Here is a 144,179-nt window from a genome sequence, read left to right as displayed (position 1 = left end):
TTTGCCTGGCAGTGGACCATCCAAAATAACATATCAGAAAAGCAATCATATGTCAGGAATAGAGAGGAAGATTTGTGAAAATTCCATGCAGGTACAATAACTGAATCTCTAAGAATGGTCAGGCTTACCCCAGGACAAGGTGTAGAGACAGAGGAATAGGGTGTAAGTGCACTAAAGTCAGTGAAAAGACTCCCATTGATTTCAGAGAACTTTGGATCAAGCATTACGTTCGAACTGAAGAATTTTTATTACTGATGATGAAGTGCAAGACAAAAGCAGCCCAGCCTGATTTGCTGAAGCCATCTTGAGTTTTAATGGGTGGCAATTAAAAAAAAGTCCTTTTTAACTTGTAAACAGAACAAATTAGAGTGGATTTCACTGATACAATAATCATGGAACTCCAGGCTGCTATTTCTGCAAACTCTCTTCTCTGAGTAGAACACTTTAACACAGGGTTGTGATATAATCCTGCAAGCCCTCTGGGTCAAACAGACTCCTTAGCATAGGGTCTATGTACCAGGTAAGTCCACTTAAGCTTTGAGAACTTAAGTGGGACATAAGTGGTGCCTAGCGCTAGTGTTGGTGCACTGCCCAGAGGTCAGTTTCACTAACTGACTGCAGAGCTCGCATTAACTTCAGTGGGAGTTCTGCATGGAGGGGGTTGATAGGACCAGGCACTATGGACCTGATTCTCGTCTCATTTTCTCCGTTGTAAATCAAGAATAACACTAGTGAGGTGAACAGAGCTATCAGGATGTAAAACTAGTGTCAGTGAATGGAGAATTTGAGCCTGTGTCATTAAAAAACATAAAAGACTTATGGCCAGTCTTTCAAAAGAGCTCAGTATGTTCAAGCCATAAGTGTTGCAATGGGAGCTGCTAAAGGCTGAGCACTTTGGAAAATCTGGCCTTTGGAGACTAAGACAGCTCCAGTGGCATCTGAGGCACTCTCTCAAACTGAAACCAATAATTTACAAATGAACAGAGACCAATGTTTGAGGCACTGGTTTGGGCCAAAACAAAAATAAATTAAAAGGTGGAAGGAAGGAAGGAAGGAAGGAAGGAAGGAATAATCTTTCCCGTTCCCTTCGGAAGCACACAAGCTACTCTACAAGATAATATATCTGTACTTAAGCACTTCAGCTCATCTACTGGTTTTCAGTTATGGAATCTGCCAACCTTTCCCTGGTACATTGTAAACCATTCTGTAATCAGTCCAATGAAGGTAATCCATCAGAACAAACATAAGAACATAAGAATGGCCGTACTGGGACAGACCAAAGGTCCATCTAGCCCAGTATCCTGTCTACCGACAGTGGCAAATGCCAGGTGCCCCAGAGGGAGTGAACCTAACAGGCAATGATCAAGTGATCTCTCTCCTGCCATCCATCTCTACCCTCTGACAAACGGAGACTAGGGACACCATTCCTTACCCATCCTGGCTAATAGCCATTAGTGGACTTAACCTCCATGAATGTATCCAGTTCTCTTTTAAACGCTATTATAGTCCTAGCCTTCACAACCTCCTCAGGTAAGGAGTTACACAAGTTGACTGTGTGCTGTGTGAAGAACTTCCTTTTATTTGTTTTAAATCTGCTGCCTATTAATTTCATTTGGTGACTCCTAGTTCTTGTATTATGGGAATAAGTAAATAACTTTTCCTTATCTACTTTCTCCACATCACTCATAATTTTATATAGCTCTATCATATCCCCCCTTAGTCTCCTCTTTTCCAAGCTGAAAACCCTAGCCTCTTTAATCTCTCCTCATATGGTACACGTTCCAACCCCCTAATCATTTTAGTTGCCCTTCTCTGAACTTTTTCAAATGCCAGTATATCTTTTTTGAGATGAGGCGACCACATCTGTATGCAGTATTCAAGATATGGGCGTACCATCGATTTATATAAGGGCAATAATATATTCTCTTATTCTCTATCCCCTTTTTAATGATTCCTAACATCCTGTTTGCTCTTTTGACCACCACTGCACACTGCGTGGACATCTTCAGAGAACTATCCACAATGACTCCAAGATCTTTTTCCTGATTTGTTGTAGCTAAATTAGCCCACATCATATGTATGTATAATTGGGATTATTTTTTCCAATGAACAAAGCTATAGATAATCTGTCTAACTCAGCATGTTAAAAATCAGGAGTGTTTGAAGTGGCACATTTCATGAGTACATATTAGTATTGTATTATCCACTCCCCTCCACCCCCCCCCAAGTATAAAAACTAGAGAAGCTGTAAATGTGGGGAATGTTGACCACTGGGAATGAAAACACTGGGAATGCTGAATCACTTAGGACTGAGGTCATCTAAAATGTTATCTAGAGGCACCTGTAATCTGAAATCTTTGTGTTTAACACATATTTGATGCTGACACCATGTATTCATCATCAACAGGGCTGAATATTACTTTGAAAAGACCTTTCTCCTGACCTGTAGTCTCAAGTCCTGGGAGGAGGCAGGTCTATCCAAAGTAATTGGGTGGCATCAAAGAAGAGTGTAGACTGACACATGGGGAATTTGTAAGAATGAAATATAAAACAAGACTAAAAGTGTCGAATCGGCCATTTTGTGGTATAGGCAGACTTTTCCATTTGCCTGTTACATCATTCACCCAGCTAATACTTTCAACTCAAATATCTAAAATAGGCCTGAAATGAGATGAACAATATCAAAACTCTGTGTGGTAAAATGAGGTCAAGAACATTTAGTCCCTTTCTTTTTCTACCACAATCCATTAGTGCACTACACCTGGCGCTTGGGTAAATATCTTAGTCTGGTGGTAAATTGAAATTTTAAATATTCTATTATATGATTGAAAACAGAGAATGTGTACACCAGATGAGTAGATGAAAGTAGGATCCATGAGTTATTTTCACATGCCAGGGATGGCTCCCAAGTGGTGGAATGAAGCAAGTCCAGTCATTTTAGTTTTCATAGTTACTTTTTCTAAAAAAGTGAATGTGGTGGGGCAGCTGCCCCACCCCTATGCGAGAGGGGGCTAAAGTAGGCCAGAGCGGCTGCGCAGGCCAGCAGCCAATCAGGGAAGGGCCTACTGAGAACCAATCAGGGCCGAGATTAGAGGCAGCCAATCAGGGCTAGGCTAGGCCCTATATAAAGGCTGCCTAGGAGTCAAGCAAGTAGTCTCTCCCAGGCCTTCAAAGGGTGAAGGTCTGTCTCCTGCATGAGGAGACTAGCACCTGGGACAGTGCAGCGCAGTGATGGGCAGGCTAGGGGGAGCAGAAGGGAACTCCAGTCTGCTACCTGCCAGGCTGCAGGCCCTGAGGGAAGGGCCTAGCCGGTGCAAAGGGGCTGAAGGGGAAGTGGCCCAGGGAGAGAGACACACAAGGGGAGAGAAGGAGAGCAGGAAGACTGCTGCCAAAGGGTCCCTGGGTCGGGACCCAGTGTGGAGGGTGAGTCTGGGTCCCCCACTTGCATGTACACCCAGCCATTGGATATGGCAGTAGCGGACTGCACCAGACCCCTGACACAAGGGGTTAGATTTTGGGGTGTGGTTGATCACTGTGGCTGGGGTGCAGAGAAAGACTGCTGTTAACCCCCACCCCCATGGAAGGGGGTGAGGATGGACTAGGGGGCACTGCCGGAGGGCAGTGGCCTGAAATGGATGTTGCTGAGCAGGGAGCAATGTGGGTCCAGACACCTGCAGAGAACCAACGACAGATGGGATACCACCAGCAGAGGGCACTCCCCATGGGCTGAGCTAATTCCAAGAGTGACCAGTGGGAGGCGCCACGGTGGTAAGTCCCAACCCTGTCACAGTGAAATTAACCTCACAGAAGGAATGGTCTAAGCTGAGAGCCATATGCTCCAGAATGTAAGGATCTGTGGACTAGAATGCTGGTCTACAGAGCCTTGGATGGCTGACAGTCCCCCAGAGCCACCGGGAGGCATGCAGAGCCACAGCCAGGGACACTTTGGAGAATAAGCATCATGGGAAGTACCACCCAAGGGACACAGAGTAATAGTACCCCATGGCCCTCTGACTGGCCCAGTGCCCTATCTAAACCTGGAGGGTGGCCCAGGAGGTTGCCTGGGCAGCCCGGCAGACTCTGGGCCTGCTGCAACTTCAGACTTCACCTTGTTTCCTGATCTCCGGTCTCCGATCCCAGCCTGATTATGACCCTGACTCTTGCATCCTGGCTCTGGTGTGGTACTACCTCTGGTCTCTGACCTCAGCTCTAGCAATTCCTTTGACTCCTGCTCACTGACTACTGCCTCTGACTTGTGGACTCCAGAGGCCCATCTGTGACCGCTAGGCAAAACTTCCCACATCCTTACACTGAGTTGTAATATTTGCTGTGAAACAGATTCCCTCTGTGGCCTTGGAAAAGTCACTTAACCTCAGTGTCTCAGATAAGCAGTCTGTAAAATAGACCTGTGGCAATTTCTTGAAATAACACAATTCCATATGGTTTGTCCAGGTTAAGAGACTTAATTCAGTAAGGTGTAGGAGCTCATTGTATTAAAAATGCAAATGTGTATGTGTTATTGTAGGATGGCATGTAACTTGTCTAGGAGATGTGAATAATGTAAACCTTAGGAAGTGTTATGCAATTCAAAGGACTCTCTTTTAAACAATTGGGTAAGATCAGAATGAACTGTTAGTTGAGTAGTGTGGTGTTGCTAGATCCAGTGTGGCATACTGGGAATTGTAGTCTTTGAGTTTGTTAAAAACTAGCAAGAAGTGTGTGTAAGAGTCAGGGACTACTGATGCAACTGCTTCTGGATCTGCATGGTGGTTCTAAATAAATCCTAGCTGGATTTCACCCTTTCAGTCTTGACTCCTACTACTCAACACACTGGCAATGAGGAGAGCTTTCCTGAGCCTGAATGATATAGAATTCTGCCAGTATGCAGTATGTATTAAAAGTCAGTTACAGATAAGCAACCAAAGACACGAATGGGGCTCATCAAGTAGCACACTAAGTCTAAGCTGCGTTCACTAAGTGGCAAATGGCCAAACTATTGCAAGTAAATAGATTCAGGCTGTATAGAAATTGCTGAACTGATGTCCAACATTAATTCTACTGCCCTAAGGCTTCCCTCCTGCTTCCATTCACACTCAAACAATAACATCAGGCACAGATTTGTTTGCTGCACTGACCATGCAGTTAGTCAATGGGCACATTGCCTCTACCCCATCTGGCACCACTATGACGCATACTCCAGGATCCACCTTTAACAAGGATGCTACAGAGGAGGCCTTTGGCTGTGCATTTGGATTTATTCACAAAATTAAACTTTCACCTAATGTGACACTTGTATGACAGAAGTTGCACCATCTACCACTCTCAGTTAGGGACGCTGTATTGCAAGAACTTAAAAAATGAGTACAGAATAGTGGTATTGAAGAGATTGCATTATCTGAATGGGTCCTACTGATAGTGGTGACAAAGAAGAAGTGGTGACCCTAACAGCATCCTAATGTTTGCCAATTACATGATAAGATGGTGGTGATGCATGTGCCACCCTTACAGACTCTTCTTCTTGAAGATGCGGCATGGGAAAAGGTTGACATTGATACTGTAGGTCCAGTCAACAATGCACCCAGTGACTGTTGCTACACTATCACCCTACTTCAGTAAATGGAAGGAAGTGGTGTTTATCACAGATTACCTCTGCTACAATGATCAAGTTTTTGTCAGCCTTTAGCAGAAAAGGGAGCCCCAAAGGATTAGCATCTGACAGTGGAATGCAATATACCTCATTGGAATTCGAAACTTTCTGGCACAGAGGAATATTAGACATAGAAGATCATCCACATATTACCTTCATGCTAATGGAGAAATTGAACAATTTAAAAGAAGTTTGGAAGATAGTCTGCAGACAGCTATGTTGGAAAGAAAAGTGTGGACAACCTTCACTACTGATTTCTTTCAAATTGACAGGGCTATGTGCCATGCCACAACACAAGTCACTTGCTGAATTATTGCATGGTAGAGACTAAATTAAATATTGCTGGATTACACGGGCCTACATCTGATATATCCATGCAGCCAGATAAACAGGTTAAACAGAAACACCAAAAATATAAGATGTCTACAGATAAACACCCAGGCACTGAAATTCAAATGCAGCTTGTTTATACGAGTAGAAAAACTTAGCATCTTACAAAAAAGGAGCACCCAGGTTCACATCTCCATTGAAAATTCTTATAAAAAAGGACCATACACTTACAAACTGTCAGATGGTTGGGTATGAAATGCCATTCATCTTGTACTTGCTTACCATGAACAAAGCAGATATGTTTCAGATAATCTAACTAGTTTAGATGATTTTATTTTGCCACTGACAGTATAGGATAACTGACAGGACATTGGGTCTGACAGACATGCTGTCAGAGTCAGACAGCCACCTGTATGGACTAGAGACTGTTATGTAATTATTAACCAAAAAGATTAGTCTTTTGTTATAATTAGTAGTTTAATTATAGTTACATAACCATTTCTTCTTAGTTATTTGCTAATTACTTCATGGGGGTTTGTTTATTTGTAAGATTGGGTTTGTTCCTAAGATAAGGGGAAATGTGGTGTTGCTAGATCCGGTGTTGCATGCAGGAAGCAGGGAGTGTGTGCATGCATGTTGTGTGTGCATGTGTGTGTCACAGCTGTGGTCAGGCATGACTGTTTCAATTCTTTCTGAAGTTGCATGGTGGTTGTCTAAATAAAACCTTGTTAGATTTCATCCTTTTGATCTCTACTTCCACTATGCAACAAGTAGGTTTCCTAGGAAATACTTGCAAGGAGGAGAATGCAAATGCCCATTTCCAGATCTGATCTCTTGAAGCTTCGCTCTGGGAGGAGACCTTTGTCTACAGATTATTTATTCCCCGGATGAAAAGGCCCAAATAGCATAAAAGAGGAATTCTCAGATTCATGGGTGTTCTTGTTCTGAGCAAGGCAAAAGGAGCTGTGAACTTGTAACCACAGGAAAACCCCTCTGTAGGGTTTGAAGCACAGTTTACTTGCTGGAGTTGGGGGTGATCTCAGTTTATTAAAATTCATTCAGGTTCTTTATTGTTTTAATATGTTTTCTCTGTAATGCTTTTACATTAAGAATAAATCATAGCCTCACGGAATATCAGGGTACGAAGGGACCTCAGGGTGTCATCTAGTCCAGACCCCTGCTCAAAGCAGGACCAATCCCCAACTAAATTATCCCAGCCAGGGCTTTGTCAAGCCTGACCTTAAAAACCTCTAAGGAAGGAGATTCCACCACCTCCCTAGGTAACCCATTCCAGTATTTCACCACCCTCTAGTGAAAATTTTTCCTAATATCCAACCTAAACCTCTCCCACTGCACTTAGAACTTTTATGGTGACAACTGTGGGTAATTAGGTGGTTGTGACATACTGTATCTTAAAATAGCGCTCTGTAACCCCCATATTCATCATTTGTATCTGGTTGTGATATCTCATACAAAGCATGCCTTGCAAGGTATCATATGAAAGGTATCTGCTAAAACTCATTGTTCTGTCAAAATATGTGTACCATCATAGTATATGGAATTATGATGTTCTGTGATATAGTAGTTATTGAAATATGTTGTGTCCTGGAGACTCTCGCTGCTAGTTCTCTAGTGGCAACAATGGAAGTGGCCCACACCCAAATGCGACCATCATGAGCCATTGACTACTGGGGGAATTGTAAAAACAAGATTTACAATTCTGTAAGAGACAGTTGCGCAAGCACCACACATTGAGGATTGTGCAACTCTGTAACTCAGCAAGGCCCACCAGGACATGTCTGGGTATCTTCCTGTGACATGAATTGAGAGTATAAAATAAGGGGAAGTGTCATAATAAGACCACCTCTCTCCTGCTGCCACCTACTCTGAAGGCAACAAGAACTCTGGGAAGACAAAGACTTAGAACTGAGATTGGTCCCAGGCTGAGAAGGAAATTCAGCCTGTGTATTAAGAACTGTAATCTGCCTGTAACATCCACTGGGTTGAAAAAAGGTATTTGATTCAAATCCTGCTTAGTCTGAAAGTTTAGGATTTAGAATGTGTGACTTTTTTCTTAAGTAACTATCTCTGACTTTTATGCCTACCACTTGTAATCATTTAAAATCTATCTTTCTGTAGTTAATAAACTTATTTTAACGTTCTGTCCTTACCATGAATTTGTCAAAAGTGCTTGGGGAACCTGCTCAGATTACAAAGGCTGGTGCATGGCCACTATACTTAGACAAAGTGGCAAACAAATTAATGATCTTACATTGTTCAAGAGACGGTCTTGAGCAGTGTAAGATGGTACATTTCTGGAGGTACAAGGCTGGGGGCTGGAAGGATTTGCTGGTGTCTCCCTCTATATAGTTTATAAATGGCTTGGAGAGCATTCATGCTACTTAGCTGGGTGAGTCTCTGCATACCGGTGGCTGAGTGATAACAGTGTCTGGAGGGGTTTGCTGCTTTTCTGTGGCAAAAAATTGTGAGAGAGAGCCCAGGCAGTGGTCCCACAGTTCCAAGTTGTATCCCGGTGATCCTGTCACAGCAGTTCATAGCTTCTGAGGAGAAGGTAAATCAGGCCTATTGAGGCAGTTTGTGTTGGTGAGGAATTCAAAGTGTAAACAGAGAACTGTGCAGCCTGGGAATATCTGACTCAGGAGGGAGAGAGACATGGGTCTCTGCCCAAGAAGTGTGACAGCTCGTTGGATATGTGCAGTGGAAAGGCTAACAATTGTTATCTATCTCATAACTGTATGGGGATTACTCAGTGTTTGTAAGGTGCTTCAAAGTTCAAATAAGTTAAGTATTGTAACTCTGCACAATATACAATGTAAATGTGTTGGTAGAAGTTAAATTATCTGCACCCATGTAATTATTTCTTTTCACTCTTTATTGCCAACTTTAATACTACCCGCTTTTCATCACTGCTGTGAATTTTGTATCCAGTTTGCACCCATATCTCTCAACTGATTTTCCCCACCTCATCCTTTGGAGTGGCTGTTTTCCAGTTTCTTCAGTTTTCGGATATTTCCTGTCCCAATCCTACATAGTTCTCATGTAAAATGGCATGCTGGATAGAGCTGGGCAAGTAATGGTTTTGCCATTTCACAAGATCTTGAAGGGTTTTTTTAATCACAAATTGGGATGAAAGATTGAAATCTGAAATTTCCATGAATTGATAATCTGAACTTCAAATCGGGTCAATCAAAACATTTTCCTTTGATAATTTTGAAAGGCTTCATTTCAACTTTGACTTTTTAAGAACTTTTCTTTCTTATAAATTCAGTAAAATTTTGAAATGAAAAGTCATTCTGAACCAGAAAATTAAACTTTTTTGTTTCAAAAATGTCAAAACAAGACAATTTAAAAAATAATTTAGGATTGGAAGATTATCAAAACTGACCCAACAATTCCTGTTTTGACAAATTAACATTTTCCAACAATTTTTTGTCAGCAAATTCCCGACCAGCTCTAACATTCCTGCCTTATAGAGTTCAGGAGCCTAAAGAATGCGCTAGCTTGCAAACTTGTGCTATGGTGATATTTCACTCTTTCTGGCTTTTCTACCAGTTTTTTTTCCCCCACAGAAATATAGCAGATTTTGAACACTGATTAAATTTATCAGTTTTGAAAAACTCTGCAAAATTTAAATTTCTGCATGGTGTATATGTGTGGGGAGCGGGGGGGGGCAGGGGAGAATGTCAATGTTTAATGCTTATAATTTGTTTCCGAAGTTCACAGGAAGTTCCAAGAGGCTGAACCCAATTAAATGTAGTAGACCCAGACAAAATAGAAGGAAAACTTTCCCGTGTGTCTCACGTTACCAGATAGTGCTTGCCTTGTCCCCTTGGAAGTCCTTCTCAGAACTGTAGGGTTACACGGTATACTTTTGGATATGGTCTGCCTAAGAGTAAATAGAATTAGAACTCTTCTTAGCCATTTCAACCTCAGACAAGAATTTTAGGGCAAATTATTTGAAGAAACACCTGAGAAAGACAGAGGTCAAGACTATATAGTTGGGGAAGAACCCTTTCAGAGGGCCAAGAGAGACTTAAGAACCAAATTTAAGGATACTATTTATTTGTCAATCTAGAAGTTGTGGTTATAATGTGAAATGACTGGTAAAAATAGAGGTCCAGACAATCAACTTGTGTAAATTGGCTCCACTGGCTTCAATGGTGCTATGCTGAGGAGCTGGCTACCTGTGTAGTTGCCACTTGTGACTTGCTAAAATAAAATTTATATAATAGAACAGAACATATGTAAAATGGCATCACTGACCAGGAGTTACCACAGAGGATCAGCTGGCCACACCACAGTTATCGCCTCATACTTTGGATAGAGATCTATCGCAAACCACCATGTGGTTGCATTGGTGAACACTGACTTTTTAATATGAGTGTCTTAACCAATGACATAACTAATTCCCCAGACAACTCACTATCCCGTTTTATGCTCCGCATGGGGGTGCAGATGTCATGGAGCCAGTTACAGCTCCCTAATTCTCTGGACCACTCTGCCCCAGCCCAAGCCACTGTACACCACCAGTGGATTGTCAGAGTGCACTATAATCCAATCCTACCTATGCTTTCCCTTGTCTTACACCAAATCTGTATTTTGAGGTGGTGCTAGTCCAAGTGTGCTGGCTCTGCACAATCTAAGAGCTTCCCTGTGCTAAGGGAATTCTCAGCTGGCCTGGTCAGCTGCATGCCAGCCTTTCTGCAGAGGAGTCAGAATGTAGGGGAGAGTCTGGCTCCTTATTCTGAGTCCTAAAGAGATCATGAGGAAATTGATGACATTTATAACAGTTTCATTTCTCATCTAATAGTCAGGGAAGATGGTTTACATTTTTAGAAAAGACATACCTGCCAAAAGAGACCAAGTATTATTATAATTGGACAAAGCCAAACAATGTGTATGAAATTTGAAAAGACCTTGAGAAGCATAACAAGGAAAAGGAGATGGACTGTAGTTCCTTTTGAATATAACTACTATAAAACACAGTCATGCTACCAGTAGAATAAATAGGTATTTTGCCATTAATTTGAATGGACTTCAGGTCGCAATGCAATGAGATATTTAAGCATATCCCTTGTTTTGAAATCAGTGGCATTAGTAATGTGCTTAAAATTAAGCACATGCTTAAGTGCTTTCCTGAAACTGGGCCAGAAATCAAACCATTAGTGGATAGATTTCTCTATTTTTGCTGGAAACCTTAAATTACTCCCTTGAGACAGGTTTAAACACTTAGAAGTTGGGAAAAGAGCCATCCCTGTGTACAAATTCCCACTTAACTTCTTTTATAAATTGATTAAAATATTATTTACCCAGATTGCAAGATTATTTATCGAGCCTAATAAACCCAGAATTAGGTGAGATTTGAAAATGTTCTTTCCCTGCATAACATTATAGTACTTTGCTAAATAGGGGTGGACTTAAACACATGTTTAAAACTTAGCAGATATTTGAATACTTTTGCTAAATTAGGACTTCAGTGAGTGTCAGATGGAGGTGTGACTCCTCCTGGCTGATTTGTGTAATTATAGACTTTGGAGTCTTTTCTAACAGTCTAGATTGCAGCTTCCACTCTGTTTTTTCTTTTGGTTTATTCAACACAGGAAGATTGTCTGCAAATATTTACTTGGCTCCTATGGGAGCATTTGATTAGTAATGAGCTGATGTGCTGTGTCTCAGTGAAGGTTGATTGTCACTTAATGCTGTTTTTATGTACTGTGTAATGAAATGTACAGCAGAGGGTTATAACAATTTTTGCTGCTAGAAGCATTACCATTGGATGGAGTTTGGTTTTTACTGTTTAATAAAAATAACTAAGGTATATCTAGTTTGGTATCTTTATATTTTTTTTTTTTTAGGCTCAGGTTGTGAGCAGCCCCTGCCCCACACAAGAGCAAGCATGAAGCTTCCTTCCATCCCCTACCCATTCTATGTCTGTTCAGGTGCCGCCCACATTAGCAGTCTCTGGGCTGGTCTACACTAAGGGGAAAAATCGATATAAGATACGCAACTTCAGCTACGTGAATAACGTAGCTGAAGTCGTCATCTATATCGTAACCCCGTCTCCACCCTCCCGGGGATGATCGATGTCGATGCCATATCTCCATGCTCGCCCGCCGCCCGGGGCGCGGTGGAGTTCGAGTTCGATAGCGGCGTTCGGCGTTCGATCGGATGATATGCGATCTAACGATATATCGATCCTCGATCGATCTCGCCGATACCCCGAGTATGGTGTTGACGTAGCCTCTGTGCTTCAGACTGTATGGTGTTGATAACCTGTGTGAGTCTGTTATAATGTTCTATGAATTTCCAGGGGAGGGCTAGGTAAAGGCATGGAAAACATGACAGTTTAGGGAGTCTTTGGTAGGGGCATATTGTTAGTTGGGGATCATGTTGAAGAGTTTGCTGTGTTCACAGCAACCATGCTTTGCTGAACCACCACATCAGTCCAGCTAACTAATCAGTCATACCACTATTATGCAAACACACCACCAGCTTGCACAAGCAGCTTTCCTAATCAATCACCTCCCCCACTGCAGGTGTGTGTGCATGCGCACACGTGTGCTTTTTTTGTCTCATCTGCTTCTATCTTCTATGTGAAAGGTGTCAGATTTGATAGCTGTAGAAAGTGACATTATCTTATACAGGTACGAGAAGTGATAACTATGGTCTTGGTTAATATCCCCTTTCAATAAAATAAAATAGGTTTTAATGGCCAAAGCGTTCCTTTGCTCTTGCTGAAAGCATAGTGGATGCCCCATTTCTTTACAGTATCAGCTTCTAAATGATTGAAGTTGCTTTAGAATATCTTGAGTGGAAGCTGTTTTACCGTAAACCTATTTTCTCTTCTTGTCTAGCCTTTGAAAAAGGCAACTACTTTGAAATGCAGAGATTATTCATCTGAAAGTAAGGGTGATAGGAAAGTGTTTTGAATCCACTCATTTTGAGGGTTTGAGTTCTCTGACAATATAAAAACATCAATAAAAAGTTAATAACTAAAGTTCTGTGGCTTCCACTTCTGTCGTTTCCTTAATGGTGCATATAAGAGACTGCAACCACCAGGCTCTCACTGTCTTCTTATAGTCAGGTGATTCAAAATATCTCCTAGGTTTTAAAGTCTGAAATGTAAAGAGTTTTCTTTCATGTCTCTTCTACCACGCACACAATATATGCAGGTGCACACAGTGCTTCAAATGCCTTCTAGTGGTAGTTTTAAATTACAGTACAGGAAAATTCTATTTGCTTTTGCTGTCCAGAAAACTGGAAATAGCTGTGTCTGTCTTTGGTGTGTGAATTTTTGGAGTGAGTCTTTTTGAATTAGCAGCAAAACTTAAGATATTTTCCCTTTTTTAAAAAAAAAGTGTATTCGGGTAAACAAACATATAGTATAATAAAGGAAAAGTTACATATTACAAAAAATAACAGAAAACTGAATGATTTGTTACTATGTTCAGACCCCCAAGATTCAAGAAGGGACTTAGTAGTTTGATAACTGTAAAAAAAAATACAAAGAAATAAAGGTTTGCAGCTTGAAGATATCCTGAGCTTTGGCGCTTGAGTCCAACTTGTGGTTGTAGGGATAGGGCGGATACTTCTTATACAGTATAACATGCAAGAAATTAAAACCTTTAAAAATACCTCGTTTATTCCACTTCCATTCCATGTATATACACAAAAGGAAATAACATATCACATTTCACTTCTTCAGTTTACAGCAGATCTAAACTGTTTATAGACGTACTTGGTGTGGTGTACTCATGGACCAAGGTAAAAATGGGGGAAAGAGAGACACTAAATGTTCCTGATCTTATTTCACCACATAGTATTTTTAAACTCGTCTCATTTAACTGATAACATGACTTTGGTAAAGACTTGAATGAAAAGCATTAATTAAAGTGCAATAAAATTGCTTGCTTCTTTTGTTTCATGACTTTCATTTTACTTAGCAATTCATACTTGCTGCTGCCACATATGCTACAAACATTCCATGATAGCTTCATGTATTCTTAGACCTGTGTCTTAAAAAAAAATCTCTGAAGCACAGTGTGGCAAATATGGGAGTGCTCTTTTGTAACCATTAAACCGGTATCTGGATCTGTCACTTGCATGATATTTCTGTACAAATATTTGTTTAAAAGCTTCCTAACAAGGGACTTTCTGGGACAATCCAGGCAGGGAGGAGAAGATGTTTTGAAATAGTCATCTAACAGCTTCCATTTAAGAGTGATTAATGGATAAAACCAGAACTACTAACTCATGACTTTACCTCATTCCCTCAGACTACCAATGCAACTGGTTTGACCAAGAGAAGTCAAAAGCCACCAATAGTTGAAGCCTCCTGGAGAATGAAGAACCCTTATAGCCTTCAAAAGGTAGGAGAGAACCAGACTGGAAGACAGACTCAGACACTAAAATCCATGAGGGTGTCTGAAGAAAAGTATGCCAGGGTAGTCATAATGGGATAGCAGTATTTTAGGTAAGATAAGACAAACTGTGCACATAAGCTGTTTGTTTTAAAATCTGTTTTTTTCCTAATGCTTTGTTCTGTCTGCTAAATGCAAATATTTTGTTTTAAAAAGGCTGTTGCTCAATTCACTGGTTCCAAAGGTGCCCCAAAACCAGTTGAACCGCACAGTGATAAGCACTTGGTGTACATGTGGAAGTGTATTCAGGTCCTAAACAGGGTTTGGGACTCCAGGCCAAGGAAGGACTAGCTGAGATCAGGAGCAGGAAGCACCAGCTACTCTTGGCTTGCGTCAGAATCTTCTGAGCCCAAGCCACAACCCTGCCTGGGGTCTAGTGTGAAATTGGGGACTGACTGGGGTGCTGCTAATGACCTCGTTGACTTCATGGTAGAATGGGTACATTCTCAGGGAATTACCAGGGTGGGAGTTCTGGTCTTTTGCCTTCTGACAGAGCATCTTAATCTCCTTGTTTTTTTTACTCCAGCATGGAGGTCCTGTTGGTGGATTCTGTGTTCTGCCAGCTTTTCTGAAATCTTATGTTGCTTGGCATTCTAGTTCTTGTTCCTGTAATCATGGGCTCTGCTTGCCTTACACCAGAGATAATTCAGTACCTCAGTGTTAGCTTCTGGCCAGCTGGCAGCATGCTGAGATGGTGTCTCTTGGCTACCACTCTCAAACACTGGAGCTCTGCACTGGAGGTGGATGACTACACAGTTGCTGGTACTGGTCTCTGCTACAAACATAAAATTTGAATGCTATGGGGTACATAATTTCTGGTTTGGAAATATGAAAGAGTAGTTTCAAATTCATATAGCATTCTGCTGTGTACAGGGTTACTTCTGTGTGCTATTAAACAACTGCCATTTTTCAATGCAGAGATGCATGAAGTGATTCATGTATACATACTATATTTGTTGTAAAGCATATTGGAATCTTCAGAAGAAAAGCCAATCTATAAATGTAAAAGGTAATTATTAATCAGAAAAATACATCAGAGGTTAAATCTCCAGAACACAGAACTACACATTGTCTTGCCATTATGTCAAAAGGAAAACAGGTGCTACAATAAGAGTCAACATAGTGCCTCTGAATGGATTCTAACTCCTAGCCTGGTGTCTACCAGTTGGAAATGAGGCGGAGCAATGACACTAAAATGATTATTCAGAGAAATCATTATTTCCTTTAAATAAATTCAATATGCCTAAATTATATTATCTTTGGTTTCCTTCAAATTAGACTCTCTTTGGCAAGGAAAGTAGTCAGGGAAGCATTCAATGTACTCATGTTAAATTCATCAGAATGTAAACTTATCCTTTTCCCCCATTGCAACAGAAAGTGCTGGAGTTACAAATATATAATAAATTTAATGTGGAAAAATGAAGATCTATATAAAACCAAATATAAATGGGGAAAGGATTTGAGAATGGAATATACACATGCAATATGATCAGAATTATGAACACTTTAAAAAATAAGCTACAAATGCTAAATTGCTGGCCTTTAATATACTGTCTTTCGTGCTTGAACAGCCATAAAGGAATTAAATCAATACAAAATAATGTTAAATATATATATTGGGGAAATCTCTGTCATTTTCTTTGTGAGTGTAGAGAAAACCGATATTTCTGGAATAACATGTCTTCAACATGCACATTTCAAGAGTTTGTTTGCTAAATGATTGATCTGAAGTAGGACTTATCAAATGTCAGGCCATACTCATGAATGTAGCAATAATTGTAGCAAAAAAGTATATATTCTTGTGCCAGTTTGAAGTTAGAGTTCCCCTCTCAAAAGAAACAACTTTGGAACATTAGGTTTTGTATCCCTGTAGAAAATATTAGTTATAGGTGGAGGATCCCAGGGAAAAAATAATCTGGAGGTAGGACAGCCATCCTCCTTTCTTCCAGGTTCAAGCACAGGGAAGATTCACTCAACACAAAATATTTTGCATACATTCATCTAACTTTGGAGATCAACAACTGATCAAATTTGGGCAGCCTGCTATCTGTAGGCCTCTAGACAAAAATGAAGAGCCAGCTGATGCATTATCTGACATAATATTGAGATTCTTATGACTCATTATCCTGTAGACAATATCTTGGACACAGCAGCACAAAAATCTCACATTCAGCGTCTGCATCTTTGATTTCGTACAGGTAATCTCTTGAAGGAACACCTTGGAGTGGATTCTAGAGTTAGATGCAGATGTGCGGAGCATAAGAACTACCCTTTTCTGTGGGACAGGCCACTTCCTCCTTCATGTGCACAGCATAACCTCTCCTATCCTATCAAAATGGGAAGAAGCTATCACCAAGGTTTACCTCCAAATACTTCTGCACCCTGCCAAAGTCTGACATTCACTAGTGGGATATTTCTCTCAATCAAGAGATTATGGAATAGTAGAATTAACAAAGACATTCACTTGTACAACTGGCAAGTACAATAAATACTTTGGCACCAAAGCATTTCATCTAAACCCACTGCCTGCACAGATCCTCACGTTTTGCCTGCCAACCTGAGACAAAAATGGGAAGGAAGCAAAACATTGGAGAAAAACATGGTCTGACACAGAGAGACTTGGACACAAAGAATTCTTCTTAACTTATGCTGCAGTGCAGACTAGTATGGCTTAGTTGTTGTCGGCTACAAAGGCAGCAAAGTCTCAGCACTTAGCTTTTTTGGAGAACAAATCGCTGTGTAACAATGCCTTCATGCAACATCAGAACCTGTCAGTGACTGGGTGTGAGCAGTAAGGCCTAATGGTTGGAGCAAGTGTCTGGCTTACCAATTAGAGTTAGATCTAGATGGGGTGGATTCAGGAGCAAGATTAAGGGTTAGAGCCAGAAGTCAGAAGCTGAAGTCGAAGGGTTAAATCTGGGTCACAGTCAGAAAGTGAAGCCAAGGGACTGTAGGGTGACCAGATGACAAAAACAAAATATTGGGACACATGGCGGGGAGCAGGGTGCCGCTGAAGTGCTTCCCTCGCCCCCCCCCCCCAAAAAGCCAAAGCGCCACAGAGGCAGTCTAATGTTTAACCGACTAAAAACAAAATGTTTTGTGTCAGTTCAACAAACTGAAATATTTCATGGTTCATTATTTTCTCCTGATATTTCTAGACTAGAGTGTATTCCATCCTCCCTTCCAAGATCCCATGGATACTCCATAAAAGGTAGGGAACCTGGTGTAGAAAGTAATTAATATCTCTGAAATGTCTGAGAGGTTAGGAGGCAAGAAATAATTAGCAGTGAAAGAAGCAAAAGTAGATGGTTAATACGACACCTTGAGCCAGATCCTCAGTTGGTATAAATCAGTCTACCTCCATTGACTTCAACTGAGCAATGCCAGTTTACACTAGCTGAGGATCTGTCCTTTATATTTTATCATCTTTCAACCCACTGAAAGGGATGATCAAAGGTAGGATCCTTGGCCCCACAGGCAGAGAGTACCAAAATATAAAAGTGGTGAAATGCTATGGCCTATGCTATGCAGGAGGTCAGTGTAAATGATCATTATAGTCTCTGCTGGTTTTAAATTTTATGAATGTATCAGGCAAAGGCAGAGTAGCAGTCAGGGTTATAGGACACAGCTAATAGCTGAAGTGCAGCCACCTGCCATGTGGGACAGAACTGGAAGACAAGTTTTTCTGGGGAAGGGGTGAGACTTAAGGTAGGAGGAAAAATTTGTAAGGCAATCCCCAAGTTTTGGCGGATTCAGGACTTGTTTATTCTTCTTCCAACTCTGCCAGGAACATTCCAAACTTATTTGCAAACTATATACAGTTTTTAGGGATTACTCATCAACTACTGAAATCCTCTACGTCAAGGGTGAACACAGCATCTGTTCTGTGCCAGCAGTATTACCCAATTGTATTTAGCTGTTGGAGGAACTTAAACTAAACATGCAAGAATCCTGCTGGGATACAAGATTGTTGATCTTTATTAGTGTTTAAAATGTCCCCACCCTTTTAACAGATTCAGCAGCATCAACTGGTACTCGCAGGTAGCCTCTGGAGATATAGGTTCTTATTACCCTTACCCTTATCTTCTCTGTCACTGGTTGCATCTTGTCTTGAATGAGATTGTAAGCTCAAAGGCAGAGATCATGTCTTTCTGTGTGTCTCTATCATGCTTAACCCAACAAGGCACCAAACAGGGCCATGACTGGAACTTTATCTTTGTACAAATAATTATTTTTTATTAGGTCTAGTTACATTACAGAACAATGGATCTGCATGTTGTGCATTTTTCCTAGTGCCAGCATAGGAACATCATAATAATAGGGTGAGGCAAGCTCCCACAAAGTCTTTTTGTTTTCTCACTTGGACTCTGCATTGATTCTATATTTATGGGCAGGCATTTCTATGGCATTCATCATCAGAGTCTGAGCACCTACAGTAACCTAATTCTTTCAGGCATATTTTAAAATCGATGTTCCAGAAAGTCCTCTAATTTAAGTGGAATAATCTCTTTGGGCAATCTAAAGGGGGGGCAACACCTCGACCTATTTTCTAGGACATGTGTTTATTTGAACCTCTTAGAATGTTTTTAAAGTTCAGGTCTCTCCTTCTCCTCCTATGCCTCCGCACCACCCCATCCCAGCCAATTCCCTTTTTTATATAATTACCCCCATCTTTTTCTTTCACCATTTCTAAGCCAATCCCTTGCTGGTCTCTTCTTCCCAAGTTCATGAGTTTCTACTGCTTTTCTTTTGGTGAGAGCTTTGTTTTGTTTTATCCATTCCTTTCACTTGCTGGGATGTTTCTTCTTCTGCATTTTTGGAGACCTTTACACTTAGCAGTTTGGGTTGTTTTTTGTTTTTTTTATATGATTGTGTCACTCAGTCATCTAGAACTACTTCATATTGTGTCTGCTCAGCTGTATAACAAACTGGATACCCTTTTCCCTCTGTTTGTTTTAAAGGCAAAAATATGTTTCCAACTAGTGTGTAAACATAACTGTTCTCTTGTGAGACTAGAAGGACCCTGTTGTACTGCATTTCCTTGGGTAAATACATAAGACACCAGATTTTAAACTAAGTACTTAATAACATACTATATCTTAATAAACTGAAATGGCTCCTTTGGATTAGACTCTATCAAACAAAGGTTTGTTCTCATCTGTGTTACATAATGAGTAACACCCACAGAAAAATTGTATTCACAGGTTGTATAAACAAAGGCAGAATTTATAATGGATTTATAATGGAAGTGCAGACACCACTTTACCCATGCTAGGGGAAATGGTGCTGTTATAATATTTATTGAGTTCGCTTTTTTTTTAAGGAAGCACATTTTTTCAAGGTAGTGAGTATATTGAGGTGGCTTTCATTCCAGGTTGGCTCTTTATAATGGCTCTTGAACATAACAGATGGTCCATTAAGAACACCAAATTGTAATTATGAGATTATTTTGTAGGAAAAGTCTCCAGCTCCCACCTATTTCTTTTCTATAAAGAAGTGTTCCTGTCCAACTTCCTTTCCTTCTTCAGATCAATCCTATAAATGTCCAGACAACATCTATGAAAGTGTTTGCTTTTTATATCTAATGAAAAATTTGATTGAATTCAGCATCTCTTTGGAAAACCTATTTTATGACTGTTTGCATGGATCATTTCAGTGCAAGTGGCATGCACAGTACAGATTGATAATTTTGCCATGTGCAATAAAATGATGTCATTTTATTTTTTGTTAATTACCAAAAGAACACTGAAAGAAAGTGCAACTGTATCTCTGATTGTGTAATTGACTGGGGTCTGGTTCACATTGCCTTTTTTTTCCTGCTATATTTTTAATCTGAACTGAATAGGAAAAGTTCCATCTCATGATGTTTGCAAGAACATCCTTAATATTTATAATCCTAACATAAGCCATATAATAAAGTTGTTTGCATGGTCTATACTACAAAAGATACTTAGTGCAAATAATTTACCACACTGATATCTCATCTATCAACCATATGTTCTATTTAGGGTATGTCTGAAATGTAAGCCCAGAGTTAGTAGGACTTGAATCAGCTGACCTGTGTTGGGGAACCTTGGACTTGAGTATCTACATTGTGTATTAGTTCTAGATTCAAGCATGTGCTTACATTGCAGTGTAATACCCCAAGAGTACTAATTCTACCCAGAACTTTTCTCCAGCTTTCTGAGCGGTATGTCCAGGAGTCTGATAGACTTACAAGAAACATTTTACAAATGGATTGTCACTCTCACATACAGGTCACCACTCTCATTCGTCACCATTCAAATCTCTTGCAACCATTCATATGCATAGTATCACAGCAAGATCATTACATTTTTTTGATAGAATGACTAATGATCTGTGTCATTTTAACCATGCTCATAGTAATATAATAATTTTTCAAATGGCTAATCACTCACAGCAAATACAATGAGTCACAGGCTAAGAGTGAAGTTTTACTGCAGTCATGTGAGTTGCTGTTCAAAACTTCAATATTAATAAATTATCTCATCATATTTGCTGCTGTACTCAATTAGACAGTGAGATTAATTTACCACAGTGACCGCTCAAAACAGACACTTTCAAGTTTAGTACAGCATGTAAAGCTGGCATACTGTAGAAAGATACGTAATTTCTTAAGGGCTATGGGATTAGGCACCTAACTTTAATTGAATTTCAACTGCTTTAGGCTCCTTTGAAAATCCCAGTTTAGAGGAAATACACAATTGCCTACTTCTGTTTTATAGAAAAAATATAATGAGGAAACAAGCTAACCAGATAACATACCAAAAATTACATGTAAATATGAAAAATCAGATTTATTATCTCCCACTGGCTAAACCAGAAAGAGAAAGTGGAGAGGTAGCACTGGCACCTAAAAGCAATTATTTGCCAAATTTCCTCCCTTCTTCTAATGTGATTTTTTTTTAAATTCTGCTTATTCAGAACTAGAGCTGTGAGAAAGGGGTGGCAGTAGTTCATGAACATTCATTTGAAATGTTTTGCCAGTTTTGTGTCATATAATTGCCTCCCTAAAATTTTGTATTAATTTGTTACACAATTTAGAAGGCTGAATGTGTTTTGCCACAAGACCCAAAAAGCTCAGACTTTTGGTGTGAAATTTCTCACTTGTGAGCTTTGAAAATCTGCAGGCTTTTTGACCAACTGACTTACTCAAGTAGGTCTTTGTTACACATACAAATGTGGGTGCCTCATTAAATCATGAATGACAAAACTTTATTATCCACTCACTTTGTGTGAAATAGTATGAGACTGAGGATCTGGTTTCTTGAGTTCCTGAGATGAAACCTTCAGTGAGACCGAAGGAAATTAGCACAATTGTTTCACTAAATGCTTACATCTGAGAGTCTGCGGCACTGTCCCACAGGCCCATTGCTAACTGAATCAAAGAGAGTGAGGCAATATTTACACAAGAGGCTGGTCTATATTACAGAAATAGGTTGACACGTCAACCTAACTTTGTAAGCGTCTACACTAAAATGTAGCTTCCACCGACATAACTCACCCACTTCCCCGACTTAATAAGTCCACCTCCGCAGGAGGTGTGGTGCTTAAGTTGATGTAGCTGGATCAATGCAGCTTCAGTGCAGACACTGCATCCACTGTTGCTGCCTTTCAGAAACCATCCCAGAATGCCCCGCACTGACCGTTAAATCAGTGCAAGCGCTCCTGGTGAGGACACACGCCGCTAACACAAAGAGCGTAGTGTGGACATGTAAAACCAGTTCAATTACTGCAGTGGCTGTACATCAAGGTAACTTAGGTCAACTTAATTTTGTAGTGTAGACTTGCCCTAGGACTGCACTTTACAGGAATACCTAAGTGCTGCTAGTGTGGCTGCAGCATACACTGGCAAAACTATGCATTTGACAATATAGCTTATTCCAGCCCTGCACCCTCAGTCCTTTCCTGTGAAATAAACTATACTAGCAAAAGTGCTGTCTACACTAGGCCTTCTGCCTGTAGAGTATGTTGATCACAAATTGCACCTCATCAGACCCCTGACTGACTGACATAGCTATTCTGGCAGAATTTCCTAGTCTAGACATGACCTGAGTCCCCAAACCAATTCTGCAGTTGGGCCAAACACATGGCAGCATTTCTTCATATTCTCAGCCACTAAATTGTGGCTATTGAAGGGTAGAGCAATCAGAAAATGGGGTTTTAATGAATATTCACAGAACACTTCTTGAGGTATTTGTCTAGCTTTACTATATCAGTATCTGTTCAGATAGAATTCCCAGTAAAAGCTACACCTTTTGCTAACTGTTAGTGTTAGGAAATAATGTTTTTTCTCTCTAATTTAAAATCAAGGAACCAACTGCAACTTTTCTAGAGTTCTATTTTCATTTCTGATTTCAGCCATTTTCTTGCATAATATGCTTTGATATATGGCATCTGCATGAACCTATGTGCCTTATTTATATCACACTTACATGCATGTTGAAATGGGGCATACTTCAAGTATTTATTTATCAACATTTTTCATTCCTGAATGCAAATACAAAATAAGTCTGGGATACAATACGTGGTATATATAAAGAAAGTTCAGCACATGAATTAATGAGCCTCAAAGGAAAAGAAGCTCACAATTTATTATACTTGTTTAATAGTGAATGTAGAATATCTGGAAACATTTAGCAACTTAGTAAGTACTGAAACAAATACAAGTGTGTCAAGGAATCAGTCCTGTATATTTGATCTTTTCAGTTGTGAAGACAAGGCCAAATTTTCCATTGCAATCTGTTCACTTTACACCTGACTGGCAGCATAAACAGGCCTGAAACATGCTGGAAGCAGCCATAATGGACCTAGTATACTAGAGTTCCCAATGCACCGTACAGCTGCTGGAATGGCTCTATGCTACCTTGCTACCTCCCTTGCAGCTTCCGAGGGTGTGCTGGCGACAGTGTTGGAGGAGTTCTCACTATTCTCAGCTGTGAAACAGCCACCAGTAGACGGTTGCAACCAACCTACGTTAGAACAATTTTGAGATTGCTTTGATTTATGCCAGGGGGCAGGATATGGACAAAACAAAGGGTTTTTTTTTTTAAAGGCATCTCTAATTTTCCTAGTTTGGCCAGGATAGAGAACCTGACCCATAATGATTTGGTTTGAAATAGTTTTTTCAACAAACCTTAATGATTTAAGGCCATATACTGATGTCCTTACACATATTGAGTAGAATCTTGCTCTTTGAGTCTAACTGGACTGCTTGAGGTGTAAGGTACTACTCACCATGTGTACAGATATCAGTGTTTGCCCATTAGTATTTCCAAGCTACTAAGTAAAAATTAACATAGGATCTGTCTACGAAACAAGTGTGTAATAAATTGTTTGCAGTGTACCTTCAGCAATCAGTCTTAATTATTAAAGTCTACAACAAAATGTAAGAACTTCCTTCTTTTATGTGAACCACCCATCCAGCCAGAAGCCATTGCAGTGCAAGTGCTAAGCTTGCCTTTGCACAGGGGTTATCTTTATATTTATCCCCCTTAGCCTGTCAGCAGAATTATTCTTTCCTCTTGTTTTCAAATGCAGTGCAGTACTTATCAGTGAAAATAAGAGATGTGGAATAAAAGAGCAAGATAAAAAATGTGAAAGAAAAATCAGCAAGCCAGCTACAATAGGTTCAAAGAACAGTCTGATATTAATTTGATGACGACACTTATTGAAAACATTTCTATAAAGGGTGATGTTGGGAAACTTTCACATGGTTTTACCTATTTACTGTACCCATGCGATGGTGTGGCTAATGTTTGATGTGTGTGAACTCTGTATGTTTTCTCTAACCTTCAGTAAATACAGCAGTCTGAATCCAAACACAATGAGTTTTCAACAAAGAAAATACTTCAGTGATATTTTTATTAACCTGTTACTGTCCTCTAGCTTCCTCCCTTCACACTACAAGCATATTCTGATGTTCAGTATATTCTCAAAAAACATCTCTTGACTTCACCATAGTATCTGAGAACCTTTCAGTAGTGCATTAAGCAACATGACTACACTTCTATCAGGTGTTGTTAGATCTCTTATCCTCTTCACAGAGGGAGAAGCATGTGCAGTGGAGTGTCCTGTTTTGGTAGGGCTCTTTTTTAAAATTTGTTAATTAAATATACCTTTTTTATGTGTTTATATTAGAGAAGGCAAGATCAAAGAAATGTGCCTTGTGTTTGGGGCGGAAAGCAGTGAGGTTTGTGATGGTTCACATTTACTGAGGGAGTTTCATTCATCAGTCTCGGATCACCCCACCTCCCACACAGATGAGCTTTACTCTTATTGCTGAGAGTTCTATTGTAACAGAGGAGCAAATCTGTTGACCACAGTCTTTGTCCCAAAGCTTTAGATGGTCTTTTAAATTTTCTGGGCCCAGGCCAGAAAATTTTTTGAAGATAAAGACTGAGACCTGAATGTGATTCAATATTCTGTGGGAAGCCATTGTAGAGAGCGGAGGACAGGTCTAATGTGTTTGCCATAGCCTGTGTTGCTGAGGAGACGTGCTGCAGCATTTTGTATGAGTTGGAGTTTCCTAAGCGCTGAAGATTTCATGCCCAGATATATCGCATTGCTGTAGTCCAGCTAAAGAGTGATGAAGGCATGAATAACTGGGGCCAGATCTTTGTCCACCAAAGCCAACCAGAGATTGTAGAAAGCATTACTTACAGTCGTTACAATGTGAGAGCTCAGTGAGGAATCCAAGAGTACCCTTAGACTATGGACTGAATTGTTGGAACCTAAACCTTCCATCTGCTGGCAGATTCCTCCTTCTTCTCCCTGAGCTGCTTCCAGTGATTAGGTGATTCCAAACTAAATGTCTTTAAGCAGTGAGTTATCCTAAGTGCTTAATATGACCTAGGGGGAGTCTTAAATGCGGAGACAGTTCAAATAGCAAAGTGGTTCAGTACTTAAAGCAGCCTAAATCTAGCTCAGCAGTTAAAAGTGCTTTAAGTGTTTAAAGCAGCCTTAAGATTCAAGTTGACTCTATGCTTAAGGACGCCAGTAAGCTGCCCCACTGAACTTTTTAACGCTGATGTGCCTTTAATCAAGTTTTCCAGCATTCCACCACTTTAGCATTTGCCTCTTTATTCTGACATGTCCATTTAGTGCTGCACCTGAACTGCTCATAGGAAAAAGCATTTGCAATACGTCTGCAGTGCTAATACCCTTTGATTTTAAACAAATTGTTAGGGAAGCATCTCTTCCTTTCTGGGTTTCTGTTGGTTCATCAACCTCCATGGCTTTCACCCCACCCTTATGCCTGCCCTGTCCCTTTTCATCCTCACTAAGCAATTTCTATTGCTCCATCTCAAATTGGCCTGCTAGTAGCATATTATCTAGCTTCTCCCTTTCCCTATTAGCCAGCACACTGCTACTCCTTTTCCTAGTTAGTCAACACTCCTCTAGCTCATCTACCTGACTTACAGCCAGTTCGTGCCTCATTGCTCACCAGTCTCCCCCTCCTCAAAACTTCCTTTGTCCCTTTGCTCTGGCTCCTCTCTTCACGTGGCAATCTCTGTCCTTCTGCTCCTGGTCCCCCATCCCTCCCTCCAGCTCCTTACTCCTCCTCCTCCCCCCATCCTCTGAATCCTTGCTCTTCTGAATTCCAAACCCCAGGTGCTCCTCTTCCTTCAGTACTGAGGCATATTTGTGTAAGTACTGCACACTGATAAAGAAATAAAAAAAATATATAAACTGTTTACAAAGAAAGATTCAGTCTTTAATATACCTGGAAATAGGAATCATGTCACTCAGCAATACTAATCTACCTAACTCAATGCTATCATTTATATGTAAAACCTCCAACTCTATTGTCGCACTGGGAGCATCAGTGGCACACAGTTTTAATATAAGCCCACCTTCTCTGCAACTGCTCTACAGACACAACAACGATACAAAACATCCCTCCTTTGATTGTCTCATTTATCTGAGGTCTCCTGGCAAAAACCGCCTTCACAGTATTCCCTCCCCCCGCAACTCCCACACATATCTCATATTTCAGGCTGCTACAAAGGCCTGTACCCTGACGTAACATTCTCCATTGTTTTCTCAAAGGTTGGGGAGAATACACCAGTCATTTTGAAGATATATTTAAGATCATTAATCATAGAAATGTGTGGCTAGAAGGGACCTTGAGAGATCATTTAGTCCCTCCCCCTGCATTGAGACAGGACCAATTATACCTAACGCTGCATATCAGTAGACATCTCCATTTCCCCTTTAGTCTGCTGGAGAAATATTTCACCAGCATCCTTCTCCTGATGAGAGGAAAGATGATCCAGTGTTGAGGGATTGGGCGACCTGGGTACAATTCCCTGCTCCACAATAGATTTCCTGTGTGACCTTGGGCAAATCACTAAGCTAGTTCTACTGCTAAAACGTAGGTTAACCTAGGTAGGTCACTCAGGGGTGTGAAAAATTCACACTCCTGAGAGATGTAATTAAGCTGACATAAGCCCTGTTGTAGATATTGCTAGGTCAACAGAAGAATTCTTCTGTCAACCTACTTACCACCTCTCAATGGGTGGATTTACTACTGTGTCACTATTGTAAGGGCTGGTCTATACTGGGGACTTACATTGGCAGAACTATGTCTCTTAGGGGTGTGACATATTCACAACACTGAGAGACATAGCTACTGCGACCTCACTCCTGGTTTAGACAGCTTTCGTTAACCTAGCTACCGCCTCTTGGGGAGGTGGATTACCTACCTGGTGGGAGAACCCCTCCTGTTGGCAGAGGTATTGTCTACATTGAAGTGTTACAGTACTTCAGCTGTGTTGCTGTAGCAGTTTAAGTGTAGAAGTACCTAAGGTCTTGTCTACGCTACAAAGTTTTATCAACGCAAGTTATGCCAACATACAGCCACCACTGTAATTAAACCACTGTTGCATGTCTACAGTATGCTCCTTGTGTTGGCAGAGCGCATCCACAACAGCAGCTCTTGCATCGACACAGAGCACTGCACTGTGGGCAGCTATCCCATGTTTGCGGGGGGCATGTAGGGTCAAGTGCCCCCTCCAGATTGGCCTGCCAGGGGTGGGAGGGAGAAGGGCTCTGTCCTTCTCTCCCTGCGCCTTTTTCTCCCAACACATTTGGTAGCTTTCCCTGGCAGTTGGGCAGGGAGTGGGATGGAGACGCTTCTGCTTGAGAAAGCCAGGCTGGGAGGCAGTGGTGGCCTGCTCCCTGCCTGGGCTCAGCTGCTGGGGTCAGGGACTGAGCATGCCAGGAATGGGGGGGGACTCCTGGAGGCCACTTACGGCAACATAATGAATGCAGTGTCTACAGTGACGCTTTGTCAATCTAACCTTGCCTCAAAAAGCTCTATGCCTCTCAACAAGGTGGTTTTATTTTGCTGGCAAAGCAGGAGAGTTTTGTTGGTGGAAGGAGCATTGTAGTGAGTACACCTCCACTGTTTTGCCTACAAAAGCTGCCTTTTGCTGACAAAACTGTGTATTGCAGACAAGGCCTAAGTGGTTACAGTACAGCAGCATAGATGTTGCACTGCAGCGTTGCCACTGTAGTGCTTGTAGTGTAGACATAACCTTTTTTAGTCTCTCAATGCCTCAGTTCCCCATCTGTAAATTGGCGATAATACTTCCCTACCACACAGGGGTATTTTGAGGATAAATACAATGAAGACTGTGAGATGCTCAGGTAATGGGGAACATGTGCCTTAGATAAATGAGGTGACAGATGAAGATCACTTGTCCATATTGGAGTAGTTGTGCTTTGACTTTAATACCAGAGCAACATCAGGTAGGCTGGATTCCCCAATTTTTTCTGTCCTATGAGAAATTCTGAAATTTTGTCTTTTCAGGTTTGAAACAAAATCAAATTTTGAAATGTCAGAATTCCCATGAATGGAAATTCCATTTTCCAAGCAGCTCTAATTGATATTGACATCAGCTGCCCACACAAATACCAACATTTTCAAGAATTTCAGTGTGTTATGATGAAGGTGAATGAGATTCTTGTCCCACATTACATCAAAACCTTTAATCATTTCTGGACATTTCAAAATTTGATTTTGTTCCAAATTGGAATGAAAAGACAAAATTTCAGAATTTCTTCCAGAACAGAAATTCTGAAAATTTTTTATTTGGAAACACTGAAAGGAGATTCCATTAATAACCTTACTGTGAATCCCACACCCTCTCAAATCCCTTAATTTGTAGTGTTAACCATTTTTGGTGTAAGATATTTGTGTATCACTTAGGCAGCAGTTCTCAAACTATGGGTGTGGACCCCAAATTGGGTCGTGACCCTGTTTTAATGGGGTTGCCAGGACTGGCATTAGACTTGTGGGGCCCAGGGATGAAGTCAAAGTCTGAGCCCCACTGCCCAGGGCTGCGGGGGTGAGGCTTCGGCTTCAGCCCTGGGCAAACTCGAAGAGCTTAATGGGACTAAATCGGGGGGTCCAGATAATCTTCATCCAAGAATATTAAAGGAACTGGCACATGAAATTGCAAGCCCATTAGCAAGAATTTTTAATGAATCTGTAAACTCAGGGGTTTTACCGTATGACTGGAGAATTGCTAACATAGTGCCTATTTTTAAGAAGGGGGGAGGAAGTGATCTGAGTAACTACAGGCCTGTTAGTTTGACATCTGTAGTATGTAAGATCTTGAAAAAAATTTTGAAGGAGAAAGTAGTTAAGGACATTGAGGTCAATGGTAATTGGGACAAAATACAACATGGTTTTACAAAAGGTAGATCATGCCAAACCAACCTGATGTGCTTCTTTGAGAAGGTAACAGATTTTTTTAAACAAAGGAAACACGGTGGATCTAATTTACCTCGATTTCAGCAAGGCATTTCATACGGTTCCACATGGGAAATTTTTAGTTAAATTGGAAAAGATGGGGATCAATATGAAAATTGAAAGATGGATAAGGAACTGGTTAAAGGGGAGATTACAACGGGTCATACTGAAAGGTGAACTGTCAGGCTGGAAGGAGGTTACTAGTGGAGTTCCTCAGGGATCAGTTTTGGGACCAATCTTATTTAATCTTTTTATTACTGACCTTGGCACAAAAAGTGGGTGTGTGCTAATAAAGTTTGCAGATGACACAAAGCTGGGAGGTATTGCCAATACAGAGAAGGCCCGGGATATCATACAGGAAGATCTGGATGGCCTTTTAAACTGGAGTAATATTAATAGGATGAAATTTAATAGTGAAAAGTGCAAGGTCATGTATTTAGGAATTAATAACAAGAATTTGTTATAAGCTGGGGGCGCATCACTTGGAAGTAACAGAGGTGGAGAAGGACCTCGGTGTATTGGTTGATCGCAGGATGACTATGAGCTGCCAATGTGATATGGCCGTGAAAAAAAACTAAGGTGGCCTTGGAATGCATCAGGTGAGGTATTTCCAGTAGAGATAATTCGGTGTTAGTACCATTATACAAGGCACTGGTGAGACCTCATCTGAAATAGTGTGTGCAGTTCTGGTCTCCCATGTTTAAGAAGGATGAATTCAAACTGAAACAGGTACAGAGAATGGAAAACCTGTCTTATGAAAGGAGACTCAGAGTTTGGCTTGTTTAGCTTAATCAAAAGAAGACTGAGGGGACATATGATTGCTCTCTATAAATATATCTGAGGGATAAATACTAGGGAGGGAGAGGAATTATTTAAGCTCAGTACCAATGTGGACACAAGAGCAAATGGATATAAACTGGCCATCAGGAAGTTTAGACTTGAAATTAGATGAAGGATTCTAACCATCAGTAGAGTGAACTTCTGGAACAGCCTTCCAAGGGAAGCAGTGGGGGCAAAAGACATATCTGGATTCAAGACTAAGCTTGATAAGTTTATGGAGGGGATGGTATAGATGTGTGGACTCACCCCTGAGGCACCTCCTGCTGGTCTCTGAGGGAATTAGCTCTTTTTCCAGCTCCGAGCACCCTCTGCAGGCCGGTGATCCGCCTTACTGCTTGCTGTTGGGCCCTCTGTCCCTCCCAGGACTTGGTGCCTCTTTTACTTGGGGTGCTGCCCCTGGCAATAACCCCTTTCTCTCAGGGTCTCCCCCTCCCAGGGGACCCCCCACCCACCATCCCTACCTCACTTCAGTATCAGGCTACTGCCAGTCATCATCTAGCCCCCACGCTCTGGGGCAGACTACATACAGTATCAGCCTACTCATCAAAGGCAAAGGTTGGGTTTGGATCTGCTACCTTTCCCTACCCCTAGGCTGCCCTCTGCAATCCCCGGTACTTGTTGCCTTCTACTAGGCTGCAGCCTGGGGCTTTCCAGGCTGGAGCTCCCCAGCTCCTCTGCCTTTCCCCAGCCCTGCTCCACTCAGGTACCCTGCCTCTAGCTGCCTGCAGCCAGGCCCTTCTCCCTCTACAGACAGAGGAAGACTGTTTGGGCTCCTGGCTCACAGCCTTTTTGTACAGGCCCAGCTGTGGCCTGATCAGGGCATGGCCCAGCTGCAACTGCTTCCCCAATCAGCCCAGCTTTTAGAGCTGCTTTTTCCAGCCACAGCCCCCTCCCAGGGCTGTTTTTAATCCCTCTGGACCTGAGCGGGGTGACCACCCCGCTACAGATGGGATTGATTAATTTTGGCAATTAATTGATCTTTGACTATTAGTGGTAAATATGTCCAATGGCCTGTGATGGGATGATAGATGGGGTAGGATCTGAGTTACTATAGAGAATTTTTTCCTGGGTGTCTGGCTGGTGAGTCTTGCCCACATGCTCAGGGTTTAGCTGATCACCATATTTGGGGTCGGGAATGAATTTTCCTCCAGGGCAGATTGGCAGATGCCCTGGGGGGGTTTCACCTTCCTCTGCAGCATGGGGCACGGGTCACTTGCTGGAGGATTCTCTGCACCTTGAAGTCTTTAAACCATGATTTAAGGACGTCAATAGCTCAGACATAGGTTAGGGGTTTATTACAGGAGTGGATGGGTGAGATTCTGTGGCCTGCGTTGTGCAGGAGATCAGACTAGACGATCATAATCATCCCTTCTGACCTTAAAGTCTATGAGTCTATGAGCTGGGCTCAGGTTACAGCCCCTCACTTGGGGCTGAAAGCCTCAAGCTTCAGCTTTGGTCCCTACCACAGGGTGGTGGGGCTCGGGCTTCAGCTTTGGCCCCCCCCGCCTGGGGCGGTGAGGCTCAGGCTTTTAGTCCCCCTTCCCGGGATCATGTATTAATTTTTGTTGTCAGAAAGGGATCGCAGTGCAATGAAGTTTGAGAAACCCTGACTTAGTATATTCCATACCTACACCAATTATCCACAGCGATGGATACTTGCCTATGGATAGAATAGTGCTATAATGTTAGGGCAGGATCCAGACACAGAAATTTTATAGTTGTTTTGATCATTTCAAAGTGAGCCAGCTATTCATTCTCAGTTCGCTTTAGTCACAAACTTATCCCACTAGTGAGTAGAGCTGGACTTGATCAACAGATCAAACACCATTTGGTACAAATCAACAGGCTCAAGAGATGAACTTTTGTATCAGGAGTTGCTTTCTTTTTAGATATTATTTTAGATGACTATGTTTTTAGATTAGATTACTGTGTTTTATACATTTCTGTTTTGTCCTCTTTCTATACAATCAAGCGTAAAAACAGCAAAGCTAGAGAATGCACTACTTTGAGCCACCAAACACCCTGGTTTGAAAATGCCCTCTGGAACTGATGGACTCTGAAACCAGAAGATGGGTTAGGAGAAGGAATATTTTGAAAAACTCCCATAATTATTTGATCATGGCACCCAGTAAATGAGGCAGTATAATAAACTATTGCTAGCCAAATTTCTCCAGACTACACAAATACAAATACAGTTGTGCTGTATGGTATGTGTGACTAGACAACTTGGTTGAAATATGATTGTGCTAGGAAATATTGTTCTGTACAGATGCGCTAAACCACACAAACTGTTCCCATATCAAAAAATCATATCAGACAGTGGTTATGTGTAGAATGATTCTTTCTGTAGAGCAGATGAGGCCTAAGATGCATTAGAGAATTAGTTCAAATAAACCAAGCAATTTTGTGCAGTTTCAAAGTAAAAGAGAGAAAATAAAGTGCAATTTATATTTCAGAAAGGAAGTACATGCAATTCTTTCTACTATTCCATATTGCATTAGGTATTGATCACATTCTGCTACTTTTTATATACTAATTCTGTTTTTTTGAAACATTTATTAGTACAATGGATCTCAATAAGTAGACTACATTCTTGCCCACTCATGTTTGGATTATCCATTAAAAGCAATTAGTTCATTGCAAATAGGTAAACAAGTACCCTCTAGTGACCACCTAACAAATCTAAAACTGCTCTGTGATATTGCATTAGAAAAAATATCTGAAATGACAGGTACATTTATAGGTACATTTGCAGCCCATAATGAAAATGGATGGATTTAGTCAGATGTTAAAACAATGTCTTTGAGTCACTTCATGAATATTGATACTCCTCCCACTTTGTCCATTACAGAGACACTTTTAGCAAATAAAAGAATTCTCGCAAACAGTGCAAACCATTCTGTGACATAACTGCAGGATGCATGCTCCACTGGAACTACTGTATAAAAGTATCAGCAAATCAAGATTCAGAGAGTCTTATTTTTGATATCTTTATGTAGGTATTACCATCAGGAGATCATCAGCTTCTGCAAATCTCTCTGAAGGGTAAGTATAATATTGTTTTTCTGTAGATCAAATAAAATTGCAGCCTAGGCATGTTGCTCTTTTTGTTTGTTTGTTTTTAAAATATGCTTCTTTATACTGTAAAATACAAGATGAATTATCTTGCAATTTATTTTAGATATAAATTTAGCATAAATTTGAACTAATGAAGAATCTGTACCCTAAGTGCTGTAATGAACTTTAATAAAATCCACTTTCTCCTAATAGAAAAATGAGATTAATATGAAATGTCAGTTCGTTAATACATCTTTTCATCATGTAAACTTGTTCACTGAGTAGCCTTTTATTTTTACCATAAGAAATATATTGTTTCTTTCCTTAAATAGATCCTAGTAAGCATTGCTGCCATAGGAAAAAAAGCATATCTGAACAAGACACTTCAGTTACTAGTAGATGTTACATTAATTATATTTATACTAAGTATTGTTTGAAACATAGAATTAATTATATTTGCTTCTGGAGAGATTATGCAGTTATTAGATAAAAATAATGTAGCTGTAGTAATGATCAGTTAATTTCTACTAAACACACTATGCAGCATATATATTTCAAATAGGTCCCCAATTCAGTGTTGTACTCTAGTAAGCATGCAGGACTTGCCCCTGTAAGGTTTTAAGCACTTAGGCCCTGAACTGGTGAAGCACTCGTTGAACTTCAAGCAAATGAGTAATCCCATTGACTTCAATGAGACTCCTCATCTGCTTAGGTTGGGGGAAAAGTGCTTCAGTGCCTTGCTGCAATGAGCCCACAGGACATAATTTACAAACTGCCCCTCTGCCAGAGTGCTGGATTAAATCCATTTCATGCAGATGAAGGATTTGTTTGTTTTTAAAAATGTGTTTAATTACTGATTACCTTCTTGGTTCAACTGAGATGTCAGAATGAAAGCTGACCGATCACTTGGAGTTTCCTGAATTGTGCTGGTTTAAACAGCATAACTAATTTTAAAAGGAAATATACAAAATTTCCATTTTATATTTCCAGATTAAAACCATAGCAGATTTTCAACCATATATAATTAGGCAAGTCTAAAGCAAAACTATAACCCCATTTTAAATGTATTTTTCTTTGTATTTTTTTTTAAAAGCAGAGATTTCATTTGATAGATTTGCAATATTTTGCAAGAATCCTTTTGACTACATATTCTACATTTTTAGCAAGTTTCTCCCATCCCACCCAGAAGAATCACTTAATGGACCAAGTTCAGCTCAGTGGGATGTCAGTGGAGTTGCATGAACATAACTGAAGGCAAAATTATTATGATTATTTGTTATTTATATTACAATAGCACCTAGGAGCCCTAGTTATGGCTTAGGACGCCATTGTGCTAAGATCAATATATACATTTTTACTGATATCTTGAATGCCAAATGATCAGATATTCTTGGGAAGTAGGTGCTGGCAGCGTAACCTGCCATAGCCAGTGTGTCCCATAATTGTATTCTGAAAAATGTATGTCCTATCTGAGCTATTCCCACCTGTGGTTTACAGACTTCTGGTGATTTATGAGTGACCTGCAGAGAGCTAGCTTCTGCTAGGATGCCAGTTCTGTTCTTTGCTTTCAGCTGCTTCTACAAGTGCCCAGGCTAATTACTGTAAAAGGACACAGAGATCTATAAAAGCTGTTAGAAACAAAGAGGAGCAGCCATTCCACCTGATGGCCATTGATACACTGGAAAGTTGGAGAAATTGATATCTGCAGGTGGGAGTGGGTATTGTGGGGCAGAATGGGAGTGGGATTAAAAAAATAGTCCCATGCAGGGCTCTTTCCAACTCATTATACTGCTAGATAGAGTAAGATCTACTTAACCAAGGTATCTCTATAGATGGGCTTTTCTCCTGAGCAAACAGAATTCCCAGTTAATGAAAAATGTTATTGCGGTAGTGATGTTGTTGTCTGGGAAGATAGTGAGGTTGTCACACATACAGCATGGCCACCGCTTCCCACAGCACCCATTGGCTGGAACCGGGGTCACTGGAAGCTGCAGGCGGCCATGCAAATGAAAACAAACGGTCTGGCGCCCCACCAGTAGCTTACCCTGACAGGCCACCGGTCTAGCATATGTAGTTGATGTGGAAGGGTCAAGCTAAGAACAGGCAGTAGCACTTTTTGATTGTATCACAGCTCAAAAAATCTGAACAGAATTGTCAAAGGAGTAAACATACAGACCCAGCAGGAGACAGAAACATAGCCAGAATTAAGCACCAATTTGTCACAAGAACACATATCCATTAAGCAGAATCTGTCTCCTTTAAGCAGCAACCACTGCAATTGGCTTAATTATTTGTCAGGCTTCAACTGACTCCCTGTGAGATACTCTGATTAGGGATATATTTATTAGGCAGAGGGGCCTATATTCAATGTGAATACCTATTAACTTCAGGCACTCATGTTTCATATTTCCACCTCATCAGGTTTGAACAATGCAAAAAAAAATCTCACTCTCTATTCCTATTTTTTTCATTTCTCCACATTCATGTTACAATATTCTAGGGCAGTACTACAGTTCAAGATCTTGTTTTGTATTCCTACTGTACATTTTAAAAAGATTTTCAGAATTTCAGGATGTGTAGTGGTAATATCCATTCTTGTTTTCCAGTCCCCATTTTGATTTTATGAGGCACATTATACATTTGTTACAGCAAGCTAAGCCACTTTCTTGAAAACAATCAGTGTAGTCCTTTGTAATAATGCAGTAAAATGATTCATGAGATTTGTGTAAAGTTTTAAATTAAATACATATTTAAAAGAAACAGGATTATACAAAGAAAAAGACAAGTATATAAAGACAATATTGTTGTTCTTTATGGTCAAGGAGTACCAGTGTGCTTATTACAAACTACTATGAGACCATAGTTTTGTAAATCTAGACAGTGGATCAGATTAATCTCTGGGTAACTCCATTGACTCCAGTAGAGTATACCAGGGACTAATATGGCTTATTCAATGAAATTAACAATGTAAAACTCTAATAATATTTTACATATCAATATTTTACAATATTCCTATCTGACAATGCTGCCAAATGGGATCACTTTCACAGTAAAAATGATAGTGTAATCTTTCCATTTATTTATGCAGGGCTGATTTTGCAGTGCCTATGCCTATGAAACTTGACTTCATTTGAAGTTTTGCCTGCCTTGGGCCCTTGTATATTTACTGTGCATGCAATTCAGTTATTAAACAATCATATTTTCAATGAAAATTCTCTCTGTGGAATTTTGCTGTACTAATGGAGCCCTTGTTTTACCATTAGTGAGCTCATATCTAAAAGAAAATAGTATAAATGTGTTTTCAGTCCACTCTAGGGGAAACGATTCTAAGAAGAGTTACTTTTTGACTGCTTATTTGAATTAGTTTCTTATGTCAAGTCATTATGTAGAAATCTGAATCTGCGGTCAGTAGGCTTATGATTCCATTTGATTCCTCTTGGGAACTAAAAATGTTCATAATATTTTTTCACAACTCTCAACATTTCCTCTACACATCATTGTAAGACTTCTGACAGTGATTGAAAAAGAAAACAGAAGCATAATCAGACTAAAGAATATCACTAAAACCGGTGTAACAGTCTAATGATGGCACTTTATTTGGGGGCATAGCCTGCCATTGTTCCACACAAGGCATTCTAGCTGAAGTCCATGGGAATTTTATGTAAAAGGGGATGGCTGATATGATCCTAACAAATATTAGTTAAATACAAACTACAGATTAGTTCTTTGGTATACTATGCTCTTCATAACAAAGTAAACATCCCTGCAGAAAATGGCACTTATTTTTTATTTAGTGTAGTTAAAATGTCAGATGTGTTGTATTTCTAATAGAAAATAGGAGTACAAACTAAAACAAATAGCCCCCATTGCAAAGCCACTCTAGGTATTGAAAAGTGGTTCATAGTGGGTAGATGCACTTGCTCACAGCGGTGTCTGGGAGTGTTATTGCCTGCTCTTGATGAAATTACTGGGGAAGTGCTCAGAGATGGGGATGCAAGTATGCTGTGGGGATCATTAATCAATGGCTGTTTCTACACCTTTGTGGAATAGGTCTCATGTATGGAGCAAGGCCGCCCCTTCAAGCTATCTGAACATGCCTATTTTGAGTTAGAGTGCTGCCAGCAGTGCTAATATCCACCTATGTCCTCTGCCCCCTGTGCTCAGGAAGGCTAGACAGCCTTTTAGGTGGCTCCTGAACATACAGTGAACTCTGGTGGAAAGAGGCACCCATTGTCCTTTAGTACGCTCATCTGGGGAAGCCATTATTTGACTTAAAGTGTGTATTTACATGGTATAGATCTTCTGAAACTTTGTTGTGAGCACTATAACAATTTTTCTATGCTCTGCTTGTCATTTTGGTGACTCAGCTATTGAACTATTTTGTTTTTAGCAGTATACAGTTGTGCTACTGGGTACATGATTAGATGACAATGGGGAACTGTGGCCTATGTACTACCCTTGATCCATACTTAGAATTTCCAGTGATGTCACTGGGAGATCAATACATGAATTGAAAGCAAAATGTATTACATTTTTGCACTTATTTATAGTTGCTGAAGTCTCAATGACCTCTGTGTATGCTAAAGACTGCATAAATTCCTCCATAATACATTTCAGTATTCCACTCTTGGAATACTTAAGCCTAAACACTTTAAATGCTTTAACGTAAATCCATTGGGCTAAATCCTGCTCTCGGTTATAATGCTGGAATACCAGGGTAACTCAGCTGACTCCCATTAGATTCACATTAATGTAAATGGGAACAGAATTTGGCCCACTATTGCAAGAACTAGTGTACAGTAAAAGCCAAAGGTTTTCCAACCTGGATGACTTCAGTGAGGGGTTGCTGGGCTATCAGCACATTTGAATATCACTCTACTTATTCAGGTGCCTACATATAGATTAGGAACCTAACTTTAAGCACCTATTTTTGAAAATCCTGGCCATGTTTTCCACACTAACCCCTTTTACTAGTTGACCACAATTTTCTTAAAAACAAAACAAAACAAATTTTAGTCTGAAACTTTCCATGATTGTTTTCAGCCTGAATGTGATTTTTGTGTAATGTTTAATTAAATTTGATTTAGCCTTCTCTCAGTCACGTCAGTATGAAAATAAAATCACTTTTTTCTAGGGCTGTCAAGCAATTAAAAAAATTAATTGCAATTAATCACGTGATTAATTGTGCTATTAATAATAGAATACCATTTATTTAAATATTAAATTTTTATTGCGATTAATTTTTTTTAGTTAATCGCGTGAGTTAACTGCAATTAATCAACAGCCCTACTTTTTTCATGTTGCAATAAAAATTTTGGAGTTACATAACTTGAAGGAAGCTTAAGCAAGACACTTCTAAATTAGCATGATTATATTAGTCTTCACTGAGGAAAGAAAAACAATCCAAATCTGAAGAAAATCAGCAGTGTCACTGTGAATTCTAAAAAAAGAACAAGGAGTACTTGTGGCACCTTAAAGACTAAGGCCTGGTCTACACTGAGGGCGGGAGTCGAACTAAGGTACGCAACTTCAGCTACGCGAATAGCGTAGCTGAAGTTGAACTACCTTAGTTCGAACTACTTACCCGTCCTCACGGCATGGGATCGAAGTCCGCGGCTCCCCCGTCGACTCCGCCACCGCCATTTGCGGTGGTGGAGTTCTGGAGTCGACGGGAGCGTGTTCGGAGTTCGATATATCGCGTCTAGATGAGACGCGATATATCGAACTCCGAGAAGTCGATTGCTACCCGCCGATCCAGGCGGGTAGTATGGACGTACCCTAACAAATGTATTTGGGCATAAGCTTTAATGGGCTAAAACCCACTTCATCAGATGCATGGAGTAGAAAATACAGTAGGAAGATATATATATACAGAAAACATGAAAAGATGGGGGTTGCCATACCTACTCTAATGAGACAAATCAATTAAGGTGGGCTATTATCAGCAGGAGAAAAAAAACTTTTGTAGTGATAATCAGCAGGGCCCATTTCAAACAGTTGACAAGAAGGTGTGAGTAACAGTAGGGGAAAATTAGCATGGGGAAATAGTTTTTAGTTTGTCTAATGACTCATCCACTCCCAGTCTTTATTCAAGCCTAATTTAATGGTGTCCAGTTTGCAAATAAATTCCAGTTCTGCAGTTTCTCGTTGGAGTTTGTTTTTGAAGTTTTGTTGTTGAAGAATTGTGACTTTTAGGTCTGTAATTGAGTGTCTAGGGAGGTTGAAGTGTTCTCCGACTGGTTTTTGAATGTTATAATTCTTGATGTCTGATTTGCATCCATTTATTCTTTTGTGTAGAGACTGTCTGGTTTGGCCAATGTACATGGCAGAGGGGCATTGTTGCCACATGATGGCATATATCACATTGGAAGATGTGCAGGTGAATGAGCCCCTGATGGTGTGGCTGATGAGATTAAGCCCTATGATGGTCCCTTGAATAGATATGTGGACAGAGTTGGCAACAGGTTTTGTTGCAAGGATAGGTTCCTTGGTTAGTGTTTTTGTGGTGTGGTGAGTATTTGCTTCAGGTTGGGGGGCTGTCTGTAAGCAAGAACTGGCCTGTCTCCCAAGGTCTGTGAGAGTGAGGGATCGTCCTTCAGGATAGGTTGTAGATCTTTGATGATGCACTGGAGAGGTTTTAGTTGGGGGCTGAAGGTGACGGCTAGTGGCGTTCTGTTACTTTCTTTGCTCGGCCTGTCACAGATTGACAGAGCCAGAAGAGTACCCAGAAGTCACCTATTACAGGACAGGCCCAGCAAAGAAAGTGGTGTCCTAGCTGTGTCTCCCCATGTAGAGCTGGTCACAGCATCTGTTTGTAAATGTAGATGGGTGTGTCCCTGTCTGTGTATGTGTGCTGGAGCCTGGGAGAGGGCTTGTCAGGCTGGTCACAGCAGTACAGTGTAAAGGGACCCCATGCTGGTGGGTCAGGGGGCTCTGTGGTACCCCAGTTCCAGGTGGCACCCAAGGGGGAACCCATCACACACACTACCCTTCTGTTGGTGGGCATCCTCACCAGGAGTGCTTCCACTAACTGAAGAGGGGCAGTATTGGGGGCTGAGAGCCTGGGCTTTCAGCTCCACACAGCTCACCACCAGGAGCTAGCTGCCCTCTGGGACTCCAGTGGGGAGATCTGCACCAGGTGTCTGGTCAGCTGCTGTGCTCCCGGTGGGGAGCGGAGAGATGGGACTCCAGGGGGCAGCAGGGGAGCCAGTTCTGATGTGAAATTGACTAGAATGACAGCCAACAGTGGATGTAAGGAATGCAGTGTCTACTCAGACCCTGTGTCACCCTAGCTACACCAACTAAGTCCTACGCCTCTCATCAAGGTGGTTTGTTATGTCGGCATAGTAGGGGAATTACATCGGTAGGAGGAGCATTTCAGTGTGTACACCGCCACTGTTTCGTTGGCTGAAAGCTGTTTTTTGTCAACAAAACGGTGTAGTGTAGACAAGGCCTAAGAGTAAACTCTCCAAAGGAGAACAAACAGTATTGAAGTTTATACTGAGCTCTGAGAAACAGTGTAACCTACAAATTACTTACAACTCACCATTTCAGAGAAGGGCTTCTTCATAATTAATTAACTATTCCAGTAATTCATACTTCTAGGCATTAGTGACTTCCCTTCTGAGCTACTGTACTGTATGAGTGATCACCCTATTTGCTTCAGTCACAATTAATTGTAAGGATAAGCAAGTAGTTAAATAATTTATAGTTACTTTTATGACTTTTTGAAGATTTATATAGTACATATTAGAGCATGTGCAGTAGAACTTTCCCCCTCCCCATTTTTTAGGTTGCCCGAAAGTTAACATGAATAAAGCTCTAAACCATTTTAACATTAAGGCTCTCATACTTCTTAAGGCCACCTTAGATAAGGCTACTTGAGCTAAGAACCCCTCTGTTAATGCAATGTAAATGTTCAGAAATCAAGACGGGGCTGTTCAGGTCCCTCAGTGTCAGTGGTGAAATCCTGCTTGATCTGAAGGAAATATCAAAATTTGAAATTTCTAAGAGTTTTGAAGCTTTTGCTGGCGAGTTGAGTACATATGGGTTTTCCTTGTTGTTCTTCTGACTCAGAGCTTGTCCAATTGTTTGATCAACAAGAACACCAGGACAATTTTGAAGATTTTCATGCTAAACTAAGCGGTTCCACCTTGCATGTTGCTGTGAGTCTGGGAGAGCCTTTATCCAGGCCTGAAGGAGATCCCTGTGCCTCGCTCACCAACAGAAGTTGGTCCCATGAACCTCACCCACCTTGCCCCTCTAAGCGCAAGGACTGGCAGTTGGGGGGTGAATCTCCCTCACAGCCCCCGGGGGGCGCAACATTCACCCCCTTCCTTCCCTCGCCGAACGCTCTCCTCGCCCCCCGGCAAATCGCTCGTGGCGGGGCGGGGAAAGACCCCCCCCCCAGCGCCCCTCCCGCAGCTCAGGAAAGCGTTCCCGGAGTCGTGCTGGGGCTCCAGGCTGGTGGAAAGGGGGCGGGCAAGGGCTGGTTCCCTTGGCCCCGGTGAAGGAGGCGGAGAGATGTTTCCTAAGTGCCCCCAGCGCTTCGCTTCCCTAGCGGCTCTTGCAGCTGCGGGTCCCCCCAGACACGCCGGGCTGCGGGGCTGCAGGCGGGGCCGCCCGTGGGGAAGCGGGGGGGGGGGGGGAAGCTGAGGTGCGTGGCATGAGGCGTGTCCCCGGCTGGCCGCGCTCCGCGCCCCGCCACGGGCGCTCCCCCGGCGCGGGACTCACTCGCTGCTCTCGCTGCCTCGCAGGTGGCTGGGGCGGGCGGCGGCAGAGCCATGAAGCGCGCCCTGCTGAAGATGTTCCAGCCGCGGGAGAAGGCGGCGTGCGGCTCCTTCCAGGGGGTCGTGTGCGAGGCCGATGCCGCCTCCCTCGCCTCGCAGGACGTCTTTAAGGTGGGTGCGGAGAGAAGCGGGGCAGGGAGGGCAGACGGGCTGGCGAATGGGGCAGGCGCTGGGGGCGCGGGGTAGGTTGAGATGGGGGAGGTGAGCTGTCTAAGGTGGGGCAGGAGGAGGCTTGGAAGGGTTATATTTTTATTGGTCAATATCAGCAATCCTCCATTTCCCCCTACACCCGCTAACCCCCCCCCCACACACACACACACACTGCATTTCCATGGATAACAGTCCAAATATACAGTCCGGGAAGGAAGAAAAATGCCGTTTGAGAACCTGCCTGTAGTGATGGTGCAGCCCTGTTGGTCCCCAGATATTAGCTACGATATTGGGTACCCCTAGATTAGTATTAGCTATTATAACATGAAGAAGAGCGTTGTGTGGCTTGAGGGCTTGTCTCTCTCACCCACAGAAGTTGGCCCAATACAAGATGTTGCCTCACCCACCTTGTGTCCCTTGAGAACTTACCAGAGTTTGATCTAAGGTTACTTGGTATATTTGGGGATGGGATATTGACAATTTAGATTTTAATGGTACTAAAGCTTGAACGTTTTGAATCTCAGTGTCTACTCTCACTAAATAAAAAGAACAGGAGTACTCTGGCACCTTAGAGACTAACACATTTATTTGAGTATAAGCTTTCATGGGCTACAGCCCACTTCATCGGATGCATAGAATGGAACATATAAGAAGAGTATATATATATACAGAGAAGATGCCATACCAGCTCTAAGAGGCTAATTAATTAAGATGACCTGTTATCAGCAGGAAAAAAACTTTTGTAGTGATAATCAAGATGGTCAATTACAGACAGTTGACATGAGGTGGAAGGAGATTCAAGTAGTGTAATGACTCAGCCATTACCAGTCTCTATTCAAGCCAGAGTTAATGGTTTCTAATTTGCAAATCAATTCAAGCTCAGCAATTTTTCTTTGGAGTCTGTTTTTGAAGTCTTTCCGTTGCAAAATTGCCACCTTTAGGTCTGTTACTGAGTGGCCAGAGAAGCTGAAGTGTTCTCCGACTGGTTTTTGAGTGTTATGATTCCTGATGTCAGATTTGTGTTCGTTTATTCTTTTGCGTAGAGGCTATTCGGTTTGGCCAATGTACATGGCAGAGGGGCATTGCTGGCACATAATGGCATATATCACATTAGTAGATGTGCAGGTGAATGAGCTGAGCTTGAATTGATTTGCAAATTAGGTATATATATATATATATATAAAGTGAGAGGTTTCAGAGTAGCAGCCGTGTTAGTCTGTATCCGTAAAAAGAACAGGAGTACTTGTGGCACCTTAGAGACTAACAAATTTATTTGAGCATAAGATTTCGTGGGCTACAGCCCACTTCAGCGGATGCATAGAATGGAACATATAAGAAGAGTATATATATATATATATATATATATATATATATATATATATATATATATATATATATACTAACACGGCTGCTACTCTGAAACCTCTCACTAAATAATGATTGTCTGACCCCTTCCATTGTCTGACATGCAGCCGCATACTTTCCTGCGACTGTGAACATTTTAATGGATTTTTTTCTCCAGAGCAGCCCAGAATCCTGAGGGCACAAGCCCCCTCTCTTTGAAATGTGACTTGAAGGCACAGCCCAGAATCATTCTCAATCTCAGTGTAAAGTTCTGTTCAGGGAAATGGACAAGATTATTTATTTTCCTTCATCGTTAAACTCTTCCCCCTGGACACGGGAACAGAATAGAGGCTGGTGGGTAGGAAGATCTCTGACCTTATGCAGAAAGGAAAACAGCTGAGTCTAGATTACTTACATTTTTGTTAATTTCATTTTTGCTGCTTGTTTTGGGTTTGATTCTGCACTCATTGAAGTCAATGGGAGTTTTGCCATGACTTCTATGGAGCACGATTTGATTCCTTCGGCATGGAGCTGTGCAGTTGATGAGCTATAGAGGTTTCTGACTGTACCAACTGCAAAGAGCACATACTCATTTCAGTATTTGAATACAGCTACTTATATGCATTATCAGGCTGTAAGACAGGAGCAATATATGAAAATTATACAGAAATTCACATGGTATTTTCTAATTCTTAGCCATTCTTTTTAGCAAAAGGAAAAATTAGAAGCTGGAATAAGGATGTCGAATTACACTTATAATTTTAAATATTGTATTTCACTTTTGGATTGGTGTGAAAGTGTCTGTTTTTTAATTTTCTTTTGCCAGCTGGTTTATATATTAGTTGTTTGATCCATTTAGTTTTTCTTTGATATATTGAAAGCTCAAATCAATTATAAGATTTATTATGATAAATCAATGAAAAAGTTGAACATTTTCAGAAATAACATCTTTTACTTTTAGAAACCATTCAATAATTGTAAGGCCAGGAACAAATCACACCTTTATATTTCACATAATGAAAAACGTGTGCGAGGTCCTTAGCAAAAGTAAAAGTAATATATGTAGTCCAACTGCTTCTGAAACTGATAGGCAAACAAGACAGAGAGAAATTTTATTCTGATCTACTTTTTAGCATATGGTGATGCTAAAGTCTAGTTTACTGGAAAAAAATAAAGAAATTTACAACATTTGCACCCAAACTTAGGTGATTTCTGATGGAAGTGCTTGCAGATTACGGAGTTTCATTAAGAAAAATCGTTGTGGGCTTAGAAAATTGGATGAACTGAATGCCACTCCATTGCATCATGCTGCAGGAGGAGGTCAAATAGAATTAATGGAGATGATTTTAGATGATTCTTCCAATGAAGGTAATACATTATTAAATTATCTTCTGTATCATTAAATAAAAATAGTTAAATAAAAGCATTCATTATTTCACTGGTGTAGACTGGTGTTTGGATTTATTACTGCCATTTTCACGGAGGAATCATGATTTTCTTAACATTGTTTTGGTACCTTTGCTACATGTTCATCCTTGTTCTCCTCTGTTGTAGTATGTTGACATTTTTAATGTAACATTTCCTCTCAATAATAATATTGTGGATTCAGCATAGGATGTAATTAATTATTTGAAATTTATCTATAATGTAACTCGCAGCTTAGTAATAGCAGCAAGAGTCTTTCACAGTTGATGATTTATTTAAACAAACCTACAAACAAACAAACCCAATGACAGAGAATCTCTGCTGAAAATATCATATTTCACAGGAAAATCAGTTGTCTATTAACTACATCAGAACATTTGCCAGCTACATGTTTATTGTAGTATTTACTTTGTTTTTTACCTTTTCACCTAGCGCTAAATGGGATGGACTCCTCTGGAAACACCCCACTGCACTGGGCCACAAAAAAAAACCAGGTTGAAAGTGTTAAATTACTTCTCAGCAGAGGCGCAAACCCAAACATTCTAAACTCCAGTATGATGGCACCTCTTCATCTAGCTGTGCAGTGCCTTCACAATGAAATAGTTAAGGTAAGATTATAGTCCAAGTAAATATACATGCATAAAGGGCTCAAGAGCCACCTGGGCACCCAATTTCACTAGTTGAATGCAAAATTCCAAGTGTAGAAATGCACACACAGGAGGCTTATACCCATTGAAAATAAAGCCCTTTAAGTTCTTCAAATGGCAGGTATGCTGTACAGCATTGGCACTCACAAAAGAGATAATCTGTACTCAGAAGTTGCTAAGAAAAAGTGACATCAACAAATTTATGCATTAAGATTTGTTCTGACAGTGATTTTTAGTAAGAAAATTTGGTTTTTAATAAACAAAACATTTTATAACCATGTTGAAAACAATTTCAATACAAATATTGATAAAGCTGAAATTAAAACGTTGATAAAATATTATGAAAAATTTAGCAGCAAATGGGACTATTCCAAATCCCGTGAAACAGAAACAACATTGAAATTTTTAGCAAAACCGTTTCCCCATTTTGACTAGGCGTATGTTGTATGGATAGAATTCTGGAAGTTACTAGCTCATGCATTTGTTATAACATCAGCAGAAAAGCACTTTTCTAAATTGAATCCCAACTCTTCCAATAGTTTTCTCAAACACAAAAAGGAAGAAAACACCACTGTGTTCCATAATGTAAATAAAGTTCTGTAAGATGTCTGAGATTCCCCTAAACAGCTGCCAAAACCCCCAGCTTCCCCCTCACAGCTTTTGCAGTGCACATATGCACTGTCTGTTAAAAACAAATCTGGAACACGTTGGAATTTGAAAATTGAATTCTGGATTTAGGCCTAAATTCACCTTCAAGACTCTGCACAAGTCTGCTCATGCTTATGTATATGCTCTGATGTCTTCCCCCTCACTTTCCTCTATTCAGCCTAACTCTCCCTTTGTTTCCCTTTCCAAAAGCTAGTTAATATGCCAAATTCTCCAGTGCAGACAAGGCATATGGGAGCTATTAGAAAGGGAAATAAAGTAAAGTTTATTTAGCAAAAGAAAACACAGAAAGAGAAATATAGATAATATCTAGAGACATTTAATTTTTCTCAGATCTCCCAGAATCCATTGCTGCTTAGACCTGTGCTGGTAACTTTGATAGATATCCAGACAGCAGTAGAAATTCAGTGCTATATAGTTCCAGTGCCAATATAAACATAGGGCAAAACTGAATCAGAACTTGACCCAAAATAGTATAGCTAGTGTGGAGTCACTTTACTGTTGGTGCTTACAGCAGTCTTGTCCCACTAGTACAATTACTAGTGATTCTCTACTGCAGGGCTGGCAATAGGTTTTTGCTGCCCCAAGCAAAATAAAAAAAACAAAAAACCCTCCGAGAGTGCAACTGCCGAAACAAACAAACAAACAAAAAACAAAAAAAACCCCTAACACCCAGAATGCCGCCCCTGGAATTGTGCCACCCCAAGTACGTGCTTGGTTTGATGGTGCCTAGAGCCGGTCCTGCTCTATTGATAACATAAGCTTTGTTTCCCTGACCTGCTCTCACCTGCACCTTCTTGCACTGTGGTACATAAATCTGGAACTCCTTTCTTCTCCTTCCATTACTCCTTTATTCTGAGTGCTGTTGGTGCTCCTCAAATAAAACACTAATAAGAAATGATTCATGATAAGCAATTAAATTAGTGGAAAATTGTAAAGGTTCTCTTTTGTGGCTATTAGCCAGGATGGGCAAGAATGGTGTCCCTAACCTCTGTTTGCCAGGAGCTGGGAATGGGTGATGGGATGGATCACTTGATGATTACCTATTCTGTTCCTTCCCTCTGAAGCACCTGGTTTTGGCCACTGTCGGAAGACAGGTTAATGGGCTAGATGGACCATTGGTCTGATCCAGTATGGCCGTTCTTATGTTTACTGTCTAGGTGTTGGTCCAACACAGCAGTACAGATGTTAATCTGGAAGGAGAAACTGGCAACACACCTATAATACTAGCATGTTACAAAGAAAATCCTGAGGCACTGACACTTCTGGTATGTAGGATTATTTGATTTTCCCTAATGTTCTTCCACTTATCTTAATACAATGTGTTGTCTTTTTTTTCTACTTTGTATATCTCTGCTTAACCAAAGAAGTGTAAACATAAATTAAAGCCCCAGTACAGGGCTATCCCTAGACATTTTGGTGTCCTACGCAGCCGCAGGCCTCTGCGGGGGCGGGGGGGGGCAGGTCCCAGACCTCCATGGGGGGGGCAGGAGCAGGCTTGGGGGGCAAGGGGGAAACTGCCCCCCTGCACGAGCCAATGGAGTGGGTTGGGGCTGTATTGCTACACTTCCTGCTGCCTGGTGATTGCAGTGTGGGCCCAACCCCACATTCATGGGGTGTCGGGAAGTGGAGTGACATGGCCCCAGCCTGCTCTGCTCCCCTGGCTCCCAGCCCTGGGACTTGGAGGGCAGAGGGGAACTGCCCCACAGCACTCACTGGCACCATGGAGTGGGCTGGGGCCGGGTCGCTCCACTTCCCACTGCCTGGTGAGTGCAGGGCGTGCCTGACCCCTGCTGCAGTCCCCCAAGATGTTGCTCAGAGGAAGGGTTGTAGTGGCGGTGGGGCTGGGGCTGAGCAGGGGCGGGAAAAGGTAGGGTGGGGGTGCAGGGGCAGGGGCCATGGGGAAAAGGTGGAGCGGGACAGAGGCAGCTTTCCTGGGCAGCTCAGCCAGCCAGGGAATTGGGCTGGCTGCTGGAGCAGCATGCAGCTGCGTAGGGCACCAGGAAATTTGGGGCAATTTGGTGCCCCAAATTTCCTGGTGCCCTATGCAGCTGCTTACTTTGCATATGGGTAAGGACAGCCCTGCCCCAGTACTGCAAGTTGCATGTGCCTGAGTGGAGCCCCATTCACTTCAATGGATCCCTATAATTCTGGAAATAAGTGTTTCACAGACTCACATCCTCGTGCTCTCATATAGTTCCATTACATGTAAGGGTGCATTTATTTGCAAAATTGGTGTCTTGAGCTAGAAAAAAGACATTTTAGCATCTTGCATGAGGTATATTTTTTTTCCTTTTTTTCTGAAAAGCAGTGTGCTTTATCTGTCAGCATGTGCCTGTCTTTCCTTGGGAATCTTTTAAATCTGTTTGTACCTACAGCAACACTATGAAAAAAAGTGTTAACAAGATTCTTGAGTGCATTATGTGAAACAATGCCCATTCCTGAGAAAAATAGCTTGTCCTGGCCAAGCTGGAAGAAAGAAAAGAGGCAATGGATGTAGTTTAATTAGGCTGCAACTTTATTCTCTTAAAATATCTGGGAATACCCAGCAATAAATCATACAGTGTGGGTCATCATTATTTCCTTAATTGTTTTCTCCTATTTGAGAGAACTGCTGTCTGCCCTCCCCTTTCCCAACCTGGTCCCAGTCTGTCACTGGAACCCCAGCACTGTTGAATGAGGGTTATGGGGGGGCTGGAAAAAGGGGATCAGGGGTTGTCTCCCCACTGCACCAGATATTAGGAGCTCCAGCCCCACTTCCCTAGTGTCTTCCCCTAAATCCCTTTCCAAATCGAGTTTATCAGGGAACTGTATTCTCTCTGTACTGTGTGCCTGCACTGGACAGCTGCTACACCTACTATCTACTAAGCTCCCCAACTGGGTCCCCGATCTGCTGTGAGGAAGGTGAAAAAACTCACCCCACTTTGATCAAGTATATTTAAAAAACCCCAGAAACCCCCAAATGAAATGTGATTTCGGAAATGTGAATTTTAGAAAATGGTAGGGTAAACTTCAAGCATGCTCCTTGAGGAATTACACTTCACTGTTTATTGGATTTATATGTATAAGTCTAGCCTGCTATTCTAATTTTTTTTCAATTAAACATGTACTTTAAACATCATCAAAACATAGAATAAAGACAGACATTACAAGTGCGAAAGTACATCTATGATAATGTGTTATTTGGTCATAATTTGCAGCATGCCATTTAACTATATGTGGACACTATTTTTCAGCTTGAAAATGGAGGAAAGTTATGTAAATCAAACAAAACTGGATGTATGCCTGTCCATGCAGCTGCCTTTTCAGGTGCAAAAGCATGTATGGAAATTATTTTAAAAAAAGGTAAATAAATGTTCCAAATCTCTTTTGTTTCATCCTTATTAGTTATAGGGTACTGTAAATGAGGAGCCTCCTCCCAGCTGCCCTCTCGTGGTCTCAAGGCAGTCCTTCAATTGGCCCCTCACCTCAGTTTCCCTTTTGAGTCCCCAGTATCTCTGTGGAAGCTTATCTTCTAATCCACACACAGTGATTAATAAAACATAGTGCAAATAGTCCATAGTAAAAGTTCCAAAACATAGTCCATATCACCCAAGTGCAAGTAGTCCTTAAAAACCACATATCCTTTTGGCCACTGACATAACATGGACCACATTCTGGCATCTTCTGCTACACCTGGTCTCTTTGTCAGTCCTCTGTTTCTCAGCTATGACAGCTACCCAAGGCCTTCCTTTTGGGGGGCAACCCTGCTCTCCTCATGGAAACTCCCAAAGCCTCTCTTCTGGGAGTATCCTCCTTTCATTCTTTCTCTGGATCCAGCTCTCCAGCAAGGAGACATCAGTTGATAAGACCCTCTGCTGCTGCCCCTTCCTTCAGCCTTTTCTGGCTGTTGGCTCTGGCTTAGAGCCAGCAGGAATCCCTCTCTCTGCTACTGCTGCTGCTCCTCCTCCTATTATTATTATTATTATTATTACCTTTAGCCCTCTCCAGCCCTGGCTTTCTGACTTGAGGATGCCAGCCAGCCAGCAAGCCCTTCTTGCTGCTCTCATGCCTTCCGATTTCTCCGAGGGATCGCCTTCTCTCTATGGCAGCTTTCCTCTCTCTTCTCCTGTCTGACTCCTGACTGACTGACCCAGCTCTGACTTTTAACCAGGGGCGGCTCTACAAAGTAGGCTGCCCCAAGCAGCGCGGAGCGCTGCACCGCCCTTCCCCAGTCCTGCGGCGGGTCCCCTCTTCCCGCGGCTCCGGCATCCTGGGGAGGGCGGCATTTGGCTCCGGTGGAGCTCCCGCCGGCATGCCTGCGGCAGGTCCACCGGAGCCCGGGACGAGCGGACCTGCCGCAGTCATGCCTGCGGGAGCTCAACCGGAGCCGCGGGAAGACGGGACCCGCCGCAGGCATGACTGCGGCAGGTCCGCTCGTCCCGGGCTCCGGTGGACCTGCCGCAGGCATGCCGGCGGGAGCTCCACCGGGGCCAAATGCCGCCCTCCCCAGGATGCCGCCCCAAGCGGGCGCTTGGCCCGCTGGTGCCTAGAGCCGCCCCTGCTTTTAACTGACCTTTTATAGGCCCCCAGGTGCTGCCTCATCCTCTTAATTAGCCCAACTGGGAGTACCTAGACTGGGACAGGAGAGCTGAGTCCAGTTTCATTTAATAGGCCAGTTATCCTGTTACGGTACATCTGTAGTTGAGCTGGGAGGCTTGTGTAGATGTACATCCATGAGTTCTGCTTGTGCTAGTGCCTAAAAAAGTAGTGTGTCTGTGGTGGCACAGGTGGTGGTGTCTCAGGCTAGCCACCTGAGTATGTACCCAGGATCAGGTGGGATTATACTTGTTCTGGCTAGCCCATGTGGCTGCCTGTGCTACTGAGACACACTGCCATTTGTAGACATTAGCTCGGGCAGAGCTAATGCGACTATGTCTAAGCAAGCTGAGAATCACATCTCCCAAACATACCTGTAGTAACACTTAGTGCATATTTAGTACTTTGCTTCTCAAAGGGCTGTGCAAACAAAGGTTTTGATCCTGCAAACATTTACACACTCTAACTCTCTACAAGTTCAATGAGAATGCTCCGATGAGTAGAGTTACACATATGAGTAAATGCTTGTACAACAAGGGCCGTAATTTATATGCTTCCTTGAATGCATGAACACAGAACTCCATGAGTGTTAACAGGAGTTACATGTTGGTATTGTGGGGGAAAATATATCCCTATATTTGTTTGTTTTTTAAATCTTGATTTCTTGTGTTATTTTTATTTAATAAGTTTGTATTTTGTTTTCTTTCTCAGGTGAAGAGTTAGGCCATTCTACTGAAAGTCACATCAATTTTACCAATAATGGAAAGTGCAGTCCTCTTCATCTGGCAGTTCAGAGTGGAGACTTGGGAATGATTAAAATGTGCATCGAATATGGAGCACAGATTGATCTGAAACAGGTAACTGTTAGTATAATACAATACATAATCCCCTTCGTTTTCAGCTTAAACTGATTTTACCAAAAAAATCCCAGGTTTTACAGAAGGTGTTATTCATTTTTTCCTGATTTTGTATTATTCAAATATATAAAAATAACTTGTTTTATTAGGAAAATACAATGTATTGCATGAGATATCTGTATTACAATAAAATATCAATCTGTTTGTACATGAAAAGCTGCCTTTTGAAGTAAGGCTATGTGTTAGTCTAGAAGATACACACAATAAACAAACAGGCACTCACGCAAGCTCTGAAGTGCATGCCCATCTGAACCTACTGATGAATCTCACGCTCATCACATACACATTTCAAGCTGTTATCAGATAACGGTATAAAGACCTGACATACTAAAATGGGAAGAAAATGAAAATCTATATCAGAATAAGTTTCAGAACATAAGGAAGTATTTGAAAGTTTAAAAAAAAACAGGAAAAAAGGATGAAATTGAGTGTATGCGCTGCAAATGATGTGGTCCAATTATTTAATGTAAATATTTATAGGCTGATAGTTCTAAGTCTGTAAATAATATTTTACATATCAATATTTGACAATATTCCTATCTGACAATGCAGCCAAATGGGATCACCTTCATAGTAAAAATGATAGTGTAATCTTTTCATTTATTTATGTAGGGCTGATTTTGCAGTGCCTATGCCTATGAAACTTGACTTCATTTGAAGTTTTGCCTGCCTTGAGCTCTTGTATATTTACTGTGCATGTAATTCAGTTATTAAACAGTCATATTTTCAATGAAAATTTTATCTGTGGAATTTTTCTGTACTACAAGAGTAAACTGTTTATTCAAACGAAAAGTTTTATTTGGGGATTAGAGATATGTTGTTTTCTTAAACTCAGAGGTGGCATTGTGTTTTGAGTTCTGTTTTAATTCTGCAGCAAACCACATTGAGTTCCATTCATCAAAGCATTAGTCCACCAAAATAAACCTCAATATTTACCCTGAAAAATGTTATTTTTTCCCACCAATTTTCACCTGTTTTTGTTGTTGTAGTAATAAACACTGATAAATTCCTGGGAAAAATTAAATACAAACAAAAAATGAAGGGCCCTAACAGTATACTTGTATCTGTTAGAAATATTGTAACTAGCTTTTTTCCCTTACAAACTGTATCCTGAAAAGTTTTACACAGAGAAAGATAGTTAAGGGAAATTAAGAGGAATAAGCAAATGAGCCAAAATAAGGTTTCAGGTGAAATTTGTAAATAAATGGAGAATCAGAGATAGAGAAATACACGAAGACTTTTCCACATGGCAGGAACTGCAGAAGAGAAGACCCTCCCTCCACCACTGGTTAGATTGCATAGCTCAGCAGAGAGTAAACTAAGTGCTAGATAAGTGGTGTCATCCAGGAAAGTAAAATGAGAAAAGGTTCCTGAGGGAGACTGGAGCAAATCCAAAGACAAGAAGACTCCTACAAACAAAGCATGAAATCCTGGCCCCGTTGAAGTCAATGGCAAAATTCCTGTTGGCTTAAATGGAGCCAGTATTTCACCACAAGAGAAGGTAGTTGTGAACTAGATTCTGAAATAAATGTTGTGACAGCAGAGTGGTTGTGAGAAGATGGGGAGCAACATGCTGATGTCAGGAGAAATCCTCAGCTGGCTAAGGCAGTTTTAAGGCCCCTTTGTACCAGATGAAGCAGTGTCAGAAGCTGCTCCTTAATTCTGAAAGCCAATTGTGAACCAGAGAAACACTGTGAAATGTGAGAATAGTCTTGAAAGCAGAAATATTACTGGCATGGATTTGTCTTCTGAAGTGCACTTCCAGTTATACAGTTCTTGACAGCACTCTTCTGGAAGTTGGGACATTTAAAACAATGTATTTCTGTTAGAAAAGCTAAATGAAAAGCATGTGGTATTTACAAATAGTTATTTCAGCGGGAAGCTTTGCAGAAAAGGCTGCAGTGACAAATGGGTTGTTCAATGTCTCAGGAGGACAAATTATTGACCAGACCCTGTTTGTCTTTCTCATGCAAGCTATCTTATTGACCTTCACAGGACTCCTTGTGTGAGTAAGGGCTACTTACATTAGTAAGGATATGCTGGATCAAGCAACATTTACTCACCTAAAGACTGTAGTACTTTTTATATCTAAAAAGTCAAATCCTGCTCACCTCATTCTGACCACTAGTCTGATTGTAATCAGTAGGATTTAATCAGACTAGTGGACCCATGGAAGCTGGAGAGGAAGAGGGTGTGCTACAGAATTTCTGTTAATGTGGCTAAATGTGGAACAGTCTTATGTTCTTCATTCAGTTTTCTAACAAATACATATTTCTGATGAGAGCCCAGAACCCAGACCTTAATCAGATTACTTGTGTGAGTAAATTCTACTCATGTGAATATGGAATACTCATGTGAGTAAGGATTTGCATGGCTTGGCTCCTAATGACAAAAAGGTGTGTCTTTCCTTTATGTATTTGTTGTTTGGATATGTAGTATCTAAATGAGATCATCTGGCAGTGAAACTGTTAATACAACACTTGTGCTTTTCCTTTTTGGTGAGTGGATGGTGCAGGGAGTATTTAAGCATGGATATGGCATCATGGAAAAGACAAAAGAAAAAACACAAGACCGCTCAGACATCTGTCAAGGGTGGATATGATTCACCCAGTCAAACAGATCACATATTAACATGGATGATAAGGGCTAAGAAGCTACAAAGGACAGCTTGGACTTTTTCACAGTCCATCTATGTCACTCAGCTCAAGGGGCTGCTGTTCAATGACTAAGAGTATTAGGTAGGCCTTAAAAATGATCTAATTAATACTGCATTATTCCTAAACTTCTGTGGCCTAATATGTAAGAGAAGTGTATGAACGGAAATGTGGTCTCCTGCATGGCAGTTCATGTCACTGAAGTCAGGCTACCAGGCTATGACTCATCTTTTAAGAAGATTGAATTGATTGAAAATTAATTTGATTTTAAATTGTGCCTTATAATCCTGTTTGCAGAATGAAAAATGTACAGCTCTTCATTTTGCTGCCACCCAAGGTGCAACTGAGATTGTTAAATTAATGATGTCATCCTATGCTGGTGATGAATCTATTATTGATGCAGTAGATGGGAATAAGGAAACACTGCTTCACAGGTAAGAGAATCTGTGATGGGTTGGATCACAGAAACCCCCTGAGAACTGCCACCTGATGTGCCAAGAATACTTCTACCCCTGCCTTCCCTGCAGCTCTGGACCCCAGCACCCTGTCTTGCTGAGCCAGACACACCTGTCTGCTCCAACAAAGACCCAGGGTTTGAATTACTTGCCCCAAAGCTGCAGGTTTACCTGAAAGCAGCTAACAGAAGTGTGCTTGTCTTTAACACTCAGATGCCCAACTCCCAATGGAGTCTAAACCCAAATAAATCCGTTTTACTCTGTATAAAGCTTATACAGGATAAACTCATAAATTGTTCACCCTCTATAACACTGATAGAGAGATATGCATAGTTGTTTGCTCCCCCAGGTATTAATACATACTCTGAGTTAATTAGTAAGTAAAAAGTGATTGTATTAAATACAGAAAGTAGGATTTAAGTGGTTCCAAGTAGTAACAGACAAAACAAAGTAAGTCACCAAGCAAAATAAAATAAAATGTGCAAATCTATGTCTAATCAAACTGAATACAGATAATCTCACCCTCAGAGATGCTTCAGTAAGTTTTTTCCTCAGACTGGACACCTTCCGGGCCTGGGGACAATTCTTTCCCCTGGTACAGCTCTTGTTCCAGCTCAGGTGGTAGCTAGGGGATTCTTCATGATGGCTCCTCTTCCCCTTTGTTCTGTTCCATCCCTTTATATATCTTTTGCATAAGGCGGGAATCCTTTGTCTCTCACTGGGTTCCCACCTCCTCCTCCTCAATAGAAAGACACCAGGTTAAAAATGGACTCCAGTTCAGGTGACATAATCACATGTCACTGCAAGACTTCATTGCCCACTTGCCAGCACACACACACACAGGAAAACTTATCAGTAAAACACACCAATCTGCAGACAATTGTCCTGGTTAATGGGAGTCATCAAGATTCCAAGCCACCATTAATGGCCCAAACCCTTTTTAATTACAATAGACCCTCAGAGTTGTATTTCATATTTCTAGTTTCAGATACAAGAGTGGTACATTTATACAAATAGGATGATCACACTCAGTAGATAATAAGCTTTGTAATGATACTTTACAAGAGACCTTTTGCATGAAGCATATTCCAGTTACATTATATTCACTCAGAAGCATATTTTTATAAAATCATATAAACTGCAATGTCACAGAATCCTCTAACATCATATTCATAATCACTGTTTCAGTTCCAACAATATAACTTCATATAACTAATTAGAGAAAACAGGGAATGTGCATCCACATCTGGAGGGATTTCTTACTGATATGTGGATTCAGGAGATAGGTGATCTCACTAGGACACAGTGTTAGATGCCTGGCGTCCTGTGCCTAGGGTCAAGACCAGAGAGAGATCGAGATTCTGGCATCTCACATGGTACATTCAGCAATGTACACTGCCTCTTTGAACTGGAAAACTACTCTAGTGTAAAAAAAAAAAACAGGAGTACTTGTGGCACCTTAAAGACTAACAAATTTATTTTAGCATGAGCTTTCGTGAGCTGCAGCTCACTTCTTCGGATGCATAGAATGGAACACACAGACAGGGGATATTTATACATACAGAGAACATGAAAAGGTGGAAGTATGCATACCAACAGGCAGAGTCTAATCAATTGAGATGAGCTATCGTTAGCAGGAGGAAAAAAACTTTTTGAAGTGATAATTAAGATGGCCCATAGAAGGTGTGAGGAGAACTTAACATAGGGAAATAGATTCAATTGGTGTAATGACCCAACCATTCCCAGTCTTTGTTTAGGCCACAGTTAATAGTATCTAGTTTGCATATTAATTCAAGTTCAGCAGTTTCTCTTTGGAGTCTGTTTTTGAAGTTTTTTTGTTGCAAAATTGCCACCTTCAAGTCTGTCACTGAGTGGTTAGAGAGGTTGAAGTGTTCTCCCACTGGTTTTTGAATGTTATGATTCCTGATGTCAGATTTGTGTCCATTTATTCTTTTGCGTAGAGACTGTCCGGTTTGGCCAATGTACATGGCAGAGGGGCATTGCTGGCACATGATGGCATATATCACGTTGGTAGATGTGCAGGTGTACGAGCCCCTGATGGCGTGTCTGATGTGATTAGGTCCTATGATGGTGTCACTTGAATGGATATGTGGACAGAGCTAGCATCGGGCTTTGTTGCAAGGATAGGTTCCTGGGTTAGTGTTTATGTTGTATGGTGTGCGGTTGCTGGTGAGTATTTGCTTCAGGTTGGGAGGCTGTCTATAAGCGAGGACTGGCCTGTCTCCCAAGATCTGTGAGAGTGAGGGATCATCTTTAAGGATAGGTTGTAAATCTTTGATGATGCGCTGGAGAGGTTTTAGTTGGGGGCTGTAGGTGATGGCTAGTGGTGTTCTGTTATTTTCTTTTTTAGGCCTGTCCTGTAGTAGGTGGCTTCTGGGTACTCTTCTGGCTCTGTCAATCTGTTTTTTCACTTCAGCAGGTGGGTATTGTAGGTTTAAGAATGCTTGATAGAGATCTTGTAGGTGTTTATCTCTGTCTGAGGGATTGGAGCAAATACGGTTGTATCTTAGAGCTTGGCTGTAGACAATGGATCGTGTGGTGTGTCCGGGATGGAAGCTAGAGGCATGTAAGTAAGTATAGCGGTCAGTGGGTTTCCGGTATAGGGTGGTATTTATGTGACCATCGTTTATTAGCACAGTAGTGTCTAGGAAATGGACCGCTTGTGTGGATTGGTCTAGGCTGAGGTTGATGGTGGGATGGAAATTGTTAAAATCTCGGTGGAATTCCTCGAAGGCTTCTTTTCCATGAGTCCAGATGATGAAGATGTCATCAATGTAGCGCAAGTAGAGTAGGGGCGTTAGGGAACGAGAGTTAAGGAAGCGTTGTTCTAAGTCAGATCAGTGGGCAGACCAGCTGAAAGAACTTGCAGTACTGGAAAAGGGATACTCATGGGAAGATAGAAGAATATGACGTTTTGGAACTATCAAAAGCCTCTTGAGGCACCAGGCCCAAATAAAATGCTAAACTTTGTTTAACAGGAGTTAGTGGACCTTCCCAAGCAAATAAATGAAGAAGGAATGTCAAAAATGCACTGGAGTCTATTTCACTGTTCTGTAACAAAACCATTTAGAGACTGATTTTCAGAAAAATCAGAGTACAGCTTCACATCCATGCACAGTTACTATGACTGCTTATGCAAATCAAGAATTTGTAAATGGCTATTTGTACATGTAACTGCATCTCAGCCTGGAGTAAATTAAAGCAGCAGCAGTAGCAAGATCAGGATTTTGCTGCTGAAGAAAGGCAGGGAAATAAGAAAGCAGGCCATCTGCTCAACAGCAGATGATTTTTCTCACCACTCAATGAATTTTGGATGAGGAATGTGCCACCAGGCATCACAAGAAGAGTTCATTGTTAACAGGCTTCCTCAGAAGACTCCATAAGGTAGATAGGCGCTCTAATCTGTTAAGGGCAGAAAGAGTGTGTGGGATGAGACCCACAAGTCCTGGTTTCAGGCTTCAGTTTGAATAGTTTATAACGCCTGTGTCCTGTTATCTTGGAGTTTCTTTTGCCCATATGCTAAATATTTGGTCTTCCTGGCAGGAAATATTCCCTGTATATAGTTGAAGTCTCTCCACACACTTGAATCACTGATATTATTTTAAAAATCACCCTTTTAATATCATCACTTCTAAGTATAATGTTCTGCAGTCTATTAAATAACTCCACCAATGCATCAGGTGGTATCTCTGAGAAATTTTATCACCTTGGTGCTGGAATTGTGTATAGCTACATTACCCTGAGATCACCTGTTGTAAAATTTAGTGTTAAGCCTTAATGGAAAAGAGAAGATTACAATTCTTTAATGTATTTTATCAGAAATGCAGCAAAGTCTCAATTTCTCAAAACATTTTAAATTTCTAACTTCATAATTTTTCTGAAAGTTCTTGGTTCATTTTATTTTTTTCCTACAATATTACATTTTAGTATCCTACTGCGGCATAAAACTTCAGATTTGTACAATATGCAAATATTTTAAAATATCTTTTGTTAAGTTAATAACACCCCCCCTCCTGAGCAGGGGCGGCTCTACAGTTTTGGCCGCCCCAAGCAGTCATGCGCGGGAAGTGCCCCGGAGCCGCGGGAGCAGCGGACCTCCCGCGGGCATGACTGCAGAGGGTCCGCTGGTCCCGCGTGGCCTGCGGGAGGTCCAGCCGAGCCGTGGGACGAGCGCTCCCTCCGCAGTCATGCCTGCGGCAGGTCCGGTCATCCCGGGGCTCCGGTGGACCTCCCGCAGGCATGACTGCGGCAGGTCCGCCGGCGCAGCCTGCCGCCCCCTAGATTTGGCCGCCCTAGGCACCAGCTGGTGCCTAGAGCCGCCCCTGCTCCTGAGGTATGTTTTAATTCATTCTCTAGTTTTGTTATGGAATTGATTACCATGGTCAGAATATTCCCTGAGCAGAGTCAATGCAATTACACAGCCTGAGCTGGCATTCTGTACACATCCAAAGCTTCCAGTAAGGTCAGTGGGAGTCCTGGTGCCATATCCCATTGAAATCATTCGGAGTTTCAGGTGTACACAGAATAAGTTGAGCCACTGGTGCATAATATGTTGTATCAACATTTTATGGTATTATAAAGGTACTAATTTCTGGTTGTTTTGCAGTAATAGGAGTTTTACCATTGATTTTAAGGGGGGCCAGGATTTCACTTAATGAGTTTTTAGCATATCTGTAGAATTGAACCTGGTTAAAAATGGAAGGTCCACAATAATTTATTCTATGAGCTATTATGAAGGAAGCATTTTTAGTCTCTCTTTCTCTCTGTTTATATAAAGAAAATTATTTGAAAGCACTAAAAGTAGGCAGCAGATGTAGAAAAGCATTGGCCTTTACTTTTAAAGTTCATTGACCTTTCTAAAATAACTATATGTTTTTCCCCCACAGGACTGCATTATTTGATCACTATGAACTGGCAGAGTATTTAATTTCAATGGTAAATATTTAATCAAGGAATATATTAACAAAGATTGTTGCTAGCTATTAATGTAAGTTGTATAGAAACAGCTATTAAAGACTTTTACTTAAAAATAATTTCCTGTTTAGCAAGTACAGGAAATTACAAAAGAGAGATGTTTCTTCAAGAACAGGTTTTTTTGTTTAAATATATTTCATAATACACAGCTGCAAATTAAAGTACTGCTATAGTTATGATTCCACTGTAGCATTCTGTAGGGGTTCATAATGATGCTGCAAAACTGAATCTGTATTTGTGTTTGAATTATTTAGACAGAGTTTTAACATTCAGAAATGTTTATAGAATATGCCAGAATGATTCAGGTGACATCACTTTTAAAGTAATTAACAAGGAAAGGAAATAAAATTTAAATATACATTTAATTTAACTCATTTGCTTTTTTCAGAAGTGAAATCTCACACCCATTGTGTGTGTGTGTGTGTGTGTGTGTGTGTGTGTATGTTATAGGCATCACACAGATGTTTCTAAGTGGGGAAGAGGGTTCATGTGTGGTCCAGCAATATCTTGTACACACACACACATCCTACCGGAGATTTATTGGGTTTTGTTCATGGAATAATTGGGAAAGAAAAATATTTTTATATCCACTGTATGCTCTACTATATCCTCTGTGTTAGTACAGTGCTTAGCAAATTGTCAGGAGTCAGTAGAGCTATGGCAATTTATATTAGTTGAAGATTTTGCCTTTAATGTTGTGTCAACAGACAATAAATATTAGAAATGTTTTAGTCCATACAAGTAGTTGTCCTCATCTTAGGAACTTTAGTAAAAGTGAGCTATGGAACCAGGTTTTTTTGGTTGTTTTTTTTTAAACATCAGCAAATGCTGACACTTGGTATTAGACTATTTAAACTTATCTTTGGGTAGTAACAGGCGCATACATGTTTTCACCTGTGAAGGGCAGGCACTAGTTTGTGCATGTGGAAGTCCATGTGCACAAGCAATTAGAGCATAAAGGATGAAAATCCAGTATTTAACACTGTATTTGTTAAGAATGAACTTGCATTCCTATCTGATGTTCTCTAGAATATTTTTGTTGCATTTTTGAGGTCTGCCCGAGCTATGCTCAACATAGGACCCATGCTGGGAGGTGAAAGTGACTGTCATGTTCCTGTACCCAATAAGGACTGGTCTCAAAACTTGCTTATACACACCAGATGTGTTCATCATTAGATCTGTTAATGCTCTGCCATGTCTGGCTGAGGTTCATTGAAATAAGATATTTTACACAAAGTGCCACCTATGTCTGAGCAGTATAATACAGTTTAGCTTTAGCATTCCATTACATCTCCCCCTTTAAGTTCTACATTCCTACCATTTACAATATTTACACCAGGGGGTTGGGACTCCTCAGAGGTTATTACATGGGGAGTCGTGAGCTGTCAGCCTCCACCCCAAGCCCCACTTTGCCTCCATCATTTATAATAGTGTTAAATGTATTAAAAAGTGTTTTTAATTTATAAGTAGGGTCACACTCAGAGGCTTGCTATGTGAAAGGTGTCACCAGTACAAAAGTTTGAAAACCACTAATTTACACTATCATGCTGACTTTGAAATTCAATATGTATCAATCTGCTAAGTGTCTCTGAATCATACTGGTTTTCTAATTACACGACCCAAATGTAACAACTTGGTCATCTGGCTGTCCATTAGTTGCTGTAGTCAGTGCAGAATCCTTGAGTTGTCTTCTTTGTGTTACACATCCAACATCTGTAGAGTTTGCTCTGTTGATTGTTCTCTGTTGAGGAACAAACTCTATATGGCAACAGTTTCTGTTGAACTCTCCACTGTCAGTCTTGATTACATATGATCTGAGTGCTGAATTTTTTCTTTACGACAGGTTCATCCCTTTTCTCCATCCAATTTGACATGAGCATGGCCACCAAATTCTAGACCTGGCAGTTCTCTAAATGAGCGACTGACATTCTGGGCTGTACAATCCAGACCACTGAAGGGCTGTATCATCCCTGCCCTGCAAACTTGAGTGCCTCATAATGCTTTGCTGCTATAGCTCCAACCTGGGCTGCTCACAAACAGCCTTCTAGCGTGCCCTGAGTGTCTGTGTATAGCTGCAGCCCGCCAGCCATACATGAGTCACACTCTGGCTTCCACCAGCCTTGGGTTACCACTTGCAGGGTGACCCCAAACACACTCCCAGTCCCAGATTTTCCCCCATATCCCTTTCCTGGACAGTCCAGATATATTAGGCCCATTGGCCCTCTAAGGGGATCAATATACAAGAGTTTTCTACCATAAATGGAATTACCCCATACAGTTCAGTTTAAAGTCAACACTGGATTAGTTTTAATTAAAGAATAAAACAAGTTTATTTAACCACAAAGAGATTTTACATGAGTACAAGTATAAGGTATTAAAGTTAGAAATGGTTAAAAGAGAAATAAAGATAAAATGCTTTCTAGTGCTAAAACTTAACGTGGTTCAAGATCAAATTCTTACCACATACTCCCAGCAACAGGGCTGACCAAATTTCTCCCAAAGGTAAATGGGATGGTTTCTTTTGTCGTCTTAGGTGAAAGAGCAAGAGATGGATAGAGAGAGATCTTGAGGTGTTTTTGCCTCTCCTTAATTGTCCAGTCCTCCTCTGCAATGCATTTTCCTGAGGGTTATCTCTATAAGAACATAAGAACGGCCATAGTGGGTCAGACCAAAGGTCCATGAAGCACAGTATCCTGTCCTCTGACAGTGGCCAATGGCAGGTGCCCCAAAGTGAATGAACAGACAGGTTATCATTAAGTGATCCATGCCCTGTCACCCAATCCCAGCTTCTGGCAAACAGAGGCTAGGGACACCATTCCTGCCCATCCTGGCTAATAGCCATTGATGGACCTATTTTCCATGAATCTATCTAGCTCCCTTTTGAACCCCATTATAGTATTGGCCTTCACAACACCCTGTGGCAAGGAGTTCCAGAGGTTGGCAGTGCGTTGTGTGAAAAAATACTTTCTTGTGTTTGTGTTGTATTAATTTCATTTGGTGGCTCCTTGTTCTTGTATTATGAAAAGGAATAAATAACACTTCCTTGTTTACTTTCTCTATACCACTCATGATTTTGTAGACCTCTATCACACAGCCCCTTAGTCGCCTCTTTTCCAAACTGAAAAGTCCCGGTCTTATTAATCTCTCCTCATACGGAAGCTTTTCTATACCCCTAATCATTTTTGTTGCCCTTTTCTGAACCTTTTCCAATTCCAGTATATCTTTTTTGAGATAGGGCGACCACATCTGCACGCAGTATTCAAGGTGTGGGCGTACCATGGATTTATATAGCGGCAATATGATATTTTCTGTCTTATTATCTATCCCTTTCTTGATGATTCCCAACAGTCTGTTCACATTTTTGACTACCGCTGCACATTAAGTGGATGATTTCAGAGAACTATTAACAATGACTCCAAGATCTCTTTCTTGAGTGGTAACAGCTAATTTAGATGCCATCTTTGTATATGTATAGTTAGGATTATGTTTTCCAATGTGCATTACGTTCCATTTATCAACATTAAATTTCATCTGCCATTTTGTTACCCAGCCACCCAGTTTTGTGAGATCCTTTTGTAGCTCTTCGCAGTCTGCCTGGGACTTAACTATCTTGCATAGCTTTGTATCATCTGCAAATTTTGCCACCTCACCGTATACCCCTTTTTCCAGATCATTTATGAACATGTTAAATAGGACTGGGTGCAGTACAGATTCCTGGGGGACATCACTATTTACTTCTCTCCATTCTGAAAACTGACCATTTATTCCTACTCTTTGTTTCCTATCTTTTAACCAGTTACCAATCCATGAGAGAACCTTTCCTCTTATTCCATGACTGCTTATTTTGCTTAAGAGCCTTTGGTGAGGGACCTTGTCAAAGGCTTTCTGAAAATCTAAATACACTATATCCACTGGATAAAGTTTATTCCCACTCTGAGGACATTTCATAGTTGTGTTGTTTGCTACGGTGCAGATCTGTTTGTTCCTGCCCCCTTTCCTTGCCAAAGAATGGCCACTTGATGGGTGATTGCCCATCAACTTTGATGACACCTGGCTAGTGGTGTCAGCTTGTCCTTTATCTTAGAGAAACAGATTTACCCAGACTTGTCTGGTAATCACATTTTAGACATGATTTCATCTTATGTTCATAACTTTACATATAATTTTACTACACACATTTCATCATGATATTATTGACCATGAGTTGTTTTCAAAAGATATCTTACAAGACATATTTTGTACAAAGATTATTACAGTAGTGTGTAGGGTGTGAATATAGGGGTACATTCCATCAGAGTGATGTCTGTTGTAAAAGTGTTCATAAGATCTTTTAGCCTTTTTATCCAATTTGGCAACTCTCTTCATGTCTGGCCACTTTGGAAATAGATTATTTTTCCAAAGTTGGAAGAGTAGGTCTGAGTTGCCTTCCCATCAGGAGTTGTGCAGGACAACATCAAGTAATCACTATTGGTTTTGATCTGTAGCTCAGAAGAGCAAGGAATGGATCTTCATGCTGTCAGATTTTCCTGGCTCTCTGTATAGCTAGTTATATGATCAATATCATATTTCATTTGGAATGACTTTTATTCTGCTGCAATGAATTGTGGTCCATTGTACATCACTAATTGTTCCGGAATACCAGAGTAAGCACAAGTGCTCTTCAGTTTCTTGATAACACTGCAACATGTTATGTCTTTCAAGTACATTATTTCTATATACCTGAAAAAATAGTCCACAATGACCAGGTAATGATATCATCTGAATTTGCATAAATCTACCATTAGCCTCTTCCAAGGTCTTTCTGGTACAGGTGTTTGTATACTGTGGTTCAGCATTATCGCTTATATTGATTTGTGCTCAATCTCCTCTCAAAAGTCCAATATCATTCAGCTTCCTCCACATTTCTCACTAGGCCCATCATGGATGCTGCCGAGAAGGTTGTTGATCTTGGATCCTCTGATCAGATGCACTCTGAATGCAAAGCTTTTGTCTTTGTATGTTGTTTCTGTGGTGAACTGGCCTATGCATTTCAGAGTATCTCCAGGGCTAGTCAGATCTGTGTCAGGTGTCTTCATCTGTGGGAGGTGTTGAAGGTGATTGTAAGTGCTGTCAGAGGTGAATGAGACATCACCTCCTGAGTCAATTTTAAAGTCAATTGTCATGCTATGACTATTCAGGTTCACTGTCCAGTCAGGTTCTATATCATTGTAAGTGATAGGTCCCCAAAACAAGGGCTCTTGATTGTTTGTAATATGAGTTAATGCCCAGCTGTAAAATGTCCATATTTCATGCTTTTATTACAACCTGTGCCTCTAACTGGACATTCATCATCTCTTGGGATATGACTTTTTCCACTTCTTGTGCATGTAGGCTGGAATGTGTCCTTCTTAGCCTAGGAGTTCTCTCTTCTTGCATCAGAGGTTTTATGATAGTGACTTTTAAGACTCAAGTGTCTGCAGTTGCTAAGCTAGTTTCAGGTTTTTAAGTTTGTCAAGTTTCTCTAGGTTTTCCTGTTTCACCCGTTCAGACTATTTTGCTATTTGAATGGCTATGGCTAGAATTAAATCTGTCTTCAGTTGTAGCTGCTGTGAAAGGTTTTTATCTGTTAACCCAATAACCAATGTGTCTCTGATATATTCATGTTTTGCATTCCCCAAATCAGTTTTCAGCCAATATATGTAGAATTCTTATAAAACATTCAACATTTTTCCTTGGTTCTGAGTTCTCTGGTAAAAACATGCTCTTTCATAAACCACGTTTCTCTGAGGTATAAAGTATGCATCAAACATAGCCAAAACCCTTTAATAGTCATCTTTGTGACTGTCTTCATTAATGTCAAAGGATTGAAAGATATGACCTGCTTGCTTCCCCACAGCATAAATTAAAGACGATACCTGTATATCTTCAGTTTCTTTGTGCAGCTTGGTAGCAATGCAAAATTTTGCATAATATTGTTCCAGTCTGTCCATTCTGAAGGTTTATTCAAACTGAAGTTCTCTGGAGCATTGAAGAGTGGCATGTTGATGAGATCCTGCAACCTTTGTTGCTGTGTCCTTTCTGACTGCAACCTTTATAGCTGTTTCCTTCTGTTTCTGTTCTTATCTTACTCCCGACATCATGTAATGTTCGGGATCTGGTATGGACAGGGCTCAGAGCTTGCTTATACACACCAGATATGTTCATCATAATATCCTTCAATGGTCTTCCAGGTATGGCTGACGGTCATTTCCATAAGGTATTTATACACTCATCGCTGGCTAGTAGCTGAACAGTATAGTACAGTTTAGCATTCTATTACATTGACTATGTGCTGTCTTTGCACTCCTTGCTCCCTGGTGCAGTTTGGAGCTGGTTTAGACCTCTAAATTAATTAAGACCACCTCAGGACTTCTCTCATTTGCAGTGGTTTCTAATAATCCCCAAAGTACCAGCTAAGATCAACAAAACACTGCACATTTCAGCTGTTACCTTTGTTTCCTCTCTCCTGGCATGCTTCTGTGGCATCTTCTTCACTGGGTATCAGCAGGGTTAAGTGGGAAAGGGTGGTATAGAGCTGATTGTGTCAGCCAGAGATTTCACTGCTCTGTGGGACTCATGAGCTCCCAGTTTAGTGCAGCTTTCCTGCCACAACATGGCTCAGGATCCTGCCCATTGTCTCCATAGTAAAAAGAGAGAAATATTGACTTTGGGTTTGGTTATCACTTGTATCCTTTAATAATCCACATCTCATTTCAGGCATGTTAGCTTATATAAACATTTATCTTATTGTAAGTGCTTTTTCTACATGGAAATAAAAATGGCAGCTGTCAAAACATTCTTAACAGGTATAAAGTTATATGTCATGTTTTAGACAATGAGAGCCTGATCATCCCCACAAAAGCAGAATTCTCCTGTAGCATTATACACCCACTTGGTACTCATTGTGCCCAATGTGAATGACTGCATAAGATGCAAAGCAGTGGAGAATCAAGCCCTGCAGTTAAAAATTGAACTAATGGTTTGTTTTGTCATCCTCATGTAGGCCCTGGGTCAGCATAACATTTCAGCGATGCTTTAACTTGAGTGGGACTTAAGCATATGCATGTTATTTCTTGAACAGAAATTGATATGCTTAAGTGTTTTGCTAAATCAGGATCTTAAGAAGCAAAACAAATTAAGCTTGAAAAAGAAAATCTAAGTCATTATTTTAAATGTTTTGAACTTTATGAATCTAATTTAAAAATGTGTATTTGCAAATTGTGTTCAATTGTGTATCCAATGCTTGTGCAATTATATTCACTATAATATTTGCATACACACATAGACAGTTCTTTGTCTCTGCTGTATTGGCAAGCATCTGATTTGTGCACACAAATGATGTAATTGCATACACATTAGGTATTCAGTTGTGTATGAGTAATTTAAAAAAATCAGAACAGCAAAGTCAAAATGTTCACAAATGTGCTTTAGAATTGGTTGCATCATTTTTCATTAGGACTTCAGGCTTAATGAATTAGAATTCTGTTTGTATACTGGACAAGTTAGCTTTGAGATCTCTTAACATGCTCAAGACTTCCTGAGTTAAGGATGTCTCTCTTAAGGACTGCCTCAGTTAAGGCATCTTGACTTAAGAACATTTTAATGAAAAGTTCTCTCTCTGAAGTGATTTGTATATCACTAAAGGGCTTCTAAAGCACTTTATTAGCCCTTTATTCTTTTTTTCTTCTTCTTTCCTTTTATATTTTCTTTGTCTCCTGTTTCAATTAAAAACAATTATATTAAATGCAGGAATAACATTAAAGTAACGTTCAGCATAACTAAATTACACCAGTCAGAAAATTCAAGAAGTTAAAGTTTGTAAAGCACCAATAACTTGAGCATGTTATAAATATGCATTATCTTCTATTCCAGATGTCCTTTTTAAATATATATTTTAATATACTAGTCATAATCTTGTTAAATACAGTAAAACATATAGGATGTACAATATTGTTGAATTCATGTTCCTGAGAGGTCAACAACAGTAATGTCTGGAGTAAAGGTAACTACTGAGAATGTTTATGTAAATGACTATTTGTGACTTGCTGCAGCTATATCATCTGAAATTATATTTAAACTCTGATAGCCAATCAGATAGGAAAATCTCTGTTTGATTGGCTCATCAGAAATGAACCCTTTTTTTTTCAGTTGCCCTCTTAAGTTACAGAATGAATGGTAACTGAGAGCAGGGGGCAGGGAATTATTTGTTATCCTTAAGCAATTCATGGCCTTGCTAGGTAACTTCCTGGTGTTTCTAGTGAAAACAGTCATTATGTATATAACAATCAATATAACTTATCATGTTTCTATGAACAACAAGATTTATTGTTCCTCAAGTTAAATATTGATTGTGGCTTTGGTTAATAATTGTCTCATGATTTAGGGCCTGATTCAAAGATAGTTGAAATTAATGGAAAGACTCCCATTCACTTCAATTCATTTTGGGTCAGACTTGCATTAGATATAACCTAGTCTTAATTCCATGATCTGAGTTTGTCTCTCAGCTCTAGAAATGTCCACATCACAAAAGTCACCATCGAAGCTGCCACGTATTGGCCCTTTACTTGCACTCCCTGGCAGCCCGAGCAGAGAAGACAAGGATTTAATGGGCATAGAGATCAAACTACATTGATTTCTGGATGTCATTCCTCCAGAACAGGGTTAAACTGCAGTGGTATGGTAGTTCGGCAGAGGCTTGCATTGTTGCTGACTATTATGTGGATATGTAGGGAACCTCATTCATCAGGGCTGTAATTCTGGTACATTTCCAGACCACTATGTCTATTGTTTTCAAACTTGGGTCCATTAAAATAGACACCTAACTCCAGGGCTGACCCTAGACCAAGTGGCACCCCAGGTGAGGAGTATCTTTTGTGGCTCCCCTCCCATTTGTTAAACTTTTGAATACCTTATTTTTTATTACATTTTTAGCCCATTTCATGACTTTGATGCACAATTTGCATGCATGATTTATCCCCATCAAATAAGTTGATAAATTTGCACACTAGGATCTGTAAATCTGTATGCCACATGTATGCAAATCAAAATGATTGTTTTCTCTAAGCTTATAGAAACTTTTTAATTTTAAGAATAACTGAAATGTACTAACATCAAGATATTGAACTGTGCATTAACATTGGGTGGACCAGTATTCAATAGTATTACAGTAGGTGACAGCCTTAAAATGTTAACCCTAGTCCTTGAGTTCAAAAGGTCACTTTTCTTGCCTTTGCCCTCGTGGACTGAAGCACAGTGTCAGAGAGATCCAAAGACTGGCCAATGCCACTTTCAAATGATAAAATAACAAGTGATGGCAGTCTCAATTATCTCAGTTATCAATCGAAGATATGTTTTAATGAGCCCAAGCTTCAAAAAACTGCACTCACCACTTGCAACTATCACCGGCAGCATGAGCAGAATCTTCCAAGTTATCCACACATTAAGAAAAGTGTCCTTCAGCTCCGCATCAGAAATTAATTGAAGAACTTGTAGTGGAGATTGATTCTCATGTTGCAAAATATGACTGATGTTGTCTAATTCACCATAGAGAGTTTAATTGTCGTCCGAATATTCCCCACATGTCAGTATCCGGAGAAGGTCTGTACAATTGTTCAAGAGTGGTTTCCTGTCCGCTGGTAGCTTACTAAGGTCATACAAAAACCCCCAGGTCTTTTCATGGTGTTTCATTTATCCAAACTTTTCTTCGGATAAAGACAGCCAAACAGTGTCAATGAGTGAGCAAAAAAACACTCTCTTGAATTTTTTTTCCAAGCTTTCCATCACCTCATCTCTGCCCTCAGAACCAAACTGTCTCTTCTTCCAATAAATACAAGTTTCCTTGAAGACAGGCTCAACTCCAAAGTTTTCTGCCATTTCTTTGGCAGCAGTGATGGCATTTTCAAATCCGTTGTCTCTATAGGCTACAATGAAATCAACGCAGCTTCTCATCAAAGTAGTAGTGGTCGCAATGTCCATCAACTGAGTTTATAACGTCTTGCTTACAACATTTACTTGGAAAAGGACATCTTGCAAAACCACAATTGAGACCAGAAATTTGAAGTCAGTGATCTGGTTTGCTAGGCTTTGAGCCTTATGTTGCATTCCAACCTCGACTTTACTTGACTGCGCAAATGCCATCAGTGCATCAGTTACTTGGTACCTCACTGGCCTGACGCTGTCAATGCGGCTCTCCCAGCAAGTGTCACTTAGCGGCTTTTTGGTCTGATTTGTAACATTGTCTATGAGGATCTTCCACCCGATAGTTGATGCTGAAAATAGGATGTATATTATTTGCAGTACTCCGAAGAGAGATACTGAATCTAAAGAAGATGATGCTGCATCTGACACAACCAGGTTGAGGAAATGGCAGCCACAAGTCATGAAGAAAGCTCTTGGATTCAACACAAAGATCCTTGCTTGGGCACCACTGTTTCTTCCCTTCATGTTCATGCTGTTGTCATAGCCTTGGCCACAGCAGCCCTGAATCTTTATTTTATTCTCATTCAAAACGTTCATAAACAGTTCTGTTAGGCCTTTTTCCAATAGAGTCATCCACAGACTGGAAACGGATAAAGTGTTCCTTTACTTGGATACAGCCATCCTTGTCAACAAAGCTTACTGTAAATGACATCTTTTCATTGTGACTAATATCAGGAGTGCAGTCTATTATTACGGCATAGTACTTCAGTGTGCTGAGTTACATCAATATGTTGTCGAGCAACTTCCTTGCCATGTCAGTCGATTCATTTTGAATTATTTTGCTTCTTTATGAACTACTCAATTAGGTGTTCATGTGTGACAGTGTCATATTTCCCAAGGAGTGCTACCAAACCGAGGAAATTACCATTACATTCAGTGAACAATATTTACGAAGAGCCCAGGAGAGCCAAATTATTCTTTGCAAGGAAGAGGGCAGTTGAGATCAAACACTGGAACACATTCCTCCAATGATGGGTTTCTACTTTACTAATGCACTGGTTTTCTGCATCTATGCGTTTATTCAGCTTCAGCTTGGACTCAACCTCCATCCATTTAGAGTAGGCCAGAAAATGGCTGGGTTACTTTTCATGTTGCTTCAGAACCTGAGCTAAGTTATGCCAGTAATTTTACCAGGAAAGTGCAAGCAGTGATTTGACATTCTTGTCAAATATTTTGCAACAAAACCAGAGCACTTTGTCAGTTGATTTTGAATAAGCTAGCAAACGTTGATTCAGTTTCTCACCATTCTTGAGCACTCTTTCGCAGGGTGACTTTGAGAAGTGTCGCTTCTGCTCATTTACTGGAAAAGTCATATCCTCAGTTTTACCTGGCCCATTCAAAATTTTACAATCACTATCAGCAAAGTTTAGGATCACCAGCCATAAAGCAGGATCTGATGTATCGATTTGTGGTGTGCAATTTTTCTCACTGCTGTTTCTGTCATCATGTGAGATGGATTCTTCTTTATATTTTCTCTCCTTTTCATGTAAACCAGATTTTTCTTTGTCATTACTCTCCTTTTCATGTGAGCCACATTCTTCTTTATCATCACTCTCCTTTAGCTTGCCAGGAAAACTGGACGATTCTCCATAACTTTCCTCACGTTTCCATTACTTATCTTCATGTAAATCTGCCAATTCCTTAGTAATAGGACTTCCATAATTTATGCTTCACTCCTCAATTTCTTCTGCACTGGGATGATCACTACTGCCTAAAGCCCAGTCTATGTTGTTCTGTTTCAGATATTTCCCCATCAAATTTGCCCCTTGCTATAAACTAGATTGCAACAGCTTTTCACTTCCTATACTGAGCTCCTGAAGGCTTCTTCGGGGGCATCTTTTATTTTCTATGGGGGGGAAAGAGACAGCATTACGGAGAGCAAAAGTTTATGTTCCACAGTCTTAGAAAGTCATCAAACGTTACATGTTAAGGATGTCAGAAGAAGTAACAGTATTTCTTTTATATTATTGCATAGAGAGGGGTTTGATAGATATCTATCATCATTAAATCTGTCCTTTATTAGTTGCTACTTACACTCTTCAAATCTCAAAACACAAGTACACTTCCACAATTACACAATAAAACAAGGGGTTCACAGTATGGCAGCTGGGCTTTCACGTCACTTCACTTCATGCTTATATCTCACTAATTGACTGACTGGCAATGCCCTGCCCCTTATGTACAGCGAGGGCATGGCTGACAAGATTCTAGGAGGTTCAAGGAAAATGTAGTTCTCAGAAAGTCTGGAAGGTTCCACGAGATTCTACAAAGGTCCAGAACTTTCTAAGATGTTAATGAAAAATGAATCCAGATATGGAATACCTGAAACATTTTACTTCGAACATTCTATTTTCCCTTTTGTCACTAACAACAAAAACAGCACCCCAAGCCTGGCACCCCCGAAGCCCAGCAACCCAGGTGGTTGCCTGGTCCTAAATCCGGCGTTGCCTATCTCCACATAAAGGACCTGATGTTCCCCAGCTCAGCACGTCTTAAAATCAAGATGCAGTTATTTAGATGACTAAATATGTATTTAGATACCTAACCTTAGGCACTCGAGTTTGAAAACTTTGACCAAAATTCATTTAAATTAAGAAAGAATTTGTTTATTAAATTTACATAATTTAAAGCATGTGAAAGTGACTAACTATGCCTGTAATTCTGCTCTGTTTACAACTTATTGCTAAATAGTATTTGTTCATGAATCCGTGATAAACCTGTTTTTTTTTCATTGCAGGGAGCAAATATTGATAGTCTTGACATTGAGGGTCGGTCACCACTTCTATTGGCTACTTCCTGTGCATCATGGAAAATTGTGAATTTACTACTCTCAAAAGGTACAAAGGAACAAACAAGTATTATGTGTGTTTTTTTTCTGAGAAGGGTCCATACAAGTTAAGATTCTCTCTCAGGAGACTCCTCTTCAAGCCTCCTACATGGATGGCAGGCACAAGTGAACACATGAACTGCTCCATGCTAGCACCTCTGGAGTGCTAAATCCTCAGGAAGGGAAAGGAGGAAGCAGAGCCATGTCCCTGCCCCTCCACATCAACCTACGGAGTGTGTGGGCTGTGGAAGGAAAGCACATGTTGCACCCTCCTAAGGATTGGTGTGTACTCCCCTTGCACTCTCCACAAGCTCAAGGCAGCTCTGCACTATTGAGTACACAGAGAGGGAACAGAATTGAACATGAAGATACCACTTTGACATGGTCAAGTTTCTGATCATTAGTGGATTTAAGTATTAAACCTAACCTGTAGTAAGTGGTCACAGTTTAGTGTCACCTGAAACTTTACTAACTACTAAACCCTTAATGAAGTTTCATCTTTAATTGTCAGTTGCCACATTTTTAAGAATAAGCTACTGTAAATATTCTTGTGAGTATTTCTCTCAATATTTATAACATTAATTTTTATTAACAAACTATTCCTTTTTTTAATAGAAAGTTTATAGTAAAACTGTTATGGACTTTAGCAAGGCACTCTCTTGCTTCCAATAAGCAAGACATTCCATTTCTATGTTGCCCAACTATTATAATGTTATCATAGATTATTCATATAACAGCACTGAAGTAAACTGATACTGAAACATAGAATTCCAGTTGAAACAATATGACTATGGCAGCAGTACACTATGAGCCTGATATATTTAGAGGTGTTGATCACGCAGCCTCCATTCCCACCAGCAGTTGTGGAGGCTCAACATTTCTGAATATCACACCCCTATAAATCTGAGTGCTACAGTGGAACAAATGAAATTCATATATTACTGTAAATTGAAAGCTTAGAGTTAGTAGAAGTCTTGGTGTGATATTTGTTGTTGCATTGGCTGAAATAATTGTATTTTTAATTTCATTTTAGCTTGTGCATTTTAATCAAACATTATTAGTTATCAGAGGCCAGCAGTTTTGAATTGCTAGTATTTATCTCCATATTTATTTAGGAGCAAATATATCTTTAAAAGATCAGCTTGGTCGGAATTTCTTGCACTTGACAGTACTGCAGCCTGGAGGATTACAACATCTGGATGAGAAATTTCTGCAGGTACAGTGAGGATCTATTTGTATCTTTCTCTGATGAATTCAATCTCTTTGTCCAACTGTTTAAGGATTCTCTTTTCTTCCAGAACATTTATGGAAATTCATTTTATTTGTAAACTCACCTCACTGTCCCCACAGGGTAATTTAAATAGATACAAATATAAAAATAAACACGATCAAGCCAATAATAAAGATCTCTCCGGAAGGCAAAGGAATAAAGTTATTTGCTGCCGGGGGATTGAATGGCTCAGGAGATTAGCAATATATTATAGAACCTTTTCTTCTACTTTGCCAGTTAATAGGCAATCAAACCCTGGGATATGCTGCATGCTGCAGCAAATTCTTTAGGAAGTCTCCATTGCCTGGGTTTCAATAAATCCCTAGCCATATTTTAAAACAGGAGTATCAAACATAATTCTGCACTCGGCCTGTTTGATGTATTTATATGGGTCACTTGACATATTCAGATTCTCTGAATCTAAGCTTTAATTTAAAGAAAATATAGTAAGTTTCTAGCCATCATAGCTGCAGAGATAACATTTAAGATGTGAGCCAAGTATAACTGCTGCAGTTACGTCTGCCTGAATGCGCAGACAGCTTGAAACCATGAGTCAGAGGTGTGAACTCCCCATATTAATCTGATGGGAGAATCAACTATAAAGAACAATGATGACTTTTGCATGTCATGTTGTCAACTTTTAAAAGTATTTAATCACTGATCATTTCAGTGGGTGGAATGGGCTTAAGGGCTGGGAGTGAAGTACACTGGACTGGGAACTGAAAGTTGCTGCAGGAAGGGAAATGCAGAGAAAAGAGGAGACTCACAAAATTAGAGGAGGGAAAGAGAAAGGTTGGGGAAGGAAGAGAAACACAAAGCAGAAATAGTGATGCCTCAAGGAAAGCATATTCTTTCACTGAGCAGTGAATGTGACAATGAGGCACTGAATAAATAACTAAATGTTTCATTACTACCTAAAGGCTCTGTTCTCCTATTGCTCTCTGTGCAAACCTACTGACATCAATGAGCATTCCATTGTATACTGTGGGGAATATATACTCCTAAATGTATACCCCAGCCCATGGAACACAATTAAACAGAATTCATTCCACTGCTCTGAATGAGTTTGACACTTCTGCTTTAAAGGCCTTCACTTCCATTTGAACCCCCCAGAGGAGGGTTGGCAAATGCTGTCTCCCACCCCCTGAGATTGAATCTCTGCTGTAGTGCAGCCGCTCCCACTTGCACAAGAGTTCAGTTTCTGCCTCTCTCTACTACTGTGGGCAAATTTAGCCTCAGGTAATTTGTGACCAAATTTTTTCACCTTCTGATGACTTTGCAGGTGTCCACACTGCAAAATTACCGCCATCCTCACTGGCCACCTTCTGAATAGCCCCACAGAGAGACCAAATATTCAGGAGGCATGTAAGCTGCTGACATGTCTTCATTTTCCTCCCTGATGTGGTTGAGGTGCATGGTGTGGCAGTGTAAGAGAATCTTGTACTTCCTGCATTGCACCTATTCTGTGGATAAATAGAGAGTTCGAGGGCCCAATAGCCAAGTTGCTGAGTTCTTCTTGTGAAGTGTAAATTCACTGAAAACCATCAATCAGCCTTACATATTTGTAAAAGGCTCTCTTGTTTTTGTTGCTTCTGTTTTTAATTTTACTTTTCTTAAAGTTCCATAAAGATTTATTTTTAAAAGTAGCTTCAAAAAATTACTGCTAACTAGCTAGGACCCACAGTTGCATTGGTAATATGTATACAATCATTTCTCTTTGCCAACAGATGAAACATATTAAAGATCTTGTAGTGGAAGAAGATAACGAGGGGTGCACTCCACTACATTATGCATGCAGACAAGGAGTGCCCTTCTCTGTAAATAGCTTGCTCGACTTGAATGTTTCTGTCTATTCTAAAAGTAGAGACAAGAAGTCTCCCTTGCATTTTGCAGCCAGGTAAGTGGTGCAGTCTATACAACATATCAATGCCATTTTATACATTCAGATTTTCTCAGTATTATCCTGTACATTAATCTTTTAAAGCTATGGGCGCATCAACACCTGTCAGCGACTTCTCAGAGACATGAATGACACAAGACTTTTGAATGAAGGTGATAAGAAGGGAATGACTCCCCTTCACTTGGCAGCCCAAAATGGTCATGAAAAGGTTGTGCAATTTCTACTGAAGAAGGGTGCCCTCTTCCTGTGGTAAGTGTATGGGTTTCCTTTCTTTAAAATAATTAGTGTTACTGAGCTACTTTATTACTTACATTTTGTACTCATCTCTAAAGTTGTGCTGGATTGTCCATGCAAGTTTGCATTAAAGCTAAGGTATGAATTATCACATGTATAGTAACATTGTATATTACATTGCTTAAGTCATTAAGAATATTCTACAATGAACCTGATTCAGGGGGCTTTTCATATAATGTGTTATTAGTCCAGGACAATTCACTAACACATAGGATGTCACAATATTAACACGAAATAATTTTAATAGAAATAAAATTGTGTGCTTTTAATGCTTGTAAGTTGCCTTAAATGTACAATTCAACAGTACTACAGTGTTGTATGCAGCATCAGCTGTTACACGTTAATACCCTGGTCTTGTAAGTTTCTCACTTATTTCAGAGGCGAATCCCGTGAAACAGGCAAGATCCCACAAGATCACATATCTGCCTTTATGAGACCCCATTACTTTTACACAGTTGAGACTACCCTTACATGGCTGAGGAGACTATTGTACTTTACTCAGCAAAAAGACATTGACATTGATGGAGAACAACAGTGAGGAAACTATTGTGAGGAAGGGGAGAATCAGGCCCATGAGCTCAAGGTTGTAGGTTATACTTGTAAAAATATGTGAATAACATCATATCTACTGTTTCAAAAGTGATTATAAAGGCTGGTCAGCCCTGCACCATGCTGCCTTCGGAGGATACACTCGCACAATGCAAATCATTTTGGATACTAATGTGAAATCTACAGACAGAGTGGATGAAGAAGGGGTATGTATATGTATAATTTTTGTTTGTTTCCACTCTGTTGTCTCATTGCAATCAAACATGTAATCCCTGTTAGCAACCTTGTTTCACTGTTGAAGATTATGAGAGACTGTGTTTATGATAATATATTTATTTTGGCAATTATAAAACCCTTACTATTTTGTTGTTGTTAACATATCTTGTTTAGGTTTATTTATAATTAGTGAAATGCCCATCCAAGTTCTAGGAGCTGTACACAACAGAAGATCAACATCATTAACACAAAATGTAAAGCACTTTAGACTCTACTAACTATACCACATGACCCACATAACAATGTAGCAGACTATAATAACATCATAAACTCACAATATGAAAAGCTCATAACAATGAAAGGAAACCCACCATAAATAATGACTCATCAACAAACCTCTTCAAACGTCAAAGTCTATTCCCCCTGGCAAACCCTAGTAGCTATGCTTGCAGCTTGTTCTGAAGTTTGTCAAAACCAAGATCTTTTGGCCAGGAGAGGAATCTAGTTCCGGAGCTGAAGACCTCTTGTGGGAAATGATGCATCAACAGTTCCCTCTCAGAAACCAAAGGATGTTCAGCTCAAGCAACTGTTGTTTTACCAAAATGGGAGAGAGACAATCTTTTAGGTAGTCAAGGCACAAAGCATTTAGGACCTGCTAGATTAAAAACAGCACTTCAGATTCCACTAGAAGCTAATTAGAAGCCATTGTGTAGTCCCTTATTTGTACATTGCTCAGAGAAGACTGGATGTGTTGATATTTGGGGAGATTCACCAAAGTGCCAAAGAGATCTAGAAGCACTTGTCTTCCTGCCCAACTAACTTGCAGTTGGACTTGTGCTTCTAAGGCCTTTTAGTGCTTTTGAAAATCACAACCATTTACCTTAGTTTTATGCAAGTCACTGAGGGCAAAATCCTCCTCTCAGAGAGCTGCTTGCAAATAATTCTCTGCAGACCTATGCATAGTACCACACTGGTGGAAACTAATTTTGGATTCTTCTCTTCCTGACCCACAAATATAGATTCTGTGGATCTGTTGGCACAGGACAGTTTTATTTTTAACATCTTGCTTTCATTAATTGCAAAACTATGAGATGTTAATAATTAGTATCCTTTGTATACGCTTTGCCCTTTCCTATATGCAGTTTGTTTTCTCTGTAATGGTACAGGCATATACAATTAAACACTTGGGACAAAATTCTGTTCTTTTATACCACCACTGAAGTGATTCAGATGGTCTAGATGATACTTAGGCTTGGTCTACACTATGCGTTTATACTGAATTTAGCAGCGTTAAACCGATTTTACGTTGCACCCGTCCACACAACGAAGCCCTTTATATCGATATAAAGGGCTCTTAAAACTGATATCTGTACTCCTCCCCGACGAGAGGAGTAGCGCTCAAATCGGTATTGCCATGTCGGATTAGGGTTAGTGTGGCTGCAATTCGACGGTATTGGCCTCCGGGAACTATCCCACAGTGCACCATTGTGACCGCTCTGGAAAGCCATCTGAACTCGGATACACTGGCCAAGTAGACAGGAAAAGCCCTGCGAACTTTTGAATTTCATTTCCTTTTTGGCCAGCGTGGAGAGCTCACCAGCACAGGTGACCACGCAGAGCTCATCAGCACAGGTAACAATGCAGTCTCCTGAGAATCGAAAAAGAGCTCCAGCATGGACTGCACGGGACGTACTGGATCTGATCGCTGTATGGGGAGAGGATTCCATGCTAACAGAACTCCGTTCCAAAAGACGAAATGAAAAAACATTTGAAAAAATTTCCAAGGCCATGATGCTGAGAGGCCACACCAGGGACTCAGTACAGTGCCATTTGAAAGTTAAAGAGCTCAGACAAGCCTACCAGAAAACCAAAGAAGCAAATGGAAAGTCCGGGGCAGGGCCAAAAACATGCCGCTTCTATGCTGAGCTGCATGCAGTTCTAGGGGGGGTCCGCCACCACTACCCCACCCCTGTCTGTGGATTCCGAGGTGGGGGTAGTAATTGCAGCCATGGCTGAGGATTCTGCGGACGGGGAAGATGAGGAGGAAGAGGAGGACGAGCTTGTAGAGAGCACACAGCACTCCGTTCTCCCTAACAGCCAGGAGCTTTTTCTCGCCCTGACGGAATTACACTCCCAGCCCTCCCAAGCAACTATCTCAGACAATGAATCCATGGAAGGGACCTCTGGTGAGTGTACCTTGTAAATATAAGACATGGTTTAAAAGCAAGTGTTTTTTAATGATTAATTTGCCCTGAGGACTTGGGATGCATTCGCGGCCAGTACAGTTACTGGAAAAGTCTGTTAACATGTCTGGGGATGGAGCGGAAATCCTCCAGGGACATCTCCATGAAACTCTCCTGGAGGTACTCCAAAAGCCTTTACAGAAGGTTTCTGGGCAGCGCTGCTTTATTCCGTCCTCCATGGTAGGACACTTGACCATGCCATGCATGTGGCAAGTAATCTGGTATCATTGCATGACAAAGCCTAGCTGCGTATGGTCCCGGTGATTGCTGGCATTCAAGCAACATCCATTCTTTATCTCACTGTGTTATCCTCAGGAGGGTGATATCGTTCATGGTAACCTGGTTGAAATTCAGGAATTTAAGTAAGGGGACAGAGATGGCCATTCCTACTGGGCTGTTTGCCTGTGGCTTAAAAGAAATCCTTCCCTGCAGGTAGCCAAGCGGGGGGAAGGAGGGCGCGATTGGCGCTGAGCTTTTCCACGTTTGGCTAGCGGGGATCTTTCCTGCTACCAGCCACGCGGTTGAGCGGGGGAAAGGGGAGTGTTTAGCAGTGATCTTCCATGATGCCAGCGACGAGGTGGTTTCTGCTGCTGCACGTTAACAGGAAAGAAGCAGCACTCAATGGTAACACCAAAGCCGCAGGCACTCAATATTAAGATGCAAAATACAACCTTGTAGTAAAGACACATGTGCTATGTAAGCTGAATAGTGTTGTTCACCGTGAAAGAGTATGACCATTGTTCTCTAAAATGTATCTTTTAAAATACTTCTCTCCCTTTTTTCCCTCCCTCATGCAGCTGCAAATTTTTCAAGCCTCCCTACTCCATCCCGAAGGCTATCTCAGATAAGGCATCGGAAAAAAAAGATGCGAGAAGAAATGTTTTCGGAAATCATGGAAGTGACCCGCAATGAAAGAGCTCATCTGAATGAGTGGAAGGATGTGGTAGCAAAGTACAGGAAAGATGCCAGTGACTGTGAGGACAGGAGAGACGCTCCAGATGAGAGGAGAGATGCTCGAGATGAGAGGTGGTGGCAGGAAGATCAGCGGTGGCGGGATGCATCTCTGGGGCTGCTGCGTGATCAAACTGACATGCTCTGGTGTCTGGTGGAGCTTCAGGAACGGCAGCAGGATCACAGAGTGCCACTGCAGCCCCTCTATAACCACCCTCCTCCCTCACCATGTTCCTTAGACTCCTCACCCGCCAGATGAGTAAGAACTTGTGGGGGTAGGCTCTGTGCACCCGCCCACTCCACCCCAGTGGACAGCCCAACCAAAAGGGTCTCATTATTATGAAAATTTTTTAGTGGCCTTTTCCTTCCCATCTATTCTCCTCCCAAACCCCACCCGGGCTACCTTGTCAGTTCTCTCCCTCTTTTTATAATTAAGTAATAAAGAATACATGATTTTTAAACGAGAGTGACTTTTTATTTCCTTAGAAAGCAAGCTGTGATTGAAGCGGGGGTGTGGGTGGCTTACAGGGAATGAGTCAATGAAGGGTGGGGGGTTTCATCAAGGAGAAACAAACACAACAGTCACACTGTACCCTGGCCAGTGATGAAACTGGTTTTCAAAGCTTCTCTAATGCGCACCGCTTCCTGGTGTGCTCTTCTAATTGCCCTGGTGTCTGGCTGTGTGTAATCAGCGGCCAGGTGATTTGCCTCAGCCTCCCACCCCGCCATAAACGTCTCCCCCTTACTCTCACAGAGATTGTGGAGCACACAGCAAGCAGCAATAACAATGGGGACATTGGTTTGGCTGAGGTCGGAGCGAGTCAGTAATGTGCGCCAGCACGCCTTTAAACGGCCAAACGCACATTCTACCACCATTCTGCACTTGCTCAGCCTGTAGTTGAACAGCTCCTGACTACTGTCCAGGCTGCCTGTGTATGGCTTCATGAGCCATGGCATCAAGGGGTAGGCTGGGTCCCCAAGGATAACTATAGGCATTTCAACAGCCCCAACTGTTATTTTCTGGTCTGGGAAGTAATTCCCTTGCTGCAGCCGTTTAAACAGAGTAGTGTTCCTGAAGACGCGAGCGTCATGAACCCTTCCCGGCCATCCCACGTGGATGTTGGTGAAACGTCCCTTGTGATCCACCAGTGCTTGCAGCACCATGGAAAAGTACCCCTTGCGGTTTATGTAGTGGGTGCCCTCGTGCTCCGGTGCCAAGATAGGGATATGGGTTCCATCTATCGCCCCACCACAGTTAGGGAATCCCATTGCAGCAAAGCCATCCACTATGACCTGCACATTTCCCAGAGTCACAACCTTTCGTAGCAGCAGCTTAGTGATTGCTTTGGCTACTTGCATCACAACAGCCCCCACAGTAGATTTGCCCACTCCAAATTGATTCCCGATGACCGGTAGCTGTCTGGCGTTGCAAGCTTCCAGAGGGCTATTGCCACTCGCTTCTCAACTGTGAGGGCTGCTCTCATCTTTGTATTCTGGCGCTTCAGGGCAGGGAAAAGCAAGTCACAAAGTTCCATGAAAGTGCTCTTACACATGCGAAAGTTTCGCAGCCACTGGGAATTGTCCCACACCTGCAACACTATGTGGTCCCACCAGTCTGTGCTTGTTTCCCGCACCCAAAATCGGCATTTAGTGGCTAGAACCTGCCCCATTACCAGCAGGATCTCCAAAGCGCAGGGGCCCGCAGTTTGACAGAATTCTGTGTCCATGTCCTCATCACTCTCGTCGCCGCGCTGCCGTAGCCGCCGCCTCCTCGCCTGGCTTTGCAGGTCCCGGTTCAGCACTGACTGCACGAGAATGCGCGAGGTGTTTAAAATGTCCATGATTGCTGTCTTGAGCTCAGCAGGGTCCATGCTTGCCATGGAATGGCGTCTGCACAGTTCACCCAGGAAAAAAGGCGCGAAACAGTTGGCTGCTGCTGCTTTCACGGAGGGAGGGGTGAGGCTGTACCCAGAACCACCTGCGACAGTGTTTTTTGCCCCATCAGGCATTTGGGATCTCAACCCAGCAGTCCAATGGGCGGGGGAGACTGTGGGAACTATGGGATAGCTATGGGATAGCTACCCACAGTGCAACGCTCGGGAAATCGACGCTAGCCTCGGTACATGGACGCACACCGCCGAATTAATGTGCTTAGTGTGGCCACATGCACTCGACTTTATACAATCTGTTTTAAAAAACCGATTTCTGTAAAATCGGAATAATCTCATAGTGTAGACGTGCCCTCAGTCTTGCCATTCGTGCAGGAGACTGGCCTAGATGATCTCTCAAGGTCCCTTACAGTCCTATGTTCTATGAATTGAGAGCAGAATCTTGCCCTTGAGGAGTGGGAGGGGAAGGGGAAAGGGTTGTACATTTCTTTTACGCATAATGATTCCTAATAATGTTTTGGTATGTTGTCTTTCTGAAAAGAACACAGCTCTTCATCTTGCTGCAAAAGAAGGACATGCGAAAGCGGTGAGACTACTTCTTGATGATGATGCCAAAATAATCTTGAACAAAGCATCAGCCTCTTTTTTCCATGAAGCAATACACAAGAGGCGTAAAGATGTAGTGTCTGCTGTCATTCTGAATAAAAGGTGAGATGCCTATACAACACTTTTTAATAGTTTCAGGTGTTTAGTGACCATTGCTTTCTCTTTGTTCGCTGGCAGTTAATGTACTGAGCATGCAATATACTACGGTTGATCAGATACGTATTTTCCATATTCAGAAGATTAATACTGATATAATAAGTAGAATGAGAATCGGGAGGAAATGGTAAAATAAATAATAATCAGCTTTGGAAGGAAATCCTCTCCATGTCAGGGCAATTGTTCAAGGACTGCAAGAAACATGACAAGAAGCCAAGAGAATGAGTAGTTCTTGCTCTAGAATATGGTACTGTAATGGTACAAAGATACAGAATTTTTATCAAAGCCTGAGCACAAGTCACATAATTCCAGGGATTTAATTTAAAATTGCTGGGTAAAACTGTTGCAAATGTTAAAGTACTCAAGGAAGAAAAGACTGTTGCAGAGAAGCTAAATGAATTCTTTGCATTGATCTTCACTGCAGAGGATGTGAGGGAGAATCTCACACCTGAGCCATTCTTTTTTGGTGACAAATCCGAGGAACTATCTCAGTCTGGGGTGTCATTAGAGAAAGATTTGGAACAAACTGATAAATTAAACAGTGACAAGTCACCAGGACCAGATGATATTCACCCAAGAGTTCTGAAGGAACTCAGATATGAACTTGCAGAATTACTAATTGTGGTATGTAATTTATCACTCAAATCAGCCTCTGTACCAGATGTCTGGTGGATAGCTAATGTAACACTGATTTTTAAGAAAAATACTCCAGAGACAAACCTGGCAATTACAGGCCAATAAACCTAATCTCAGTACCAAGCAAATTTGGTTGAAATTACAGCAAAGAACAGAATTATCAGACATATAGATGAAAAAGGTTTGTTGGGAACGAGTCAACATGGCTTTTCTAAAAGGAAATCATCTCTCACCAATCTATTAGAATTTTTTGAGGGAGTCAACAAGTGTGGACAAGGGTGATTCAGTGAAGCTAGGGCTAGACAACAGCGGATGGATCAATAGATAATTTCCTTGTTCTTTTCATTCCGTCTGGTGTATTTGGCACTGGCCGCTTTCGGACAACAGGATACAGGGCTAGATGGGCTATTGGTCTGACCCAGTATGCCATTCAAGAATTGTCTCATGTGGGTTCCAGGACTACCTGCTCCAAGAAGCAGTCATTTAAGCTGTCAAGAAACTTTATTTCTGCATCCTGTCCTCAGGTGACATGAACCCAGTCAATACGGGGATAGTTGAAATCCCCTATTATTATTGAGGTTTTTTATTGTTATAGCCTCTCTAATCTCCCTGAGCATTTCACAGTCACTATCACCATCCTAGTTAGGTGGTCTGTAATATATCCCTACTGCTATATTATTATTCAAGCATGGAATTACTATCCATAGCGATTCTATGGTACAGTTTGGTTCATTTAAGATTTTGACTTCATTTGATTCTACGCTTTTTTTCACATATAGTCCCACTCCTCCACCAGCATGAGCTGTTCTGTCCTTCTGATATATTTTGTATCCTGGTATTACCATGTGCCATTGATTATCCTCATTCCACCAAGTTTCTGTGATGCCTGTTATATCAATATCCTCATTTAATACGAGGCACTCTAGTTCACCCATCTTATTATTTAGACTTCTAGCATTTGTATATAAGCACTTTAAAAACTTTTCACTTTTTAGCTGTCTGACATTACATGATGCAGTTGAATGGTACTCTTTTTCATTTGACTGTTTCTCATTAGATCCTACCTCTATTTTATCATCTTTCATCCTCTCCTCCTTACTAGGACATAGAGAATCTCCGTTAATAGATTGCACCAGGCAAGCAAATCACCATGCGGTTCTCCCGGTCATTGCAAACCCAGCTACTTATGTTTCTAATGATCAAATCCCCCATAACTATTACCTGTCTCTTCCTAATAACTGGAGTTCCCACCTCTGGAGAGGTATCCTCAGTATGAGAGGATACCATGGCATCATCTGGAAGGAGGGTCCCAAATATGGGATAATTTCCCTCTGCTCCAGTTGGATGTTCTCCTTCCCTGAGGCTTTCGTTCTCCTCAACAGCATAGAGGCTGTCAGACAGGGGTGGGACTGTTCTACTGTGTCCTGGAAAGTCTCATCTATATACCTCTTTGTCTTCCTTAGCCCCTCCAGTTCAGCCACTCTGGTCTACATGGTCTCTGAGGGCCAGGAGCTCCTTGCACCGAATGCACACATATGCCACCTGCCCATAGGGCAGGTAATCATACATGCTGCACTGGATACAATAAACTGCATAGCCACCACTCTGTTGCTGGACTTGTGCCTGCATTCTCTTTTTACTCCTGCAGCTCATTCCTTTGTTGATGTTTTGTTTTTATCAGGGGGTGTTTTTGGCTTTAAGTTTAAAGACTGTTAAGTTTATCTAGTCCCCACTCCCTCTCTAAACTCCCTTGCAAAACTCCCGTTAGCCACTTCTGTTCACTAGCTCCTCTGGTTGCTTAGGAGCTGGCTTTTTAAAGCCCTGGTCTTCCTGAGTAGCTCAACCCTTTGGTTAAAGGTTGATGAGCTAGGCTAGGAAAACGGTCCCCCAAATAAACAGACCACACGGAATATTTCAGTAAAGCAGCAAGCACACCACAAACACAAACACACACACTACAGACAACAGTCTTACCCCAAGGGTCATGTAAATTTTCCTCCTTCATCCAGAGAACTCCCTCACAAAGTCCGCTGTTAACTAGCACCAATACTGCATGCAGATGTAGTTGCCCCATCTCAAAAAAGATATATTGGAATTGGAAAAGGTTCAGAAAAGGGCAGCAAAAATGACTAGGGGTATGGAATGGCTTCCATATGAGGAGAGATTAGTAAGTCTGGGACTTTTCAACTTGGAAAAAGACAACTAAGGGGGGATATGATTGAGGTCTATAAAATCATGACTGGTGTGGAGAAAGTAAATAAGGACATGAACTAGAGTCCCCAAATGAACTAGAGGGCACCAAATAAAATTAATAGGCGACAGGTTTAAAACAAACAAAAGGAAGTATTTTTCAGACAATGCACAATCAACCTGTGGAACTTCTTGCCAGAGAATATTGTGAAGGCCAAGATTATGACAGGGTTCAAAAGAGAACTAGATAAATTCATGGAGGATAGGTACATCAATAGCTATTAGCCAGGATGGGCAGGGATGGTGTCCCTAGCCTCTGTTTGCCAGAAGCTGGGAATGGGCGACAGGAGATAGATCTCTTGATTATTACCTGTTCCATTCATTCCCTCTGTAGCACCTGGCACTGGCCACTGTCAGAAGACAGGATACTGGGCAAGATGGACCTTTGGTCTGACCCAGTATGGCTGTTCTTATGTTCATTCTTATGTTCATATGAGAGTTTGTTGACGTTTAGATGGGACATGTTATATATGCCATCGGTTTGCTAAATCTGTTGGGTCCATTTCAGGAGTGGCGGAATTGTACCATGAGTGATCACCACTCATGCTAAGAGTGGCAGGATGATACCCAGTATTTTTTTATTACCTTCAGAATTTTGTGAGCCCAAGATACAGACTTCTAGTATCAGTGTAGGGTTCATAATGAGTCCAAGGTTTTAAGAAGAGATCAGTATATCCTGTGATTTGCAAAACATCACTGCTTATCTGAAAACAGGATTAAACATGACTCATCCTTAGGGAAACATTGAGGAATATTATTCAATTATGGCCTCAACAGCTGATTTTCACTTCATGGCATATACATTCGTTACAGATTGTAATTTGCAGAATAATTTCTGAAATAACAGCTCATCCGGTCTAAAAATAATTAGATTTCAAAATAACATAATCCATTTTTTCTTTCATTATAAAGTTGATGTTTAACTTCTTATCCTTTGCCGAGAAGCATAGAATTAATTCTGCACTATTTCAACTTATTCTTGCAGATGGGAAGAAGCTGTGACAACATTTTCTCACTCTTCTACTGCCAATAAGTGTCCTTTGTTGGAAATGGTTGAATATGTTCCTGAATCTTTAAAAGTAAGATTGTTTAGTCTACACATTAAGAATTTAACTTATTCTAAAAATTCTGTGAAACTTGCAAGTAAATCTGCAAGTATGAGTATTTCTAAAGACTTGGCATGTGCAAGTGCAAATTGTCATGTACCCATGTAAACAAGGTAAAATTTCTCATTTGTTAACATATATGTATAAATATAGGTTGTGCACATCACTAAGTATGCTGTAAATGTGTATTGAATAATTATTTTTGTTAGAAGGGCTGCTGTATTGTTGAAGACCGTGGACACTTTTTTCCCCCTAAAGTATGGAAATCTTCCTTTTTTTCTGAACAGTCCTAATTTTCAGCAATCATGATAATTAATTTATGCAAATTAATTGTTTTTCTTTCCACGCTGAAAGTTGGTTTTGGACAACTGTATGATTGAGTCTTCAGAGGAAAAGACAAGTCGAGACTTCTATGTAAGTGGAAGAAAAAAAGTAATTAAAACTAGTACATTTTAATTATTAAAACTCTTCTTACAGTAAGATATGTCATAATGTACCTGCAATATATTATTAATGATAAATCATTAGTTAAAAATTTGGATTGTGGTAAATTGAATGAACTTGGCACTTTTTGAACCTTGGCAAATCATCAGTGTAGTTTATATCTGCTTAAACTTGCTTACTCTGTAAAGTTTAATCCCTTTTTAACATGTTTTAGATAGTTTATATCTGGATCATTGTGCAACTGAAATTCACCAAAGGTAAGCTGAGTAAACTCGTGGGTCTGTGCTCCCGGTGTGTGATTGGCAAGAATTCCTTTAGTTTAGAATAAATAATTTATATCACCTCATCAGTTGGTAGCATGAATTTACCTAGTAATGAGGTTCAGTGGTACCAACTGCCTCTAATTGTTTGGCTATACCAGAAGGAGGATAGGAGACACTGGATATGGTTTAATTAGACTGCAACTGTCTGGGAGTACCTGGCAGATAAAAGTGTACAGTGCAGGTAAATCCATGGTAATTTCAATATCTACCCAGGGGGCTTCCATTAGCCCTACCCCTTTTCCATCCTGGTTCCCAGCCAATCCACTGCTGGATCCTTGCCATACCCCCACCGTCGAATTAGGGTTAAGGTGGTATCTAAAGGAGGGGGGTGGCTCCCTGCTGTTCTAGTCATGGCAGCCCCGAACCCCCCTATTTCCATTCATTTAACAAACACCTCCATTAAATCCTTTACCAATCCATTTATCTGATCACTCTATCCCTTTCCTATGGGGTACTTGCATAGGACATCTGCCCCATGCTTACATAATGAGTTGTGACATCATAGCCTAATTCCTGTTCCTGCTTGCCCTACCTATTCCCTACCCTACCTACCTGCTATGAGGAAGACAAAAAATCCCCCACCTTGTCTTGGTCCAGATGAGAGAGGGATTTTCCCACCTGGCTTACTCTATATACTTTCCCCTTCCTTCTGGACTGGTCACCTGGAGGGATGATTCAGCATCCCCACATTGAGCCGCTCTTCGGCTGCACCAACATTAGTGCTTCTCTGCCTCTTAAAGAGGTACACTCCTTTCCCCAGCAAGCCAGACAACAGCCCCTCATCTTAAGATGCAGTGCGGTCATTATCAGTCCCTTTTTCATTGCAGCCTGTAATGGTGTTCCTTTTACTCCCTGCTTTTGCATAGGTCTGCTGAAACAGACTTTACAGAAACACTACCATGCCATATTTTTTTCCTTGATCTATTGTAAATACAAGATGGGAGGACCCACTTTGGCTTCAAAGCAGTAGGTGTTGAAAAATCCTTTTCCAGGAGAACTCAACTGAAAATGAGTGTTCTACAAAGCTCAGGTTAAGGCTACACTGTGGTGATCTTTTGCTACCACAGATACCTTGCCTGCTTTTGACGTCTGTTTCAAACTCCTTGAGAACTCTGATCATTCAAGTCTTCAGTGTCTTTCTTAGTACTCCAGTATCTAAGCCACAGCCAGACATATTAAATAGCCTGGTGAATACTTGTTATCACTTGACTTCACCTCTGTCAATCTGTGTATGTCTATCAACTGGTTTAAGCAGTTTCCCAGTACTTCCCCCTACCAAACTGATTCAATGTCCTCCAATTAAACTTAATGGCAACTTTCATTGACTTCAAGAGTTGCATGGTTAGACCTTAGATGGTTTTGGTGCTAAAATCATGATGTGTATATTTAACATCCCTGTTTGTTCTCTAACCTTTGAAGCTGTCATCACACAATTTCATAATATGCTTCAGTACAGCCAGCATCCTTGCCTCCAGCAACTTCAGCACAAGTTGTGCTGATGTCATGCCTAAAGTGTTGATGCATGTTCTTCCCGCGATGGTTCAGTAACATGAGCCAAACTGGGTTAAGAAGGAAAAGAAAGAGGATTCATGAACTCAGAATTGCCATTTAAAGGCAATAGAAGAATCTCCTTAAAATCTACACATCTATCTGGAGACAGGGAGAAGAGACAGCTGCACACTTTGCTATTTGGAGGAGAGCACTGCTAAAGCCATTTTATTTAATCAGGAACCCACAAAAGGCTACAGTCTTCATATTATGTAGTTCCTTGAACTGAAGACCCTTTCAAATCTGATAGCAAAGTCATCTATTCAGTATATGGACCAGTTAGTGAAATATGTATGCAATTGATGCTGTCACCTTTTTATATCTACAAGGGAAGAAATATCTTGTACCAAGGGATGCCCCTGGTATCCAGGGCCACTGAGAGTGAGTTCGGGCCCCAGTGAAAAAAAATTTCAGCCCCCCCCCCCCCCCAGCAAGGGTGGACCAGCTAAACAGGGCCAGGAAAAGCCGAGGCCCGGGCCCCCTTGCGGACCGCCAGGCCCCGATAATTTGTACTGGCTTCCCCCCCCACCTCGTCAGCCCTGCTGGTAACCCCTTTCCACCTTCTGCATGAAGTTAGAACATAAGAACATAATAGCTGCCATAACGATCAGACTATGATCCATCTGTTTAGTAGTTGTCTCTGACAGTGGCCCATGCCAAAGCTTCAGGGGGAGTGGACAGAATAGAGTGATTATGTAGTGATCCCCCCAGTCTTCTTCTCTCAGCTTCTGGTAGTCAGAGGTTTAGAGTTGCCCCAAGCATGGGGTTGCATTTCTATCCTCCATGAACTCATCCAGTTCTTTTTTGAACATAGTATGCTTTTGGCCATCACAACATCCCATGGCAATGAGTTCCACAGGTTAGTTGTGCATTGTGTGAAAAAATATTTCCTCTTGTTTGTATTAAGCCTGAGGTGTATTAAGTTCATTTGATGCCTCCTCATTTTTGTATAGGGTAATGGGTGAATAACACTTCTCTATTCACTTTTTCCACACCATTCATGATTTTATAGACCTCTATCAGATCCCCCTTAGTCATTTCTTTTTTTAAAAGCTGAATAGCCCTAAAATTTTAGCCTCTCCTTGTATGGAAGATGTTCCATACCCTTGATCATTTTTGTTTATAGTAGTTGAGACTGAAATGGACACATTCACAATTGGCTTAGCAGTTCAGTGGGTGTATATAATTTTGTGTGTGTATACATATACACACACAGATACATAACATACATATAACGTAAATACATGCTTCCAGGTATGTTGTCTTATTTTGCTCTTTGTCCTGTTTTGAAGGTCAGTGTAATTTTCATGTTTAGAAATTGTTATAACTATAATTTAAACTTTAGCAATTTATATGTCTTCAACTTTGCTAAGATACCTCTTGAAATGAATCTGGAATCAAAGGTTATAGATTTTCCAGAATATACGCTATTTTCTTAACAACGAGTACAGGCAAAATGTTCACTTGCTGCGTCAAACACACACCTGGTTTAAGTGGTGCAGCTGTCTTCAGTGTTCATAGACTTGCATATAGATTCCAAGACCTGATCATCTAGTGTGACTTCCTGTATAACACAGGCCACAGAATTTCCCCAAAATAATTCCTAGAAAAGATCTTTTAGAAGAACGTCCTGTCTTGATATTAAAATTGTCAGTGATGGAAAATCCATCATGACCCTTCGTAAATTGTTCCCATGGTTAATTACTCTCACTGTTAAAAATTACACCATATTTCCAATCTGAATTTGTCTAGCTGCTACTTCCAGTCTTTGGATCATGTTGAACCTTTCTCTGCTAGATTGATGAGTCCATTATCAAATATTTGTTCCCCATGTAGCTACTTATAGACTAAGCAAGTCACCCCTTAAACTTCTCTTTTTAACTCAATAGATTGAGCTCTTTGAGGCTCGCTATAAGGCATGTTTTCTAATCCTTTAATCATTCTGTGGCTCTTCCTGAAACCCTCTCCAATTTATCAACATTTTTTTTAATTGTGGGCACCACAACTGGACACAGTATTCCAGCAGCAGTCGCACCTGTGCCAAATACAAAGTTAAAATAACCTCTCTACTATTACTTGAGATTCCTTCTGTTTATGCATCCTAGGATCCATTAGCTCTTTTGGCCACAGAGAGCTTATGTTCAGCTGATTATCCACCATGACCCCCAAATCTTTTTCAGAACCACTGTGTCCTAGGATAGACCCCTCTATCCTATAAGCATGGCTTCCATTCTTTGTTCCAATATGTATACATTTCCATTTAGCCATATTAAAACATATTGTTTGCTTGCAGTCCTTTTACCAAGGTACCCAGATCACTCTGAATCAGTGACCTGTCCTCTTCATTATTTACCACTCCCCCAATTTTTGTGTCACTGGCATACTGTATCAGTGATGATTTTATGTTTTCTTCCACATCATTGATAAAAAATGGTTAATAGCATAGAGCCAAGAATTGATCCTGCCAGGACACCACTGGAAAAACACCCGCTCTATGATGATTCCCCATTTACAGTTACATTTTGAGATATAGCAGTTAGCCAGTTTTTAATCCATTTGATGTGTACCATATTAATTTTATATCATTCTAGTTTTTAATCAGCATGCCATATGATACCAAGTGCAACACCTTAGAGAAGGCTAAAATAAATAGATTATGTCAACAATATTACCTTTATTAACCAAACTTGTAATCTCATCAAAAAATATATCAAGTTAGTTTGATAGGATCTATTTTCCATAAACCCATATTGATATGCATTAAGTACTGTACCCTCTTTTAATTCTTTATTACTTGAGTCCCATATCAGCCACTTCATTATCTTGCTTGGGATTGATGTAAGACCTATAATTAACAAGGTCATCCCGTTTATCGTTTCTAAATATTGGCACAACAGCATTAGCTTTCTTCCAGTCTTCAGGAACTTTTCCAGAGCTCCAGGACTGATTGAAAATCAGTATTAATGGTCCAGTGAGCTCCTCAGCAAACTCTTTAAAAAGGCTTGGATGCAAGTTATCTGGACCTGCTGATTTTAAAATGTCTAACCTTAATAGCTGCTGTTTAACATCCTTTAGAGATACTAGTGGAATGGAAGGAGTGTTATCATCACCATATTATGAGACTATATCATCTGTTTTTCCCCCAAAGACAGAACAGAAATATTTATTGAACACTTCTTCCTTTTCTCTGTTGTTATTGATAATTCTACCATTTCCATCTTGTAATGGACCAATGCAATTGTCAGGATTATTTTTGTTCCTAGTATATTTAAAAAACTCCTTCTTATTGTCCTTCATTCTGCTGGCCATAGCTTTCTTCTTATGTCTCTTGGCTTCCCATATCAATTTTCTACAATTCATAATATCTGATTTATATTCATTACTATCAACTTCCCTTTTCTTCCATTTGTTAGATATTAATTTTTATAACTGCCTTCACGTCCCCTCTAAACCAGGTTGTGCTTATTCCAAACCTGAATATGGCTTCTGTACGTAAATTGGCACATCTTATTATCACATCCAAAATCTAAAACGACAGTCACCTTACAGATATCCAAGGAAGCAGGATATATTTTTAAGTCTTTGTTGGTTTTACAATTGCACTAATTTTGGATTTATAATAAAACATCTCATGTAGATTTTCACATTGGATTGTATCCACAACATTAACAGATTATTTGGAAAATTAATATAATACTATGTGGTTTCTTTCTTATATTACCTATATAACGTTTACCTTGTACAAGATGCTAAAATAAAAAAAAAATCTAGAACAATTATTTAAAATTATAATATTTTAGGGGAAATATTCTTTAAGAGTATTTTAAGATCCCATTTATTTTACTGATAGCAATGAAAATCCATAATAATCATAGCTGGTCATATAGATTGCATAGTTTACTGAGTGATTGATAAGTACAGAGTGTCCATGTTGATAGTTATTCTGCTACAACAGTCATATTTTTTATGAAGAATATTTAATTGTTTTTTGTTTTGTTTGCTTTGATGTACCAAGACTGAACTGCTACATCAATATTGTCATAAACACACATTAATATATGTATTTACTGTACAGATTGAATATAACTTCAGGTATCTTCAGTGTCCATTAATACTTAACAAAAGAGTAAAGGCAGATGAAGAAATTGTCTATGAACCACTTGCCACTCTAAATGTAAGTTCTGTTTTTTAACTATCAAAATATTGTACATTGGTATTGTTGGAGCTAAAGTTAAGTTTTTTTCATTGTAAATCCTCTTTTCCAGGGGTTGTAACTCAGCAGTTTTAAAGCACATTGGATTGAAACTTGCACATTAATTTGCCAGCTGAAGTTCTTATAGTTTATATAATAAATATTTTAACCAGTTATTAGGTATAGAAAGAAGTTATGAACTTATTTATGCACTTCAGATACTTTGAAAGGGTACAGTGTGTGTGGATGTGCATGTATCTAAGCAAACTCATCCTTCATCACTTGCAACCACATCCTGAAATGTAAACAGAATTGCAGAAAAAACATTTCTAAGGGAGGGATCTGGCCAGGGTACAAGTGGTCATGATGTGTTCACCATTTTCTTTCTTCACATGCAAATTGCAAAATGTTTTATTGATCTAAAACAAATTCCAATGTTCTCACACAACATTAGCCTCAAAGAATATTCTGTTCTTTCCAATTCAATCATAATAAAATTAGATAAGATCACTTCAAATGTACTGTACCTTTCAATAGGCTAGAATTCATGTAAAGTACAGTGGGATCCTGATTATCTGATCTATCTGGGACCTGAGCCAAATGGGATAATAAAAATCCAGATAAACCAGAGATTGGGCAGTGGGACTCCCCACTGTCAGCCCTGGGCGGTTGGTGGTTTGGTTGATATGGAGAGCCAGATAATGGAGGCTCAGATAAAGGGGATTCTAGTGTACTGAAATAGGTAGTCTAAACAACTGGCTTGTAACTGGGTCACTCAGCTGAAGTGGATATACTGTATGTTTGATACATTTGCTTACACATTTTGTAGGCTATGGTACGTCATAATCGCATGGAGCTTCTCAATCATCCTGTATGTAAAGAATATTTGCTCATGAAGTGGTATGTATGTTAACTGGACCTCTAAAACAGATTTTAGAATAAATTGTGTTTTTTAATCTCTTAATCAGGTTTTCAATAAAATGGAATATACAAAGAAACACATTACTATAAAAATGTTTATATGTCCTATGGAAAAGATTTGTTACAAAGAAAGATAATTTTAACTGTAGAATTTAAGTCAGTTTCAGTCCCATCCAGTCACCCTGATAAGAATATTTAAATATCTCAACCATTAGCAGATAAAATAAAAAGGTTGCTTGAATGTTACTAGAGGCAGAAACTCGTCACAATCTATATTGGCACAGGTTTTATTTTCATTTCCATCACAGAAAATCTGGTGTCACTTCATTAACTTCAAAGGAAACAAGAGCAGAGTTTGGCCCAGAGACCCTAAAGACAGCCATTAAACCTTTGCTCACCTTGAACTGCCGGGGCAAGGCCAGTCACTAAGAATATTTATACAGTTCTATTTGCATGATTGCAACCTTAATGTGCATTTCTCCATGATCACAAAAAGACCATTGGAAATACAACCTTCCAAATATAACCTTTTTTCATTTTTCATCTTCCAGGATGGCCTATGGGTTCCGAGCACATATTATGAACCTCGGTGTGTATTCTCTTGGTCTCATTCCTCTGACTCTTCTGGTCACCCGCATACGACCAGGAATATCTTCCAATGCAACAGAAATCCATCAAACAGGACCATTAGAGTATGAGGTACTATTTTTAATTAGTTACAATATATAATTTTAAAACAAGATGATATGATAATTGAAATGGTTTTCTAGAATTATTAGTCACTTTGCAACAATAAGGCATATAATTATAAAACATATACATCCAAACAATCTATCCTCATGCTGCTATTGTCCTGCAATGGGAAGTGGTAACTCCTGTAGTTTAAATTCCACAGTATTTTCCCCTATTTTTACTTATTTTCTGAAAAATTTACCTCTTGGGCACATTTTTTTTTCCAGTTTCCATCTCTGCCCTAAGACAGAGTGTGAACAAAAGGGATTAAGCTGCTTTTTAGTATGAAGTGACTGAAAACAATATACTTTCTCCATTTTTCTTAAAAATAAAAAGCAGCAAAATGGGTGACGTCCAAAGTTGCAAGTTTGAAATCTGGCATGGTTATATTCATGATGAAAGAGAAGTGCTTTTGAGTATTCTGGTGAACACTGGGTTTTACTTGGCCATGTTTTGTGTCTTTGACATTCACAGGCCACACAAGCACAGTACATTTTGCACTAAGCTCAAAAAATATGCAACTAAGAAGGGTTGTACTGTGCATGGTTAACTCAGCTGTAACTATAGTGAAAAATGTAGTGTAGGAATACTGCTAAGCCATTACCTCAGCCTGTGTTCACCTTGTCAGGGGTTAAAGAAATGCTCCTGCATATATTTCAAAGATTTTCAAGATTCTTTTTAAGAATTCTTCCCACAACCCCCGGGCACTTTGTAAATTGTAAAAGTGTTGAAGGGCTGCTGTGCAACAATATGTATGATATCCTACTTGGGAAATAGAATGCTATTGCATAATAAAAGACTTAATCAAAACACATACACACAAGTAAGGCTGTGTATGCAGCCTTAACTTTGTCATCTGCTTACTCAGGGCCGGCTCTAGGCACCAGCACTCCAAGCATGTGCTTGGGGCGGCACTTTCCAAGGGGCAGCACTCTGGCTCCTTTTTTTTTTTTGCTTAGGGCGCAAAAAGTCGGCCCTGAGCGGAGATGAGGTGCAGCTGTGGGGGGCGCGGGGAGGCTGCAGGAAGTAACCTGGGGGGGCAGAGGAACTGCTCCCCCCCAGCTCACCTCCACTCCACTGCCGCCTGCTCCCCCGAGCGCACCGCCGCTCCGCTTCTCCCCCATCCCTCCCAGGCTTGTTGCACGAATCAGATGTTTTGCGGCAAGCCTGGGAGGGAGGGGGAAGAAGCGGAGCGGCAGCAGTACGCTCAGGGGAGCAGGCGGAGTGGAGGTGAGCTGCAGCTGTGGGGGGCGCGGGGAGGGCCGCAGAAAGTAACCCTGGGAGGGGCAAAGGAACCACTCCCCTCCCAGCTCACCTCCGCCTCCTCTCCCAAGCGCGCCGCCGCTCCACTTCTCTCCACTCCCTCCCAGGCAAGCCTGGGAGGGAGGGTTAGGAGGGGAAATGCGGTGCTCCTGGGGGAGGAGGCGGCACTGGGGATTTGGGGAAGGGGTTGGAATGGGGTGGGGAAGGGGCAGAGTTGGAGCAGGGCTGGGGGTGGGACGTGGGAAATTTTTTTTGCTTGGGGCAGCAAAAAACTTGGAGCCAGCCCTGTGCTTACTTTTGAATGCTTAAATTGGTATCCTCAATATTCTGTTGCTATAAATAGTTGGGAATTCATTATTTATTCAGCACTCTCAGTCAGCATTGTGTTTTACACACAAATAAAAAGCAATAATCTAATGGGCAGAGGAAACTAGAGAGAAGGATAGATGTTGATATACTGCGGTGAGATAAGAACCTGAAAACTAAAAGATAGAGTTGAAGGTTACAATAACAATATCAAATATATGCAACTATAATGTTTGGTGTGGTGGTGGTATTGATTCTTTTCCTTTTCAGGTTTCCAAGAACACTCAAACAATGATTTTAAAATACTGCATGTTTGTTTTATTTTGTGATGTCATGATTCCAAAATGACTATTAAGGTGAATATAAATCAACTCACGGAACAGAAAAAAAGGGGAGAGGAAATCTACATTATATTGCAATATCTCCTCCCCACAAAAAACCCAAAACATTGAAAATAATGTTAATTTCAGTGTGTCAGTTATAGACACATGGTTAATATAATTATAAATGATTAAATGTGTCTAGGAGGAAAATCCACAACACACGGTTTGCTGGCAAGATCAGTGACAAAAACATCCAGAAACAAGACATACAGTATCTCTGTGTGTGACTTTGCAGCCAAGGCTTATGCATCTTGTGGAAGTTGCTGGAATACGTGGCCCTTGCTTAAAACCATGCTTCAACTCTGAAGTCAAGATATGACCAGGTGTAAGCCAAGTACTTGAGGCAGCACAGTGTATGTGAGGCAGAATTTGGCCCATGGTGTAGATTTAAAACTCATTTGTTGCTTTCAGGTAATTGTTGACACACTGGCAAGGAAGTGAGAGCAGCTCTGCTGCTGACACGTGAATGTGTCTGAGAAAAGATATGACTAAGACACAGTCTGAATTTATTTAGTGAGTATGAAATTCACCAGTGGTGTGGGGGTGAGTGTGAGGCACTCCATGTCACTAATGTCCTTCATAGTGGCTGCATTGGGAGACATCAAGGGAGAGTAGCCAGTTAGGGGTGCTTGCACACCCTTTAAGTACCATGGAAAGGATCTCTTTGCTGGCCCTGAATACTGTAGGCCAGCATGGGAGATCATAATGGTGCAGAGATGATGGGCCACAACTTCAGTGATTACACACATCCAGTGGCCCCAACACTCTGTGCAAGTGGTACAGATGGGCAGTGGCTACCATTTCAGCTCATAGGCTTGAATAGCAGCTCTAGGGGGGCTGCACAGCAGTCCTGGTCACTGATTCTGAGTTGTAGGGCTGGATTTCACCTCCACAACCCCTCCACTATAGAGCCTCATTGTCTGAACTCAATGCAGATGGAGTGGATTTCACCATAAATGTTATTATTTTTATTACTATTTTAATGATATTCTTTTTCATTCTGTGAAGAGTTAGCAGACTTGTCAATACAACGTGAGTGTCCTAATTAGAACTTCAGCCAAAGTTTCTATTACATTTACCATTTTGTTGTCCTGTCTGGTTTCTGTTTCAGGATTCATACTTCATAAGAGTATGTATGTGTTTAGTTTTCACCATGAGTTTATTTGGAATCTGCAAAGAGATATTTCAGCTCTTTCAACAGGTATATATATATATATATATATAATTTATCATACTCTATTTGTCTTAATAATGTGTTTGATATTAAAAACACTGCTGGATTTTTCTTTTATTATAAGGGAAATCCTAATTTAGGGTTATACTCAAGATACATTAAAATTTAAGAGGACAGAAATATAATATATAATGTATTATTTTTAATGGTTTCATACTTGTCAGTATGCTAATTTTTTCTTTCTTTCAAATTCTAGAAATTGAAGTACCTGTTGGATTATTCTAATCTATTAGACTGGACAATTTATACTTCAAGCATAATTTTTGTGTCTTCCTTATTTGTTAATATCCCAGCTCGCCTGCAGTGGGAATGTGGAGCAATTTCTGTATATTTATCTTGGATGAACTTCTTGCTTTATCTTCAAAGGTAAAATTTCGGTCCTGATTCTCCAAACACATAGAATACAAACATTAATCCAGTAGGAATAATTTCATGTGTAAAATTATAATGCATGTATGGAGTAGGCCTTTACTCTGTTTCTTTTTTCCCTAAGGAATTTTGAATTTTGATTCGTTGTTTTTCATAATGAAAACTTCAAAGCACATAACACCAATTGAAGAAACAATAGATAATGTGAATAACACTCTCCATATCACTTCGTAAGAAAACAAAGGATCATCTTTAGGTTTTTTAGTGGCCTGAATACAAATTATTTAAAATGTTATGTTGTATATCCTTTCAGCTTCAGAAAGCAAGATTATTTTTTTTTGGCTATCATTTGAAAAATCTTAAAAAGAAAAAAAATCTGAAGAGAAATTTAGTTATGCCTAATAAAAGGAAATGTTTCTTGTTATATCCAGAAGAAAGCAGCCTCCCCTTTAGTTTTTAGCTATTGAGACTGCCCCTCACCTGAGGAAAAGGTGGCTATTTTAGAATCACGGGGTTGGAAGGAATCTCAGGAAGTCATCTAGTCTAACCGCCTGCTCAAAGCAGGACCAATCCCCAGACAGAATTTTACCCCAGTTCTCTAAATGGCCTCCTCAAGATATTGAACTCACAACTCTAGGTTTAAGCAGGCTAATGTGCAAACCACTGAGCTATCCCAGAGCAGCTATGTAGTAACATTTTATGGATTAAATGAAAAAAAAAATGCCACCGTCTTATTTTAAGAAGGAGCTGGGGTGGGTAAGATTTTTCTATGTCAGACTGATTGTCTATCAAGTACTTATATGGTCCCCATTACCATAGCGTCGGGACACCTAATAATAGCGTCGGTAGCATACTTATCCTCACAACACCTTTGTGAGCTATGGAAGTAGTTATATTTATTTAACAAATTGGGAACCCAAGACACAGAGCTATTAAGGGTATGTCTATACTGCTTTATAAACCTGGGTCTGTGGGACATTGGCTTGTGAACTCAGTGTTGTCAAGCCTGTGTTTGAACATCTACACTGCATTGTAAACCTGGGTTTACAATTGCTCAAACTGGGTCTCTCAGCTGTGCTAACATGGCCATACTGCTCTGTGCAGACCTTCTGACTCAGATCTACAGCTTGAGCTCTGTCCACACTGCAAAATGACAGAGCTTGGGGACCTGAGTCAGAGAGGGACTTGGGCTCTGACCTATGCCCCCCCCCACCAAGATCCTAGGAGCCTGGTCCTGAGTGCTTGCTGACCCAAATCAGAATGATTTGTTTGGGGACGGAAGGGAAGCTTGGGCTCAAACCTCATTCGGAGCCTGGTGTGCAGTGTATCCCTTAAGGGTACCTCTACACTTTGAGCTGGCGGTATAAATTCAAGCTTGAGAAGATGTACCTGCGTTAGCACTGATCAAGTTAGCATGTTAAAAATAAAATATAACTATAGTGGTGGAAAGGACTGGCAGCCCTAAGTACATAACCCATGTACTCAGGGTAGCTAGCCCTCCCATCGCTGCAGCTACACTCTATTTTAGCATGCCAGCTCAGTAAGAGCTAATGCAGGTATATTGCCTCCAACTGGAATTTAGTTTGAAGTGTAGACATACTCTAAGGGTCTACACTACAGCTGCTGCAGCAACACAACTATGGCACTGCAGCACCATAGCGTAGATGCTTCCTACATCAACAGAAGGTTTTTTTTTTAAGGGTATGGCTACACTTGAGAATTGCAGCGCTGGTGGAGGCTTTCCAGTGCTGCAATTAGTAACTGTCCACACCTGCAGGGCACATCCAGCGCTGCAACTCCCTGGCTGCAGCGCTGGCCGTACACCTGGGTCTGCTTGGGGAATAAGCATTGCAGCGCTGGTTCTGCAGCGCTGGTCGTAAAGTGTGGCCACACACCAGTGCTGTTATTGGCCTCCAGGGTATTAGGAGATATCCCAGAATGCTTTTAACTAAATTATTCCCTTTGTTTTGTTATGCAGCCTCTCTTTGTTTTGTTGTGAACGCGGCTCCAGGCTCCGGGAGCTGCTTATCTAAAAAAACAAACACAGCTCCTGTTTGCTGTGATCAATCTGTGAACAATCAAATGAGATATCCCGCTCCCTCCGTGATTCACAGGGGTTGAGTGTTTGCTTTTTGCTTGACCAGCAGTGAGAAAGGGAGTCGGCAGCTGCTTATCTGGTCTGCAGGCTTTTGCAGTTAAAGAGTAAGGGGTCGGAAAAAGTTTCTGATTTTGCAAGTCAGGGAGCCGATACACAGTGTTGGCTCCAAAAATCCACTCTCTCTCTCTCCCCCGCTCCCTGTCACACTCCACTCCACGCCCCCCTTTTGAAAAGCACGTTGCTGCCACTTGAGCTGGGATAGCTGCCCATAATGCATCACTCCCAACAGCGCTGCAAATGCTGCAAATGTGGCCACACTGCAGCGCTGGTAGCTGTGAGTGTGGCCACACACCAGCGCTGTCCCTGCACAGCTGGACGACCAGCACTGTAACTCCCAGCGCTGCAACTCTCAAGTGTAGCCATACCCTAAATCTATGTAGTTAGTTCATCTCTTTGAGAGGCAGTAGCTAGGTAGACAGAAGAATTCTTCTGTCGACTTAACCACATCTACATAGGGGTTAACTCAATCTAACTATCTTGCACAGCTTACAAAATTTTTCACAGCTCTGAGCAACATGGCTAGATCAATCTAATTTTTAAGTATGGACCAGGCCTAAATAGCTGGCCCAGAATCATACAAGAAGTCTGTGATAAAGCAGAGACTTGAAGCAGGGTCTCCTAAGTCTAAGTCTGGTATCCTAACTGCTCAACCATCCTTCTTCTCCCTGGGGAAATGCTTCCTCTCCCCAAAGCACTTTTGATTTTGTATGCCAGCAGAAACTTTTAGGTACCATTTACATCAGTTGCCTAACACAATAGGCCTGACTCTTTTCTCAGTTACATCATTTTATACCGGTATGACTCCTTTGCCTTCGATGGAGTTACTCCTGATATACACAATGTAAAACAGAAAAAGAGTAGGTCCACTATTCCTAAAACTGCTCCTCTGAACTAATCCATAATATATCATTGGAGAAACACTAAAGTTGGGATTTTTCCATCTGCTAAGGCCCTTTTATACACCACGGCAGTGTCAAAGAGCTGTGAAAGCCCTGAATCTGGCTGAGGGAGGGAGTGTGGGTATTCACCCAGTGCAAGCTTTCTATAAGGCATCTCTAGTGCCAGGGGCGGCGCTAGGCACCAGCAAACCAAGCTGGTGCCTAGGGCGGCCAAATCTAGGGGGCGGCAGGCTGGGCCGGTGGACCTGCTGCAGTCATGCCTGCGGGAGGTCCACCAGAGCCGCGGACGACCGGACCTGCCGCAGGCATGACTGCGGAGGGGGAGCTCGTCCCGTGGCTCGGCTGGACCTCCCGCAGGCATGACTGCGGCAGCTGAAGCGGAGCCGCCGGACCCCGCGAACCGTCCGCAGTCATGCCTGCGGCAGGTCCGCTCGTCCCGGGGCTCCGGTGGACCTGCCGCGGGAGCTCAACCGGAGCCGCGGGAAGAGGGGACCCGCCGCGGGACCGAGGAAGGGCGGCGCAGCACACCGCGCTGCCTGGGGCAGCCTAATTTCTAGAGCCGCCCCTGTCTAGTGCCCTAGAATCCCACTGTAAGCTCTGGTGTAGGGGCAACTCTGGGGGTGAGGCAAAGAGTGGGAGGGGGCAGTGACTTGGGACATTGCGCTGCAGGGATTGTGGGTAGCACTTCTGTGCATAGGTCCAGCTTGAACCAACTGTTACATAGGCAACCCTCTGTCACACAAAATCAGGAGGCTACAAAGGCAACTTAAAGCCATGGTAGCCTGTCCCTTGACCTCAACTGTGAGCTTTTTGCTGCAGCTTTTAGAGGCGTAGCACATTTTACCCCTCATTGCAAAAGAAGGAAGATCTTCCAAATTGGAGAGCTGGCTTATCTCTTTGTACCAGCAATCCTTGTTTCTAGTGGCTGAGTCACATTAAAAGACAGCTATAAAAGATGGACTGGGTTTCTAATATTAGTTTTTCATGTACTCAGTTGCTGTACATGATACAGTGGGGTTAGGCATTCTTAGATGAAAGAGAAGGTGGGATCATGAATGGGAGAGAAGCCAGCCATGAGACAATCATCTTTCAATTAAAATGTGATCCACTGTATTAAAAAATCTCAAAACCCCTGTTCTAAACTTGTGACAAACTTGACTTTTTCCACTGTTTGCATGCATGGAATTAGAAAAATGTACTGAACATTTAAAAATCTTTCCTAGAAGCAAAATGTCAACTGGGCTGCATGCATTAGGATTGTGCTCTGCTTCACAGATATGGCAGGAAAAGTAACCTGTTATAGTATTTGATGGTGGTTAATTTTTACCTACAAACATTTCCTTAGATTTGAAAACTATGGAATCTACATTGTAATGTTCTGGGAAATTCTGAGGACTTTGATTCGGATTGCTGTTGTGTTCTTTTTCCTGATATTGGCCTTTGGACTCAGCTTCTTTGTCCTTCTGTGTTCACAGGTTAGATTAATGGCATAGTTATTTGTTGTCATTGTTAATAATACTGTTTGTATGTTTCCTGTATTCAGATATTTGATAGATACAATTGATGAAGTATTTTAAAATTAGGACAATTTATAATGTAGGGAAAAATAATTTCTATCTTTGAAAAAATAACATATTTATAATAATTCAGAAACCAATCCAAAAGGTGCTACTGTTGTTTTTCCCTATAAAAGAAAATATAAAAGGATAAATTGCCCCATAAGAACCCTAGTGTTGTTGGAGCCCTTCTTGCACAGATCTTCCCTAAGATTAAAAAAAAATGGACAAGAAGTTCTCTAGACCGTTGATGTTCATTTTTTAATAAATCTTGGAATGCTGGGGAAGAGTACTAACAGAGTGCCAGTATTAAAAAAGAGGAAAAAAACCTAGATAACCTAAGTTATTGTACCTAGATAATTGTACCTTGACACTGATATCAGGTAAAATAATGGAAAAGCTGACACTTGACTCAGTCAATTAAGAACTGAAGAATAGTAACATGATTAATACCAGTCAACAAGGTTGTGTGGAAAATACTATAGGTCTTGTTAAATGAACTTGGAATCATTTTTATATGAGATTATGTTTGGTTGATAAAGGGGTATGTGTTGATATAATTTACTTAGATTTTTGTAAGGTATTTGAACATAGTGCCCTGTGCAGCAGAGAAACTCAGAAGTCCTTTTACACTAGCACAGATGGGAGCCCAATTTGTCCCTACATGAACATTGTAAATAAAAATAGAATAGGAGAGAATATCCTGATTCTGTGTCCCCTCATTTCTCTCTAGCCAGAAGTTAATCCACTCCAGAAGTGCATCACTCGAGTTTGAATCTTTCGTTATGGTATTTAGGATAATAGTTTTTGCAAGGCTGAATAGTCAATGGGGTTGCATCAGTTTACACCAGCAGAAGAGCTGGCCCACTCTATCTTGTGTTTGTAAATTTTACAGAGCTACGTGCAAGTTTTAAATACACCAAAACCAATATTCATGAATTGAAGAATCTGAAAAAAAAATAGAGGTGACATTACAGATTTTAAAAATGTTCCCGTTTACATTGCCTGCATTATTTCTTTTTTCAGCAACATTACAAGACTCCGCTCCTTTCTGTAATGCAGACGTTTGCTATGATGCTGGGAGATATTAATTATCATGAGGCTTTCCTTGATCCACTGCTAAGTGATAATTTGCCCTATCCGTTCCTGAGTTATGCAATTCTCATTGTCTTCACCTTGCTTATTCCAATTCTTCTTATGAACTTGCTGGTAAGTATTTCATATAGTAAAATATGGAGATTTGGGAACACTGCTGTTTATACAATCATTACTGGATAGGATCATTTGTGTATGTGCACGCTGATATGCAGCAAACTTTGTTCATTAGTTAGCAACATGACTTTGGGTTTTTTTTTTTTTAAGAACACATTGAGATGTTTCCTTTTGCCTTTCTCTGGTTCTCTTTTCTCCAATCTTCCATCATTTTACTACCTAAAACAAGTGTTTTTCTGTCATTGCTACAGAACAAGTTTGAGTATTTATGTATTTAGAGCCAGATTGTGATGGCTCTTGTGCAACTGCAAAGTATAAGGTGGCCATGCAAGAAGGCAGCCCCTTATGTTGCCCTCCCTCACTACTAGCACCTATGCTCCATGGAGTCGAGAGATTACTGGTTTCTCCCCCTCCCTTAGGAAGCAATGAACCCAAAAATGCACAAGGAAGGAAGCAAGATCATGGCCCCACACCAGCTGACAGAGCAAGGGTGGCACACCTCGGAGAGCAGTCTTGTACCAGCCAGTTTGTGTCCCCGACCCATGTCCATGGACAAGCCCCAGCAGAGACTGTGCCTGTCTGAGGCATAGTTTCTCCAGTGCTCCTCCTGAACTAATGTGGCTTCACAGTGACCCCATCCTGGGCATAAAAGCCAATATCTAGTCCTAACTGTAGTAATTTATAGCTTGATGTTCTTAGAGTCATATTTAAACAAATTGCTTAAGCAAATCTCAGCGGGTTTTATTAAATGAACCATTTATCCCACTGGAAGTATTGTTGAACACTAAATGGTAGGACTGATGTAAATAAAAAGAATCAGCAAACTGGAACTGTAGCAAAGAGAGTGTGCGAGAGAAAATATTTAATGTATCAATTTTGCCTATGCCCCATTAAACAACATGTTTGATAGGAAATGATACAAAGATTTTTATTTTACAGGATGTTGGCCTGATCCTGCTTCAACTGAAGTCAATGAAAGCAATAAAGGGCCTTAAAGAATGTGTATTAATTTTTGAACGGTTCTTAGAAGTAGATAAAAAGAGCATCAGTGATAACCAAATATAATTTGCTAAGAAAATGCAAATGGCATTAAACAAACAATTAACTTTCTTGATTATGGATTTTAAGTATGGACAAATCTTCTGTGTTTAGTGGGGAAGTGTTCTGCTGATACAATATGATTTAGCAAAAGGCTTTTCAGATCATAATACCAGTGAGGAACATAATTTAAACCACCCTATGTAAAAAATCAGGTAATTAAAAATACTTGTTTGATTCTATGTTGTATTTTTAGATTGGTTTGGCTGTTGGAGACATTGCTGAGGTGCAAAAATATGCTGCACTGAAAAGGATTGCAATGCAGGTGCGTAGTGTGTGTTCGGTTTGTAGGGTGCAAGTAGCAGATATAAGTGCTTAAATATCACCTTGAAAGAACTGGTTTATTTAGCATTAATATTATTGGTCTCTAGTGTAGTTTTTAGTATCCTTTTTATCACTATGGTAAAATTATATTCAAACATCTCTGTAAGCTAGGTAGGTTGACGAGTGCATTCCATCCTAAATCCCAGCTTTTGGTCATTTGTGTAACTATCCAAAAATTCCTTATAGGATGAAATTTTTCCTGCTTTTAGCTAAAAATAAATTGTTAAAGTTTGAACAGTCAGTTCAGCCAATTTTAGTTATGTGAGCATAAAAGCCAAACGCAGTGGTGTAATTTGGGGGATTTATTGTTTTCCCTTTGAAGGGAAGAATCTATTTAGCCTAAAAATAATCAAGATTCATGAAAATGTGAAGGACCCCAGATCCCCTGCAACATATCAGAGGCTCACTCAGTTGGGCAGAGGCTATGTATTGAGACACATTATATGGTAGCCAATGACAGTAATTAAGGGACTTAATTCAAAGATATTTAGGTGTCTAAAGATGCAGCTGGTGGGGTTTTCAAAAGTACATGAGCACCTAACTCATTCATGCACTTCTGGAAACCTCACTATGCACCTATCTGTATCTTTAGGTGCCTAAAATCCTTTAAAAATCTAGGACTTGGGGCTTGCTTACTGGAGTAAGGCAGTTTAGGTGACATGACTTCGTAATGTTTTCACTTAAGAAATCTGCAGGTCTGCTGCTTGGAGCTCTGTACACACATTTATTTAGAACTCAGCCCACCTGCCTGTAGATTGTATGATCACTAGACTTCCACAAGTGGAAACATGAAGAATATGCAATTGTCAAATAAGAAATAAAGGTTTCTTATCATTAATTGTAGTTCTTAGAATGTATTGCTTCTGCAGCCTCACACTACCTTGGAGTTCTACTTCTCTAGGGCTCCAAAGTTTGGTGGAAGGAACCCAGGTGGTTGGGAGTGTTTTGTAGTTTCAGCTTTGAATATTCAGGAACTCAGTGTCAAGAGGGGGTGCACATGAGGCCCTGGTTTGCACTGCTTTCTAGAAAGGTCCCAGAGCTTCACAGTGCTGCAGCATATATCCAGAAGTGTGCAGAGGCAATACATTCAAAGAACTGGTGAGTAACCTTTTCTTTTGATGCTCACAAAACTCACAATTAGCTGAACTGATTATGTTCAAACTTATTTTAAAAGTTTGCTTTTAGCTTACGGCATGAGAAATTTCATCCCAAAAGGAATTTCTTTTGCTAGAGATACAAATGACTGAAAGCAGGGGTTTGGGATGGAATACACAGGCAATTCTTGAAGAAATGCATGTTTTGCACTTATTTAGTTATTGGTTGGTGTGATGTGGTGTACACCCTACACCAGCTCTGATAAGGATAACAAGGGTCTAAGAGGCCAATTAGTTCACTTTGCATCACCTGAAAAAAGGAGGGCCAAGGTTTATTGAGGGTGAAGCCCAGATGGGGAAGGGCAGGGCTAGCACTATAAAACCAAGAGGCTGAAAGCAGAAGAGGGCTGCAGGGGAAGGAGTCTGCAGTTGCTCCCTGGCAGGCCTCCAGGAACAAAGAGGAAGTGCACTGGGAGAGCAAGCCCTGGCACCCTGTACTGGAGTAAGGAGTCTGGTAAGAGACCAGGAGGGGTGAAGTAGCCACGGGAGTCGAGTAAGTTCCAATGGCAAATCCAGAATCAGGAAAGAGACGATAAGGAGTAATCTGACTCCAAAGAGAGCGAGACCATGGATGAGAAACTGAAGGATGGGGTGTCAGATGGGTCGAATGCTATTCCCCAGGTGTGGTCACTAGAAGTCACCCAGTGATGTGTAGAGCACAGTTGGTTATCAGAAAACTCAAATATCTGTATTTTGAAACTTCAAATGACCTATGTGACCTTTGCCATGTTTGATAAAAACATGAAATACCAATGCTATGAATAACTGAAATGAGCTGATATAGTATTTCATGTTTAAAGAAATAAGTATACATGTTCAGTATTTCCTTAATAGTTTAAATGGATGGGAGGGTGCAGTAGAGTCCTCAAAGGGCCAGGACCCAGTTTCCAGTCTCTCACCTCCCAGCAGCAAGGACTTTCCATCCAGTTCCTAACTCTTGTATGTGGCTTATCCTCACCTCAGGATTTTCAACATCTTTAGTCTCTCCTTACTTGGGGGGGGTGGGGGGGGTGAGGTTATTGTCCCTTCTGCAACAAGAGCAGTTGGCAGGGGATCCTGGGCCCTCCCACTCCACCAGGCTCTGAGCCAGGGCCCTATAAAATGTTGGACAATTTGGAGTGCCCCAGAGCTTGCCTCCCAGGGTCACTTCCTGCCATCCATCTCCCCCAAAGTCTCCAAGTTAAATATAAGATAGCAAAAGAAAAGACAACTAAATCTTCAGCCCTAGCTGGCCTCAGCAGGTAGTCCTCTTCCCCACAGTGAGGCTTCTTCAGTGTCCTTGTTCAGGAGCCCTAAGGATAAGTCTGTCTTCTCCCCAGCCTCTTCCCTTCTGAGCTGAGTGGCTCCCTTTTTAAGCTTCCTCTCAAGCTGGAGCATGCTCTGCAGGCAGACTACCTGGGTCCAGTATTGTCTGTTAACTCTTGCGGGCACAGGATGGAGTTTGTACACCCCATCACAGAGGGATTCATCACACAATAGCAACAGTGTAAAAAGTCCCAGTGGAGCCCTGAATTAAGCCAGGGGAGAATTCCTACTGGTACCAGTTTTACACAAGGCAGCTTAGGCTACCCTACAGTGGCCCTACCATAGACCCATGCCCCCTGCATGTCAGGACATCATAATACCCACTCCGACTGATGAATGGTCTCAGATCCTACCACCATGTCAAGTACCCAACCACCATCCTATTGCACAATCTCTCCTAATACCTATTATTACTAATCCTATTACTAGTCCTGCAAACCCAACCTCTTCAAGTGATGGAAATCCTCTCTGATCTAACCTTCTGACAACTGCATGATCCTCCCTGAATCCTACTGAAACCCTCAATAACAGTCTTTCTATCTTAGCTGCTTACATAGCCCTCATCAGCAGAGTATCTGAGAGCCTCATAATTATTGAGGTATTTACTCTTACAATACATCATTAAAAAGCAGGGAATTACTAGTATTCCTATTCTGCTTTTGGAAAGCTGAGGCACAGAGACAGTAAGTGACTTGCCAGGGTCACACATTATGTCTGTGGTAGAGCAGGGGATACAGGTCTGCATACAGGCTTTGTGCTTAAGTCTGCATCCACGGCCTTAAGCACAAAGCCATCCTTCCTGAGCTCTGAGACTGAGATTTACAAACTATGCGGGACTCCAGATGTTTCCCCGCCTACCCAGTGTCCACTAAACAAGTGTCTCCAGAGACTTTTTGTGTTCTTTCTCTATAAATATCTTACATTTGCATTATTTTGCTATGACTAACACATGACTTTTCCTCTTTTTGGCCATAACAACCAGCTTGACATATTATACATTGGATGAAGGTCTACATTTCAAAACAATGAAGCAATTTTTTTAAAAACCTATTACCAAAATGAGTAGGACATTTACATCATCTGAATCATGCATTTTGATCTAAAGAGAATTGTATTATATTATGTTAATTACTATTCTAAATGCAAAAATATGTTTAGGTTAATCTTCACACAAATTTAGAGAAGAAGCTGCCATATTGGTTCCTAAGTCGGGTGGACCAGGAATCAATCACTGTGTATCCCAATAGGCCAAGATACTGTGGATTTATGGTAAGTTGATGTATCCTAGAGTAAAATGCTGACACACACTTGGGGCTCTGTTTTTCATGGACTGAAGTCAATAGGAATGTTATTATTTTTGCTGTGTGCAGGATTGGGACCAGAGGATACAATGTTGTCCTCATTAAAGTTAATGTCAAAATCTTCCATTGACATCACTGGGCACAGGGTTAGGCCTCAAACTATGCACAACAAAAATAACATAACTTTGAAGAAACTAAGTTGTGATTAAGCAACTATAGTTGGTCATGAGTTTTCAAGGAAGTGTAACCATGTGGGAAGCTTGGCAGAGAAAGACGAAATATGAGATAAACTAATATAATTCAAACAAGGGTAATAGTTTAATGACCTGCAGGACAGAATATTTATCTCCAGACTTTGAGGGAACATGTTATTTTGCTGGCAAAGAGAACCTAGCTGCTTTTAGGCCAAATACATTTTCTAAGCCAAAGTTATAAGGGTGCTAAAATATAACTTTATGATAGAAGCTGCAACTTTCACTCTGGGGAGGAGAAATTGCTGCATTTATCTCCCTAGGGTTTTGTGCATCACTGTAATGTCTGAATTGTAATGTCTAAACAATTTATTGTTTAGAGCGTGTTCAACTATTGCTTTGGTTATGAAGACTCTGTCACAGATGCTCAGAGTGCTGACACAACTTTAGAACTAGAAATTTTGAAGCAGAAATACAGGTATTTTATTTTTATTTTATTTCTGCACTAATAAGTAGAATCAGCATTGTGAATATATTTTCAGTTAATGCCAGTGTCATAGCACTTAGATTTAATTTCACTTTATGAGTACAACACTATCTAAGGTACTCAGATGGCCCTCATCATGTAATATCTGAATATTTCACAATATGTAATGTATTGGATGCACAACAGCCTGGTGAGCTAGTGAAGTCTTATTGTCTTCATTTTACAGATGGAGAACTACGGCATAGAGACACTAAGGTCAAGACTTTAAAAGATATTTAGGCGTTGCTGCATTCAGCATTGTAACCCCTAACTGATTTAGGAGCCTAAATCTCATTTAAAAAAAATGTGGGCCTAAATGACTTGCCAAAGATCACACAGGACATCTGTGACAGAGCAGGGACTTGATCGCAGGTCTTCCATGTTCTAGGCCAGTGATAGATCTCAGTGGTTCAGGAGCCAAATTAGTGATCAACATTACCCAAAAGAGCCACAGTAGTGTGAATTCATTGTGTCAATTACTATATACTTGGTCAGTCATTTTGCTCTGTGTGTGTGTGTGTGTGTGTGTGTGTGTGTGTTTGTATATATATAATAAATTCTCACAGCAAAATGACTGACCAAGTATTCTACAATTGGTATTTAGTAAAAGGATCCAAATTGGTTAATAATTAAATCTCACAGTATTTTAATATCATGTGCCGCAAAGAGCCACAGGAGACACATTAAAGAGCCCCTTGCAGTTCCCGAGCCTCAGTCTGAGTATCACTGTTCTACCACTGGACCACCACTGGAGTTTTCAAAACACTCATTCAGTAACCCATGGGAGACAGTTTCTGGAGATGGATTCCATTTTTGTAATTAATTGCTTTTGTTAAATATAACAAAAGCACGTACATGTCAAATTGCATTCTATAGGGCTAATACTAAATCCTCAGTAATTCCTTTGGGCTAGATTTAGTTAGGCAGGTGCCAAAGCACTTTTGAAAATCCTCTAGACACCAATCTGCCTCTTTAGGCATCTAAATACCTATTAAAATCTGGCCCTTTTTACCTCAGTGGGACTACACAAATGAGTAACTATTGTGGATAGAAAGGTCTTTGCAGGATCATGCCCTGCAAGTGATAATTCTACTTCAGGATGGGACAGACCTCTGCTCTTATATTTAAAATGTAGTTATATATCACTTTTCTCAAGGACCATGCAGCTCATTTTCCAACTCAATATTCCTGAAATGGGGGAAGCACCATGGCATGAGATATTAAATATACTCTAGGGAACTTTTTTTTTTCTTGGCAGAGGAGTGAACTTGATGATCTAATAGGTCTTTTGTATCTTTAATGTTTATGATTCTATGAAATCTGCTGTAAAACTACATTATAAAATTTACTCTGTGTATATACTTCTTTTGTTTTAGGCTTAAGGATATGTCAACGCTCTTGGAAAAACAGCATGAGCTCATTAAACTGATCATACAAAAAATGGAGATAATATCAGAGGCTGATGATGAAGACAGTAATGATTTATTTCAGCATAGGTTTAGGAAACAGCAGTTAGAACACATGAACAGTAAATGGGATACTGTGTTAAAAGCTGTAAAATCAAAATGTCCCTAGCTCTAGCACAGCTGAAAACAACAACTCTTTCTGAACATGAATATCACATCATATATCACCTGTAAAATTGCTTCACTTTACACTCTCCTTTCCTATGCCCAAGTGTAATGTTAATGGTACTCACATCATGTACACAAGTATAGAACAGGTTCCTAATTAGGGTTTACAAGAAATACAATAAACCTCTTAGCTTTGTATTTACTGACCTGTTTTGCTGTTATGAACATCTTTTTTGATGCATTCGGAGTATACTAATTCCTATAGTAACCTGACTTTGTGGGACAGATGAGTAAAGGAACCACTTTATGTAAAAAATCATTTAATGTAAAACAAGAAGCTGAGCCAGACTGATTTCATTGGGAGTTTTGACTGAGTAAGGACTGCAGGATCAGGCCCTGAAAGGTACAAAATAAATATAAGATTGTGAACCTGTTGTGCAACTGAAAGGCCAGATTCTGCCATCAGATAAGTACATCCTAAAATACAAACAGCAGAATGCAGAATTTAATTCTGTCAGTCACTTTGAACTATTGTCCCTTGTACATAGTACGTTTAAGGTTTGTCTACACTGAAACTGGCATGGTGCTTTCCAGCACAGGTGAACAGACACACACTACTGCTGCTCCAGCTGGTGTGCTAGAAATAGCAGTATGGCCGTGGCACCATGGGTGGTGGTTCAGGATAGCCAACCAAGTCCAAACCTGCCCAACTCACTGGGTACCTAGCCAAAGCCTCGCAGAGCTAGCCTGTATGTGTTTACCTGGGCTGCGAAGCATGGTCCCAGCTGCATAGTAGACATACCTTTACTCTTGGTTCTACCATAAGAACTCATCTTGGGTCCTGTTATTTATTTACAGAATATAAAATGCATTATGTGGAATACAGTAATATACATGTAGGTATGCTATAAACATTAATTACACTCTACTGTTGAAATGCTGTACTGTATTTTCAGTTTCAGAAATGGTAACAATAAACTGCTTATATCTGTATTTGGTGGTCACCATCAGTGCTCTGCCTTTGTGTTCAGACATATTTTACTTTTAGCCTTTGCACATCATTTTACTCATTCTCTAAAGAATACCTTATTATTCAGGTAATGGTAAACTAAGTTCTGGGAATGATGTCATACAATGTAGAACCTCACTAATCCACACAAAAGGCAGGGCATCTCAATGCAAGTTAATGGCATTTGTGCTTTAAAACTGCCTAGAGTGAGGTAGCATAGATAACATCACACTATGATTTCAGTGAGGATATCCCCTCACTCAACATCTCGAACTCAAAACTGGCTATAGTCCAGAGCTGGAGCTAGTTAGTATCTGCTCAACTTCATACTCACTGATGCTGCTGCTGAGTGAGAACAGGGAAAGAAACAGGTTCTCTCTGTTCTCACAGCTATTCTGCTGGGACTACCAAAGGTGAAGTGCAGTCAGATGCTGGATTGCTGAAGATTCCTGGATTCCTATGGGAGAACATGAAGGCTCGGGAGGGCCATGTGCCTCTGCCCTTCAGTGGCGACTCTTACTGAGCCATTGCTGCCTCTTGAGTTCTGTGGCCTGAATCCAGCCACAGGAGCAAGTAGACACAGCTTCTATTGATCTCTTATTTTGAAGATGGAGGACATTTCCCAGCTTTGCCCCTCCCCTTTTCCTCCTGCTTTCAAGTTCAAGTGGTGACCATTCTCCTAAGAGCTGCTTCTGTAAAGATGTCTAGGAATCTCTTCTGAGATTGCTCATCGGGTGGCTCTTCAATCCTTAATTAAAATAATTTGAGATATACCAATCTCCTAGAACTGGAAGGGACCTTGAAAGGTCATTGAGTCCAGCCCCCTACCTTCACTAGCAGGACCAATTTTTGCCCTAGATCCCTAGGTGGACCCCTCAAGGATTGAACTCACAACCCTGGGTTTAGCAGGCTAATGCTCAAACCACTGAGCTATCCCTCCCCCCCAAATCCTAGAGTGACACCCCACAGACAAACTCTGGCAGCCGTGGGTGAGATTTTGAAACTAGGGTAAAATCAGGCATCTTAATTCATATTTAGCCATCAAAATAAGTGGTCTGGTTTTCAAAGGTCCCAAGTACATGCAGCTTCCACTGACTAAACAGAGCTATTACTTTAAAATAGAGCTAGTCAGAGCCAAGAGCCTGCAAGTCCTGGAAGCCCTGATAGATCCAGCTCCAATCAAGTCTCTCCTCCCAGCTATGACGCCAAGAAGTCCTCGGATGGGCATCCAGAGTCCGTGGCTCCAGAGCCCTGCCCCAGGGCCAGGGACTCTGGACTTGCAGGATGTGGGGCTCCAGGGTAGTCCTGCCATGTGGTCTGACTGACTTGCTGAGCATCTGTAGTTCCCACTGATGTCAGTGAAATATGGGGATGCTCGGTACCTATGAAAATCAAGCCACTTTTTAAAAACTATGAAGTTAAGTATCTAACTTCAGCCCACCACATATGAAAACGTTGGCCTAAGCCAGTGGTTTTCAGCTTGTGGTCTGCAGACCCCTCGGGGTCCACAGAAGGTGATCATGAAAATAAAGTTTCAGATCCCAGAAAAGGCTTTCCATTTTCTGATCCATCAAAAGTATGCAAATACCCCCACACACACGTCAAGAGCTGGAAGTGTTGTCAGTACCATAGAAGCCCACAGTTTAATGCCCTTTCTCAGACTGTGTCCAAAGCCAGGCTGAGCACATACTACATTCTGTTCAGTCAGTTTTCAATCTAAGACTTCTATGGTAAGGGTCTTCGGACCACAGGTTGAATTTCCAAAGGGGTGCAAACCTCCATTCAAAATATTTTAGGGGTCTGCAAATGAAAAACCACTAGGCCTGTGAAAAGTGGAGGACAGTCATTTGCTGGTTTTGGCAGTCTCTCTCAGATTAACACTAGATGGCAGTGAATGACAATATTTCTGAATGCAGTGTAGTTATAGTTGTGTTGGTCCCAGGATATTAGAGAGACAAGGTGGGTGAGGTAATATCTTTTATTGGACCAACTTCTGTTGGTGAGTGAGACACACTTTCGAGCCACGTGAAGCTATGAAGAAGAGCTCTGTATGGCTCAAAAGCGTGTCTCTCTCAGCAGTAGAAGCTGGTCCAATAAAAGGCATTCCCTCACCCGCCTTGTCTCTCTAATATTTCTTAAGAAGTTTTGATCTTTAGAATATTCTTTTAAGTGAAGCAAGGGAAGCAACACAGTTACTTCAGAACAGAAGCAATCACCATCTGAAGTTTTACGCCCTGATTCTGTAAACCTTTTGTGTGCAGACTTCAGAGAAGTTTGCACGCAGGGCTTTCAGCAGGGGGGCTCTTAATCAGTTTTAACTTTTAATTTGAAATGTTTCATTTTCATTCTTTTATGTTCTTGCCTCTTGTACTCACTTAGAAGCTGTCATCATGGTTGAAAGTATGGATAACCATATCCATCCCTCCCGTACACACATCCAAGGCTAACCTCAAAGCCATTCTGAGGATTGGCTGGCAGAGAGGACCGTTTGACTGGTGTTGTTAGCAACTTCCCAAATCTCCAAGTGGTTTAATTTTATTTTATTTACTGTGACCTAGACATAGCAGGTTCACAGCCAGATTAAATTTATAGCCACAGCTCTTCCACAAATCAGGGTGACAACACAGCTTGGAAATCCAGGGCGGTCCCAAATCCCACAGTTAGCTCCAGAATCCCAAGCCAATGTGCATCAGGGCACCAAGAAAAGTAGTAATTTTGGGGGGGATAAACGCTTTTATGACATTTAAAAACAGTTTGAGAAGGCAAACATGATATATAATGTATACAGTCATTTTACACATACACACACTTACAAGTAAATCATTATTTAAATTGTTTTGTACTATTTTTGGAAGCCTGGCTAGTAAAAATTGTCAAATGTGTGTTGTTTACTTGGGCACCTTACACACAGATCTGTATTTAAGCAAGTATTAAGATCCAGCGATGCCAATGGGCCAATAATCCTTGGAGGTTGTTTTTTGGTGGTGGCACCTGCCAGGGCCCCAACATGCGGTGGCAAAAAAAAAAAACCCAAACCAAACCAAAACAAAAAATAGCAATTTCAGTTCTAAGGAAAAGGGGCCAATACTGATTGGAGGTGTCAGGAAAGGTTGTGTGGCTAGGGCATCTGGGGAGCCTGCTGATTTAGTAGTGCACCAGTTAACCTCCTGCCAGGGGAGCTCCTTTGGACCCCTGATAGGAGTAAGAGCTGCCCACATCTGATAGAAAACCTATGGAGGTCAATGGCAGAAACACCTGAGCTGTACGCAGTTCTGCTGGCAGAGCCCGGTGTAATTCCTGGTGAATTTGGGAGATGGTAGGGCCCTGACACTCCCTTCCTCCACAGAGACTGTGTGCACTGATGCACTGGTGGTGGCACAGCAGCTGTTTTGCCTGGCAGGCACAATGCAGCTGACAGTTCTTGCAGGGGTGGTGCACCTCCATGTGCCCCAGTGTGAGCTGTAGTTTTAGGCCACAATTTAGCCCCTCAAAGTGATACAGAAGGGCTCATTATCATTAGTTAGCCCTAGGAATTGGCTTGCAAAGTTTAGAAGCAGGGAAGGTGCTCTAGTGTGATCTAGCAGTTGTGGGACCACTTAGGACATCTCTCCCCAGTGTGGGAAAAGTTCTGGAAGAATCAGAGTACAGATGTGATGCTTATGCCGATTTAGAGTGAAGTCTGTAGCAGAGACCTGGCCACCTAGGGCATGCGCCCAGGAGAACCAGGAGGTGAAGCAGAGAGTTGCTGGGAAGTTCAGACTGATAAAGGACTCTGATCATATGAATTAAATCAGCAGAACAATAAAATGCTTTCTCCTGAGAACATCTGAAATGCGCTTATTCAACAGTGGAATAGATTGAGACTACTGTAGGACCAGAAAGCTTAGTAAGCAAAGAATTTCCTGCTTCAGCTCACCTACCTGGTGATGTCCATTATAAAGTGCCATCTTACACGAATGGCACTAATTACAAGCTGCACTGTAAGCAAACCACAATGCCCTCTGCCATATACATTGGCCAAACTGGACAGTCTCTACGCAAAAGAATAAATGGACACAAATCTGACATCAGGAATCATAACATTAAAAAAACCAGTGAGAGAACACTTCAACCTTTCTAACCACTCAGTCAGACAGACCTGAAGGTGGCAATTTTACAACAAAAAACCTTCAAAAACAGACTCCAAAGGGAGACTGCTGAACTTGAATTAATATGCAAATTAGATACAATTAACTTAGGTTTGAATAGAGACTGGGAATGGTTGGGCCATTACACTAATTGAATCTATTTCCCCATGTTAAGTATCCTCACACCTTCTATGGATCATCTTGATTATCACTTCAAAAGTTTTTTTTCTCCTGCTGATGATAGCTCATCTCAATTGATTGGCCTCTTACAGTTGGTATGGCTGCTTCCACCTTTTCATGTTCTCTATCTTCTTGCTGTATGTTCCAGTCTATACAGCTGATGAAGTGGGCTGTAGCCCATGAAAGCTTATGCTCAAATAAATTTATTAGTCTCTAAGGTGCCACGAGTACCCCTGTTCTTTTTGCAGACACAGACTAACACGGCTGCTACTCTGAAACAGTGATTTGGCCTCCCTGTTTGAAAAGAAACATTCTGCATCATGTTCTCCCTAATCTCATGCATAATGCCATTGATTTTAATACATCCTTCATATGCAGCATCACAAAACACTTCCCAGCAACACGTAGAATGGAGAGGGAGAGCGTGTTTTACAGCACTGGATTGAGTGCCCAGCAGAGTGCAGCAAGGGAAAAATAGCATACAGCAGGGAGAAGGGTCAGAGAAAAGGCAGCTGAATGGTATAAGCAGGTAAGGATGGAAGAACCTCTTCTTTCAGGCTACTTATCTTGAAGGGAGGATGGAAAGATGCATTCATGAAGAAATGCCAATGATACGATACAGGATTTTAACATGCAAATGGGAATCAGGGACCAAGTTCAAACTAATGGAGTGAGCTGTTAAGCAGGTAGCTGAATGTACCGTCAGAGCGGCATGGCAAAGCAAGTCCACAGAGTTTCCAAAAGCAGGAGAGTAATTTTGATCTGCATTCTGAAATGGATAAGAAGCCTGTCATGGTGAAGGATGAGGGGAGAAACTTGACTCCTAAGTCGCACAGTTGCCTGGTTGCAGCATTTGGGATTCCCTGTAATGTAGAGAATAGGGAATCAGGAAGTCCAAAAAAGAAGTTGTTACAGTAACTAAGACAGGAAATGATTAAGATGTGTACTAAGGAGTTCAGTAGAGGTAGAGTCAAGACAAGGATGAATTCTGGTCATGTAAACAAGGGGGCATTAAGAAGATATGAGAAGGAGGTATTAGAGATGAGGAGATATGGGAAGAGAAATAGATTCATGGTTAAGTCTGATCCCAGGAGTCTGGGAAGCAGAGTTGAAATCTGGGATAAGGAGCATGATTTGGGGACATGAAATTGTATTGATGTACCCGAAAGGAGGATTGCATTCTCTAAAGCAGTCCGCAGTAGGAAGTTATGGTTTAGACAAGTGCTGAAAGTCAAAGCAGGTAGGCATATGGGCAGAAATGGGATGGAGAGTGAAGGAGGAGAGGGAGACTTGAGTGTAATAACCATAAAATTAATTAAATGCCCCAAAACAGCATTAAAGTTGTTCAGCGATGTCCATGCCATTCCAGAACAATGAATTCAGCAACACTCAAACTTCTGAAAACCAGGAAATACAGAGTTGAAGTACATGCCACCACTGCAACACAACCTTAACTCTGCCCCTCAGCTCTGGCAATAGCCACTGGGAATGGTTCAATAAGAGATGTGTGTGCCGCAAAAGGTAGACATGAGGAAGTTCTAAGAGAATGTGCCATTATTTGTGTCGTGTTCCACAGATTTGAATTCCAGCATTTATCAGCATGCATTCCACCTACACTCCCTGTGTGTATTGTAGTTGTATTGAATGATGGGAGATTAGTTGCCGAAGGGTGGCATAATTGTTCCTGTGATATGAGGAGAGGTGCATTCGTACTTCAAAGGATCATGTGAGCCTCATTTTAATGCTGGGTTCTATAGACTGTGTCAGTAGTGGTGCACCAAGGTCTTCTTGTCCTATGGGCTCTGAGCAGTATTTGGATACTCCGGGGCATTATGAGTGGTGGTAATGTCTCAGAAGGAATCTTTTGGGCCAGGGTGAAAGGGTGTGTGATATCTGCTCATGACACCTAGAACTGTGAGCCATCCTCCAGTCATTTGTAAGAGAGGCTGATTTAAGTGATAGGTTACATACCACAGTTAGTAGTTCTGCAATTTCATATTTGAGTCCTTCAGAACTCTTGGGTGAATACCATCTGGTCCTGGGGACTTATGACTGTTTAATGTATCACTTTGTTCCAAAACCTCTTCTATCGCCATCTCACTCTGGGATAGTTGCTCAGATTTGTCAGCTGAAAAGAATGGCTCAGATGTGGGACTCTCCCTCATAATCCTCTGCAGTGAAGACTAATGCAAAGAAGTCATGGCGCTTCTTTGAAACTGTCCCCCAATTTGATCTCTAAACTGTCTTCTCTACAGCTCATTAGCTTAATGGCTTTGTTTACCTTCTATATAAATGTCCTTTCATTGTCCCTTGCCAGTAATCAGGCTGGTCAGACATGTAGATATACATTCTTTTGTCTAGGGCAGGCTGGGCGTATGTCCTGCCTCCCAAACCCATTTTAAGAACATATTTCCAGCACGCATCTATAATTCTTTGTACTCAACTCGAACATAAGTCACACAATGATTTTTGGGACCAGTGTGTCACCAATTTACCTCTGATACCTCAAATGACACCTTCTGGATACATATTATGATGACAGTGTGTCGGGGGTAATGAGTGTGTCAGGCCTGAAATGCATGACAGTACAATGAGGGCCCTCTGCCAGTTGGCACTGAGGGGCACCCAGGTGACGGGGTGGTAACATTTAGCAAGTCTGGATGGATTGTATGGAATGGGCTCAGTGTTTGAACATAAGTAGGTGTAAGTAGCTCCCATTTGCTACACTCAAGTTTTGCCTTAGCAAAGAGAATATGCTAGACTGTGTCCAACAGTGCTCATGGGCTCTCTTCCCTGAGTGTTCATCAGCAGCTGTGAGGGTGGAGTGCTAGTTTGTACATTATTAGTGTGTCGGGACAGCTCCCGAAGAGGGCAGAGTTAAGGTTACATTGCTGGGGTAATGTGTACTTTAATTCTTTACTTCCTGGTTTTGAGAAGATTAAGTTCGTGTTACCTTAACTCTTCATCTCCTGGTTTTCAGAGGTTTGAGTGTAGCTCAGTCAATGTTCTGAAAGGGCATGAGGTAATATTGGGAAACTAACTCCGTGTTAATGAAGTTTTGGAGCATTTAATTTCTTTGGTTTTTTTTTTAAATAAATTCTCAGCACCCCCATGTGCCACAGCCTAGCTCTCCCCATCCACTGCCTCTGGCTCCTTGGCAATGATTTCCTTGGCAGCATGTTAGTCCCTTCACTGTCCCTTCATTTTCTCCTCATCTCCCATCTCTCTGCCTGTCCAGCCTGGTTCTCCCTCTTCAGCCCCCTTCCCCATTGAGCAGCACAGGCCCCAGAGGTTGAAGAGCTGGAGAGAGGATGCAAGAGTGGCACAGGGGCTAGCATGGAATCAGTGGGGACATTTACTGAAGAGGGAGATGGACTTGGAGGGACATGGGTGTGCGATGTCTGGGGGAAAGAGATTATGCCCAAATTACCCCACTGCACAATTCTGATGCCCTCTATTCCGCTGTCTCTCTCACACACACACAGCTCCTCCTTGCCACTCCATCCCCCTTGTAAGCTTGGGGAAGAGGGAAGGTGGTGAGGCTGTGAGGAGTGCAAGTACCAGCTGGAGGCAGGAAGAGGCAGGAGACTGGAGATGCAGAGTCCCTGCCCCAAATCTATGCCTAGTATATGGGAAGGGGCTCTACACATCCATCTATAGCACTGGAGGCTCAGAGACGTGTGAAGTAGGCCATTCATCTCGTTGAGATAGTGTCATCTGAATGAAGCCTGAAACAATAGCTCTGAGATGTGCCAACTGCTCCATTCATTTTAGTGGGTAGCTCCTCCCCTTCTCATGGTGTCAGGGCTCGTGGGTCTGTGCCATGTATCAAGTATGCCCGATCTCTGCTTCTTACCCCAACCTCAGCACTATGTGCTTGGTGCATGCTCCAAGCATGCCTGTTCTCAGATCCCAACTGAGATTTCAATGTTTTGTACTGTGCCATGCAGCAAACATGCCCATTTCTGGCTTCTCACCCTGGTCTCTGCATTATAGCTCTGTGCCAGGAACCAAGCAAGCCTGTTCTCAGCTCCCCTCAGCACTGTGTGCCTGTGCTGTCCACTGAACAAGCCTGTTCCAGTTCCCCACCCTGGAATCAGCACTGTGGGGGCATGTTTTGGGCAAAAATGGGGAAGATCTGGGGAGATGATTGAACTGACTCCCTCCTTTCCTTTCCACACTTCTCTGACTTTCCCATTCCTCCTAGAGGGAACTGCATCGGGGGAAGGGTGAGTCTGGAGCCCCTTCTCACTGTTGGAGGCTATGTAGGGAAGATGAGTGGCTCTGATACCCCCCCAGATCTTATAATAATTAATAAAGCTGCTCTGGCCCTGTTATATTGTTCTAGAAACAAGATATCACAGGCTCACAGACTTTAAGGGCAGAAGGGACCATCATGATCATTTAGTCCGACCTCCTGCTCATTGCAGGCCACAGAATCTCACCCACCCACTCCTGTAATAGACCCATAACCTCTGACTGAGTTACTGAAATCCTCAACTCATGATTTAAAGACTTCACATTACAAAGAATCCACCATTTACTCTAGTTCAAACCAGCCAATGATCCATGCCCTGCGTGGCAGAGGAAGACAACCCCCGCCCGCAGCTAATTCAATGTTCTGAAAGGGCGTGAGGTACTGCTGGGAAACTAACTCTGTGTTAATTAGGAAGACAACCCCCTCCCCCTTCTGTGGCTATATGATTAGATATATTAATAATACCTTGGACAAATGCTTGGAAGCGGTGGGATCTAATCAGTTAAAATATCCATATTTGCTATAGTAACCCAGTTTCATCCACAGATCCAGATGATCACATGAGAGTAATATTTCAGAGATGGAAAAGTGATAGATACAGGGAGGGGCCAGGACATATAAAAGGACAAGAACTTATTATGTTTGAGAAAGCTCAGTGCCTCTTCAATTCACCTCCTTCTGACCTATTTCACTACCAGTTTAAATGTGTAACACACACCAGAAGATTACACAAATAACTGACCAAAGTACTTACTTGGAAGCATCCTCTTCTAAAAAAATAGTTTAATGAAAAAGCTTATTCCATATTTGTATACAGCACCATGTAAGATGGATCTGGAAAGGAAAAATAAGATGAAGACACAATGGACTGATTATCTGGCAGTAGAATGGGCTGATTCCACCAGAGAAAACTTTTGTCTTACTCAAAAACATTGTTGCTAATCCTCCATATGGGCTCATATATTATTCTTCACAACTCTCACCTTGTCATTATAGGTGCCAGGTTCATGAGGGCATCTTATTGCACAAGATCTGAACTTGCTTGCTTGATTTTGTTTTTGGCAAGCATCTCTCTACTTTTCTAGAATGAATATGTGAAATCCTGGTCCCTTTAAACTCAATTGCAACACTCCCATTGACTTGAATAAAGCCAGGACTTCACCCCATGATTCCAGGTTTTCTAGTCTAATTTTTCACTTGTTTCATGATATTACAATGAACACAATACAAACATTTCCCCATACTCTTTGTTCCATGGTTAACACAGCCATGAACATGTGAACACAACCTTGTTATTTTATGGAGTTCTTTATTAATATGGTCAAGTAGCTAATAGTACATTGCACTGCTATCTTCATTCTTTCATCAGAGACAAATGAACTGTATCTTGTCTTTAAAGGTTCTCTGTTATCCTGTAGTATTATTGAATAACCATTTTGGAGGAGAAATAAAGGTCACAGTGAAGTGATGTCAGATAAAAGGAGTCAAAAGAATCATGATCAGAAGCATAGGTGATTAACCAAGCAGGGAGAAGCAAGGCTGGTATTGGGGAAGGACTGAAAGCTGGCATGAAAGTAGTCAAGGAATTTGTACTGCAGCGAACTAGCAATAGTGGTCAGAGAGGCAAGAGAAAGCACTTTCTCCAGAACTTTGTTATACAAAAGGCAAATGACAATGTTGATAGTTAGACAGTGAAAAGAAGTCAAGCAAAGAATTTTTCCAAAAATGGGGGGTGACAGCAAGAGACCAGGAAAAGTCTATTTGGGATGAGGAAAGTGATATAAGGATAAAGAAGGGGGAGGCAAGAGATGACAACTGAGGGTTAAAATGCATGATCCAGGAAGCAGGTTTTTTAATCAGATAGGCCCCAGTTCAGCAAAGCACTTAAGTATGTGCTTAACTCTAATCTGAACTGGAACCATAGATAATGAGAGAGCGGATAGGATGGAAGAGGGGATGAAATGCAGGTAGATCAGAGGAGAATGGAGGTACCTGGCTTTTGGGGCTGCAATGGAGCTATGTGTCTCTGTGTTCTTCAAAAAGAAACAAAGGACAAACTTCTCATAATGTTCGCTGAAGAAAGATAAAAGGGGGGAGGTGCTGAGGGAGTTAAGGATGGAGTCAACAGCCCAGAACAAGCACTGTGAGTCACCCTTTAGCTCTGTTTGTTCTCCAGCAGAGTCATAAAAGCATCATCCAGTTATCTGAATAAATTCAATAATATACAAATTAGTCCTGAGCAACTCATAAACCATGTATTAATGACTCCATATATAAACAGTGAAATTCTAACTGCAGCACTGAGCATTTTCTGTTTTAAAAGATTGCTTTTTAATTCTTTGTCTGCAAATCTATTTTACATCAGCGACAGCACAATGGCCTTTAGATAAAGCCAAACTGATTGGTAATGGGCTGAATCTTGGATTACTACACTATGTGTAATCATGGGAAAATCTTACCTCCCATATTTCCTGCATAGTCATAAATATATATGTTAATCTGACGGGCCAGGGAGAGAGATGAGAGACTGAAGAAAATAAAAATAAAACATCATTTAAGTGTTTATCAATCCTTAACTCTTTGTTTTTGTTTTCTAATATATCTGACTAGCTAGGGTCATAGAAGACAAAATACTTTGGTAAAAGCAAAGTAGCATTTCGTAATCTTATATTCAGCAAACATAAATTTTCTGTTCCATCCCGTATACCTGGCATGTCTTAATGTTGCATTTATTTGAATGATGTGTCATCAGAATCTCTCTATCTTAGGGTATGTCTACACTTCAAGCTGAGGCGTTTGGTTCCCAGCTGGAGGAGACATACCTGCACTAGCACTCATTGAGAGAGCACTATTTTCAATGTAGTCTCTGTCTCAAGTATGCACCTAGCGTCTTTACTGTGTTTATTCTCACAACACCCCGAGAGGTAGGGCTGAGTTGTTATCCTCATTTTACCTATGGGGAGCTGAGAGAAACGGAGGCTCATTGACTTGCCCAAGGTCACACAGGAAATCTGTGGTGGAGCAGTGAATTCCAGGTCTCTGAAATCCTAAGCTAGTACCCTAACCACAGGACTATCCGAGCAATCCTACCAGAAAGCTGTAAACTAGGTGAACATCTTCATAGCAATAGCACAGATTGGATCAAGCCGGAGGTGAAATTCTGGCCCCAGTAAAGTTAGTGGTAAAACTTATTTTGACTTCCATGGGGCCAAGATTTCACCCTAGAATAATGTGTGTATTTCCAGACTGTTATCTGACAGAGCAATTAGTTTGCTAGATGCAAATTCTTCTGAACTCTTTGCTGCTACTTATTTCAGATGTCATCTTTTCAGCCTGAGACATTCTTTGCAAACCCTGAGAGATTCATGTGACCTCTGGCATATTAAACAAATTTTCAGATTCAGAAATGTATTCAGCATCAATGTTGCTGAACTCATCCCTAGTTGAATCATCAGCAACATCCTGCCCTATGTTACATGACTCCTCGCTACCAAAATTTCCACCTAGAATAGTAGCAAACCACTTGCTCTACCAAAGCATGAGAGAATACAGTATCTCACATTCCTAGGATGTTTGCTACAGTAGCAGCTGGTGCCAACGGCTTCTTCACCATCACAGTAATTGTTTCTTGTTTTCTAACAGTAAGATCACTAGATTTTGGTTTCCCAACATACCCACGTCCCTGCAGCCCGAGCCACTTCCTGTAGCTCCCATTGGCACGGAACAGTGAACCACGCCAACTGGGAGTTGCAGGCGGCCGTGCCTGCAGACAGTCAATGTAAACAAACTGTCTCGCAGCCCGCAAGCAGATTACCCTGTGGGGCCATGTGCAGCCCACGGGCCACAGGTTGCCCACCACTGCTCTAGAGAGACAATACCCATGGTGACCCAGTGAGTCCCTCAGTGCCAACTGACAGAGGGCACACCATACCATAACTCACATCTGGCCTGAATACATTCTTGCCTGAATACACTCTTGTCATAATTTGTATCTAAAAGTTGTCATGGGAGTATTGTATGTCAACTGGTAATACACTGGCCTTGGCAGTGTGTAAAACATTATAGATGCGTGATGGAAATATGTTGTTAAAAGGTGTTTTGCAAGTTGTTTATACTCCCAGCCTGTCCTAGACAAAGGAATGTAGTTTCATCTATCTTCCTGCATCTCCAATGTAAACTGAGGCAGGTAATTCCTCAAAGGACAATGAAAAGTACAGCTACATAGAAGGCAAACAAAGCCAGCAAGTTAAATGAGGAGGGTTTGGGGGTGGGGAGACTGCTTGGTGATCACCATGAATATGGATCCTGTGCCCCCAGAAAGACTTCCTAACTCTTGAGACAGAGAGAATAGACTTTGGGAAGTATAAGCAAAGGCAGAAAACCATTTTGACATCCATCACTGAGGGGACGATAGAGTACAGCACCCTCTGAGCCTTTGAAAACTGGATCCTCTTACCCTGGAATGCAAGAGTTGCTGGAGACTTTAGGTAAGTGAGAAACCTGCATAGACAAAGAATGTGACTTGCTGAAATTAAGTTTCAGTCACTGGAAAGTGTGTGTTGTTTTGTTTTACTTGTAACCATACTGGTGTCTTCTATTCTTATTTGTTATCACTTAAATCTCTGGTTTTTGTTAATAAACTTACTCTTGTTTTATTAGAAAAGTATCTCAGTGCTGTGTAATAAAGTAAAGCATGGGTCTTTGTTAAACTGGTCGGCAGGTGTGCACTCTGTCTCTCTGGAGGCAGCCAACTAAATAACTTCTGTGAGGGGCCAGTGTCAGGCACAGGACACTGCAGAGGAGATGGTTTGAGGGAGACTTGGGACTGGAGGGGATGTTAACGTCACCCTGCAAGGCGTAAGCAGGTTGGTGGAAGCCAGGGTGAGGCCACTGTGCTGTGAGCAGGTGGCTGGTGTCAGGGCTCTACACAGCGCTGAAGGAGTGAAGGTTACAGGGCAGGCAGTGTCAGAGCCTCTCACTAGTCTGGGTGAACCCCACAGCCTCACGCCCTCAGAAGCAGCAGTGGCACAAAGGAGCGCACTTGCTCATGGAGCATCTTTGTTACAGTAGCAGTAACTATGTCACACAGCCCAGCGCTCGCTGCCAGGGAGCGTACAGCTGCGGAGCACAGCTAGTGCTTGGGTGCAGTCCTATGAGCTGTGTTACTTGCCTCAGGGGAGGTTGACTCAACCGAGCAATACGTGGGAGGACAAAACAACAGGTGCTGGAACACGTGTTGTTTGTCTTAAAGAGGGTCAAAGAAAGACAACCCCCCAAAACAGCATTGACCCACGGGTGTGCCCTTATTAAACAAGCAATATTTAGCTGGCTGGAGAGGTCACCTTGACAAACTGTTTTTGCTTTTGCTAAATAATAGCATACTCTGTGTCTGTGGTATGCCCTAGGTATAAGTGCATAGCAAAATATCAGGAGTACTGCAGTACTGCTGTCTAGTTCTCAAAATGGGAATGTTTTTAAGGGCATCCAGCAGAACCACAACAGAGCGGTGCAGTAACTGGCAAGAAATGCACAACAGGTGGCACTGCTACTGGAGTGTGTGTGGTCTTCCACAAACTGAAGCCAGATGACACTTCCAAAGGCTTTCAGAGTCACAGACACTTGTGGATGCCCTTGCTGTAATTTCTCATGTTGGCATTTTATAGCCACTCACCACCCAGTTCAGCACCACCGGGAGTGGAAGGGCAGTATAAGTACTGGCAAAGCAGCTATCTACTGTAGTGCGCTCCCACACGGGTCATTATTAATTAAGCTAATTTCAACGACATAGTAGTTATAAGTTCCTGCAACAGAACATAGTAACACAAGGGCTAGATCCACAATTTACTCAAGTCAATGGAAAGACTCCCATTGACTTCAGATCAGATCCCTGGTGTGGCTGGAGTAGGCAGCATAGGGGCAGGCAGTGACATGTCAGGAGCAGGGCTGGCTCTAGGCACCAGCAAACCAAGCACGTGCTTAGGGTGGCATAATTCCAGGGGTGACATTCTGGGGGTGGCACTTGCACTCTCTGAGGTGTTGTTTTATTTATTTATTTATTTTTGCTTGGGGTGGCAAAAAACCTACAGCCAGCCCTGGTCAGGAGTAGACGTGTGTGGGATGCTGCAGGTATTGAGGGAAGCAGCTTGTTCCTTTCTATTTGGGATATGGCCCCAGGTGCAAGCTAAGGAAATCCTGAGGAATTTGTGCCCCCTGTTACAATGGCCCCTATGGACAAATGCAGTGACACACAATTGCCAGGGTGACGATCCATCTTGTCCATGACTCCTTCTTCCCTCCTCTAGCCTGTCCCCGACCTGCTCCCACCCATCACAGAACACATAGTGGCTACGGAACAGGGGTGAATTCCTGCAGTGAGAGCTGGGTCAGGCCCACTGTGAGGAAGAGCAGAGAGAACTCTGCAAAAGGAGAAAGGGAGAAAATAATTTTACTGAAACTCTCCTGACTCCAGCAGAGCTACTCCTGAATAAGCTGCTCCTGTTGTGAGTTTGTTCAGAACCAATGACTCCAGCTTTTATGGGCTCAAAATCTCACAAGACAGCAGCTCTCATCTCATTTCAAGCCCAGGAAGAAAGATGGAGCAGCATTTGAACCCAGGAGGTAACTTACATTTTGAACCAGGAACTAACTAGGTTTCAAGTAGGAGCAAACAAGCATTCTTCCCAGGCAAGGCAGAGCACAAGCCCTGAAAACTCAAGTCTGTAAGCTCAGCTGTGAACTCAGATGGCCTGAGTGAGTTTTAAATCAGACCAAACATGTTTGTCCAAATGTAAAAAGAAAATATCAGTATTTACATTCATGCTGAATCATAGAATATCTACAACCTAGTAATAGCTCAGATTAGTGCCGCAGAGCTATAGCACGTACTTTTGTGAGGAATGGATCAACTCTCACATGGATATGTGTTTGGTGTGGCTCAAGCAATGCCTTTCTCACACCCCTAAGTGTCTTGATGCAAACAAAGGGCTAAAGCTTCTTTGAACAAGCTAGGGAAGATACCGGTACATCAATCCCCTTATTAACTGATCAGCCTGGCAAGTGCTATGGACTAGCTGGAGCTTGTTAGAAAGGATATGATCCCTAAATATTGACACCTGGGAGAGAGGTGGGGTTGGGCTCTATATATATTCAAAGGCAGCAGCTTTCTTTTTCTATCCCTTTCTTTTAATAGAGAAGGCTGAAGGGAAGCTAGAGGATTAGAATAGTAGGGTTAAGTAACTAGTTAGCTAACTGATTATGCATATTCTATTGCTTTATGATTCACAAGATGCACTGGTATAGGTACATTGATTACTATCTTATTAGGCCCAAATTCTGCTACCTTTAGTCATACTGAGTGCCACCTTAACTCTCAAGTAGTGTTGCTAATTTTAGACTCTGGGCCTTGGTTAGTGCACACTGCTTTATGGATTTAATTTGCAATTTTGTTACCTAAGTAATTCATTTATTAGATGAGGAGGTTTACTGCACAAAATCTAGGATATTCAGAGACCCTAAGTCTTTGTGCTGTAATAAACAGAGGTACCTAAAGTTACCTGAAATATTGTTATTTGATAGTAGCTCAAGACCCATCCAATCTAAGGAAAAGCAAACCCACAAAGGAAATTCCTTAATGGCTGATTTACTTCCTTAGGAGAAATGATTTTCATAAGTATTCTTCTGAAAACCTTCTTTCACAATATGAAGATGTATCTTTTGCAACAATTCCACTAAACCTAATGCAGATCAGTGCAGGTGACAGAGCGCTAGCTGTAAAAGATTACAGGCCTAATTGGAATCAATTGACCTGCTGTGGTGGTGGGGACTGTTGACATTTTGGAACAATGATTGGGCTACTGAGGTAACTAGCTCCATAAGGAAGATATAGAATTGGCTGGAAGAGGAAGTAAGTGGGGGAGGAGGGTTGGGAAAGTGAGCTGGTTGTGAGAGACAAAGCTGGGTGAAAGACGTGTATCAGGGGAAGCCTGGGCTATATTCTGCAGTGCTTGAAATCTAATGATTAGAGGTAACTTGGAGAAAAGGAACAGACTGTGAGTGATGTGACTAAGAGACCACACAAACTGGCTAGGCCATGCAGCACCCTTGGCAGCTGAGGAAGTACTTGGGACAGCACATATCAAATAATATGACAACACAAATGACCCTGGAATGCTCTTCTTCCCATTTCCACTCCCAAAAGAGACTTTAATTTATACAATTAGCATCTTCCCTCTTTTCAGCAAAGGAACTAAACTCCTCACTACCATGTATTATGTAGCCACTTTGCATGATAGTCATTGTCCAGTTAGCAGCTTGCAGAAAATTTTAGATAGAAACATGAAGTGGAGCTGAAAAAACATTTTAAAAAAACTTCCCAGGAAAAAAGTGCTTTCCACTCATCTTTCATCCAAGCATCTTAAAAAGTGCTTTCCAAATACTACTGAATTACTGTACACCTCATAGCTTCACAGGGAGGTATCTGACTTTAATCTCATTTTACAGATAGGGAAACAGAGTAAATTAAGAAGGCTGAAATCAAGTTGAAAGCCTTGACATTTATAAATACAAAATGTTTTAATTGACCTGGTCTGATTTTTGCATTTTCAGTTTGCAAAGATTTTTGCAGTTTTGACTTTTTGTCCTGGAATAGGACAGGAAAGTCTACTGAAATCTCAAAAATTCTTGAAGGGGGGGAAAACCATTCCCCACCCAGTTCTGATTGCATGTGAGGAGGTAGTTGGTAGAGGGAATCAAACCCAGAACCCCTGGATTTAAAGAATGAGCCTCCGCTGTCTGAACTAAAAGACCCAGCTCTGTTAGCTGAGGCTGTTGCAGGTTCCTCAACCTCTATGTATGGCTCAGCCACTGCTAGAGGGGGACAGAGTGCTATGCTGAATGGGTGTGGCTTACACGTCTTGTCCAAGGTCACCCAAGTCAGGCACGTTGCTGGGACCAAAACCCAGGTCAATGCTCTGTAGTTCTGTACTTTCACCAATAGTAAATGCTCCTTCTTGGGAGAGCAGAAGTTTTGGGAGGGTGTTATAGAAATCAGAGATAGGAAAATGTTTCTGTTCTTATTGGGAGTTCTCCACCCAAAGGGCTTACAGTCTTAATTTTTGTATCTGGTACATCATTGATGACCTTCAGGTCATACTGTAAATGTGGACAGAGTGCATTTCACTGGATAGTGGAGGAATCCTAATTTGATGGGTGTGGGAGGATTTTATCTTCAGGATAATGTTTCATTTTTTTTATTACTTTTTTGTACGTAGTCCCAGAGCTTTGAATGGGGCCATTTAAAAATAAATAATAAATAACATTAAACTGTGCACAACTGTTCTTTGGGGCTGACTAACCCATTCTCTTGTGCATTCATTGCAATAAATAAAACATGCTGAATTGTTCCTTATTCAAGAATTCTTTTCGTAAAGAAGACAGTGGATTTGAGATGGAATGTTCTTGCCTTTTGTCAGTCAGCTTTATGTCTTGACCTAGACATTAGTTTTAGATTTAGGGGAAAATGCAATTATCTGTGAATCCTTCATTTGGACTTAATCAACTTCCCTCCTTTCACATGCTTCTCTAGCTTCTTTGTGTCTTCATCAGCAGGGCTCTGAGTGATGCTTATTAGCAGCTGCAAGTCTGCCAGCACCCTTAACAATGTCAGACATTAGATATCTCACTAGTGCAAGATTACTGTCCCACTTCATCCTAATGTCTCCCTTCCTTCCAGCCTCCCTTAGGGGAGGCAACCATCCTGAGGTGTGGCACCCTACTGCTTACCCCTTTCTACCTTAGTTAGAAAGCCCAGAGATCTATTAAAACCCTGTTATAAAGCATAGTTATTAGCCCACTGACTCATCTTATAGCACTGAGAAAGAATCTGTGATCTCCTGAGTGCTCCGCATCTCACTCAGCAAGCACTAGGGTGTTGATGAATCTTTATGGAATCCTTATCTTGTATTTCTAACAGCAAAACTCAAGCTATGTTTTACTCCTGCTGTTTATATATCTAATCAAAGTAGGTCAGGAAATGTGGAAGACAGCACCAGGGCTGCTTGAGAAACATAATATTTGTCAGAGAGCATTAACTCAGCCTCTCTCTTTCAAGGAATGATAGATGAAGTGTGCCTGAAACTCTGTTTAGATTATGTGAAGTAATGCACTGGTGGTTACATTCATCCTAGGCAAATCATTTTCACTCCCTTGAGCTGCCCTACAAAGTTTTCCAATAACACTTTACTCAGTGTAACAAAAAATGAAGTCTTCACAGCTCTCTCGTGTGGGAGTTCTTTTCAGAGCACATTCACAGAGAGAGAGATTGAGATGGTTCTGTATATAAAATAGAGGTGGGCCTAAGTCACAAAGTTTGGATTTGAATCGGGGTATAAGTTTGGAAGGGGTTAGGTTCCAAGGTTTTGTTTAAGTCCATATCTAATATATACCATTTAGGCTAGTGAGAATCTTATTGATCCAGTACCAAAGAAATTAGGATAACACTTTATTAAACAGTGGACTTGGTTAACCTTTGCTGGTGTGCCAGGAAGGGCTTCTGTGCAGGGGATATCCCAGGGAAAGGGAGCCAGTGTTTCGACTGCCACCCTTCCTCTGGGGGATGCATCAGTGGTGGAGCATGTTAATATCAGGTGAGAACTCAGCAGAAGAGCTCTGCTGTTGCAGGATTCAATGTGGATGTGATTAATTGGTGCATCCCGCTGGGCACCCACTTTTGGAGATTATGCTGGTTGGCTACAAGTCTCCCAATAGAAGGGAGGTTATGAGTGTCTTGGGCCACCTCATGCCCCATCCAAACATATTTACTATTGCAGGGAGACCTGTGCAAGGCTATGCACCAACAAAAGCCTACAGACCCTCAGTGAATCAAGCCCAACATGTGGTCTTCAGAGAGAGATCAAATTCATTCTGCATTATGCATAAATGCAAACTTTTGATCTGATTGGGCCTGATTCAGCTTAGGTCTAATTCTACTGAAATTAAGGATGTTCTATCAGAGATGAATCTGGTTTAGTGTATTTAATAATTATACATGCATATGCTGCATACACATCCGTTATCAATATCAATTCCAGGCCAATTGTTAACTTATGTTTGCTTGAGTTTTCCAATCTTCAGGAGAGGCTATAGTTAGATTAAGTACCCTACTTTCCTGCTGGCCCACATGTTTTAAAGAGCTTTGCCTTTATCTTTTTTAAAAGAAGCTTTTGTTGACATCAGCTCATGCTTTTTCAGCAACTCTTTAACTTCATGTGGCTGCAGCAATTAGGAATGCTGGGGATTAAGGGAAAAGTCCCATTTAAAACTTTTCATAAAATGCTTCGAACAAGAAGGGGGAACCACTTAAGTCAGTTGCTTCCGTGCATGTCTTTTTCTGTGGTATGAAAAATGACTTCAGAGAAAACCCCTCTGTTTCCATTTCAAGGTCTTTTTGTAAGGAAAGAAAGATAGGCAACCCGCAGTGGAATGCTACCATTCGAAGATTTATTGGGAGCCATGAAGGGCTCACTAAACTAGGAAGGTAACTTTTGTATCCTACTGCACTCAAGACTGATTTAATTTCATGTCATTTCTGGAACTGCAACCACAATATGAGCTGTGAGTTTATAAATTGCTCCTCAGAGTGGCTGACCTTGGTGGAGAGAGGAGACTAGAAGGAGTTAGAAGATAAAGATATCTTGCACTGCTGATCAGATATATTTCATTGGGTTGGGGGCCTCTCATTTGTTCCTCATTTCACCTCTAATACCCTCTCTTTTACAGTATGTCAGTCCTATAAAATGATTCTCTCTGTGAACATCAAAGGCAGAGAGGTGGCCTGGTGTGTATTGTCTATTACATTATTTCTGAAATTTGGATCATATTGTGATGTGTTTGAGTTAAAATAGAAGACAAACTGATTGAAAAAGCTATCAGCTCTCCCAAACTAGGACCTACTTTAAAAAAGTGGACTTTTTACTGGAAACAACTATTTAAAAATATCATTGTCTAGGTACACAACAATTACAGAAAAAATATTTTCTGTTTTGATGATATATCCTTTTAAAAAACTGAACTGGAAGGAAAGAACAAAGGAAATGTAAATGGAAGGCAAACTTGGTCTGAATACCATGAAAAATATCGCAACAGATTTATTAGAGTGGGGAATATTCTCTTAAAGAAAATGACAGAAGTCTATCATGTGAGTCATTTAAAAGTAGATTGGGCAAAAGTTTTGGGAATATATTGTCGAGAATAATCCTGTTTTGGTAAAAATTATAGATTAGACGAGCTAATGGTACTAAAGAATTTGTCAGTGGTCAGTTCCAGATCTAATTTCTATGATTCTACTACTGCAATGTATGCATTGTATTAAATCCCAATAGAAACCAAACTTCTTTTCTGAAGAAAACTTGATAAAACAATTTGTACTTCCTACTCTTTGGCTATTAGGTCATTCATAAAATGTATGATATACAATACAGAGCGATCACCTTTTAAAAAGGCTTTTCATTCAGTTACCTGAGATTACTGTAAATATTACTTCAGTATTCCCTATGGTAGTTCTTCTTTATACTGACTACAGGGAAGTTGAGGCAATACCATGAATAGCAAAGCAATATTGTTTAATTACAAAGGCAAAACTGGAAAGGGTCTCAAGGGAAACATTGTATCAGATTCTTCACATGGTAGAGATATAATGTATGTCAGTGGCTATCAGATTGTGGCCCATGGTCTGCGGCATACTGGCTGGTCACATGCTGCTGGTTCCTGTCCTTGTTTTCAGCTGATATTTGCATTTAAAGACGGCTAAAATATATCCCTAATATCAATCTTCCACGTAAGCAAATGCTATAGCTGCCACCGCAATGTTATATGATCAAAAATGGAAAGGGACATCATCCATGAAACACTGTTAAGATGTGGTCCACACCAGGGAAAAAATGGAGAAGCCTTGTTACATGTCATATCAACACAGTAATATCGTGTTATAGTGTACATTTATATAGGTATAGTATTTAGAGAGTATACATAGTATAATATATCATAGTTATTATATAGGTATAGTATATAAATAGTATGTATGATTATTGTAGATAGAGTTGGTAAAGCGATACAAAGACTTCTGCCTTTAGAACACACCAATTATATTTGTCCAGTTCAGCTATGGCCCCAGACAGTATGCTGCTTTCCAGGCAGAGTCAGAGTGGAGGGGAACAATGTGTATCCCACCTGCACATCCTCAGCTTTCTCAGTCACCTCTCCCAGTGCAAACCCCAGACCTGCAGAGCGGCCTCCGTGGGGATGAGACAGTGCCACAAGGCAGTGAGATCTGCAAAGAGAATGTCCCCACTGTGCATGAATCTTGTCGAGGGAACAATTCAAATCAAGATCAGAGGTTGCATAGTGAAGCGAAGTCTTATTCAGATCCGGGGGATGGGGAAGAAAGCTCAGCCAGACATTTCAAAGACTTGCCCCACAGCATTTTCTCTCATATACAGATGTTGGAGAGAGAGATTTTATGAGGCTCCATTACATTCATTGTATTGCATAACTTTCCCAGAACTTTCTTGGCAATTCTGTTCTTAACAAAGCCCAGTTGATTTGAGGATTCTATATGTGGAATGACTCTTTTGAAATACAAACACATGATTTTTGCTGCAATAGTAGCTTTTATTTTAATAGCAAGTAAAATTGTCACATCTACAATAAAGCTTTTAAATCTGAAATTATGCAGCTCCATGACTCTCCTCTCTTAGAGATGGATTTTAGACAGGACTAGGTGTTAAGAATGTAACTGTAGACCTTAAGCAATATCAAGGTGGCAAATCATCTCTAATTAGCTAGCTACCCTGTTTCAGCTAGCAAATTCCAGCTCTGCCATTCATTCTTTTTATCTGGTTTACTGAAGGTCTCATTGTTCAGTTATGAACTAAGATTATTTCACCTGATGGAAATTCTTCTTCTCACCTACGAGAAACAATGGAGAATAAAAATAACACATTTTTAAAAGAGTTTTTGCAGGATCATCGAGCTTTGTACATTCCTTACTGTAAAAGGAACAGGAGTCCTTGTGCACCTTTGAGACTAACAAATTTATTTAAGCATAAGCTTTCATGGGCTACAGCCCACTTCATCGGACACGAAAGCTTATGCTCAAATACATTTATTAGTCTCTAAGGTGCACAAGGACTCCTGTTCTTTTTGCAGATACAGACTAACATGGCTGCTACTCTGAAACCATTCCTTACTGTGTTACCCTGAGGACATGTCAACCTCAGCTTCATTTTCCCAGGCCTCTTTCTGGTTTGCTTTTGACTACCATTTGTTTTTATCTGAGGTTGTCTGCGCGTCAGGGCAAGGATAGAATCTATTAGTCATTTTTATGAGGTGCTTAGCTCATTGTCGGGAATTATTAGTTGTAATGTGTTATGGTAACTATCACACCAATTCCTGTATTCCACAATCCACTGTCTAGATTTCAAAACATTGCAAAGTCCACTACAGACCTCATTATGCAAGTTGAATCTAACTGTGCAGCAAAACTCCCATTGAGACCAGAATTTCATTTTGTATGGTGAAACGTATGAAAAGCTCCAGAATAGATGGAGAGGTGAAATGAAGTGACTTTAGCCCCACAGCTGCAGTTCTTTCCTTATGCAGGCAGATGTTGTTAAACCAGAGTCAACCCTGCTGTAAGACAAGTGAGAACAAGGGGTGCCCCCAGAAATTTTTCACATGGTATGAACAACTGAACCACTCTCACTTTAACTTGGCATAGTGTCTACACATATACTTAGTGGCAAAAGAGGCAGATACAATTAAAATAATGATTACAATAATACAACTTCTAATTTAATGTCAACCATTGGGCAAATGTATTATACATTTTTATCCTGGATACTTATAAAATTAAAAGACCAGTGAAACTTTAAATGTGCACTTACATGTTCAATTCTGGGACTGTAGTGGTGGCTCATTTCTCCTGGGGCTGGCTCTGGCTCCCCACTCTGGGCACTGCGACCTGCCACGTAAGGTTGCAGCACCACTCAGGTTTGGCCCAGCAGCCCCCATCTAAGTGGTGAAGCAACACTGCCTGCCAGGTCACAATACCACTTGGTTTTGGCCCCCCTGAAGTGGGGGCACATGGCAAACTGTCCCTTCTCTGCCCCCGGTGGCCCTGTCCCCCAACAGTACGCATCGTGCAGAACAGGTGCATGGATGTGGGCCTGGGTGAACTGCACTGAAGTCAGTGAAGTTCCATCTGCTCTATTTGGCCTCGTCTATCCATACAGGCAGATTTTCAAAGGCACAAATGTCAGTTAGGTGCCCAACTCCCACTGAAAGCTAGTGGGAAGCTGCGATCCTAACGACTAATTTTGCCTTTACTCACTATGCGGGAGATGTTCAATCTACTTTGTAGGAGGAAAAAGTAAAGTCAGACTAAATGATATCAAACCTGAAACAAAACAAGTGGCATTGATGGAATATGTAATGAAGTGGCATGATAGACTTTATTGCTGTCTGTTTGGGAACTCAGTCTGAGCCACATCTTTATTTTATGGTATGTGTTTTTAAAAAGGGCTTTAGACTGATCTGAAGTTATGGTAAGACATTTTGATTTGAATAATGGTTCTGTCTAATGTCTTGGTTACTGCAAACTCTTTCCATTTAAAATCTCACCCATTCAATTATTAATTTATAATAGTTGAACTGATTTTCATTTTCTCTCCAGCTTTGCTTTTAGTTGGTATTGTCACTGACTATGAAGCAAGTGAAAATGGGCATTTAAAATATATGTAGCTAAGAGAAAAGCTTCATTTTTAAAAAAGATGAAGGCAAGACCCTTAAAAACATGTGCCATCGGGAATGTATTTACCATAACTATCAACCTGAGCACTGTAAAACTGAAGTACACAAGAATTCATTGTAGCCTGCAATCAAGATGTCTGAACAGTAACTCCCTCCTCTTTCCTCCAGCTATAAATTTTGAGCTTATTCTGTAGGCTTTGACCATCTTTATTTCTATTTCATGAAACTTGCTTTATTAACATGTGTATATAGCTACACAATACCTCAGATAGTAAAGCACAGAAAACTGTATTCAGACAACATTAAAGTTCTAAAGTAGACTCACAAAAGCTAGGAAATGTCAAAGTCTGAAACACCATCCTTACCTCTGCGTATTGTGCCTGAGTCGCACTACAGCTAAAAGTGTATGCTAGAGCCATTCTGCATGCAGAAGTAAAAGGTGTGTAGATTATAGCCCATATTCCTGCATGTGCCCTATGATCCCTGCTTTGAGGAGTCCCAGCAATGAATGAGCACCATGACTTGAGGATGGAATTTCATCCAGTAGTATGTGAGCGTCTCCCACACATTTACTCTCATTACAGCCCTCTGAGGCCGGTAGGATTATCCCCATTTTACATATGGGGAACTGAGGTACAGAGAGATTAAGCAATTTGCCCAAGGTAACCCATTTACAGCTTTCCCCTTTTTAAGACCCCTTTAAATGACCAGAGCTATGTACAGGGGCCCTGTGTAAATTAGAATCAGGCCCAAAATATGTTTAGACACTTTAAAGAATATTCATTGTTTATCTGATTAGTCATTCACTGGAGTAGGGATTGAAGCAGTATTTGGGCTGTGCAGTGTAATACTTAACATTTTATTTTTAAGAACCAGACACGCAATGCAACTAATTTGTGGATGGGTGGGCGCAGCTTGTAATTTCTAGTTGGTTGGCTTCTCATCATAGTTGGCAATGGGAATATTTTGGGAAAATCATACATCAGTTTTGCATTGAGGAAAAATGGAACTGATATTTTTAATCGTTCAACTGTAATACTTTCCTGTGTGTGATGGTTGTAACCCATATGCTGGATACTGCACCATTTTGTTTTTAAGTGCAGAAAAGGTGGGGGCAGCAGTGGTGAATAAAGATTAATATTTTAAATCATCTGTGCTTCTCCACATGTGCAGAGAAAGGGGGTAGGGAAGAGCCTAGAAACACCCAGAAGACAGGTGTAGTAGTTACTGAGCATGCTCAGTAGGGGTCTTGAAGCCATATAGAAAGTCTCCATTATGGACAGGCTGTTCTGCATATCCTATACTCAGCCTGAGAGCTGAGTAAATCAGAAATCAAGGGGAATGTTATAAATATAGATGCTATTGAAAGCCCTAAGGGAACTTGGCTGAAGAAGATGACACAAGGCCATGAGCTGTGTTGGCTCATAGCTGTGTTGGCTCATCTGTAATATCTTTGCTATAGACAAGATCTTACTAAAACTATCTGATGCACAAGCTGAAGAGAGGCCATCATCTGTTAGTGGAAGACTGAGAGCTGCCAGCTAGAAGGATGCACTGACCAGACAGACCTCCGTTTTGCTGACAAGTATTTGAGTCTGGTCTGAGAGACTTTGCACTCACCTTCTAGTCCCAGAGTCCAGATGACACACACTGCATGTTAGGGCCACACAAGAAATGGAGAAAATCACCCTGAAAGACTATCGGGGGAAATGGGTTGAGTTCCTCCCCTGCACTTTGGTCCCTTTACACCAAGTAAAAAAGCTAGAGTGGTGTAAAGAGGCCCTAAAAGACCTGTATATCCACAGGGGAGGATACTCTGGTGAAGGCACTGTGAAATCGTCAAAAGGCTTCCTCCAGAGGGCCCCCTAACAACTCACAACGTAGGGGGTAGGAACAGGGGGCAGGAGGGGTGGGTTGGTTGGGGTCAAAGCACACAGAGCTGTGGAAATTCTGGGCAATGGTGTGACCCATAGGGCAGCCAGGCAATAGTGCTGCAACTTAGGATACGTCCAGACTACCCGCCGTATCGGTGGGTAGCGATCGATTTTTGGGGGATCGATATATCGCATCTCATCTAGACGCGATATATCGATTCCCAAATGCGCTCCTGTCGACTCCGGAACTCCACCGGAGCGAGCGGCGGTAGCGGAGTTGACATGGGGAGCTGCGGACATTGATCCCGCGCTGTGAGGACCCGAGGTAAATCGATCTAAGATACTTCGACTTCAGCTACGCTATTCACGTAGCTTAGATTGATACCCCCCTCCCCCAGTGTAGACCAGCCCTTAGTCCCCAGGGCTGCATGTTCTGTGCTGAGCCTCTTAGAGGCAAAGTGCAGAATAGCATCCGGTGTTTATGCATGCGGGCTACAGCATAGATGTTACTCTACAAGCCTACATTTTTAATGGTTACACAGCGCTCTTCTTCAGCACTCACCCAAAGAAGAGCTCTGTTTAAGCTTGAAAGCTTATCTCTCTCCCCAACAGAAGTTGGTCCAATAAAAGACATTACTTCGCCCACCTTGTCTCTCTAGTATCCTGGGACTGACATGGCTACAACACCACTGCACACATTTTTAATAGCAGCAGAAAGAGTTTGTGAAAGTCTATATAGGAAGAGCACACTGGTAAACTTACTGCCTAATAGTTTTTGTTTAAGAGTTATTCAGTAGTATTTCAAATACTGTTTAATATTGTATTAAATGCAAATATTTGTTTGCTAAGCAATTGTGTAATTCTGTCTCTCTGAGGGTGAGTGGGAATTGTTACTAACATCTAAATTCAGGGTTTTGAAAACAATAGCTCTGGGCTTTGTCTCTGTAATGCTTTCTGAAAAGTACTGAAAGAACAAAACACTGTCCTGTGCTTTAGCAATGAGTCCAGCTGAAGTGCAGGAAAGGGGAGTGTAATAATAACTATACATAATTTAACCCATCCCACCCAACATGATTTTTGCATGAATCCATAATAAAAGTACCAACTGGATTTTGGATCTGATCCATTGTATTAGACTAGCTGCTTTGGAACCATTATATTGATCTTTGTGATGCTTTTTTGTCTGGTCATATTTAACTTACCATTAATTAAAGCATCAGACATAATTCTAATTTTCTTCTTTCTTAGGTACCCAGAATCTTAAATATTACAGACACATCCTCTCAGTTCAGCAGCCAAATTCTTGAGTCCTTCTCTGGCATAACTCCCTGTGCTTTCCACTAAATGCACTTTTACATTCTTGCATTATGTATGCACCTCTACCTCGATATAACACCACCCAATATAACACGAATTTGGATATAACGCGGTAAAGCTGTGCTCGGGGTGGGGGGGGGCACGAGGCTGTGCACTCTGGTGGATCAAAGCAAGTTCAATATAACACGGTTTCACCTATAACGTGGTAAAATTTTTTGGCTCCCAAGGACAGTGTTATATCGAGGTAGAAGTGTATTTATTCAGCAAAAGAAGGATCCCATCTACAGATAGAATAATACAACATTGATACTTGTGAAATCAGTCCTGCAAACAAATTCCACCAGGTATATTGCTTACTACCACTGACATCAATAGGAATAGCCATGATAATGCTTACAGTATTGGGCCCTTGACTGAGTCCATTGAAGCCATCCCATGATATTATATTATCTGGTCTGGAGGTAATATGATATACATTTCCATGTCAGATTCCTTAACGATGAGAAGCTGTTCCAGGATGAAGGTCTCCTGGGAAGAGATGGGATCCACCTGATCAAGTACGTAAAGAGCATCTTTGTGCACTGACTTGCCAATCTGGTCAGGAGGGCTTTACACTAATTTCAAAGGGGGCAGGTGACAAAAGCCCACCAGTAAGCATAAAAAGGTGACCTTAAAAGAGGGTTAGGTGTTGGGAGAAGAGCGGGGATGGAAAATTACCATAGGGGCAGAGGAGCAACAAGAATGAAATCTTCTAATCTACAAATTAGAAGTCTATGTATAAATTCAAGTTGCATGAGGAATAAACAGGAAGAACTGGAAGTATTAGTGCATAAGCTAAATTATGACTTGGCATCACGGAGACTAGGTGGGATAAATCTCATGACTGAAATATTGGTATAGTGGGGTATAGTTTGTTTAGGAAGGACAGGCAGGGAGGGATAGCTCAGTGACTTAGGGATCTGGGGCAAAAATTGGTCCTGCTGGTGAAGGGGGGGGGCTGGACTTGATGACCTTTAGGTCCTTCTTCTAGTTCTAGAGATTATGGTATCTCTCAAAAGGGAGAAGGTGTTGCATTATACATCAAGAATATATAAAGTTGTTCTGAGGTTCAGAACGAGGCACGAGGCAGAAAAGATGAAAGTCTCTGAATAAAGATAAAAGGGAGAAAATAGTGGTGACATCATGGGACAGCTCTACTATAGACCTACAAATCAGGAAGAAGAGGTAGATGAAGTATTTCTAGAACAAATAACAGTAATATTGAAAACAAAGGCCTAGTAGTAATGAGGACTTTAAGTATAAAGATATCTGTTAGAAAAGTAATATGACAAAACACCGCATTTCCAATAAGTTCTTGGAATGTACTGGGGACAACCTGTTGTTTCAGAAAGTGGAGGAAGTAACCCAGGGGCTGGCCATTTGAGACTTGATTCTGACCAACATGGAATTGTTTACAGATCTGAGGATGGAACACAATTTAGGTGAAAGAGATCATGAAATGATAGATTTAATTATTCTAAGGAAAGGAAGGAGTGAGAGCAGCAGAACAAGAACAATGGACTTAAAAAAAACCAGACTTTAACAATCTGAGAGAACTGATAGGTCAGGTCCCATGGGAAGAAAATCTAAGGAATAAAGAAGTTCAGGTGAGCTGGCAGTTTCTCAAGGAGACATTATTAAAGGAACAACTGCAAACTATCCCAGTGAGAAGGAAAGATGGTAAGAATAGTAAAAGGACAACATGGCTCCATCATGAGCTCTTTAATTATCTGAGGGTTTGTCTACACTACAGGATTATTCCAATTTTACAGAAACCGGTTTTTTAAAACAGATTGTATAAAGTTGAGTGCATGCGGCCACACTAAGCCCATTAATTCGGCAGTGTGCGTCCATGTACCGAGGCTAGTGTTGATTTCCGGAGCGTTGCACTGTGGGTAGCTATCCCGAAGCTATCCTATAGTTCCCGCAGTCTCCCCCACCCATTGGAATTCTGGGTTGAGATTCCAGTGCATGATGGGGCAAAAACAGTGTCACAGGTGATTCTGGGTAAATGTCGTCACTCAATCCTTCCTCCGTGAAAGCAATGGCAGACAATCATTTCACGCCCTTTTGCCCTGGATTGCCCTGGCAGACACCATAGCATGGCAACCATGGAGCCTGTTTTGCCTTTTGTCACTGTCACCGTATGTGTACTGGATGCTGCTGACAGATGCGGTACTGCAGTGCTACAAAGCAGCATTCATTTGCCTTTGCAAGGTAGCAGAGACGTTTACCATCCCTATTGCACCGTCTGCCATTGTAAATTGATGATGAGATGATGGTTATCAGTCATTTTGCACCGTTTGCATTTGGAAATTGGCGATGACGGTTATCAATCCTTTTGTACCGTCTGCTGCTGTCATGGGTGCTCCTGGCTGGCCTCGCTGAGGTCAGCCGGGGGCGCATGGACAAAAATGGGAATGACTCTCCGGGTCATTCCCTTCTTTATGTTTTGTCTAAAAATAGAGTCAGTCCTGCCTAAAATCTGCGGCAAGTGTACTAGAGAACCAGAGAGCACAGCCGGTCCGTGTCAGAACCCCAGAGATCCCACAGAAATGATGAGCTGCATGCCATTCTAGGGGGTGCCCCTGCAACATCCCCACCTGTTGCTTCCCTCCTCCCCCAACCCTCCTGGGCCACCGTGGCAGTGTCCCCCAATTTGTGTGATGAAGTATTAAAGAACGCAGGAATAAGAAACACTGAGTTTTTAGCGAGATAAAATGAGGGGGAGGCAGCCTCCAGCGGCTATGATAGTCCAGGCAGAACATTAAAGGGTGGTGGGGGGGCTGATGGAGCTCAGCCTCCAGCTGCTACAATGAGAACAGTTACCAAGCCTTCTGTACTGTCTGCCGGGAATGACCGGAGTCATTCCCATTTTTATCCAGGTGCCCCCGGCTGACCTCACCGAGGCCAGCCAGGAGCACTCACGGGCTGATGATGACGATGGATACCAGTTATTTTGCACCATCTGCCACCAGGAAGGGGATGCTGGTGTTCAGCGCTGCAGCACCCCGTCTACCAGCAGCATGCAGTAGACATAGGGTGACATTGAAAAAAGGCGAGAAATGATTTTTTCCCCTTTTCTTTCGGGGCGGGGGGGGAAAGGGTGTAAATTGAATACATAAACTCTGAAACACCTGGGAAAATGTTTTTGACCCTTCAGGCATTGGGAGCTCAGCCAAGAATGCAAATGCTTTTCAGAGACTGCAGGGACTGTGGGATAGCTGGAGTCCTCAGTCCCCACTCCCTCCCTCCATGAGCGTCCATTTGATTCTTTGGCTTTCCATTACGCTTGTCACGCAGCACTGTGCTGAGTCCCTGCTGTGGACTCTGTCTATCATAGCCTGGAGATTTTTTCAAATGCTTTGTCATTTCGTCTTCTGTAACGGAGCTCATATAGAACAGATTTGTCTTCCCATACAGCAATCAGATCCAGTATCTCCTGTATGGTCCATGCTGGAGCTCTTTTTGGATTTGGGACTGCATCGCCACCCGTGCTGATCAGAGCTCCATGCTGGGCAAACAGGAAATGAAATTCAAAAGTTCGCGGGGCTTTTCCTGTCTACCTGGCCAGTGCATCCGAGTTCAGATTGCTTTCCAGAGCAGTCACAATGGTGCACTGTGGGATACCGCCAGGAGGCCAATACCGTGGAATTGCAGCCACACTAACCCTAATCCGACATGGCAATACCGATTTCAGCGCTACTCCCCTCGTCGGGAAGGAGTACAGAAATTGGTTTTAAGAGCCCTTTATATCGATATAAAGGGCTTCGTTTGTGGACGGGTGCAGGGTTAAATCGGTTTAACGCTGCTAAATTCGGTTTAAACGCGTAGGGTAGACCAGGCCTGAAAATCAAAAAGGAATCCAGAAAAAGTGGATGAATTGCTCAGGAGAAGTACAAAAGAATAGCACAACTATGTAGGGACAAAATCAGAAAGGCTAAGGCTCAAA

The 144,179-nt window shown here is 41.2% G+C and overlaps 1 protein-coding gene across 1 annotated transcript; it reads left to right on the top strand.

Annotated features, from left to right (window-relative positions):
• The first annotated feature begins 41,238 nt into the window (after nt 1–41,238).
• Nucleotides 41,239–112,458, top strand: TRPA1 (transient receptor potential cation channel subfamily A member 1). The gene is made up of 28 exons (XM_039527878.1): nt 41,239–41,326; nt 41,854–41,997; nt 44,586–44,748; nt 45,238–45,413; nt 47,279–47,386; nt 49,355–49,463; nt 51,408–51,553; nt 54,565–54,701; nt 59,630–59,678; nt 72,451–72,550; nt 73,656–73,756; nt 75,538–75,707; nt 75,795–75,959; nt 76,645–76,759; nt 82,394–82,560; nt 86,486–86,579; nt 86,961–87,020; nt 92,997–93,095; nt 93,943–94,013; nt 94,586–94,733; nt 97,830–97,919; nt 98,149–98,318; nt 102,724–102,853; nt 103,961–104,143; nt 105,441–105,509; nt 109,186–109,296; nt 109,900–109,997; nt 111,422–112,458. Exons 2-28 carry the CDS (start codon nt 41,881–41,883, stop codon nt 111,618–111,620), a joined length of 3,345 nt encoding a protein of 1,114 aa, XP_039383812.1. The 5' UTR covers nt 41,239–41,326; nt 41,854–41,880; the 3' UTR covers nt 111,621–112,458.
• The last annotated feature ends 31,721 nt before the right edge of the window (nt 112,459–144,179 follow it).

Source organism: Mauremys reevesii, linkage group 2 (genome assembly GCF_016161935.1).
Source record: "Mauremys reevesii isolate NIE-2019 linkage group 2, ASM1616193v1, whole genome shotgun sequence".
Lineage (NCBI taxonomy): Eukaryota > Metazoa > Chordata > Testudines > Geoemydidae > Mauremys > Mauremys reevesii.
The sequence above is the reverse complement of the archived record's forward strand: the minus strand, read 5'-3'. Positions and strand labels throughout refer to the sequence as shown.

Coding starts and splice junctions, on each gene's coding strand:
- TRPA1 (XM_039527878.1), top strand. CDS start 41,881: ATGAAGCGCGCCCTGCTGAAGATGTTCCAGCCGCGGGAGAAGGCGGCG. Junction 76,760..82,393: donor ACAGAGTGGATGAAGAAGGG/GTATGTATATGT, acceptor CTTTCTGAAAAG/AACACAGCTCTTCATCTTGC. Junction 94,014..94,585: donor GAATATTTGCTCATGAAGTG/GTATGTATGTTA, acceptor TTCATCTTCCAG/GATGGCCTATGGGTTCCGAG.